The 144,179-nt window shown below is 43.3% G+C and overlaps 1 protein-coding gene across 2 annotated transcripts; it reads right to left on the minus strand.

The window, feature by feature from the left end:
• Positions 1 to 8,140: 8,140 nt before the first annotated feature.
• GPC4 (glypican 4) lies at positions 8,141 to 118,163 on the minus strand. Of its 2 annotated transcripts, XM_082610704.1 has the most exons (9): positions 117,899 to 118,163; positions 43,918 to 44,076; positions 30,242 to 30,633; positions 17,851 to 18,016; positions 12,743 to 12,873; positions 12,504 to 12,650; positions 11,776 to 11,912; positions 10,706 to 10,881; positions 8,141 to 10,602 (listed from the first exon to the last, which is right to left on the minus strand). In XM_082610704.1, the coding sequence occupies exons 1-9, from the start codon at positions 118,056 to 118,058 to the stop codon at positions 10,400 to 10,402; spliced, it is 1,671 nt and encodes a 556-aa protein (XP_082466830.1). In that variant the 5' UTR covers positions 118,059 to 118,163; the 3' UTR covers positions 8,141 to 10,399. The 2 variants fall into 2 exon arrangements, with proteins under 2 accessions (XP_082466830.1, XP_082466831.1); XM_082610705.1 differs by lacking the exon at positions 12,504 to 12,650.
• Between the last annotated feature and the right edge of the window lie 26,016 nt (positions 118,164 to 144,179).

Consider the following 144,179-nt stretch of genomic DNA (forward strand, 5'->3'; position numbering starts at 1 on the left):
TGAAGGTGGCACCAAGGGAAATGATCTCCTCTTCCCACAGGGACAACTAGGAGTTCAGCCAGGCTTCTCCAATCTAACCGGGGAAGGAGCAATGTGGGACTCACATACAATGAGTACTTTCAAAGCTAATACTGCAATGCATTTCCTTAAAACATTTTCCCCCAAAATGTTAGTTATTAGGTTATGCTATGGTCTAATCTCTTGTTAAAATTTAAACCAGTCAAACCCAAAATGGGTTTGAATTTTGAAAAATATTTACAGATCTTAATGAAGACAAGCCAAAGTTTTCCCAGAGTTATTTGGTTGTTTATTTTTTTAAGTATCTCTTGGCAACACATATGAAGTTGCAAGGAAATTTTAGTTAGAAACATCTGAAAACTTCCATTTCCAGTAAACACTGACAGCAAGCAACTTCAAAGGCTCTGCCACCTAATCACTGAGCAAACAGTACATGTGTGGACACTTTGGAGTCGGCAGAAAACACTTTCTAATATTTAGAGCTCCCTAGAGATAACATTGCTTGTTAAGTGGTGAGATCCCTGCCACGGGAGGTGTTCAAGCAGTGTTTGGGCAACCACTTGGCAGGACTACTGTAGAGGACAACCAATCACTAAAGATTCAAGATTGACCTGGATGACCTTGAAGAGACAGTGGGAATTGAGTTGAGCTGGTATGTCTAGAAGGTGATGAATTTCTTTCTTTGTAGCTCTACATTCTGGAATCCCTGAAGCTCAATGAAGTTGTCTATCCCTGCCAAAGTTGCTGATGCCTAATGCACTTCTCCACCCCAGATGCAGCAAGAGTGCCCTATAGGCCTACTGGTGTTGCCCTCTGGGAGTGCACAGGTGTAGTCAACCCAGTTGTTCACCTACCCAATAGATGTTCCTCCCTTCTTCCTTGCTGAAAATCCCCTAATTTGTTCAGGGTAGTGTTCATCCTCCTCTCTGTAGCCACGTCTTTCAGGTAAGACTGGCCTCTGCCCAGGGCATGAATCTTGGTTAGCCTTCATACTCAATAGCTCAGGGCATGTGAGCTGACTCTGGGCAATGAGTCGTGAAGGGATGTCTGCTGGACGAGGGTATTAGCTCTTCACAGGAGACTTGAGAATAAAAAAAGTGTCTCATTGCTACCAGCAGGAAGTTGCGTGTGAAGATGTATTATTACTACAACTGTGACAGCCATCTTTTTTTATTCAGCTTTATTGAAGTTTTACAACCATCTTTCAACCATGAGCAAAGCTATCCAACATGCTGAAGTGGGCAAAGTTGAAAGATGGAAAGGCTCTGGATCCTTCATAATAACGTTGAGACGTAACCATCCCTGGAGCTTCCGTACATCGCGGTGTCTTGTTATGTGAGATGATAAATCCCTTGTTGTTTAAATCATTTTGAGTTGGATTTATCCTTACTTGTAGCCACGAGCGTCTTAACTAATACCGCAGTCTTCGATCGGATTTGTCCTCTCAATGTCTTATAGAGATGTGGCGAAACCACTCTTTTAATCCACGTGGTCTGGGCCAGAAGATTACAAGAAAGACAGACAAGGGGATTACTCAGAATCACCCGTTCACTCCAATACTGGTCTTCCAAGACCACTTTGGATTCTTTGGGGAGATACAGACGGGGAATTTGATCCTGGGAAACACTTCTTCATAGCTTTCTCCTTTCTCCCTGTCAACTCTGGAATCAGAGGAGCTGGTGCAGCTTCATTATGTGACCCGGAGAGAAAAACCTTTCTTTACAAAGGAGATGGCAACTCCCCAGGAACTCAGAGTCTGGCGGGAAATGGGGGAGAATGGTGGAGAGAGGTGGGGTGGGGATAGGTAATCAAGAGGCTGGAGAGGTGCTCGCCTGAGTGTCCTGCTTGCCTGCCTCCTGGGTAAAAGGCTTAGTGTGTGAAATTCTCCTCTAGGGGCTCTGGTAGAGAAGAGTAGAAAGAGGTATTTTAGGGATGGAGAACCGTGAAAGGTCAGGGTGGAGGGGTAAAGGGACCCTTCGGAGCTTCTCCTGTTTTGAACCCTCAAATCAGAATATGTCATCATTAGAGAGTTAGAATATTTTCTTGCGAGCAAGAAGCAGGCTTCACACTCCCATCTGCTCATTTTCTAGAAAACCTCAGCCTAAGGCTTTCATCTAAATGCAGCTTTCCTGTTATCACTCGGCAATGGTCGGTGTCCAGGCTAGCTCCATTCTAAATGTGGACAGTGCACAGCCCACAGAGAGGGCGCCAAGAGGGCAGATGTGGCCAAGATCTTAGAGTCCCTGCAGCTGGAGCTCCTTCCTGTCCAGGCCCCAACCTGTCTCCCAGCTCCTGAAGTCTAAAAGAGAAAAGCCCAGCAAGAAGTCAAGCTTTGCGGTTTTCAAACTGTGATCACCCAAGGGGCAAAATGACACAAGCCACCTGGGATGGCAGGAGGCAAGCAGGCAGGGATTCTCCTTAATGTGATGGATATTTGGCCCGTTCATCCCCCTAGCTGGCCGTCTAATGCTTGGAGAGGTTTCCCCACTCCCTTGCAATCCCAGGTCCCTGTAGGACGGTGTCTGGGGAACCAGACTCCAGGGATCCTTCTCTGTGTTTCTCTGCAGAGCCAGGAGGCCAGAGCAGAAGGGTGTGGCCAAAGATGCCTTGGAGCTCTGGAGGGCCTGTGTGGGCAGAGGCATGCAGGCGAGCTGGAAGCAGTGCCCAAAGAAATGGAGAAGATGTGTGCGTGTGGATGGCTGGCATGCAAGGGTGTGATGGGCTGGGAGGCCGGGAGGAGCGCTTTTCATGTGTCTGACTGCATTCTGAGTCTGGACGTCCAAAAAGTACTCCTTGGGTGGAACTGGGTTGTCTTCACCAGTAAGTTCCAAGTCAAGATCGTTTGGAAGAGGCTAGAGTGTACAGGGTTATGAAGGGAGCTGAGCGCTTTAGGCTGTAGAGCAGTGTTGAGCATGTAGTCAAGCCCAAGGACAACCCCATACTTAGTTCATCTTCTTTATACACCCTGGGCATCGGGTCAAGTCCTATTCAATAGTTTGCATGAGATTGTGCCCCCCTTGAATTTTCAACTGCCTTGCCTGGTTTTTGAGAGCTTCGTATTGACCCCCCCCCTTCCCTAGTCCCATACTAGCAAACGCATCACCTCTGCATTTTACACACATTTCCTTTCTGCTGCCTCACTACGCATACCTATCACACTACCATCCCCAGACCAGTTAGTCCCACGTCCCTGTTTCTCCCCAGTGGCTTCCTGACGGTAAGGACCCCATCTGACTGACATCCTCCCTCTCATCCTCCCGTGCACAAACCAAGGCCAGACATGTCATAGATCAGATTACTGCCCCAAATCCCATGTGATTTTGGAGGCCCACATATTCAGAGCCATTAGAGACCTCTGCTCACCAATAGCTGGCCTCTCTAGGTATTTCATCTTTGGAGTCTGTTTCAATATGACAAGGACTTGCACATTCGTTTGCTTGTACACTTCTCCAAAAGGGAACTTAGCAGACAAATCACACAATGTGAGGCACATAAGGATCCAGCCAGCCCTGACTTGTGTGGAGGCCAGTGGCCCAAGGGGCAAGTTGAAGAACACCAGTCTCTCACAGCCACCTCAGACGATGCCTTCCTCCCCCATACCACTCTGATCCACCTCTTGGATCCAGGGGTTTTGTTCATCATCACCGTACAGCATCTTTGGTTTATCCAGTTACATAACTCACTACTCATTGAGTAAGGGAAGAAACCCTCTTTGTTCAAAATGGACCATTTACACATTCTAAGAAGGCAGTTTGCTAAACTTTAGCTCTAGAAATTCACCCTTCCCACAACTCCCGATTCTAGAGGTGTGATTCACATTGCCTCTCAGCGCCTCTCCTCAGACTAGTGAGGCCATCACTTGCCTTTCATTTGGAGGCAGAGTCCTCAGTCCCTGCTGATCTTAAATTACATCTCTCTGGACCTTGTAACAAGGTCTGAATACCTCTAGTCAAGGACCTTTCCAAATTTTTCTAGCACATACTGTCTGATGGGCATGCTAGGACATATGTTCAGGAAACAACCAACAAAAGCTCCAGGGTTCTCTCCCCTCCGCCCCCTTGTCTGAGGTAGGAAATGGCAAGTCAAAATCTCTTGACCCTAAAGCACACATTTTGCCTTCAGATGTTGTCCTTTCTAAGATGAACTAAGACCAGCCCAGCAGGAGGAACCTATTGTTACACTCCCCAGGCTAGAGCAGCCCGTTATCTCGGATCTTTGTGTCCAATGTCTGACCCAGGTGTAACTTTCAAGGTGGAATCTTGTCAAGGGCTCTTTAAGAAGCCCAGATATTATTCACTGGGCCCCATTTATCCCATCTATCCTCACAAAGCTCCGGCTGATTAAGCAGGTGTGAATTTTCCCAACATAAACCATGGTATTCTTCTCAACGGATCAAGGCAGCTGTCCAGGCACCCCCAGAGCCCATTCACACAGGGTCACGTGAGGCTGTCCTGCAGAGGACCAACAGGTTCACTTGACTTAATCCCAGTTCTTTAAGAACCAGCAAGTAGAGACCACAAGGTCCCCTTGCACTATCATCCGAGCTCTTTCTGTTTTGAAATCGGGCTGAGCAAACAGCCACTGCCACTGCGGTAAGAAAACCTCGGCATCATCAAGATTTGTCCCCAGGTGGTCCTGCACTCCTCGCCCTGAACTCGGGTCAGCCAAGTCAACCAGTGTCTGCCATGACCCTTACCCTGGCCCTTCCGCCGGACCAGGACAGCTCTACGTGCAGCAAGCCTGACAAGCCCCGCCCCCCTTCCTGATGATTCAGGAAGGTGGAATAAGGGGAAAAGGGTAATCAGAGGAAAAATACCACTTGAGATAAACAGGCTTTTGTGGCAGACCAACCTCGGTTCCAGACCTGGTTCTTGCATTTCTTACCTGTCATGCCTTGGACAAGTCACCCGGCTTCTTCCAGTCATTTGACACATCTTTAAAATGGAGGGATTTCTACTCTGCCGGATCATGTGAGATCATTGCCGTGGCCCAGCTTTTGTGCCAGGCACACAGGTTCATCCCATCTCGCTGCTCAGTGGAGAGGTTACAGGTGAATTAACGGCAAGGAACTACTTTCCGTTTTACAGTAAACATGCCCAAATAACTGTTCCTTGCTACTGCCAGAGCTCGTTCCAAAGTACTCAGAACTCCAACAACAGGATAACAACAATTTTTCCTTACACTTGAGAGACATGAGAGCAGGGGCACTAAAGACCTTTAAAGGCAAATGTAGTGAAAGAGGGCTGAGATCCTAGTGCGTGTTCAGAAAATCACCCACTGACTATGATTATTTCTTTCTGGCCAACCTGGCACCAACTGCCCATGCCGTGAGTCACCAAGAACAGGGGGTTATAGGCAGCTTGAGGCTGTCGATGGTGATGCAGAGCAAACCCCAGGCAGTGGTAAATCTAAGAAGTTCTATCTGGAATGCATTTTATATGTTGCATGTGTGTATATTTTTTTTTCTCGGCAGGAGACTTACCTTCCGAATTATGTTTCCCTTAGGCTATTATTAAAATAGTGTGCATTTCCCAAGCACACACCACTACCAGCAGGGCAGTCCATAAGTGACAGGGTAGAGTCTAACTGGGATTAAGTGTTTGAAAATACACAAGTACACCTGTGTGTAGATATGATTGTGTGTATACACACACAAACACACAGGACTTCCAACTCTGTCTGCTAAGAAACACAAGCGCAGAGAACTTTGATCAAAGTCCATAAGACCTTTAGAAAAGCATGTTGGGTCAACACACATGTGCTGTTTTTTTCAATTCTTTAACCACACCTGTCACCTTTCATCAGCTTTAACCTGACAGGATTGACACATGAAAACCTTGTTCTTTACAATGATCCTGTATTTTTTTTCAGAATTCCTAACATTTAAGAAATGTCAAGGGCTTCCCTGGTGGCGCAGTGGTTGAGAGTCTGCCTGCCGATGCAGGGAACACGGGTTCGTGCCCCGGTCCGGGAAGATCCCACGTGCCGCGGAGCGGCTGGGCCCGTGAGCCATGGCCGCTGGGCCTGCGCGTCCGGAACCTGTGCTCCGCAATGGGAGAGGGGCCACAGCAGTGAGAGGCCCACGTACTGCAAAAAAAACAAAAAACAAAAAAACAAAAAAAAAGAAATGTCAAAAGTAGAGTAAAATGGGCATTTAATTCCACACATGGACACTCATGCTGAGAAATGGAGTTCTGTAGTTTTTACTGATTAATTCCGAATTTAGAAATCACTTCAAACATTGATGAGTAAAAATTTAATCTTACATGAAAACTGAATGTGGACATTTGCATATCCTTATGATTCCTCTACCGCTGGACAGATAAATCACGCAGTAACGCAGACGATCTAGTTACACATTTTCCTAACACTCTCACCTCCATCCTGTGTGGCAGTTGATGGTGCTTCCAGGCATTTGGGTGTGAGGAAACATTAAGAGTACTTCATTCTATTAAATATGAGTCGATTCCAGGGCACATTTCATTTCTGAACCATTTCCAAGCATTAAGAGTGGTATTAATGTGCTGTGTTCTAAGAGGATCTTCCCAATCACTTTTGCCAATGTCTTCTTCACTGGTGATGATATGGAAATAAAGCGCCAAAAATGAAGCTTAATGAACCACAGAGAGCATCCTAATTGTGCACTCCAGGATGATAGCACTACAACGCCAAACTGCTCCCCGTCAATTCCATGTTTGTTTCTTGAAAAATTACCTAGATTAATCTGGGCCAAAATGCATTAAAAATCCAAACTGCGGTAGCACGGAGAAGCCATGCCTTTAGAATAGGAATCCATTATCTTTAGGGACTCCTCCTCAATACTTTTGAAAGTTAACCTAAAAAATATGAGATGATTGAGTATAATATGCTACCTTTCATGTAAAGAGGCAAAAAAGAAAAATCTATTCATATTTGCTTCTATTTGTATAAAGGAACTTTGAGAGAAGATATATTAAACAACTAATAAGTTTATCTAACGTGTGGGAGGTAACTGGGCAGATGGATGCAGGAACAGGACAGAAACTTGCGCTTTGCACCTTTATAGTACGTTTTGGTTTTTAAACCCTGTCTATATATTACCTACGTAAAAACTAAATTAGACAAGCAAATATTATATGGCATTTGCCTTACTGATGGACTCGAAACTCCTATATTACCAGGTTGTGTTTCAGGTATTTTTCACATATATAAAAAGGATTTTTAGAAGAAAATAATTAGGAGTTTAAAAGTGGAAACTGAATTTTTATAGTATAATGTATCATGGAATGCCGAATTATATTTTTCCCACTAAGCCCTAAGTTGGAAGAAACTTCTCAGTGCTTTTTTATTTCAAAAAAGAAAGTTGTATTTGGTAGTCTGGTATTTGCTTGAGAGTGAGTGCACACACATACACACACACGTGCACATACGCATGTTCGCGTGCACGCACACACACACACACAGAGGCTTCCTATAGTAGATACAGTTATTAACATACTACCTTTTAGCTATGCAAATGGACATAGTCTGCCAACACAGAAGGGCAAGTAGAATTTTGTGTAGCACCATCTATACGTATTTTTATTGTGGTTCTGTCATCACGTGATAAATTTTACTTCAAAAATTTAACTGTTAATTTTCGTAAAAAATTACTTGCAAACTATTAGGTTTCTAACACTCAGGAACTAAAGTTCAAAAATTTAAGCCAATTGTTTGTATGGTTTTATCAAAATCATAGGTGCTAATTACTGACTTTTTGAAATGAAGTACAAATCTAAGTGTCGTAAAATGTTTCTTAAGGTACAGATGAGAAATGACTTTGTAAAGCACGAACCCTTCACGTGTTATTAACTGAGGCTTTGGAAAAGCAAGGTCTCCTCTCAAAGCTTTTCTTCTACCTCATATGCTGAACTCTTAGGTTTTAAAATATTCAACTTGCCTTTATTCCTCTTTTGGGGAGGGTGTGGGGGTGTGAGCCTGCCAGCTGGTTAGAAGCCAAGAGTTACCCAGTCAGACCTGAGTGGAAAAGTCTAGGATTTGTTTATTTCATATTCAAGTTCAAAAGCAAGAGACAATTTAAATAATAACAGAGTAACAGGGAAAAAATGCAAAGAAAGAAAACAAATCAGTTAGACTCCAGAAGAACCTTCAAGAATATTTAATTCGGAAAATGTTATTGGTTTTGAGAACTTGACTGAAAGAAAACAGCTGGGCAGAGTTCAAGGTTTTAAATTAAAAAACGATCTAACAAGGTCTATGGGGATAACTCTTTGAGCCACATTTTGGAGACCAGATTCATTTCTACCAAGTAAAAATAATAGCAGTCTAAGCTATAAAGGAAATTCCTCACAACTGAGGTAGTTACTAAGTATCAGCACATTTTCCAAGTTCTCACAAGGCAGCTTAGCTATTTACAATCAATTTTTCCTCATACATAAATGGAGCGCCTTTTCAATTTTATGTCTTCTGTGATTTGTTTAAAAAACAAAAGAACAAAACACTTATACACACCAGCCAGAATATGCCTATTTTATTAACATCATGCTTTAATAAATAACTGGCTACTTCTAATAAAATTAAGCCTCTGTTGACAACAGCCCCCAATATTCCATTTTGTCCATTCTACAGAATTTGGTGTAAAAAGTTGAAGGAAATGTAGACCCTGAGCTATCAAGTAATTATGTTTCAATATAAAAATAGAGAATTACTCTTACAACTGAAGATTAAACAATAACACAAACAACCTCTGTGGGTTTCAGCTTCCGTGGAATTGGCTGGGATCTTAATGGCTGTCTGAAGCAGGAAGAGACTTGCAGAGCGTGATTCTTTCTGAAGACTTCTGGGAACTCTTTTTAACGTGGTTTTGTTACATTCTCATAGCTTTATGGGCTGTCATTTGGTAAGGACTCAAGGAAAGAAAGGGCTCCAAAGGGGCCAAGGCAGTGCTTACTTACTCTTTGGCCTGGGACAAGAGATAATGGCCTTTGCCCATTCACCCGAGTGGCTAAATGTCACCACTAAGATGTGGTCTTCTCAGCTCTACCTACTCCGACTCCTTCCCCGCCCCCCACCCCCCGCCAAATCCTGACAACACATGCAAAACAATCTGGACACTCAGATCTCCCCAAGTGGGCTACTTGGCTGATAGGGTAGCACACAGCTGTGAACCATGCATGGCAAGACCCTTGCCTTTCCGATCAGACGGGGCTGGGAGAGAAAAAGACTCAAATAAGATGCCTTAAATCTCTTTAAAAAAAAAAAAAAAACAAACCTGGGATCCCAAAACAAATGCAAATACACCTGCTCGGACGAAAACTTTGCTTGAGTGTTGATAGTTACTCCCTGAGCCCAGGCTGTACCCCAGTTCTGGCTAGCCCCCAGACAGCTCCCTCTATATGACCAGGGTTGAAATCTGCAACAAGAAGGACCAAATGAGATCGCTGGGATAACAATTCAAGGAAGGTCAAGCATGGACACGAAGACCAGCAAACAGTGGGCGTGCTAACTTGCCTGGATAAAAAAACCAAACCAAACCAAACCCACCCCCAAACTAAGTGTGAACAGGTGATAACTAGGATATCCTGCATGCCTTATATCTTTCGAGGGAGAATGCGTCAGGAATCTTCTAGATGGACTGCACTTTAAGTATAAGCGGCTTCAAGAAATGGACCTGTGATCTTAGTTTATACAATCCAACTCAACCAAAATGGGTAGTCTGCAGTCTCTTCCAGTCACCAGCTATAAATGAAGTATAACCTTCTTCTTGTATTGATGTTTGAATACAACCTGACAAGTGACTCAGAAGCCCCCCTTGCACCTTCACATTCTGTCCTAACTTAATAAAAATTTTAAAAAAGGACCTCCTCTTCTCTCCAGATAAGGCAACTAAAAACAACAGGGATAAATGGCAATTTTACTGCTTGTTGGGCTTTTTCTTTTAATAAGATAACATGATAAATAAAACCTGCTTCTGTACAGCTATTTAATATTTCAGAAATACGTACATGTTACATGCCAAGAAAGGACCCTGGTTTTCTTGTAAGAAACAAGGTGAGACCGTATTGAAGAAGAAAAAAAAACCCACAAACAAAACAAAACAAAAAACAAACAAACAGTGATAAAAATCACAAATGCACAACTAACTACAGTTCTGTACCTACACTGTTAGCCACATTTAACATGATTCTGAGGAAGCAGGACCGACCTTACGTACAAGTCCCCTTTTCCCACAAAACTGAATGAAAAAACAAAGTCAGCATCTTTTAAACCAGTGGCCACATAGTAAAAACTGTACATTGTTGTCCATTCATTTAAAAAGCAAAGTCACTAGGATGGTATAAAAGTGATAACCGGTGCCTTTTTAACTTTTTGATGAAGAACACTTTTTCTCTAAGGTTGAGAATTATCTCCATTCTCCCTGCATAACCAGGGACAAGATGCAGAAGACAGTGAGGAGGTAGGGCCGGGCCCCAGCGGGGACCCCAGCGCTGCTGGCTTTATCACTGACACTCTTCCCAGAGTGGTCAGTTGCGTTATACTCAAACTCCGAAGGGCACTGCTGATACTCACATCCACTTCCACTTCCTTCTCCACTGCTTTCATCACCTATTTTTGAGGAAAAAAAACAACAATGGAATAGAGATTTCACTCTGCTGCTTCTCATCACAAGGTATACAACAATTTGTCCTTTAGAAGCACAAATGCTTACTGATATCAAAGAAGTCCACATCATTCCCATTATAAGCATTCTTCATTTTACTGGTCATAACTCGAAGAGCCATGATTTGACGAAGGATCAGTATGTCTGGTTTGCTGGTGTCAACCTGGACCTCCGGATTATTGCCCTGGTTGGCTAATCCGTTTCCTGTCACTGCAAACAGGTACCTGCAATGAGGAATGACCCCATTCACATGATCAGTAAAACAAAAAGTTACAGAAGATAGTCAAAGATTCCTGCCTAGGCTCTAGTATTTTCCACTGAGTGCAATGAAATGCAAGTGCTTGCCTTTTGAATAACTCGAATCTCTCCTTTTCCTGGGTATACATTATGTTTCTCCAATCTGACTGTGACCTTTTTGAAAACTACCCATTTCGGGGAGGTTGGTGGGTCAGAGTGAAGTAGGTACTTGTCTAACTTACTGAGTATGTAGGGGAGGGACACAGAGCATCATCAAGTAAGAGAATGAGACCTTCGGAGAACTGGTACTTTATGAGGCCAGGCCATCGAGCACAGGGCCACAGGTATAAAACATTAAAAATAATGACACTATTAAAACAGCTCAATCCCTCATTGCAGCTGTAACACCAGCTTATAACCACTGTCACAAACCTTTGCCCCAGAACTCTTTGCAAGTAGCTGGGGACCTTCCCGACACTTCTTTTTTTTTTTTTTTTTTTTTTTTTTTTTTTGCTGTACGTGGGCCTCTCACTGTTGTGGCCTCTCCCGTTGCGGAGCACAGGCTCCGGACGCACAGGCTTAGCGGCCATGGCTCACGGGCCCAGCCGCTCCGCGGCATATGGGATCCTCCCAGACCGGGGCACGAACCCGTATCCCCTGCATCGGCAGGCGGACTCTCAACCACTGCGCCACCAGGGAGGCCCCCGACACTTCTTCAGCAGAGCCAATTCCTAAGAATGTCTAGAAGCCTTCCATGTTGTTGCCACCTACTTGTGAAATGCTTCACGCTGCCTCGACTAAACAACTGAGCAAACCTTCTCTGAAAGGTCTCCGGGCATCTAGGAAGGGAGAGCTTGCACACCCGTTCGAGGGAGGCTAACCTGCTTTTGCCTTTTCCATTCCAGCAGTCATCCTCATTGCCGTTCCCTGCAGCCATCCTCTCATCGTTGCACACGTTACCAGGAAGAGAGGACCAGAACTTCTTGGCCTGTTTCAGTTTCTCCTTGACATCAGTAACCTCATTAAGAGAGAGAGAGAAAAAGAGACCTCTGTAAAACCCCAAAACCACCTACACATGTGCCTTTTTCATCAAAGTATCTCCAGAGTCTCTCTGTAATCAGAAGAGAAAAATGCAGATCACACTGATACGTAAAATGTATAAAATCACCCAAAGAATTAACAGGTGAAATAGAAGCTCTGTGAAAAAAATGTTGCCTAGTGCCTAGATCCACCGTCCATTCTCACTCTACATTAGGACCGCCATCCGAGGCCCACCGGCTCTCACACCCCGGAGATACACTGATAAGACACAGTCTCTTCTCGCGGGCTTTTATAACTCAGGATCCAGCCTATGTGTTACTACCCACACTGTGAAACAAAAGGCAGGTGTTCAGATATGCCTCAGCGCACCCCACTTGTTAGCCTACGGATGAAATTTCTGAGCTAGGGAATCAAAGAGGCAGATTCACTGACATCCCTGTGCAAGTTTCTGGAAAACTTTCACTTGAAAAGACCCAACAGTTGAAAGCGTCCCAAATAAAGATGCATTTTGAGCAAATGTTTTCAGTTCTTTGTCATTAAACACGGCCATTCCTGCCAAAGTGCTCACCAGTCGGTCCAAACTAGTGCCAGCTGCTGTGGTTGGGCGCTCCTCGGGGTGAAAGGGTCTGAAGCGGGCACTGAAGGCACTTTCAGAGATGGAACGGGAAATCCGACCAGCTGGGAGAGGCTTAGGGGGTCCACATCCCTGGAAAACCTGTATTGGCATAAGTGTGGTCACGTGATGGAAGTGACATCGCAGGCTGGAGCGATGCCTTCCTCTCCTTTGCAGGACCCGGCCTTCCTTACCTTCTGAGACACCTGCACGCTGTTCTCCTGCATGTTCATAATAGCATCCGAAATCTTCACATCGATGGGATCCATGACCGATTCAATGTTGAAAGGACCCTCTAACCTCTCGGCCACCATCAGCATAGCATCTAACATGAGGTTTGGGGCAGAACAATACAGCATACAAAGGAAATCATTAGCTTGGCCTTGAGTGATCAGTCTGATTATTTTACTGTCTTTGTTTCCCTTGGGGGATGGTGCTGGGGGGGCGGGGGGCAGGGAGAGGCATGATCATCATTAATTCATGCTTTTAGATCTATTTCTATGACACAGAACTTCATTCAGTCAGCATGTACCACTAGCTCTCTCGAGTGTGAAGTGACCAGATGAAGGCTTTATTCCACAGCAAGGAAACCCAATCGGGAACCTTCTAATGCACTGATTATTCGTCCCTCCATGTGTCAGTGACTGTCATTGTATGGCTCTGAGCTAGTTCCCAGCTGACAAACCTAAGGCTGGAAGCAGAATAACATGCCAGTTCTCCCAGAGACCTCCATGTTTCTTGTCATTTCATGTTCCATTTACAAGAGTGAAAAACATAAATCAGTTCGCATACTGGCACACCAATTCTTTTCTTTCTTTTTTTTTTTGCGATACGCGGGCCTCTCACTGCTGTGGCCTCTCCTGTTGCGGAGCACAGGCTCCGGACGCGCAGGCTCAGTGGCCATGGCTCACGGGCCCAGCCACTCCACGGCATGTGGGATCTTCCCAGACCGGGGCACGAACCCGTGTCCCCTGCATCGGCAGGCGGACTCTCAACCACTGCGCCACCAGGGAAGCCCTGTACCTCTTTTTATTCAAATGAAAAGACAACCCAAGACAGGGCACAAAATCCATGTGTTCACAATATGAGTCTTCACTAATTACTCTGGAAACCACTTTTACATTTTGGAGGAGTCTAGAATTTTTTAGGACACATTGAATCTCTTAAATGAAAAGCGCTGTTTGGGTTTTCTTGTCATCCATGGTTCTTGGGATTATGTGATTTAGTATTTTTCCCTGATACTTATTGTGTAAAATTAGAAGAAATTGGAAAGGTAATCTCCAAATGAGAAAAAGGACGCCTCATTCATGACAAGCAGTGAACTTTTAAACTTGTTCTTTCCCCTTAAAGGAGAGTTAGGCTCACATTCTTCATAGCCTTCAGGTAGTCCAAGGACAGCTGCCAGAAAGAAGGGCGAGTTTCTAGAAGATGGTGTGTCTCTCTCAAAGTGCAGGCCACAGCTGAACTTCTACCTAAGCTCGCTGATGGAAAGGAGTTCTGGCATCAGCAGATCAGTGAACCCAAATCTGGTCAGCGACCTTTCACCTTCCCCCGAGAACAAATGCAACCCAACATTTTAAAGCACGGGCTCATTTCTTTCAACTACAGTTCCGATGTCACAAACCACGGATAGATGTCCGTGCAATGCAATTTTTTTTGAAAGTCATAACAAATGAAGTTTCAGGTTGCATTGTGGTAAGCGCCGATAAACGGACACTTCCAACCTCTAAGGAAAGGCTGCCAGCATGAATATACCATTGTGCTAGAGGAGAGGAAAAATGCGTTTGATGTGCTAGCAAAAGGGGACTTTTGTAAACAAGTGGAGCACAACCTAAACGTGTTCATCATTGTCGAAGCATCAGGGCTGCCACGTCCAGAGAGCACGTGCCTTCAGAGCCGAGAAGGAGTTGCTGGCTCCAGAGAAAAATATTATGAAGGGACAGACCATAAACATCTCAAACACAGAGGTTTCAACAGGAAGGAAACGGCACACCTCGTCACTACTTATTTCCCTAGTGGGAAGGAAAGGCCAGATCGTGAACGTGTTCGTGTGTTTGTGAAAGGGAGCATAAACCCCAATTCTTCTGGCTGTTTGGTGTCTTTGTCAACTCCAGGCCAGCCAGCCGTGCACAAGGGCCTGGGAAGGGAGAGGGGCCAGGTCCTTGTCGCGGTGGTGCCGTGGCGTTGCGTGTCCCGCGACTGAAGAATGCGAGTGAGGCTGTGGTCTGCCTGGAGGCTGCAGCCCGGGAGCCAAAGCCGCCCCTCAGCCCCAGGGCAAGTCCTGCCTGGCTATCCACTGGGCACCTCCATAGAAGCGGACGACCCTGATGAGAAGCCCCAAGGCGAGTCCCACGATGGCTGGTCCGGTGTTGCTGCTTCTGATGGATCTAGGCTGCAGGTCTCCCTTTGTGGGGTATCTGACTGGCTCCTGCCTCTTGCCAGGAACTGGCTGACGTCCCAGCCAGCAATCCCGACCCCCTCATACTAAATTCCCAGTGGCAGCAGACATGTGACATTCATAAGGGTGGCTAGGAGTCAAATGAATGTTACCACGACGGCAGTATGTGACGGAGAGCAAGTTGCACCTACCCGTAATTTATGATTCCCCAGAAACTGACTTTCGTGGTCGTGGTGGTGGTGGGAGTATTTTTCAAAAAGAAGGTTTCCTGTAACCAACCTCTTACAAAACCAAGTCCAAGGTGTTCTGACTATTCGGATCCACCTTGATAAAGGTGGACGACAGTTTAATAGGTACAGTTCAAGAGAGGGACAGGAAGGCTCGGCAGCAAGAAGGCAGAGCTGGAAAACTCATCCTTAGTCTCTTCAAAGGGTCTAGTCCAACTGCAGGATTTTAGTGCTCAGGACACTCCCCCCGCCACCCGGGCAACAAAGCAGCCCCTTCTCACTAGGGGAAGCGATTCCTCTTGCACTGTGCCACCGATAATCAGAAACCCAATCTTCAGCCTCGCGACCTGACTGGATGAACAAAAGGCAGTTTCCTGACTTAACCCCAATATCTGATTTAAAGAAGTGGGGGGGAAAAAGCCCTTGCCCATTCATTAACTGCAGTCATGTTAAGGGGGGAAAATTCCTTGCAAAGAAAAAAGAAAAAGAACTTATGGCAAAGGTATGTAAATTGGGACTGAATTCTATAACCACAGAGCAAATTAATTAAACCCTTGTGAAAATCCACGAAAAAGCACTGGAGATTAACAATGTCTATTACTCCTGGCCTTTTATATCAGCTTATTAGAAATAAATAATAAAACACCCATTAAAATGAAGTTTAGATATAATTATATTCTTCCACCCTCCAGAAAGTATCATTTAAAATAACTGCAGAAAATTGATTCTGAAATCCTACCAATTTCCACTTGGGTTGAATTTTTGTTTCATCAAAGATAACAAATGTAATTTGTAAAACACACAGCAAGAATAGGGGCAGCAAGGGAAGTCCTCCTTGATTTAGAGTACCTGGTTGAAGACGTTAATTAAGCAAGCCAAAGTACGGTTTTGATATGGACCTGCAGACTCTTGGAAAAAATATGTAGAAGAATTTGTATTTTAAGACGAGTTTCTGAGTTATAGTTTCTGTCAGACACATTAGAAGAACAGAATAGTGTACTTCATTCCTGATGTGCCTGTAGAAAAGTTACCCAAACTAGATCACTGTCACCAGATACTTTTGCTACTGTATAGCAAATGCTACAGCTCTGCCCAGGGAACTAGTTCATTAGATGTTACAGGGGAAAGCGAAAAGGCAAACCATCTTGTTTTCTAAAAATGAGTTTAGCAAAAGTGAGCTGCAAACTTGACATTTGGGGTGGGGGTGAGAGTGGGATTAAAAAAGAGAGAAAGAAAAAACTTTCAACTTTAGATCTAGAAATGCCATGGGCTTTTATTTCCATGGGAAATATTTTCCAGCAACAATTTCTCCCATGGCTTCTTTCTGGGCATGATGTGCCATTTGTGCGTGTGTGTGTTGGCTGGTCTTATGCCTTCCCTTTCATGGGATTCTGCTTTTCTGTGTGTGGAAGATTTTTTCAGGTCTTCTAGCTTTGAGCTATTTAGGCTACAATTGTGCTGAAGCGTTTAATATTCACATCTTTTTTTTTCCCCCTTGTGTCAGTGTTCTCAAGAATCTGTTGGAGCCAATTTATTGATGCACTTTCAGAGTTAATATGGTAATCAGCTCTCATGCAGACTAAACAGCATTCCCCGGCTCCAATCCCCGCATTCCCCTCCCCCCCAAAACCCTCAGCAAATTGCATACGTGTTCCCATGATGTGGACAAATAAGTGAAAAATAGGTGCTTAAAAAGACACTCAAATTCTACAATTATGTAAATGTGACTGGGAGAAAAACCTGAGTTTGTTTTGGGGTGCTGATAGTATGTGGGTGAAGCCCCACCACTAGCAGCTTCAACAACCGCCACTAACATTCCGGGATTTCCATATGCATTAAGCAGGCATCGAGGGAGTCGATGACTGGATATTTCAATCATCCATATTTTGTCCTTTCCCACAAATCATAATTAACGTTCTTAGAAACAGGCCACTTTATTTCCATTGCTGTCTGGGTTCCCAGTAATGGTTTTCTAAGTTTTAGGTGTAGACGAGAACACTGACCTCTAAAATTATCAGGACAAAAGTCCTTCCATTCTCACCAGAGCAGTCTGTGATTGTTAAATCTCTACAGAAACATAACCCTTAAATTTCCACAATCAGATTGCACCTGATCCAAATACCCAGTGGGTATCTGGCCGTTTGCAGAAGATTTGGTTGCAATGTAACAGATATAACATTTGAAAAGCCGCTTTCACAGCTCAGTGATGGCTGTACTCCAGCATTTACATGGATACCAGCCTATGATGCAGAACTAAAACTGACCTTTAGGGGGAAAATGTCAAAAAATCACTTTCTTGTTATTAAAACTTGGTATTCGCTGTGTCTAATGTCTGTCTAATGTCTTCAGAAATGCCACCATTAGTTCAAGGGAACATTTACCTGTAGAGTAGTGTGAACTTTGAGTACAGTTAGAACTCTGGCAAACACTACATAACGAACAGAAATTTATCGCTGACAATTAAAACATTCCTTGGGGAATTCCCTGGCGGTCCGGTGTTTAGGACTCTGCACTTTCATTGCCAGGGCCTGGGTTCAATCCCTGGTCGGGGAACTAAGATCCCGCAAGCCACATGGCATGGCCAAAAAAAATTAAAATTAAAAAATAAATTAAAAATTCCTTGTGGCCAGAAGCTTAGCAATCAATAGCAACAGAAATACATTAATTGTCTGCTCACCTATGAAATTGTTCCACTCGAAATCAAGATCCCCTTGGTTGGCCAAACAACCTCTCATGATGTTGGAGCAGTAGTTGTAACAGGGTTTCACAGTCACGAGACCTTGGCAGTGGGAGCAGTAGATCATCTTCAACAGGGCATGGGTACACTGGGCTGTGGGATTTACCTAATTGGGAGAAGAAAAAGACAACGGTGGGGCAAAGATAGACACAGCACTTGCAAGTCTATCAAGTTGACTTTGAAGGCTTGGCCATGAACTTCCCTTAAGAATGAGTCGTGATGGGTCACATTTAGCAGGCCTGGCTTGCTTCCTGAAGAGCAAAATTAGATAAAGAAAAGGGGTATGCTGGGAAGAAGGCGGAGGTAGGGATGAACACTGAATTACCTTAAACAACAAAGTTGCATATCACACACACACTCAACTCCTCACACTCATTTTAAATGGCTCGATGATTTCAAAGTCCTTTTACGAATAAATTTCCAGGATCGCCATAGACGCAGTAGTAGAGGTGGTCTTTACCTGTCCGCCATCCATGGCCAGCTGTGGCCTCTCCCATCACTGTGTTTGCCTTGCCAGACTGGAACTCAAGCACATCTTCTCTTCAGACACATTGACTACAAGACTGCCCTTTCAAACGTAAGCCCCCAGTCAACATTTAGAAGGGTACCTCGTGTGTACTCCCTTCTGTGCCAATAGCTGCACAGAAGGCAAAATTAATGTATCCTACAGGGAAGAATGTGAATAAATTTGAACCTGGGGTTCTGTGAAGGCCATCCAAGGCTTGGGAGCAGTACAGCACAGAGTGCTCAGGGAACACTTAATGAACAGGTGGGACTTCAGTTAAATTCTGAAGAAGGGGTTGGATTTATTTATTTATTTTCAAAATTTTTATTGAAGTAGAGTTGATTTACAATGTGTTTAATTTCTGCTGTACAGCAAAGTGACTCATATTTATATTCTTTTTCCTATTCTTTTCCATTATGGTTTATCACAGGACATTTAATATAGTTCCCTGTGCTGTACAGTAGGATCCTGTTGTTTATCCATCCCACATATAATAGTTTGCATCTGCTAATCAGAAGGGGTTGGATTTCAATGATCAAATGAAAGGAGAACATCGCAGTTAGGAAGAATGAAATGAACCAAAGCATACATGGTACTGAGCAGACCGTGGAATCTTAGAACGGGGTTGAGGAACTATGGGAAATAAGGTTGGCTGAGTACAGGAAGGGCTGTGTATGTGACCAGACAGTAAAGGGGATTGAAAACCAGGCAGAAATCAAGACACCATATGGCAGGACACAGGGAGCTACTGAAAGTTCATGAGCAAGGGAAGAGGCAAGGATGAAGGTGTCACCGAAGACAGATTGGGCTAGGCGTCCTCTGTAGAGAAACGAGACTTGGTTTCATCTTTCTTCAATTGTTTCACCTTTCAATTGCACTTCTATAGGGCGCAATTGTCTTGGGCATAGAAGAGCCGATCCCATCCTGTCACTCATTTCCATCAATGCTTAGAAAGGATCATGGCCAGGATCACAAGCTGGCAGCTCCCCAAGAGTTCCTGTGTTCTCATTCTCTCTGCCCCACCCTCCCTTTTTGGAGTCAATATCAGAGGATTAGTGCATTCCTCTCTATCAGTACCAACCAGCTCTGCAAACAGAGGCTTCTGAAAGCAGATACCACCGCAGGGAACAGATGCTGGGATGCAGGGCAGTCCAGCAGTGCACTTCACCTGCTCTGGAGCATAACTTTGGATACCACTTATCAACAGTAGCCTTAGGGACAGGAATGGGGGATTAGCACCATCAGAAGAAAAACTTCACACTGTTAGGCTCCTATCTGATGTACACACACACACCCTCTTATCTCAAACAGAACTCTAGCCTAAAAGGGGGAGGAACATCCAACAAGACGGTAGTTGTATACACAGAAGTCAAGGTTCCCTGCGAACAATTAGGACTTTTCCACAGTTTTAACCAGTGCCAAATGTTTTCCTAGGCAGTAAATTAGTCCTTTTAACTATGTATTAACGGACAGTAAAATCTCGGCTAACCAATACCCTGGAGGAATAGCCAATCTGGATAGCTAGGTTTCCTGGATAGCAACAAGAGCATGCCTTTAAAGTCACAGAGAGTTAGGACTTTGATACTTTCCCACCCCCTCACTGGACAGAGGAGCAAACAGGCCTGGAGAGAGGAGGTGGCCAGACAATCATAGAAGTTGGAAGGGGCCCTAGAGATCACTGAGTACAGCTCTCACATTTGAGGGATGAGAAAACCAAAGCCAAAGAGAATAAGTGACTTGTGGGCAGCCACCTCACTGTATGACTCTAGCACTGCACCTTAGCAAACACTGAAACGATTTCCCACATATATCATGTGTCCCTGCCTCTTTAAACTGAATATATGAAACTTGAATCTTAAGCATCGGTAGATTTCTGCTTTATCTTAAATTAGGTTCCACATTGGTGAGATTGCCAAAATGGCTGGATTTTGGAGAGGTAAAGAGTTATTATGAAAATGTCTGTGAAATCCAGGTTAGTGCATGGCATTTTTTGATTATGATGCTTATCAGGAAACAATGGACTTGTGCGAGAAAACAATGTAGAAAGTTAACATGTCAACAAGCAGTTACTGAGCACCTACTATGTGCCAGGGATTATTCTGGAATGCATTTGTGATTAGGTAGCAAGGCAAGTAGGAATTTTTAGACTATGAGACCTCTCCTAGAAAACGCAAAGAAATTTCCAAATGGTGTAGACCTTTTGGAAATAAACAAAAATTTCAAACTCCACAATTGTGCTCGAGAAACACTTTTGGCCAAAGAAGTCCTTTCCCTTTATTTCTCTTTTTTAACTCTAGGATGGGGTTCACTACATCCTTGGTTCAACTGTAAGTCAAATCATTTATGCAGTAGGCCTTACAGGAGTATCCTAAAATAGGTTGATGGAGCCTCAAGTTTTAAAAGAGAGACCAAACCAAATGACACAGTAGAGTTTTATTAAAGGAAGATTATGAAGCTGGGTTTGGCAGAGTTTCTCCATTTCATTCTTTGGCTAAGTACTGGCTCATGTTCTGCACATGATTTGTTGTGTAACTACTAAAAATGATCACAAGGAACTCAGCTATAACATGCTATGGAAACACTAAATAATACCAGAACTGGGGAAGTTATAAGAAAACTGGGATGAGAAAGGACATATGAAATACCAAAGTTAGAGAAAATCTGTCTTTTGTCTCACAGCCACTAATCAGACTACCATGCACTCTTTTTTACATGAAGGGAATTCAGAACCTGGGAAATAAACCCCTTGTGTGGGATAAAGTAGAAAGACAAAGGTTTTTAAAACAGTCATGAGAACTAAAGAAATAGGGGTCCCCTGCAATGCTCACTCCCCTGGAAGAAGTGATGAGACTACCCCCCAGGTCTTGGGTCCCCATTCTCACTGACCTGACCAAGTTCAGGATGGTGAACACAGAGTACTAAGGACCAGCTCTCCTTTCTGACTCTGGACTACCCCAGGGGACAAACAAAATGGCTGTCTCTCTTTTGGAATCGTCTATGGCTTCTCGGTAAAGAGCAATGTAGGTTGGTCAACAAGCCAAAGGAATACTATTGCACTGGGAAGAAAAAGCCTAATAGTATACAGTACTTCAATTTAAATTCTCCTGTGTAGTTTCTGGCAAAATGTAGCATTTCCTTGATCCAGTGATGGCCCTCAAGGGTGCTCCATTACAAGCTCTCAATGGTCTCTCCACCATGCCAAGGGCAAACCTTTCACCCGAAAACAGATATAATAGTAGACTCATAAGCAGATATAATAGTACACTAAGTCATACTGTGTTCTGGGGATTTAATAATTTTGAATATAAACTCAACTTCACTCACATTCTACTCCCTTGTAACACTCAAAATCAATCACTTCTCTCAAGTCCCCAAATAACTTACTTACTGAAATAATTTACACCAGAAGACCCAAGACTCAGTGGTAGATCATGCCACAATGGGGATTAACAAAATGGGTAACCATACTCTAAGATCTTCCTTTAATCCTCACTTACGTACTGATTCTCTATGGCATGCCGTGCCACTTAAAATGATCAATCTGATTACTCCTTTGGGTCACAGGTCTTGACTAACGTTTCATGTTTTCCTTTTATTTAGAAGGGTCTGTTGAGCCCAGATGTGACTTCCAGAATCCTTGGGGCTGGGGGAGGAGTCGGGTAGGGGTTAATTATGGTTGCTTTTATAAAAGTCAGATTTTTCAGACCTCACTTAGCAATTCAATAGTTATTTCTCAAAATGATATTTAGAAAGAACAGGAAAAGGAAAACTGTACACTCCTCCCTTCCTCCTTTGAACCACTGACATAAAGAATGGGTTAATGGTCTCAGACAGAATATGCTTATTCAGTTTCTATGGTTTCATGATCATGAAGGTCATGATGTTAATACTGAAGAGAAAAATATTCTGTTTGATGTCAGAATTAATTTTCTACTGATAGCTTTTATTGGACTTTATTGCTTTATGATATAGAGTACTTACTATGTGCCAGGCTCCATTCTAAGTACTTTATATGTATTAACTCATTTAAGCTTCAAAATAATCATAGGAGATGAGTATTATTATTTCATTTCACAGATGAGGAAGCAGAGGCCCAAAGAGGTTAAGGGACAAACACAACATCTTCCAGTAGATGGCCAAGATTTGAACTGGGGCAGTTTTGTCCTAGAGCAGGTACACTCAATTTCCTTGATGTATATCTTTTGAGTGCCAGACTATCGGAACCTTAAGGGCAGCACATGGGGCTGGTCCTTCTGCATAGCTCCCAGATCTAACAAAGGGTATCCACACACAGCGAATACCTCAGCTCTGGGGTTGGATATTTTCTAGTGAGAATTTGCAGGTTTCAAATTTATTGACCAGATGAATCAGTTTTTATGTTGATGGGCAAGTTAGGATGCAACTGTTCCACATGGAACAATATCTGACTGGACAACTATGGATGAGATAACAGATTTTTTAATAATGACTTATGCGCTCAATGCTACATCCTTACAATGGTTCAAGATGCTACAGGGATGAGAAAAAAATATTCAGAGGTAGACACAAAGAACTCAAAAGCTCAAGTAAACGCTGCTGGACATGAAGAGCAAAGAGGTTACTGGAACAAAACAGGAAACTATATATTTTGCCAAAGTTTTAACAGTTTGAAAAACTTGCAGCTAAATGTAGCAGAGATGATCAATTTCTACTAGAACGTGGCATATTATTTATACAAGAAAAAGGTTTTGACATTAATTACAGAAGAATGAGATGGCTTGATTTGTTTACTTTGGGGGACCAGTATGATAGAAAGGGAACATCGTCTGGACTCAAAATTCCTTTATTAACTCAAATCAAAATCAATCTGAGTTATTGAGCATAATGCCAATACATTAATAGTCAACTTCCAAGCCTTATGAAATCCTTCAAGACTGACTAAGGTGTTTCTAAATGGTAAGGTAACAAAGAATTTAGATCTTAGGAGCTAGTCTATGTTTCATGGTAAAAGTCAGTGGAGGGGGAGGGGTCCTCATTTCCTTTTTAACTTATTAAGACTCTTTTAAAAATACTCATTCCTGCATTCCTCAGGATATACATTTAACGTGACATCTGCACTCCATTTCTGCTATAAAATGCCTTTGCAGAAAACTCCTTTTCTCTGCAAAGACTCTCTTAATATAGATTGGGACTTTCTACCAAATAACCTGCATTTTCCAAACACCACATTAAAAACTACTGCAAGCCGCTTGAAAAAAGAGAAATCCTGGAACAGAACTCTTCACACAGCCTGGATCTCATTTCAGTAATTCAGAATGAGCCTTCAGCCACATTACACAGTGATGGCAGTCAACATGCGGCACTCAAGTTAGAAACACATTTCCTTCTAGTTTCTTCCAGTTCCTAACATACATTCACTGCAACATTTTCCCCCTGCACCGCCAATAGTACCAAACAAACAGAAAGGGTCTAGATTTTTATCTGTTCTTGGTAACATAAGCACCCAACAAAAATAACAGGAAATCGTTCCCCAAATTACGGTCAAAGAAAGAGATAGGGGGACTATCAAAGAAAAAGATAGGGGACTTCCCTGGTGGTGCAGTGGTTAAGAATCCGCCTGCCAATGCAGGGGACACAGGTTCGATCCCTGGTCTGGGAAAATCCCACATGCCGCGGAGCAACTAAGCCCATGCACCACAACTACTGAGGCTGTGCTCTAGAGCCTGCGAGCCACAACTACTGAGCCCGTGTGCCACAACTACTGAAACCCATGCACCTAGAGCCCGTGCTCTTCAACAAGAGAGGCCACCACTCGCCACAACCGGAGAAAGCCTGCACGCAGCAATGAAGACACAACACAGCCAAAAATAAAGAAAATTAAAAAAAAAAGAAAGAAAGAGATAGGGAACCCAAACATGCTGTGAGATGTGAAGGGTTTATTCAACAACTTCCCAACTTGGTTTGATTTCAATACACAAACGTGCAAAGAAAGAAGGTGGAGATTCTCCTATGTCCCTGATAATAGGATTTTAAACACATAACAAAAGATATAAAATAAGCTAGGATTCATTCAGGAATATTTGGAGCCACACTGTAGGTAAAACTAAAACTGCATAAATGCTTGAAAATAAGTCTTGTGTTTTAACTTAGACTCCGTTATGATAAGTTGAAGCATCTTTGCAATTCTAGTCTTTAAGGTTGTGTGTGAAAAAGAATATTAAATGTTGAATACATATTTACACTTAAAAGCTTTTTGTATTGATCACTTTTTAAAATAGACATAATGATTTGGGGAAATGGCAAGCTAATTTGTGTAGTACTCTTGTAGGTGTTGGGGCATTGTGAATAGACAACAGTGAAGGGGGATCAATGGAAATCGTTTTCAAGGCAGGACAGTCATTTAGACATCACAAGGCTAAGGCACCGATTTCTAATTACAGTCCCCGGAGTTTGGGGTTGGGGTATAGACACAGCCCCATTATGTCAGTGTTAATTGAAACCATGAGAATGCAACTCTCTTTGGCATAGGAGCTATTAATTTTCACGGTGCATGTAACCACTTGTGCATTTTTGAAAGACCACAACAGACTTCACCCTTCCAGGCAAAACTGCTGCTGCTAGCAGGTAAATAAGAAATGTATCATGAACCATGACAAGTAAAGATGGAATAAGTAATACAAAGATGTGTAGCACCAGGGTATTCATGAACCATCTGTTCCTAATTAAAGGGACTTTTCTGAAGTTTGAATTGCAAAGCTCAATGGAGTAAGCTGAAATCACTGGATGTCTGCGCCCAGAAAAACTGAAGCAAGGCAAGTATACTTCAAGTAAGAAGTGAGTTTCTCCTGAAGTCAGTTAAGCTTGCTGGTGCTAATAGCCTTTAAAAGGTTTAGTGATAATCAAATCATTGCTCAGCAAATAACAGCAACCCTTTTGTTGCAAAAGTAAACGAGAAGCAGGGCATCTGCTCATGAAAAGAAAGTGTGAACATCTCTGAGTTAAGTATGCATAACTAGTCCCAAGACCACAGTGGTTTTCATAGTTGACTTTAAAGACTTCTTTGTAGATGAAGTGGGTGAGGTTCTCCACCCTGAAGGGTCTTTTTCAGGCCCAAGGTAATTAATTCTACTGGACACCAAAAGAAGGAAAGTATTTCTTGGGTTGTTCCAGTTCCACCCGTCAACTACATTTGGACAACAGTTCCTACATGAAAAAACATTGCTTGGGTCCCCACACTGTTAGAGCTTACTAATTTTTCTCAATCAAATGTAGATTATTTTCAACATGTTCAATTTGAAATATGTTTTTCATAGCCAGATCATTTACCGTCTTCCCCATACCACTACACCTTAAATTAAAATCTCTTTTGAGCTGGTACTCATACTCCAAAAATGAATGTAATGAATATTTTTTCAAATATGCAAGTATTCCTTTCCAGCCTTCTAAAAAGAAACATTACACTGATGATAGATTTTTACATAATTTGTGTTTTGGCATCTTTAGAAATTGATTTGATGCTTGAGTGTCTTATTATTATGTAATTTAGATATAACTCAACCTAGTTGAAGGGTTTGATTTCAAGTCAGTCCTTAAGTCAAGAAGATGCTCAGTAGTAAAGCAAAACATTATTTTTTAAAGTTTCCAATTACAAACACAACATTTAAAAAATCATATTTCTCCAAAAAAGATATACAGATGGCCAATAGACACATGAAAAGATGCTCACCTTCACTAATTGCTGGAGAAATGCAAATCAAAACTACAATGAGGCATCACCTCACACAAATCAGAATGGCCATCATTAGAAAGTCTACAAATAAAAAATGCTGGAGAGGGTGTGGAGAAAAGGGAATCCTCCTACACTGTTGGTGGGAATGTAAATTGGTGCAGCCACTATGGAAAACAGTTATGGAGGTTTGTCAAAAAAAAAAAACAAACCTAAAAATAGAGTTACCATATGATCTAGCAATCCCACTCCTGGTCATATATCCGGAAAAACACTCTAATTCGAAAAGATACAGGCACCCCAATGTTCATAGCAGCACTATTTACAGTAGCCAGGACATGGAAGCCACCTAAACGTCCATCAACAGACACATGGCTTAAGAACACGTGGTACGTATATACAATGGAACACTACTCAGCCATAAAAAGAGAATGAAATAATGCCATTTACAGCAACATGGATGGACCTAAAGATTATCATATTAAGTCAAGTATGTCAGACAGAGAAAGACAAATACCGTAAGATAGCACTTTTATATGTAATCTAAAAGATGACACAAATGAACTTATTTACAAAACAGAAACACACTCGCAGACATAGAAAACAAAATTATGGTTACCAAAGGGGAACGGGGTGGGAGAGGGATAAATTAGGAGTTTGGGATTAAAAGATACACACTACTATATGTAATGTAGATAAATAACAAGGTCCTACTGTACAGCACAGGGAACTACATTCAAATCCTGTGATAAACCAAAATGGAAAAGAATATGAAAAAGTGTGTGTGCGTGTGTAACGAGAAACCGTACACGAGAAACTAACACAACATTGTAAATCAACTATAATAAAAAAAAATTTAAGTCATAAAAGTATTTTCCACAGAACAATTGGCAAGTAATGTTTTAATGAAAGTAAATTGAGCCCTATAGCTTGTATTCATTGTATTCTCATATAACGATACAAACAACTCTTAGGCAGACATGAGAACACAATGAATATAGAATAGGGATCAATTCTCCAAAAATTTAGGGTCATATTTGGAAATTAACTTTCTCAAACAACTTGACAAAACTAAGGTACACAGAAATTTCTTTCTTGCTTTAAAAAAAATTCATACCAGGGCTCCCCTGGTGCCGCAGTGGTTGAGAGTCCGCCTGCCGATGCAGGGGACACGGGTTCGTGCCCCGGTCTGGGAAGATCCCACGTGCCGCGGAGCGGCTGGGCCCGTGAGCCATGGCCGCTGAGCCTGCGCGTCCGGAGCCTGTGCTCCGCAACGGGAGAGACCACAACAGTGAGCGGCCCGCGTACCGCAAAAAAAAAAAAAATCATACCAAAAGCAACATTGGAAATTGTGATTATTTCCTTATGGGTCACATACACTTTATTGCACAGGTAAGTAAGGGTGAACAGTCAATCTTATTGATTTCCCACCAATCTTATTGGTGGTGAACCAATCTTATTGGTTCTCAGTTAATTCTGGGAACCATGTCAAGAAGAATGTGATACTGGGAAGCCTTGAGTGTTTATTTACCCTGGGAGGTGGCATGACGTGGACTAGACTTCTAGCCCTCAATCTTTTAACCTGCTTCCTTGGTTCGACCACCACCTTCCCCCTCAAGTTAGGGGTTCTGGAATCTCAGTTATCTAAAGGGGCCCCAACGGGGCTAAGGGAGGCTAACACCACGGCAGGCTTGTGTCAACCTGGTCCTTCTTCCCAGGAATCAACTCAGAGCGGGGGATGGTTAATGTAAAGAAACCACTTTCAGACACTTGCAAAGGGTGTTCTAGTCCTTGCTTTTCTCTTTGGCACACACATGCACACGCACATAGACGTTCAAAACCACACGGCATGCATGGATTCCCCTGGTGGCGCAGTGGTTAAGAATCCGCCTGCCAATACAGGGGACATGGGTGCGATCCCTGGTCCAAGAAGATCCCACATGCCACGGAGCAACGAAGCCCGTGCACCACAACTATTGAGCCTGCGCTCTAGAGCCCACGCGCCACAACTACTGAACCAGTGCGCCACAACTACGGAAACCTGTGCACCTAGAGCATGTGCTCCGCAACAAAGAAGCCACCGCAATGAGAAGCCCGTGCACCACAACGAAGAGTAGCCCCCGCTCGCCTCAACTAGAGAAAGCCCGTGCGCAGCAGCGAAGACCCAATGCAGCACCCCCCTCACCAAAAAAAAAACAACAACACAGCAGCACCTTTCTGCCTATTCTGCTTAGGATAAATGCGAGGAATTGCTGAAGGAGGGCAGATGTGTTAGGGGAACTACGATGTAATTAACTTTGATCTGGATTAACTGTGCATTGTTTAGGGACTCTGAAACGAGCATCTCCAAGATTAATAATGGTTGCAGAGGTGGGGGCAGCAGTTCAGGATTCAGACTATTCCTTTACTTATACCCATCATCTCCCTACTTGCTCCCACCCACCCCTCATATGCCCCAACAATTTTTTTTTGCAATTTATGATGAAAATATCAGGAGGAAAAGGAGTGAACAAAAACGTACTGTAAGGAATTGTTTCCTGATGGCTTATGGCTGGGAAATGGGAACACACACACACAACTGTAATAATGGAATGCAACCAACAAACTAATACTAACATCCCCCAGTGCTAACATGAAACAGCCAATAAGCACCTAATTTTTAAAATACACAATTCTTTATCTTCACTCTGGTAAATGTAAGGTTTCTCGCTAGGGGGACCATGAATTCTGGTCTGCCCACGTTATCTGGGTATAATTGTTTTTAAGCACCTCCTGGGTTGGACAGTAAGTTATATGGCTACCCTAAATCTGAATGAACTCTCTAAGAAGCCACTGGATTTATATTTTACTGTTAGTATCACTGTCTAGTTTGTATTTTGACCAGTCCTCCAGTCCTCAAAACAACCAAATGGGCTAAAATTTGGCTTTTCCTTTGAGGGCCTAAAGGTAACAGCACTATGATCAGTCCTGCAAAGATAACTTTGCTCCAGAACATTCTATTTCTTCACTGGCATTGAGTCACAGAGGGTAGAGGTGGAAAGGCCTTCAAAAGGTTTTCAAATTTCATCTTTTTTGGGGGGTGGGGGGAGTGAAGGAGACATAGAATCTTTCCCCCCTTGAAATCATGTTCAAAACCCTACTACATACAACTGAGGAAAGCAAAGCTCCCCTGGTGCAGCCAGGAGATAAAGACACAGATGCAGAGTCTGGCCCACTGGAAGAACCCTGTGTCTCCCTTGTCTCTCCTCAAGGAGGCCCCTGAGGTACCTCCTTAGCTGGCTCCAAAGAACAGTCTGAAATATACTGGTGTGGTACAATTCCTGTAATTTACAAATGAGGAAAATGTGGCTCATTTCATTTGCTCTTTCCTGCTAGTACAATTCCATTATCTTTCCTGGTAATTCTATAAACAAAGCCATTAAGTCAAGAGCAGGTGGTCCATATTAATTGTCATAGAAAGGTCTGTCTTCTAAAGGGCTCTGAGTATACCTTATAACAAGGAAACATATAGTAATGGATGTGAAATTCTTTTCTAGATTGTAACTAGCAGGCTGAAACATAGTCACTCAAAACAACCAAATGTGGAGTCTATCTGTATATGTTTCTTTCTCTGAAGGAGAAGCAGAATAAGAGCTGAAAAGAATATGGAGGTATTAAATCCATTTTTTGAAAGTTTTTTTTTGGTTGTTTGTTTTTGTGGCTGCACGGCATGTGGGATCTTAGTTCCCCGACCAGGGATCAAACCCTCGCCTCCTGCAGTGGAAGCATGAAGTCTTAACCACTGGATGGCCAGGGTAGTCCCTAAATCCATTTTTTAAATTAAGGTTCCAAAGTGAACACGTATCCTGCTTCTAAGAATAGCTACCAAAGAAACCACAGGAAAGAATGATGTTGATACATGAAGATGTTCATTGCTGTATTGTTTATAGCCACATGATGCACATGTATCAGGACGAAGTGTAGGAGAGAAGAGGGGAGAGAAAGATGGGAAAAGAACAGAAGAAAAAGACAATTGCCATTGAGACGATGGAATTCTACTGACTTATTTTTCCACACCTCCCAAACTTTCTTTTAACGTGAAACAAGAGAAAACAATAACACAGAATGCAAATAGCACTTACCACCGAGACTTTGCTCACTACATCTCTTGCAACTGCTAAGCCCTGAGCAAAAGTGCGGGCTGCTACAAATGCACGAGTGACCTGGAGCTTCAGTTTCCGAGGGACATCTCCAAAGGGCTTCAGCTGTTCCGTGTACTTGCTCACGCACTCCAGATAGTCATCTGTGAAGTGGTACTGGGAGTTCACCAGGCGGAACATCCGCTCCAGGAGGCGCGCCCAGAAGTCATTCAGCATTTCTTCCAGGTTCACATTTCCCGCCACATAGTAGCGCTTCAACTCTTCGAAGAGATCTTTAAATAGCTCGGAATTTTGCATGTACAAGTGACCATATGTCTTCACAAACATGTCATTCAGGGATTTCTCCGCATTTTCAAGTAGTTCTTTGAAGAATTCTAAAAACAAAACCCAAAAAGAAAGGAAAAAAGAAAGGGTTCTCAGTAATTAAATAACAGAGTGCTTACTTTTCAGGTAAATTTGAAAACTGGAAAAAAAAAATCCTGAAATTAAATTGGAAAACATGCTTGTATATAGGGTGGATTTCTTTGGGGGGATTTGGCATCTCTGATCGTTTGTCAATGAAAGGAAACCTATGTCACAAAGTCACGTGTGTCTATGTCTAAGAGAGGGAAAAAATGAAACTTTAAATGGACTTCTCAGGACTCCCTCCTTTTCTCATTTAGTCACAAGGTAAATAAAGAACTGGATAAAAATGGATATATTAAGTCTAAAACATGAGGTTTCCCAGAACTTTTTACTATAAGAATCTAAACCAAAGTGGATAATGCCTCCTCATTGTAACCTGACACCAGGACAGGTGTTTTCAAGACATGCTGTTTACTTAGACATGATTTTTTTTCATTTTCTCCTCCTTACATCTACATGACATATAAGAAAACTGCCTGGGAAATGCTTGAGGCCAAGAAACAGAATGAAATACCACATAAGCAGGAAAAGAACTTCTTAGGTGTTCCCTGTGACATTAGTATAAACTGGGATAGCCAAGATGACCTCGGGTTCCTAAAGGATTCATGCAATAAAACCATGAGATTAAGATAACATGAAAAATAACTGGGAAAAAAAAGAATACCTGTGTTTTTTTTCAGATTTACTTTTTGAGCACCACATACCCACACAGCCTAAATGTTAAAGACTTTAATCTCTTAAATACCAATGTCAAATTAATTTCTCCTGAAGCTTTTCTCAGGAAGTTCCCTGAAGAGAGGAGCTAACAGTCTATCTGCAACATTAATCATTCTTAAAGACTCTGTGTCTGGTATAAAAATAAACACCTCATGGTATCAAGTTTATAAGCAGGAAATGTAATAAATACCAAAGCAAAATATAAGGACCACATCAAGAAAGAAGCTGGCTCCAAGTGAACACGGAACAGAAAGGAAAATAAGACAACTCCTTCAAAGCCAGAAGAGCATTAAGTGATCTTCTCAAAATGCAATAGCGCTACAAAACCATTCTCTACAATTTGCCTTTTATTTCCTGGGTTTTCTTCAGCGAGAGAAAGGGAAATCCCCATTACAACTGCACAGCCTGGCATTTTTACCAAAGTTCTCTCCCTGGAAGGAGGCCAGAAAGTACATAAGGAGCTAGGGGAATGAAAATGAAAAGAGTTACTCAAATCAGGCAGCCGGGAAGGCCTCTGATTCTCTCTAAACCCCAAGTGGTTCTCGAGTGTGCTTCCATGGGCACACACCATCACCACTGGGACACAGGTTCTTGGACCCCACCTTAAACCTACTGGATCAGAAACTCTGGAGGGTGGGACCCAGCCATCTGGCACTCTGCTATACCCCAAAGTTTGAGAAGCAAGACTCTAGCCAATGAAACTTCTCCCATTTTGCCTCTCACTAGCACTCAGCACCAACCTGGGAACTTTGCTGAATGTGAAGCATTCAGGGTAAGGGCTAATGTTTTAATTAGGGGAAAATAGATTTCCAATAAATTGGGTTTAAAATTTTTTGTTGCATTCTTGGGTGTCATTTCTTAAAGAGGTTTTGGGGATGAATTTTCTTGTGTGGAAGTATCTCTCAACTAAGAGTCGAGATGCAGGCAGCACTTTTCTAGACTTCAAAGTTGTGGAATCTTAGGGTGAGAAAAGACCTTAAATGTCATCTGGTCCACTTCCCGTACCGTCCTTGAATCACTAGCGTCCTTGCCAAGTGGTGCTGGCTTTCACATACTGGAAAAATAAAGCCTGGTTATTGAGATCAGTATGGAAGCCTTGTGTCAATCCAGTGCTACTAATATTTCACCATCCAAAAGAGCGCATTCCAAAGGAAACCATAGGTCCTTCCTTAGATTGGATTTTTACTATATTGCTCATAAAGTTGGCACACATCATTTAGTGTAGAAACAGGATGTTGAGAATTATTTGACTTGTGCTTTCATGACTCATTAAATAAGTAATTCTGAATACTCACTTGCATTTCTAATGAATGCTGTTTTTTAAGGGTTGGGGCAGAGTGGCATGTTGAGCTCAGTTTGAACTGAAAAACACTATGAAATATCACTATTTTTTTAGGCTTAAAGGTGTTCCAGGTCAAAAAAACGCTAAGACACTGAACATTTTATGGAAAAAATAAAACATTCTTAGAGATCCTCATTCAGGTCAACAGCCTATGGGTCGGTGTAGTTATATATAATACAGCTACTTCAAAGTACAAGAGCAATGATCCAACGAAGATCAGGACTGATTTTAACCCAGCATGCCCTCTGTCCAATATCACAATGGACCTTACTTTATTTCCTGGGACTCAAATTCTGCTACGAAGGTTGTGTGTGTGTGTGTGTGTGTGTGTGTGTGTGTGTGTGTGTGTGTGTGTGTGTGTGTGTGTGTGTGTGTGTGTGTGTGATGTTAGCTTACATTTTCAGAGTTTAGTTTGGTGCTGTATACATATTAAACTCTAACTCATTTAATCATTCAGAAAATTGACTTCCTTTCCTTCACATTTTAAAAGATTCTTTAGTGTGGCCGTATAAGTTGCAAATATAATTCCACTGAGTGGATTATATATAGAAATTCTACAAAACTGATATAAGGAGTTAAAATCTGCTAATTTGGTCTCTCCAAATAGCTATGTAATTTGACAAGTATGTACTAAGTGGTTGGTATGGGCTCAAATCAAAGCACACAGCTTTGCCATGCATCTTAACCTTCCTGCCCAAACAGACTATAATGAAAATTTCTAGAAAGATGAATTTTCTCCATCCAATTCACCTTTACTATACCTGCCACTTTCCACGCATGGTTTTATGGAGGCACCAGAGATTTTTAAACCATCTATAAAATCCGTAATCTTTCATTTCATACAGCAAGTTTTTTTTTTTAATATTCATCTATTTCACCTGCAAAGTCAACAGAACAAAAGTCAAGCGAACCAAAAGACCCAAACTCATTTCTCCTTAGACGTGTTCTTACTGGCCCTGGTAAATGGGACTATTCTACCTATGCTTTTTGTCTCACAGATCTTTTAAGTATGGCAGACATAATTTAAATTCTAAAATCCATACCAATTAGGTACAATATCAATCAAAGCATAATAATTTGCTGTAAAAAAAAGGGGGGGAAAAACTTTTACATCTATTTCTCCTATCAAACTAGTCGCTCTCATATGTTCTTATAGATTCCTCAACCTCCCCACCTCCCCACCTTTCTTCCCACATTTCCTTCTACAGTGGGGGATAGAACACAAATTAGACATTCAGGACCTGGTCCCCAGCCACCAAGAGCAACTTCATTCATCGCTGCAAACCTCATCTCCAATTTTCCCCCCATTATTCAGAACTCAGAATCAGATCCTAACTGCTGAAGAAAAACTGTGCAGGTCTGAGACACCTAGCAATCATCCCATTGTAAACATTATGCCTGAAACCAATTATAAGACACCTGGTGGCTAAGAGAGAACCAGCCAGGAGCAGTGTAAACCAGAGTTCCACCAGGATCAGAAGCTGACTTAACTGGAATTCAGATCTCCCTTGCAGCAACTGCTTGTATTCATGAAAAATGCTGCTCAGAGAGTCTGAAAGAAGAGAGAGGAGACAGTTTATAAGCATTTTAAATATGGTGTCTGTGAGCAGGGTTTTTTTCTCCTTCAATTTTCAGTTTGGGGGCTTAAGGATTTATGTTCCAAGGATGAAGCAACTGCTACGCCTTGGGCTCATGAATGACCACAACATAGGAATGGAAATAAACACTTTAATGTGCTAGGATCTAAAGCAGCATGACACAGTGGGAAAAGCATGGGCCCTCTCATTTATGAGCTGTGTGACCTTGACGGGACAGAAGATCTAAACTCTCTGAGCCTCTGTTGCTTCTTCTTCCATAAAATGGGGCTATTACTGCTCACCTCATATGGATAATGGCTAGCACACAATAGCTGCTCAATGAATGGACACTATTCATAATATGTGAAATAATGTTACTGTCACCTTCAGAGTTTCTTTATATCTACAATTATTGAAAAAGAAAAAAAAACCTTTCAAGGCTGGTTTTTATCCTTCTTGGCAGAGTCAAATATTATCCATCTGGGGGAATATAAATTAAGCCAAAAAATTAATTAATTAATTAATTAATTAAGCCAAAGCTGCTGAAGAATGGTTAAGAAGACCCAAGGCCTTATAAAACTGGGAACAATTCAGCCAAAGGAAATGCTTAATGGCTCTAGCTTCCAATTCTGTGAAACGTCCCAGACATCTACGAGGGTGGAGCAACTCCTGAGTGAAAAACATGGGGATGAAGAAATCCAGGGAAGAGATTTTACATGATATTACAACACAGAGTATCATACACAGCATGCGTATATACAAAAAGATCGAGGCAAAGAATCAGGGAAAGGAAAATTGAGAATTAAGCAGCAGGTCAATGCCCCACCCTCCCCATGTATTTCATCTGCATCCTACCAGAAGCACCTCAACGCAAGGGTTGACCTAGGAGACTGGGAGTGTTTTCCGGCTCTAACATCTGATTATTCTTAATGTCAGTAGTACCAATTTAACATGGGAAAAACTACTAGAGAGAAAAGGCAAAACCTTTCCATATAAAAGTTTTCTATGTAAATATCCTGTCTTTTACAAAAAGAAGAACATCATGTACTTCTGGAACTTCTATCCCCCGCCACTTGTCTTGCATCAAATAAACATTCAAAATTCTTGAAACAGGTCAAAAGACCCTCAGTTCTGCTATTAAATGCCATTAGCTACTACTTTATAAACAATCGACTGTCTATTGATTAATGTGCTAGAATGCATTCTAGAATTAACCTGTGATCTGAAGAGACTGGAAGCCCTTTCTATTCAATCCATTTGCTTGGTGCTATAAATTACCCCCTTGTATTTATATTATTAGGAAGCTGCCTTTTACATATAAGGATTAATTTCCTCTTTAATGTAAAGGCTGTATTTCACAGCCCTGGTGTGGCGTGCAAACAGTAAGTTACCACATCCACAAAATTCCTAAGAAAGAAGTCTCCTGGTACATGCTACAAATCATACTTCTCACACTGTTAAGAAAACTCAGAGTTATAGCCATCCATTCTTTCACCCAAGATCAAGTACTTGATGAAGAACAGCTAACATAAGCACCTACAAATGGAAGGGGGAACAAAAGGAAATTAAGCAAGCATTTTACTGACTGAAACCAAAGACTATCTCCTCCTCTGTCTTGCTTTTTTGGTCAAGTCTGTGTTAAGTTTCTAACAGGCACTTTCCTCAGGAGTGCCTGCTAGGGAGGGCATGGTGTACTAAAAGGACGTGTACTTGACTAACAATCATCAGCTGTAGCCCAACAATGGTCCTCGCCTAGGAGGAGAAGGCCAGTGCCAGCTGAAGCCCTTATTAGGGGCTGTTAGCATATGAAAGGGGGCTGGGGGACCCTGCCACTTTAGGAGCAGCCCTTTCTTCCCAAGGTTACTTTTAGTAGTTAATGCATTTTGAATGCTAATTCTCTCTCTGGGCTAACTTGGCCAGGGACACACAGTCAGTACGATAAAGGTCCCTTCCCCTGGACCACATTCCATTTCTAGCAATGGTACTCCCAGCACCAGCTAGCCAAGTCTCTTTAGCACAGCCGGATTCCTTCTCACTGAGAAGGGCCCATGAGGGCATGTTTAAGAAAGCTCTGAGGGGACTTTCCTGGTGGTCCAGTGGTTCAGACTCCACGCTTCCACCTCAGGGGGCATGGGTTCTATCCCTGATCTGGGAACTAAGATCCCACATGCCGTGTGGCCAGCCAAAAAAAAAGAAGAAAAGAATGCTCCAAGGCTGAAGCAGTGTTCCAAGTGCCCCATATACTAACCTCCACGTGGACCTATTACATGACCTCATACACAAACCTCATAATACAGTCTATCTGCTCATGATCTAATAAAGAGAAAAATCAGGATGCAAAATAGCACAATCGGTTATGATGCTGATTTGTATGTATGTATATACATTGTCTACCTGACCAAAAAAAGATGAGGTGCATACAGTGGTGTTGGACGGGTGTTAGGGAATCGGCGTAATTTTTTTCAATGTTTCTCAATTTAGTTCACCCCAATCTTGCAGTGACACCATAGGAAAAGTAATCTAATAGGAAAAGTAATCTATCTCATGCTTTCAAAAATGACTTATTTCCCTTTATTCTATTCATCCGACTTAAATGCTGGAGGCTTCGACGCATTTTTTTCTACTTATTCCAAACTGTCTACAGTGAGCACTGTAATACTGAAAAAAAAAACCCAAACATGGCAAAACAACACCAAAGCAGTTCTTACATTTTTCGTTTAAAAATACCGTTTTTTCCCTATAAAGTATTCCTTTCAAATTGCAGCAATTTGAAAAATATGGCAAGGTATGAAGAAAACAAAAATTCCCATAAGCCCACCATTAAGAGAACAACAGTGGTTTATTGAATTTCTTTCCTGCTTTTTCTGTGAAGGTATGTATTGTCACAAGGTTGAGGTCATACTGTATTTATACCCTGTTCTCATGTAACACTGTATGGTTAGCAGTTGCGATGTGATTAAAAAGCCTTCAGAAACATCAGTTTTAACAACTACATACTATGACACCATATGAACAGATCATAATGTAATCATTATGGGACATTTAGGATAATTTCCTATTTTTCATTATTACAAGTAATACTGTGATGAACATTCTTGTATATAAATCTGTATGCAGATCTTTCTTTCCTTGAGATCAAAACCTAGAAGTACAGTTACTGAGTCAAAGGGTATGAATGAAGCTATATGAAACCTCTGATACACTGCCAAACTGACCTCCAGAAAAGGTATGCCCATGTAGCATTCCCTGCTCCAGTCCTCTGTATTATGAAGAGCTTCAGATTCTTGAGGGAATGGGGGGAGGGGGAGGGGGGAGAGAGAGAGAGAGAGAGAGAGATACAGAGAGAGAGACCCCGCGTGCTTTGTGCACAATAGAAATGGGCCAGGACAATGAACAAGAAAGGCCTGACTGGCTTGGGAATTCTCTCAGTCAGAGTCACTGCTAGATCAAATAAGCCCTTTTCTTTGCTGGGACAGACAGACGCATGGAAAAAGGGTGAGCAGAGATGATCAACAAGGCTCTCAACTCCCAGGCTCAAAGTACAATGAACCAAAAAATAGATAAAAGCAATTCAGCTGAAGCTCTTCTGTGTATTTACTCGCCTCCAAACAGATCGGCTGCTTCTTGCTGACACCACGCCTTCTTTAAGAAGCCACAGCTAATAGCAGAGGCCCAAAGGGAGTGTGCTCAGGGCTCCCTGGAAGCTGCACAAGCATTTTCAATGAGACGGCCAATGCTAGAGCCACAACTGGCCACACCTGAGATAACAACTCAAAAGGCAGAAAACCTTTGTCAATACAGAAAAGTGTGTGTTTTATCTGAGCTCTTGATTTGATTCCAGTAAGCTGGCAGTGGCTCGTTCTCATCATGTTTCACAGAGATTATCAAAGAATTAGCAAAAATACCCAGTGTTTTAGTCTCTTTTGCATGGAAACAAAAAAAAAAGAAGGAAAATAGAATTGTAAAGCACAGAGTAGCAGTGCTTTCCAACCAAATCAAACACCCATAGTATGATCTGGAAGGAACACTGCATTTGCAGGAAGGTCAGAGGCCTCATGTCTTTTTCTGTACTTTTGTGGCTACTTATCCTACCTGCCGCACTGTAGTAGAGGTTTAAAAAAGCAACAAATTTAAAAAAGACATCTTAATGAATGATATCTGAGGTAAGGATTAAAAAACAACCGTATGTTGTATGTACGTCACACATTTCTATGACACATTTATCTTGAGGATGTCGAAGACTTAAACTAAAGACCCGGGAGGTCTGTACGAAGTCAGTATGGCCATGCAAAGGACAATAAGAAAACCGTGCAGTTGAAAAATACTTGCAGTCAGGGGTCAGGAAAATTCCAAAACCTTCAGCTTAGCCAACAGCCATGAAGCTTAGTTGGCTATATTTGTCTTTCATGGGCATGGGAATTCAAATGCCTTCATCTTGCTGAGTCTCCACACTGCTGAGCCTACTGGCCTAATGAGGTAATGGCCAGGATGAACCATGGAAAATTTTTAGTCACTGATTAAAACAGAAATTTGGCTCAATATGAAGAGTGGCCACCCTTTCCCTTAAGCTCTCCAGCCCCCTTGTTTTCTATCATTTCACAAAGGCAGGACATGAAGCACTCTTCAGATAGATGGGACAATTATTTCTTTTATGTGCGTTTTAAGCTAATTCAGAACATTTCTACTATTATTCGAGTTAACAAGCTTCAGGCTCATGGGAAGGTTTTCAAAGACCCAGTGAAAGTAGCGGAGGGTTAAGAAATGATAGGAGGAAAATAGAGGGGACCGTGCAGACGCCTAATTAACATCTTGTAAGACCTTTCACTGAAGCAGCTGGTCTAGTCACATGTTGAGAAGATTCACAGAATTTGTAGAATTGAAAGGGTCTTTAGAGAGCATCCAGCTCAACCCCTTGATTTTATGGATGGGAAAACTGAGACCAGTTAATTGCCCCAGGTCACAGTGGGTTCACAGCAGAAACAGGCTGACAACTCGGTGGGCTCTGCCTCCTGGGCAAAGTTGCTACATTTGCTCCTACAATGGCAAATGAAAGTAGTCTTCCCAATGGACTAGCATCAGACAACATCACTATTTTCTTAAAATTTCTTTTATAACATGCAAAAACACCTAGCAAATAATTTGATTCGGGGAGTTTGCAAGCAATAATCTATCTTTGTAGTTGTTAACATCATTTTTACTATGTAATTCAGAAATATATTTAACATGGCAGCTCTAATCTTCTTAATCTATTTGGGTTGTTTGATTTCGCTCTGATTCTTTTAAAAACAACTAGTCTCTCGCAAAATGCGACATTTTGGGGCGGGTCTTTATGTTGTGGTCCCCAAACACGGATTATGCCGCACTTCTATTATTTCTATTCCTTTTGCCAAGCAGTTCTTTCAAAGCCCCCTGAACGGAGTATCTGATTAGCATATTCATGAATAACTGATTCAGCTATGTTAATTAGCAGCTCTACTTCAAAAAAAAAGAAAAATTCCCAAAACTGGCCAAGAGGGGGAGCAACTAGCTCTGTCATTAAAGTTTTCTGACTCTATGTCTCTAGCCCAGGATAGTCAATTTCTGGTATTGAATAGTCTAAGTCAAAGATTAGATGAAGAAGATTAACGTGTAAGAAAATGAAGAGGTGAGTCCTTAAACTCAGAGGCACAGGTGTAAAATATGGGAAATCTGAGAATTGGGAGGGGGGAGGTGCTGCCTAAGGAAGTTCTTCTGTACTTCAGCCAGGTCTGAAAACACACACGTGCACACAGTTTACAACTTAAAAACTGGTTTATACACTGTATAGTCTCTTTAGAGGTGCAAACAATAGAAAGTTACATGTGTAGAACAAAAAAGGACCTTAGAGATAAGTGGACTGACTCCAAAATGCCAACTCTGGCGCTCAGACTGACCAGAGCTCATGGAGGCAGTATGATAATGGGATGCTTTCTGGTAAAAGAAGGCTAATTCCCTAAAAGCCTCGAAACCTTATTTTTATTTGAAAGTTTATTTAAAAAAAAAACAAAACCTTGTTCCTGCCTTAGAAAGAAGTGGTATCTCATAAACATGACTGAAGTTTTGATGACAGATGAAGTTGCCTGAGCTCAGGATCACCACTTCGAAGTTATACTGTAAGCTTGGAGATGGCAAAAGATGCTCCTCTGAAGTACTTTGACCTCCTGTGTTCCCATGAGTCCTTTGCTATTTCCTCAGTACTTATCCCCAGCCTTCCTTATGCCACCTTGCTGCCCCATTTTGGTTCTCCAGTCGCCATCTTGTTACTCTGCCTAACTTCCTCCCTTCCATTCACATCAATAACCCAGGGTTTGGCTTTTATAAAAGCTTAGACAATTCTTTGACCAAAGCACTCCACTCTTGAATTTCTGAGTCACCACAGCCCCTATACAATTTCACTCAACATCGTCTTTAGGCCTTGTGGAGTATTGGCAGGTCATAATTGCCAACCTTAAAAATCAATCAATAAATGCAGCACCCACTTGAGGATTACGGTTTGTTGGATACCAATCAACTGAGATTTTACCATATAAAAGCAGTTAATTGTCTCAGAAAGCCTAGCTTGGAGGAAATATGCAAAGTATCCCAGCTCTGTTCTGATCTCCAGGCCAGACACATTGAAGCTACAACTCCTTCAAAAAAATTTAAATCTATGCTCCCTACCTTTATTGTCTGTGCCATAGTCTAATTTGAAGTCAGAAGAAACAAGCTGGGGTTTCATCATCATTTTTCATGGGCAGTTTTGAAACTGATAAAGAAACAGCGTTAAACACATTTATTGAAGGTGAAGTCTGGTAGGGAAGGGCAAGAGAAACTTTTTCTGTCCTTTTTTTTTTAATTTTATTTTTTGGCTGCGCTGGGTCTTTGCTGCACGTGGGCTTTCTCTAGTTGTGGCGAGTGGAGGCTACTCTTGGTTTCAGTGCGCGGGCTTCTCATTGCGGTGGCTTCTCTTGCTGCGGAGCATGGGCTCTAGGCGCACGGGCTTCAGTAGTTGCGGCGCACGGGCTTAGTTGCTCCGTGGCATGTGCGATCTTCCTGGACAAGGGCTCGAACCCGTGTCCCCTGCATTGGCAGGCAGGTTCTTAAGCACTGCACCAACAGGGAAGCCCCTTTCTGTCCTTTTTAAAAAAACATATGTTAATACTTACTGATAAAATTTCTCTGTGTGGCTTTTTAAAAAGTACACACTGGAATCACATGAATAATGCTATAAAACCATGGGGAGTGAGAAGGGGAAAGAATAGTGAAACTACCAGGCAAGAGAAATCACTAAATGTCTGTGCACTACACACCTGGAGGAGACACGTCTAAGAAGAAATGGGGTGATTTGGAGGCAGTGACCTTGGAAGTTGGAAACTGCCTCATCTCCACTGTATCTTGCTACTGACACGCTAGCCATTTCTAAAGAGCAGGAATTTTCCCTTCTAAGTCCCATTATTAAACCCCCAAGTGGTAATTTTAAAATATCAGCATCTCAAGTTTTCAAAGATGACTGTCTTATTATCTCTCTAAGTTTTCTCCTCAAAGGAAAAGAAATTGCTTCAGTTACTGTCTTGAATGAGAAATGCCATAGTCAAGAATACCATTCTTTCCAATAATCATACTGATAATTTAGTGACCAAGAGACAGAGGTGGTCTAATGATGTCTTTTGCCAATAACACTCATCTTCACGTGGTGTTAACATAGTTAACAGCCTGTGCATTGGGGATTACAGAATAATAAACAGGATATATAGATACATAAATTATTTCCATCCATGCAGGGAAAGGAGATGAAGACTAAACACAACTCCACATACAAAGCATTGGGGGAAATGGGCACAATAAATGGTACACTACATGGAAAATTTTAGTTCAACTACATTACAAATTAAATATGCTTTTGTTGGGGCTTCCCTGGTGGCACAGTGGTTAAGAATCCGCCTGCCAATGCAGGGGACATGGGTTCGAGCCATGGTCCGGGAAGATCCCACATGCCGTGGAGCAACTAAGCCCACGTGCCACAACTACTCAGCCTGCACTCTAGAGCCCACGAGCCACAACTACTGAGCCCACGTGACACAACTACTGAAGCCCGTACGCCTAGAGCCCGTGCTCCACAACAAGAGAAGCCACTGCAAGGAGAAGCCCGCGCACCGCAACAAAGAGTAGGTAGCCTCCTCTCGCCGCAAGCAGAGAAAAGCCCGCGCACAGCAACGAAGACCCAACGCAGCCAAAAATAAAATAAGTAAATAAAAATAAATAAATTTATAAAAAACATATATATATATAAATATGCTTTTGTCGTCTAGCCTGGGAACCGACTAACACTTATTAAATCAGTTATCAGTTTCAAATAACGAATCTCAAAGGCAACATTTGAAATACAACCTGTTCTTTAGCTGGGGGCTGCCTTATCAGCTAGATCAAATCTAATTTAATCCCACTTCTCACCATGGTAATGAGCCCTTTGCAGAAATGCTCAAAGACATTTCACGTCTCAAAAATTTGCCTTGTACTTCTTCACCACACAGAATGTCAGGGAAAGCATGCTTCAAAGGTACTATGTAATTAGAATGGCCTTTACAACAGGTACAAAGGAAATCATTCCTATTAAAATTAAATCTACTTCATAATGACCTGCAAACTGCGTGAACAGCACCAGAGAAAGGAATCCTGAGGTGTTTGGACCCCATACTCTAGTTTTGAAAGTCTGTTATCTATTACATTGCTTCAGATATGACTGAAGTGCCTCTCTTCTGGCTCAGATTGTCTATTTCTTCACTCTGAAAAGAAAGTGTGCATGTGAAAATCTGTGTTTGGCACAGGGGACTGAAATGGCTTTTCTTGTGGCTTTAACGTGGATCGACCAAAGCTTCAGCTAAAATGAGGCCAGGGATGGTGCTGAACTTAATGAAGACTGGAGCCCAGGCGCTACCTCTGGGTCACTGCCGCATGGTCACTGCCGCATGAGCTTTAATCCTGTGTTCTACAGGGCTTCTAGGAATTCTAGTTGGCTTTGAGGGATCCATTTTGAAATTTAATTTGAAGTCCAGCATCTGCAGAATCTCTGTGGTTATTTTGACTAAGTTTTCAGATGCCTGCTTTTTATTAGGAAGATTTTTCTTTAGTGACTTGTGTCAACAACACTATTGTGTGTTCACCCAAGAAAATAAATGAAAGCATTTAAATTAAATGACTTTCATCTCTTTTTTGGCTCCCTGTGACCATATTTCCATAATGGCTACCATACCGTACACATTCTAGTGTATCTGGAAGGATTCTAGCAATAAAGCTGTAAGGCTAACTTGCCCCTGGGGTCCAGCCAGGAGAGCCTCTTGGGAGAAAACTTGAACACTGAGAGAAGAAAGGCACTTGGGAAAAGCAACTGTACGAACTTCACTGGCAGCTCGTAGATGTGACTTGACTAAAAGGTATAAGATGAATTCAAGGGAGTTCCCTGGCGGTCCAGTGGTTAGGACTCGGTGCTTTCACTGCTGTGGCCCAGGTTCAATCTCTGGTCAGGGAACTAAGATCCTGCTAGCCGTATGGCAAAAAGAAAAAAAGAATTCAAGAACAAAGCAAATATCTACACTTACGTAGACCAAAGTTCCAATACATACCATCAAACTTCTTGTAACGGGACGCAAAGACAGCTTGCAAATGATTGCACTGTTCACTGACCACACTTTTGAAATCATCCTTACTTTGCAGGCTGTACTTCTCCTCCATCTCTTGGGAGCAGCAGGTATAACCCTGGGGACAAATCTTCAAATGATCACCTGGAAGACAAAATGTAGGGCAATCAATCTCCATCATCATTCATCAAGTCCAAAACGAAAGAGTCTGATTTAGGTGCACATGCTTGGCTTCATTTCTCTCCATGATGTTCCTGCAAAGGCCCAGGCATCATGCGTTACCTAAAAAGTTTCATTATACTGAAAATATTGATTTCCTTCTCGGAAAAATACGATAGTGAAGCCATCTCCAAAAGACAAAAGAACTTTCCAATCAGGAAGATTGTTATCATACAGGAAAAATCAGTGTGGCCAGTAAAGAGAGTATCATTCAATATCAACAGAAAGCTCGCATAAATTCTTCGAGATTTTATGCTAAATACTGTGCAAGTCATGCAATGAGACATAGTTTTTCTAGCTTTGAGAGTTTACACTACAAGAGAGGGTACCATTAATGAAGAATGATTTGTAAAACATGTGACAACAACCAAAAACTGAGCAAACATATAAGCAATTGATGTGGCAAACAAAGCAAAGGGATAAATGCATTTCAAGGAGTTGTCAGCCAAGAGGAAAGAATGGAGTCCACTCTGGGATTTGAGTCTATGGTAAGTCACAAAGGGGGACGTTAAATGATTCTCAGTTTTAAGATTTTCTTGTCCAGCATCTTCTGTACAGATGTTAGACACTATAATATTGACCTTTATGATTGTGTGCAGTGTAGCCACTTGTCCAAATACAGATGAATGGCTTCCAGTAAATGTCGCCTTTAGGTAGCCCTAAGGGCCAAGAAAATGTCAAAGACATGCAGACCATCTGCCTCCCCAATACCAACGGCATTCTGTTTGTGGTTTGGACCTGAGAGTTTGGAGAGCTTCTGCCTGTTCCTCCTCTGTCACAGACCAAAAATTATGCTTTGGACAGACCACGCCTCTCCCTCATAATGACCAAGAGATACGGCGCCACTCAAAAATAACACCACCAGGCACTATCACATTAGTCACACCAATATTCATTTGTGGGGTACAGGAGCCCTTGCATCATTTTCTACAGATGTTTATAAGGATTCACCTTCACTGTTCCTTCTGTTATTGCAGTTCATGGAACATGAACTGCAAAAGGGGTCTGAAAAGATCTAAGGTCTCAGGAACTCAGGAAGGCGTATACTGAAGACATATGAACCTATCAATAGTAAGTGTGTGTAATAAATCAAGGGAGGAGGAATGAAGAGCAAAATCTTTTTAACAACACTAATCATGGACATGAACTGGGCCAGGAGCCGAGGGCCATTGCTGCTTCTTGGCTGTGAGTGCTTAGAGGAAATAAGTCTTCACTTCGGACAGATACCAAAGTAGTTTTGCGGAGGGGGTGGATTTCAAATAACATGGTGTTGGCAATTTATTTGACGAACACTAGTACTGTCAACTGCACAGATGCAAATAATTACATAATCAGATATATTCCTGATCATTCTTCCTTCCTGGCAATTCAAAAGTAGGGAGAGGGCTTCCCTGGTGGCGCAGTGGTTGAGAGTCCGCCTGCCGATGCAGGGGACACGGGTTCGTGCCCCGATCCCGGAAGATCCCACATGCCGCGGAGCGGCTGGGCCCGCGAGCCATGGCCGCGGAGCCTGTGTGTCCGGAGCCTGTGCTCCGCAACGGGAGAGGCCACAGCAGTGAGAGGCCCGCGTACAGCAAAAAAAAAAAAAAAAAAAAAAAAAAAAAAAAAGTAGGGAGAGTGTCATTGCCAGACAAAAATGGATATGCAGCATTAAAAGACTTTTAAAGAAGGGGAGAAGGGAAACATTCTTCAAATAACTTCCTCATCCAGAAACTGCTAAATGCTTCATTTGGCACTTTTGAAACCCTTGGTCAACCGATAATTCTAACAAAGGTGGTGGGGGTCGGGGGGAGGCACAGGGAAGAATGTGAAAGAGTTTAGAGCTGTGAGGTTGCAGAACATCTTAGATCTCATTAGTGGAAGAAGCTTAGTTTTCTGGAAACATCTTGTTACAACCAAAAACAAAACTGCCTCTTGACTGGCTTAACAAGTTCGCAGCAGGCCTTTGGTACTGGGACACCTAACTAACAAAGAGATACCTAGTTGTCTCCTGGTTTCAGGGTTGAGGATCTCCCCAAACACCATCTTAATACATAAAGTAATACAAAGGACCCCCAACTAGTACAGTACTCGATGTAGCTGTATTAAAGAATCCATATCACTCTCACACACCACAAAGAAAATTAACTGAAATGCTCACAATGAGAACTTAGGACGTACAGAACTAGGTACGTGAATTATAATAAGAGATCAGCTACTTTTTAAAGATTTTCACAGGCTAAAATTAATCACAGGCTGGTTTTCAAGCCCCTGCAAAGATTCGATTGTGGTAATGCACTGAATTTCCAAGGCAAAACAGTTCAGAGTCTGGAAGCGAATCTATATTCACCTAATCTTAACATGGTTCACACGTACAATAAACGAAAGGGTCATTCATGGATCTTATCAAAATAGGCATCTATGACCAAGGAAAAAAGCACCCTTTTTTGCACCTCCAATGCACATACGCACAGACACACACACAGAACCTAGAGCCAGAAAATTCGAAGAGACAGCAGGAAATAATACTTTTCTACATATAAGAAGGTGCTAGATGTTGAGAGTTTTAAATTTTTGGCACTGAACAAACACCCTTCAAAAATGGGTCACAGCAATTAAAGTTTTACTGGTGACCGACTGAACTAGCCAGCAGCTAAACAAAAGGCCTGTGCACTCCACCCACCACCTACCCACCAGAGGCCCTCAGCAGGACCTTCGGGAGACCTGCTGATATCTGAACACTGGAGCATATTTATTTGTTTTGGCAAAAACTAAGGAAAAAGAGTCCACTTCCATGTTACAGATAAAATCTTTACAGGAAGACTCTAATGGTAAAGCCTTGCCTTGTGGAAAGGGTGACAACGGGGTAGATACCTGGCTAATGTATCTGCTGGCGAAGTCATCTTCCCGAGTGCAAACAAGCCACTCCAATAGGCCACTTTTGCCCATTTGAGCCTTGCATACACCACGTATTCTGTCTGTTTCTAAAAAGCATTCCTTGAAAATATAATCTGGCATTCTTGCCAAAAGCCCTGTCCAATACACACTTATGAATTAAATCCCAAGCCACACATGGGCCAGTGGGGATTCATTGCCATAACCAGTTTCCGTTGATGAGAAGTTACTAGGAAGGAAAAGGGGACAAGTCTTGGTGCATCTGAAAATGAAACTACAGCTCTGCACTGTACTAAGAACTCGAGCAACTCATTTGATTTTAAAAACTTGAATATTTCTACTGTAACACCAAAAATGAGTTCTATGATTAAAAGCCAGGGCATACGTTATCAATGGAAAGACATTCCATTTTGCCTGTTGGAGACTGCTTCTAAAATGCTGTGTCTGGGGGCTTCCCTGGTGGCGCAGTGGTTGAGAATCTGCCTGCCGATGCAGGGGACACGGGTTCGAGCCCTGATCTGGGAAGATCCCACATGCCACGGAGCAACTGGGCCCGTGAGCCACAGCTACTGAGCCTGCGCGTCTGGAGCCTGTGCTCCGCAACAAGAGAGGCCACGACAGTGAGAGGTCAGCGCACCACGATGAAGAGTGGCCCCCGCTCGCCGCAACTAGAGAAAGCCCTCGCACAGAAATGAAGACCCAACACAGCCAAATAAATAAATAAATAAATTTAAAATGCTGTGTCTGAATGAGACATGCTTTTTGTTTCTGGAGATCTCTCAACCTGGTGATCCTGTATACTTCTTATTTAAGAAGGATGTCACAATTTGTTCTTTAGGCTGAAAGCGTTGAGCACAGGGATGACAGGATCCAATGTGGGACAGGAAGATGACAGCCACTGCAGGGGAAGCGGTGAGCTCATGCATTTAAAAAAGGTGGGGGGTGGCCCTAGAGGATTCTGATACGTACCCTTCCTGAAGAATTCTAGTTTGAAAGGCTGAAGCATTAGAGCCACAGAAGAACCGGGAATCGAAATTCATCCAATGGTTTGAGTCAACAGTGGGTTATGATCTACAACCATCATTTGGCTCCTCTATTTCGCTAACTCAACCTCCTGCTTCCGGGACCTTCTGTGTTCTTCTCCATGGCCCTCTTCTGTCTGCTTTCCACTCTCTTTTCACTCTGCTCATCCTGTTCTCTCTTACCACACTCCACCTCTTCTAACTGCACATAATGTGAAACCGAAGGATTTTTTTGTTTGTTATACTTGTTGAGAGTTCCCTGTTCTTAATTTTAAAAGCAGGTGAATTGAAGGCTTTATGGATTTCTAAGAAAGCACCTAAATTAAGTTGCTTTTTGTACATGGCCCTCGATTAGGGTTTTTCTTTGTGGGTCAGTGGCCCTCAAAAGAAAAAAGGTCCCTTAGCCTTGTCCTCGGAGGCTTGGATGAGAGTCAATGAAGCGTGCTTTTAAAGCTTAACTCTGTGGCATTAAAAACAAAAAAATCACTCGAAAGAGCCAAACTTTTTTCAGTCACACCAGCTCTGTGTAATTTCCCTTTAGTCTTAATATCAATGCCTTCGTTTTTCAAAGCTGAACAAAGACAATCACAATAAATTACTACTCAATCCTGCCGAGTGTGTGGATTGGTTCCTTTTTTTTTTGAAGCACTTCAACTCAATAGTTAAAGAAGCAGGCATTGAATATGAGGAATCTAGTCCATCCTTTAACAGGGCTCTGCGGCAGGCAATCTGTAGAACTGTGCTTTCTCATTTTATTTCATTTCTTCCTCTCACGAAAGGCTGGCTATGATGTACAGATGGGGTGCAGATAATGTCCATTTATTTCCAGTTACTCATAACCCACCTGCCCATAGAAAATGTTATAAATGGTGGTTACATTCTCAGGCCAGCTCCCAGCCTATTTACTATCAACGTAACTACTTCTAACTGTAACTTCATTTTTTTTCAGCTTGGTATCATATTTTATTGAAGATGCATTTAAAATAACATCCAGATTCATGTCTTTTTTACATAAAAGGACATTTTCTGTCAGTGTCATGTAAAAGACGAGTAAGGGGACATTATTAACGTATCTTATAATAAGATTCTCCCTGATACACCACTATACCCCCAATTTATTTTTTTCAGTAATATTTCCACATTTTACGTTTATTAAAGCATACATGTACTTTGTTTTTTTATACAGCAGGTTCTTATTAATGATCCATTTTATACATATTAGTGTATATATGTCAATCCCAATCTCCCAATTTATCTGTAACTTCATTTTGAAGTCCAAGTAGAAGCCAAGAAAATGTTTCTCAGATTCTCACACATTTTGGGGGAGATGATGATAGAGGACTACTTGTAGTTACCGCTAGGTTGTCAGCTTTCTATACCTGTGGGAGATAAAGTAAATGTCTTCAGGATTACTCCTCCAGAGTCCTAAATGGAGGAAACAGCAGCCAGAAATTTTTATGGGACACAATGCAGAAAACCCAGGCATGCCTGCACCAGCACGATTTGGACAGCAAACATTCTCTGTAGCCCAACTCATTTTACCAAAAATGCAACCAAATGCCTTTGGTAAAGAAGAGACACACGAACTGCACCCTAAGGGTGGGGGCTGCAGTGAGGGACATTTGAGAATAACAGACTGGAAAGCGCTTAGGAAAACTGCCAATGTAAGAGATTCGATTTTGCAATGGCCTTTCATGCAGAAAGGGATTTGGAGAAAACTTAGCTCCTTTTTTGTGTGTGTTTTTTAAAATTTTATTTTCTTGAAGTAGAGTTGATTTACAATGTTGTGTTTAACTTCTGCTGTACAGCAAAGTGACTCAGTTGTGTGTGTATATATATATATATATATATATTCTTTTCATATTCCTTTCCATTATGGTTTATCACAGGATATTGAATATAGTTCCCTGTGCTATAGAGTAGGACCTTGTTGTTTATCCATTCTATATATATAATAGTTTGCATCTGCTAATCCCAAACTCCCAATCCCTCCTTCCCCCTTGGCAACCACAAGTTTGTTCTCCACATCTGTGAGTCTGTTTTTGTTTCACAAGTAGGTTCATTTGTGTCATCTTTTAGATTCTACATATAAGTGATATCATATGGTATTTATCCTTCTCTTTCTGACTTACTTTACTTCACTTAGTATGATAATCTCTAGGCCCATCCATGTTTGCTGCAAATGGCATTATTCCATTCTTTTTAATGGCTGAGTAATAGTCCATTATCTATATCCACCACATTTTCTTAAGCCAATCGTCTGTTGATGGGCACTTGAATTTCTTCCATGTCTTGCCTATTGTAAATAGTGCTGCAATGAACACTGGGGTCCAGGTATCTTTTTGAATTAGAGTTTTTGTCTTTTTCTGGATATATGCCCAGGTGTGGGATTGCTGGATCACATGGCAACTCTATTTTTATTTCTTTGAGGAACCTCCATAGTGTCTGTCATAGTAGCTGCACCAATTTACATTCCCACCAATAGTGCAGGAGAGTTTCCTTTTCTCCACACCGTCTCCAGCATTTATTATTTGTAGTTTTTTTTGTTTTGTTTTGCGGTACACGGGCCTCTCACTGTGGTGGCCTCTCCCGTTGCGAAGCACAGGCTCCGGACGCGCAGGCCCAGTGGCCATGGGTCACGGGCCTAGCCGCTCTGCGGCATACGGGATCCTCCAGGACCGGGGCACGAACCCGTGTCCCCTGCATTGGCAGGCGGATCCCCAACCACTGCGCCACCAGGGAAGCCCCTATTTGTAGACTTTTTAATGACGGCCATTCTGACTGGTGTGAGGTGGTACCTCGTTGTAGTTTTGATTTGCATTTCTCTAATAATTAGAGATGATGAGTATCTTTTCATGTGCCTACTGGCCATCTGTATGTCTTCTTTGGAGAAATGTCTGTTTAGGTCTTCTGCCTATTTTTAATTGGGTTGTTTGGTTTTTTGTTATTAAATTGTAGAACCTGTTTTTATATTTTGGAAATTAAGCCTTTGTTGGTTGCATCGTTTGCAAATATTATCTCCCAGTCTTTTCATTCTGTTTATGGTTTCCTTTGCTGTGCAAAAGCTTTTAAGTGTCATTAGGCTGCATTTGTTTATTTTTGCTTTTATAAGCAAAATTTTGCCGTGGGAGACTGACCTAAGAAAACATTGGTACGATTTATGTCAGACAATGTTTTGCTGTTCTCTTCTAGGAGTTTTATGGTGTCTCATCATTTTGAATTTATTTTTGTGTATGGTGTGAGGCTGTGTTCTAGCTTTGATTTGCATGTGGTTGTCCAACTTTCCCAACACCACTTGCTGAAGAGAATGTCTTTTCCCCATTGTGTATTCTTGCTTCCTTTGTCGAAGATTAGTTGTCCATAGGTGTGTGGGTTTATTTCTGGGCTCTCTATTCTGTTCCATTGAGCCATATGTCTGTTTTTGTGCCAATAACATGCTGTTTTGATTACTGTAGCTTTGTAGTATTGTCTAAAGTCTGGGAGGGTTATGCCTCCAGCTTTGTTCTTTTTCCTCAGGATTGCTTTGGCAATTCTGGGTCTTTTATGGTTCCATATAAATTTTAGGATTATTTGTTCTAGTTCTATGGAAAATGTCATAGGTAATTTGATAGGGATTGCACTAAATCTGTAGATTGCTTTGGATAGTATGGCCATTTTAACAATATAATTCTTCCAATCCAAGAGCATGGGATATCTTTTTATTTCTTTGCATCATCTTCAATGCATTTATTAATGTTTTGTAGTTCTCACATATAATTCTTTTACCTCCTTGGTGAAGTTTATGGATACTTAGCTCTTGACAAGGTGTCTTAAAGAAGTGAATTTAAAAAGCTTCCAAATACTTGATACTATCTGTGTCTTTTATTCTGTAGGCCTAATGGTAGTCTGGGGATAAGAAGACTGATCTGGGGAGTAAGAAATATGGGTTTGAGTCCCAGCTCTACATGATTCACTGTAGGCTCTTAAAGAAGCCCTTTGTAAAGAAGGAAGCATTATGAATACAGTGCAATTACAAAACCAAGACAAAAATGAAGAGCATCTATTATACTGATAAGCTACTGAACGAAGTTCTCCAGGAAGAGACTTTTCTGATGACTTGTACTATGTGAGGCAGAGGGGCCAGGAGAGCAGCACCTTCTTTCTTCCAGCTACTTCAGGGAAATTTCTTATTGGAGGCAGAATTCAGGGGAATAAAGATAGCCAGAAAAGGCAGCATTATCAATTAGGAGTTCAGTGGCATGCATAAGTGATGGGGAACTGATGACAAGTAAGTACAGACATTTATTTAAAGGGCCTTCAAAAGAAAAGCCTTGGGAGCCTAAGGAGACATGATGACGAGATATCATGTGGTGCCCTGGCTGGGATCCTGGAACAGAAAAAGATATTAGGGGAAAACGAAGGAAATCACCCAAAAACTTACATGCAAATGTTCATAGCAGCATTATTCAAAATAGCCAAATGTCCAACAATGGATGGATAAACAAAATGAGGTGTATCTGAATAATGAAATGTTATTCAGCCATAAGAAGGAATGAACTTCTGAAACATGTTCCAACATGGTGAAATCTGTAAAATACTATGTTAAGTAACGAGCCACTCACAAAAGTCCACATATTGTATGATACCGTTTACATGAAATGTCCAGCCTTGGTCAATCTATACAGACAGAAGGTGGATTAGTGGTTGCCTGGGGCTGAGAGGGGAGGGTGGTGGGCAGGGGGATGGAAAGTAAGGGAGGGGTTACAGCTAAAAGGTATGAGATTTCTTTCTGGGATAATGAAACTGTTCTAAAATTGATTTTGGTGATAAATGCACAATTCTGTGAGTATACTAAAAGCCACTGTATACTTTAAATGGGTGAATTGTTTGGGATATGAATCATACCTCAATGAAACTGTTAGTTAAAAAAAAAGCTAAGGAAATCGGAATAAGATATAGACTTTAGTTAACAATAATGCATCAATATTGGTTTATCAATTTGACAATGTATCACAGAAATGTAAGATATTAATAATAGGGGAAACTGGGTTTGGGGTATAGGAAAGCTCTGGGCTATCCTCACAAATTCTGGAAATCTAACTCTTCTGAGATAAATTTTATTTTTTCTATTTTTAAAAAAAAGCAAGCTTTGGACTTCCCTGGTGGTGCAGTGGTTAAGAATCCACCTGCCAATGCAGGAGACACGGGTTCAAGCCCTGGTCCGGGAAGATCCCACATGCCGCAGAGCAACTAAGCCCGTGCGCCACAACTACTGACCCTGCGCTCTAGAGCCCACGAGCCACAACTACTGAAGCCCGAGTGCCTAGAGCCCGTGCTCCGCAACAAGAGAAGCCACTGCAATGAGAAGCCCCTGCTGGCCGCAACTAGAGAAAGCCCATGCAGCAACGAAGAACCAACACAGCCAAAAAAAAAAAAAAAAAAAAAAAAAAAATTAAACTTAAAAAAAAAAGCAAGCTTCAGTTTTCAAAGTAAAAAGGATCAATATGTGGGGTGGGTGGGGGCTTTCATCAGTATTACATCAAACACTTGATGTAATTCTAATATTGGGGAGCAACATCAAGCTATTACTTGCTGCAGTAATTTTCCTAATCCCTCAATTGCTACTTTACTCTTTTCCTAATTTTTATTTGTTCTGAAGGTAAAACAATTCCTTGCCGTTGGTCTAAAGGGTTACCAAAATAGTTTCTGTTCACTTTCTAGATCTAAATTCATGTAGCCACAAAGTGAGCTAAAATGCAGGTTGCTGTATAACTCCATCCCCTCCAAGCTATCTAAGAACCCCAGGAGGAATATACAATGCTCTGCTTCATGGGAACAAAGAAAGAAAATCTCTAAAGGTTTTTAATAATCCCAGGGGGATGAGGGAATGTATACATTAATCCATCCTTCCTCCCTTGCAAAACAGCAGTGAAATGACTGCACGTAATGTGCTATGCACATCCAAAGCCTGAAGCCATTTGACCTAAACCGTAATAATAAAGCACATAAATTACAGTCATTATGGAGATGTATGATTTGAGATCACCTACCAATCAGTAGGAGAAATGCAGCCAGTTAGCATTTTGCAAAACCTTGCCGAAATATAGCTCTGGAGGGCTTTGCTACCGATTATTTTTAGGTCCACTAATCCTGCAAGGTAGTCTAGAAGGCCAATCAGAAACACATACATTTCAAAAATCAGTTCTATTATATTTTTCTAAGCATACTTCGTTTAAGTGTGGTTGTAAGAGTTAGGGCTGCTACTTTCAAACTCCACACTTCATTTCAGTGAGCTTGCAACAGCTTTAAAATCCACCTCAGATCGAAATCAAGCAGGGCTTTTTATTGCTTTATACTGATAAGCAAATTATGAACCAAAGTTTTTATCTATCTTCAAACTCCATTTTAACTGTACCAAAGGTTCACTGAAGAAAGGCACATCAACCAAACTGAGTGAATAACCTGAAATGCATACTCTGATCTTATGTTACCATCACTTTAGAGCACGTAGAGCAACTGCATCTATTTTGCACATTTCCAACCACTTCGTCCAGGTCCAGGACTCAACAGGAATAATAATACTGGCAATTAACCCAAATCTCTTCAACAATTCTGAGGATCCAGTAAATACTACCTAAGCTAATAAAAGGCTCCCAGAAATGTGTTGGTGACTTGGGTGGGGGGGGGAGGGGCGGATAGGGGCAAGCAGAAAAAGAAGGAGCTCTCTTACTTGTTTTACAAATAACGAAGATCTTTCCTGTCAGTGATTCAGGTGCACACACCTGGAGTAGCATCATTTGAGAGTTTCTTTCGAACACTAGTTTACGATCTCCATTGGGCTTGTCATTTAACAGAATGCCTGAGTCCAAATATGCCTGTTTCAAATTCAGCTACAAATAAAAAGTAGCCTAGAGAGGAAACACCATTGGCTAGGACATTTTTTTTTTCTTTGGTGCCCAACAGTACTTCTTTCTGGAACCTATGTACCCAAGCCAAGTGTCCTAATTACTGGTAGACCAAGGCCTTGTGAGGGCCGTCTCTAAGACAGTGAAGAGACCAGGCTCAGAGGGTCACGGGGATTCCTGGGATGGGAGGGATGCTGGCCCCCAGCATCTTGTCCTTTCTCTGCACCCCTGGCGTACACTCTTACAATGATCCCTGTGAGCAGTCTCCTGCGGGCAATCACATCAGACTTCAGAGAAAGTGGAGGAGGAAGGCATCCTCAGAAAAAAACTGGAGACACTTCTGTCCTCCTCCTCCCAGGGGTCTGCCCGAACACCAGAATTCCAACAGGGAGCGATTTTCCTTATTATCTCCTAATCATTTCTAAAGAAACCCCCAGGAGCCCCATTCTAAGATAACCTGCCACAGCCATTTAGGTTTCACAGCAAGATTGGAAAGGGTCAACAGCTGGGTACCAAGTTTATTCCAAGTGTAGGAGAAAGTGCAGTAGGTGGGTGGGGAGGCGCTAATACAAACATTAATTAATGCCTTTCATTTTATATGCGTGTCATGGGTCATGTGGGTCATGAACATTTTTAACATTGTTTTCTCTTTTTGTATGCCTTTTTTCAGCTTGGGTAACTAGAAAAATAAAAACCCTCCTTAACTTCTCTTTGCTCCCCCTTTCATGACATACCTAAAATTCCTCCCTCCAGAATACAGTGTGAGAATAGGGTTTTAGTAAATCTACTTTCTAGGAAAAATATACCTAAATAACAACATAGTCATTCATTAGGAATTCTCCCACAGATAGTTTTCCAAATGGCTACTTAGAATGCCTTTACCCTAAGTGATAACAAAGCTCACTGCCTCACGTAAAGAAAAATGATTCTCTAACAACAGATTTCAAGCCACATGAACCGTTCTTTAAAATTCTAGCCAGGTATCAATCAAATGGCGAAGGGGAAAGAAAAGTTACTTTTTCAAAGTCTGTACTTAATTAAAACCCTTAAAACCCACTTGCACAAAATTCTTGTTAAAGGTCACAGTAAGTTACAGCTTACTCTAATACAGATCTGCATTTAAGGACTCTTAATTAGTCTCCCTTCCCATGGACATAGGCCACAGTTGAACAGGGGTTAATTTTTATAGCATGAGATAAAAATGTTTCACAACCTTAGCGCAGGCAGATGGAGGAAAGGCAGAGCCCTCATTTTGCAAGGCTGAGTTTCCCCAACCCTCAAAAAAGCTCCTCTTCACCATTATCTAGTATCCTAACACTTGGGCCTGCCACCCTTGGGGCAGACACCCTAGAATTCAGTCCCATTTTTGTTGCCAAACGTCAAGTTTTCAACGTACATTTCTTCTTTTAAGCCATTTACTAGAGTTTTAAGCAAAATTTGTCTCCATCCTAATTTTGGAGAGAATGCCACTGTTAATGTGGCTATACAGAGGCTTGACTTATTTATCCCTAACCCTTTGCTTCCTGCCTCAAAGCCAATCATAGTATTTGATGGAATAGCCCCACAGTTCTGCGGTGATGCAAGCTATTTTAAGTTTCCTTGGCTTGCTGTGCAATCCCATGAAGAGCTTTTTGAAAGCCCAGATAGATCACATTCACTGGTTTCCCTCTGTCCACATATGCTTTAGTCCCTTGCAAAACACAAGGTCATTAATCAAGCACAGATTCCACTTATAGAAATGATGTTGCCCTTCCTAGAAGATTAAGTTTGCTTAACTTTCCAGTGTTTCCATTTTCTATTATACATTCTACCTGCTTCCTTTATAAGTGAGGCACCCCAGGTCTGATTGGCATTTATTTTAATGGCTATCTACCTATTTATTGTAATAACCATCTCCTTGGCACCACTCAATTCCCCAATCTCACCTTTCAGAATCTCTCCTTTAGGATCAGACCTGTTGATTAATTACATTTGATTTGATAATTAGGATTTAAAAAATTCAGTACATTTACTATTTCAACCATTCCACCTCAAGAGATTATCTGGAAATGGAACCCTGTCCTAAAATTTTCTCCAACTCTATATCAAAGTATTGGTTCACTTCTCCCAAACTAACCTTTGGCCCAATTTGACAACACGAAAAAATTGTTGGTGCTTAATGCAGTATTTACCCAGTGCCTCTTACGTGCTAGATGCCATTCCTCAGTGCAGAAAAGGCAAAAGGCTTGGTGTCCACCCTCTTGAAAATTACAAGATGAACAGAAGTGGATTTTATTGTTGCTCTATAGGCTTTTTCTCTCTCCCTCTTACTGTATATTCTTTTTTTTTTTTTTTTTTTTTTTTTTTTGCGGTACGCGGGCCTCCCCCTGCTGTGGCCTCCCCCGCCGCAGAGCACAGGCTCCGGACGCACAGGCCCAGCGGCCATGGCTCACGGGCCCAGCCGCTCCGCGGCATGTGGGATCCCCCCGTACCGGGGCACGAACCCGCGTCCCCTGCACCGGCAGGCGGACTCCCAACCACCGCGCCACCAGGGAAGCCCTTACTGTATATTCTGAATCACGCCACTCCTCCCCCCTCCCCCCACCAAAGATCTCTAAGGTCTTCTGATCTCATCTAGAAACAACTCAAGTTCGAAAGACAGGAGGAGAGGGGACACTATCCCAGCCAAATCCACCCAGCCCATGCTTCTTACACTGGGGCATCAACAGATGTGCCTTAGGACGTGCCTTTGGACAAACTGGGAGAGATTCATCTACTCATATATAATCTATACGTTGCCAGATATGCCGTGGCCATTTTTTGAGTCATCCAAAACTAACAGAAGGTATTAGCTTGGACTCAAAGCAAAATCTTGCAATGAGCAAATTCCTTGGGGATCTAGTTCCGCTGCCTTTCTTGGTCAATAAAGCAAAATCCACAAAGGAAAAACTTCACACAAATGCTTTACTTATTTGGCTTGACAAATCAGGTCACTGAACACGCAAATTAATTTAAAAATGCCATCTCTCAGACGATGTTCATGCTTCAATTTTTGAAACGTCTCTAAATCTAAATCTGGTCCCTTGATAATGAGCTTCCCGAACCTTATATTCCAATAGTCAATAAATCACTGGCGTGACACTCCATCCAACTTCTGCAGCTGAAGTCAGAGGAGAGGAGCTTCTGTGCCCTCAAGTGACTGACAAACCAAACAGCAAAGGAATTGAGAGACTTCATAATTCCTCTCTACCATGCTAGGAATAATCCCTGTTTGTTCCGGGCTCTGAAACTGATAAAAAGGTACTTAAAGGTAAACGTAAGGTATCAATTAGGAAGTTCTTCGGCTGGGCTGTCATGCCAGCCATCTACCATTTTCCTCTGGTTTAAGTATCACAGAGAAGGGAAAAATAAGGGCAGATCATGGGCACTAAACAGATTAATGTGATTACTTATTTATGACACACACAAAAATTTACTTTGTTACAGAAGAAGATGGAAAAGTGACTGACCTTGCCAACAAGTGACGAGGAAAAGAGAGAAACCAGTCGTTCGCTCTGCATTCAAGCCCCCACAGGCCTATTCAATTCCTGACCATCCTCAGATATAGGCTGGCCAGATCAGAGTCCTCTTAGTCGCCCCAGAGCCACAGAGATAGATATGAATGTTCCAGAAAGCAACTAGTGCATCAGAGGTACCCTGGCCCTGTTTCCTGCAGAACTGTCAGAAAACTAAGAATAAAGGGGTTGCCTTTTCCCGTGTTTGCTTTGGGTGGGGATGAAAGGAGAGAGGCCATTCTGCTTTGAGCCTCGAAGAAGACAGGAAGGTTGCTGCCATAGGGCTGACACTAGAATCACTATAGAATGGTGTCTGTCACAGGACCTAAGAGAAGTACCAGAGCATCAGAGTCTGGCCAGGAGACAGTCTGGAGGCCTCATGTTCACAAATTCCAAGCATCAGACCACTTTCCATGGCCTGGAGCAATGGGAGAGTAAGTACCTGTTTCATTATTTCAATATCCAATTGCTTTCCATAAATCTTTTGGGTCATGGGCCCACTACTTGTAAAGCAACTGATTTAGTCAAATATCTGATCCCAAAGAAGTTCCAATTACTCCTCCAGTCTGAGAATGTGACTCTGCATCAAGACCCATCAGCTAATTTAGGATGAGCAACAACCATGGGGGATGGGGAGGTTCAGGCTGCAGAGGTAGGGGAGGGAGAGAGCAAGAACTGAAGAGAAATGGGCCCAGGGAAAGGGAAAGAAAAGGAAGCTGGTATGTGACCCAGGGCTGAGTAGTGCCAGGGCCACCTAAAGCTGATGCTAGTGGCAATCTGGCACCAGGGCCTCAAGTTCACAGTAACTAACTCCCATCAAGCAGAGGGACACGTTTTTCTCTCCAGTTTCCACTACACAGAGCCTGCAGATGGCACACAGCATTACTTCTGCAATTATTGACTATAATTATTGTGAAAAGTCTTTGATGTGATAGCAAAAATTATTAAAATGGCCCTTCTTAGAAAAGAAGGGCAGTAAATACAGCCTCCTTTGGAAAATTCAAGGACCCAATTTCATACCAGGACTTTTTGCCAGAAAAGAATAAGTCACTTTAATATACTTCTTTTCAGCTCCTCTCCTTGAAGATGTTTTATCCTATGTGAAAAATGAATAATGGTATGTGGTTTAGGATGTATTTTAAGAATATACTTAAAGGTACTTCAAAGGAAAATAAAAACTAAAGTAACTTTCTCCTTGCAGTCACACACACCTATATTTGCACAAGCTCCTAGTTTTTCCGGATCCCACAGTAACCCACGAGAGGCAATTTTTTAAACTGTCTTGGCGGATGAGAACAAACAACAAGCGACACTAAATGTCTGTCTTGTTTTAAAAATAACAGTGGGCAGTGCTGTGCTTATCTGTTTGAATTAGTAAACATTTTAGTGTACTTAAATGAGTATTGGTAACTAGAAATATGAAAGAACGGAGAATAGCTTACTTTGTCCTCTTTGTCTTTCATAGGATCATAAACCGTGCAAGGTCACATTTTTAAAAAACATCTACCTAATCTTATGTTTTAACTCTGAGCCAAGGTGGCGTGATCCCAAATAACAGCCAATGTTACAGGAGCATATGCATTACCATGGTGAAAGATTTTCAATCACATTCTGGAATCAGTTTCAATGTAGTAGGGAAAGGCCATTCCAAAAGCTGAATGTCCAGCATTATAAGCCCTGGTTTTTGCAAATGAACAGCTTAAGTTCAAATGAACAGCTTAAGTTAGAATGAGTTCGACTGGGTGATCTGAAAAAAATACTTATGTTTTTGCCCATGGGCATTTCTATGTTTAATATATTACAATGGACACAGCCCAATACAAAAAGACCAACTAATCATATCGAAGTTTAACCCTACTATGGTATGATAAGTTCAATCATATAGAATATGATACTGAGACCATAATTAAGTAAGCTTGGAAAAGAACCACAGCTCAATCTCAAGTTTCATAAACATACACACCAAGAGGTGCTCAGTGACACAAGTCTGACTTTCTGGGTTTCCATTTGGCCTGATGACTGAGTGGGAATGGGTAAATGGTGGGTATACTCTTATAAAAAGGCATTGTTCCATGTGAGATGAACCTCTGTGCTACCATGATCTGTGGCCACAAATGTAAACAGAAATTATCTCAGGGATTATTACAAAATGAGCCTATGGAAAAAAAATAATGAGCCTATGTTTAAAAAAAATCATGATGCATTATTGGCTAAAACTCTTATAATAGTGTTGACAAAATGTGGTAGCCCTGGAATAGCATACAGAACTCAAGCTTCTTTTCATCTCACCAGTGAACAGCAACTTGGAACAGGAAGGATCCGGCTCTTAAAGAACCTAGAGCTTCAGCTTATTTTATTCAGCGTCACCAAGGTTCCTCAGTCAGACCAGTTCATTACAAAACAAATGAATAAAGTCACAACAAGCAGGAAACTCAAAGAAAACTGAAAAGCTTCCTACACACAGTACTTGTTCTGAGTCTTTGAGGCAGGAAGGCATCATGTTATACGAAAAGCATCAAGGCTTTGGAGTTACATAGACCTGAGTTTGAACTGAATTCTGTTGGTTACTAATTGTGCAATTTTGGGTTGATCTCTTTACTTCTAGACTACTTCTTTTGTAGAATAGGGACAAAAACAGAACCTACTTCATAGATTCGTTGAAAGTGTTATCGTTAAAAGCATAAACTATACAAGTGTCAAACTATATATAATATATATACAATATAAGCATTAAACTATATAGTGCCTCACTAAATAGTAGCTATTATTATAAATACACATCAAAAGACGCTATACAGTCATCTCTCCATATCCACAGGTTCCACATCTGTGGATTCGACCAACCGTGAATAGAAAATATGTATTTTTTTAAATTCTAGGGACTTCCCTGGTGGTCCAGTAGTTAAGACTCTGTGCTCCCAATGCAGGGGCCCGGGTTCAATCCCTGGTCAGGGAACTAGATCCCACATGCCACAACTAAAAAAAAAGATCCCGCATGCCGCAACTAAGACCCGGCGCAGCCAAATAAATAAATTAAGTATTTTTAAAAATAAATAAAATAAAATTCCAGAAAAGTCCCAAAAGGCAAAACTTGAATTTGTCGTGTACCAGCAACCATTTACATAACATTTACATTGTATTAGGTATTATAAGTAATCTAGAGATGATTTAAAGCATATGGAACGATGTACTAGGTCATATAAGGGACTTGAGCATCTATGGATTTTGGTATCCCTGGGGGGGGCGGGGTCCTGGAACCAACCCCCCACCCCAATCCCGAGGAATGGTTGTATATTCCTCAGAAGGGGGGTCCTTTCTATGCTTCAGGGTTCAGCTATATTTAATCAAGGGAAGAGTGTTGTTTTCCTGTTGTGATTATCACTACTATTATTAGTAGTCTTAAGAAGCATTGCTTCTAAAAATTACAGAAATAACCAGCAATTTAGCTTTATTTAGCCCAAACACAAACTGTCCCTGGATAAAAATTCAGGCTATAGCAATATCACTTTGGGATTACAGACTAGAGGATCTTTTCTTTAGTTTTGAAATGGCTCTGTTATAAAGTTGGAGATTAATAAAAAAACAAAACAATAAAGGTTGATTCATATGAAGTTGCCATTATTTCAGGTCAAAAGGGTGAAATATCAACAATTTCACATAGCCCAGCCTAATGTTTTGAGGAATCAACTTTGCATCAACATCCAAGTATTTCTACAAATAAACTATGAATCATTTGTATTCTAGAACTCCTGCACTCATAAATACAAAAGACTGAAATAAGACACTCCTATTTACTTACTTAAATATGCATCTTACTTTTTAAAAAAATACCTGTGCCTGGAGTACATACTATGTTAACTGCACTATCCTGACAAATGATCAGTTCTTTCTTAATAGCCAATCACTTTGTTGAAACAACACTGCTCTATAAAATAAAGGTGGATGATTCAGAAATTTAGAGTATCTAAGGATAAATGCGTATCAAATAAAAACAAACAAACAAACAAAAACACTCACCCCGAGATGAAGGGAGTTTGTTCCCTATCACATCAAAGAAAGGGAGAACAAAGATGGAAATGACAGCTCCCCTGCACAATTGTGATGCATTTAAGTGCTGGTTTTTTGATGTTGTGGATGAGAGTATATCGACCTCAGAGTGTCTGTCAGTTTATCATCTGATCGCCTCCTTTTACTCTCTTTATTCCTTTAATATTTCTGTCAAATAGGTCTTTCTCTACTAGGTTTTAGACTGGGGCCATAGATTTCCCTGCATTTCCCCTTCACAATTGTGCATATAATTTACAGACATGAGTGAGAAAAGGAAAACTCATCAACATAATACTCACCTGCCAGGATGTGGAGGCAAGGTTTGGAAAGATGAAAAATGCTTCCTGAACAAATGTTTCCATAGGGTGGGGGTGTGCAGGGAGGGAGAGGAGGACGGGGGCCTGAGACACCCTGGCCTTGGTCCTGAGTAGTATATAGAAGTTAGTTAGGCACCAAGGAACTGGATAAACAGTATGTAGTGGGGATCCCAGCACTATGAAATTCAACAATGCCATGGGAGAGGAAAAGAAAGGTTCAAAATTACATGGATTTTTCCCATTTTAGAGTAAGAAGCTACGACAAAACCAGGCATTACTGAGGGAGAAAAAAAGGGTTCAAAAAGTAAACAACAAGCAAGATGCCTGGAGACTGGTTTGAAAATAGGGGGTTGGGAGGGGGGGACCTTTCCTTATTGTTACTTCAGAGTAAGTGCTCCCAAGCACTTAGATTTTGAGGAGAGGGCTGGAGAGAGAGAGAGAGAAGAGAACCTTCATCATGGCTAAAAGGCCAGAGTAAAAAGAAGTAAAGGTATCATCGATGAAATAAAAAGCTAGTCCCTGACTGGGTACAGAGAAAAGCCCCAAAGGCATAGAAGGTTAGACACAAAACAAAAATTAGGCAGGAGCCACTTGCAAGAGATTGCAAAGCCAACAGAGTAAGAGAGGAAGCCATTTAGAGCATCCGAGGACCCACTTAATCACAGTCACAGGCTAAAAAGGAGATGCTCAAGAGACTGAATGAACTCTTTGTCTTGGAAAGAGATTCGCATTCCCAAACCAGAACACTGAACTCAGCAGGTCAGAGGTACTAGATCAAATAGTGGTAAACACGATGCTCTGCATCTAATCACAAACCAGGAGTAGATAAATCACTGGGACCAGATGGTATCCACCAGCCAGTTTTGAAGTCACTCAAGGGTGAAATTGTTTTGGCCAACATGTGTCGGCCGTCATTACAAACAGCCACTGTGCCCAAGAGACTGGCGCTTGTCATCGCGATTCCTATTCATAAGAAGGGTTCCAGAGGGGACCCTGGGAAGTAGAAACCAGTAAGACTCATTTCCACATCAAGTAGGCCGGCCAACTTTACAATAAAGGTGAAATCAGTGCATATCTACAAAAGTAAAGCCTGGGAGGAGAGAGAACTCCAAATATTTTGGCAAAGGAGAAAAATCCAGTTCATCTAATAAACTAGAGCTTGTGGGGTTGGTGAGGCAAGGAGAATATGCATTTGAATAAAGGGGACCCTGAATATACAAGTTACGGAGGGTGCTAAAAACATAACAGAAAGCATTACCATGCACCTGTGCTCCTGTGTACTGGCACTGAACCGTAAAAGATACAAAGGAGATAAGCAAAATTCCGAAGTTAGATAAAAAGAAGTTAAGGGAGGTGGAGGAGACGAAGGAAAATAAATTAAGGTTTGGTGTGGAAAGATGGGAATATTACTTTTTTTCATTACACATATGGAGAGGCTTTAAAAGTAATTTTTATGGACTCCCGATATATTACACTCATTCAGTAAACAACCCTAGAAGCATAGCAATCGCTCACACATTGCCTCAACCTTTGAGACAACCCAATGAGCAAGGGAAGCCGAGGTTTAACAACAGCAAAAAGAGGAAAACAGAAACAGTCAAAGTCTGTGAAATTTACTGTAGAATATTGGAGCCACCCTCTGGGACGCAGCCTTTATTTTGCACATAAATATTGCAGTTGCATATTTAACCAACTCTGCTGTCTGATTTCTAGACCTTTGGTTCTGCCCTGGGTGAAAAAGGACAAAAAGTGAACCCAAATCAAGGACAGCTCAAGTGACAGCTGAAAACGGAGGCAGAAGCAACACAGGCAGAACCTTCTAGGGCCACTTAGCTTAGGGGCAAATAGCTCCTCATACTTCAAAAACCCCTAAGGACATTACTGCATTAGAGTATCATGTATTATATGATTTCCCTGATGACCCTGGGTCTTCTTTAATTAGTTATGGTTTTTGTCATTCTGTTTAATTAGGCAGGAGAATAAATATTTCAGAAATATTTTCACTGAGATGTTTAGAACATCTTTAAAAGTTTGTTTGATGTATAAAAGAACAGTTATCTAGAAAAATCTGTTACTCCAAATATTTCCTTTTCAGATGAAGCAAGACAACTAACACATAATATTTGACTGCCACAAGTGTAAGGTCAACAGTTGTCCGAGGTTACAACTCAAGAGCTTCACAGAAGTTCTAGATGTATTCAGAGAGAGATCAATGGAGTGATTTATTAACGAAAACTGGTTTGTTTTGTATACATTTAGATCCTTAGATTTTGTTCCAAAAAAGAACATTCTTTATCCTTCCACCTGAGTGTGGTGTCCTTGCCAGAGACACAACCGACCAGAGAGCTGACCCAGGTCATAACGCTGTTTTTTCTTTCAAAGGGCATCAAAAAGCTGATTCATATTACCAAAAATGTTAATCCTAAAAGACTTAAAAGAAAAAAGTTAAGTAAACATGAAAATAAATTTATTTCTCAGAATGGGCTTATTTCTACAAACACATATTTTCCTACTTGGGAAGACAGACTCTGCTGTCTGTACTTCAGACCATTCTTAATTTCTCTCAAGACAACTAGGTCTTAGTGAAGGAAACAGATCTGAAACATCCAAGAAGAAAGCAAAAATAAGATGCTTAAGTAGAGCCATTTCTCAAACCATATGCCTTAGAATAAGCCACTGTGCACACCAGAAGAACACCATAGCTGTCTGAAGTGCTCCAGGGAAATAAAATGTTAGAAAACCTGGGTAATATCAAAGACCAAAATAACCAAAGTTTCTGGAAGACCAAATTGCATAAATTCTATCATTCATTCATTTTAGAGTACCCCAATGCAAAAATTGCTCATCTCTCACAAAAGAGAACAAGTGACAAGGCAGGACGCTCAGTAAAGAAAAGACCCCCCCAAACAAATTACATATGATAATGGAAACAAAAACCTTGAAGGAAAAGGACAGAGAAGGGAAGAAGCAGGAGAAAACAGTAGCTCACTATTTCTCATTCTAAAAGTGCCAGTGTACCAAATGTTACCTGCCACATCTGTACCCTATGTGTAACATAAACATAATACAAGTTCAGAACGGTTTTACAACTTGGAGACTGAACTTCAATATAAAACCATCATGGCTCCCAGTCTCATAGGGCATTTTATAAATGGACATGTGTGTGGTCATAGATGGTGCTTAGCACTGATATTCGGAGATCATTTCTTTAGAACAAGGCCCTCTTAACATTTCCTACTTCTTTAGCAGGATCAGACACTAAAAGCACCAGACTGATGCCTTGCTAAAGAAGGGATGAAAAGCTTACACACTGCCAGCATTTCTGCGGGGAAGGAACAAACATCCTCTGTGAGGGATGTCCTGAAAACAGCCCTCTGTGATGGCTCAGACAATCTTTATTTCCGGAAAACCTACACGATGATGACTTTTCCGTAAAAGCTTGTAAACTCCTTGTTTCCTCTCAGAGCGATGATGAATGGGTGCTGCTGTGGATCTGGACCCCCTCCAACTCCCACCCATTGCACAGCTGTCTCCCACCACAAAGAACAGGTAAGTCAGGTCAGGCGAGCCAGGCTAAGGGCAGAAGGGGAGGGGCAGGGCAGAGACGATGCTCCTTTTGGTAAAACAAATGGTGGTGATGGATTGCGGTTCTGACAGAAAGATGAGGCATGAGGAGAGCTGGGATTGCCATGGCAGAGAGGCCAAAGGGTGCCTGGGTAAATCATTGTCAATGCCCAGCCTGGATCAGTAATAGGAATTAACCCCACATGCATTCCCTCGCCCAATAGTCTGAGAAATCAGATTTGCTTTTTAAACATATAGCTCTGCTATAGGCTGAATGTTTGTATACCTCCACCCCCCAAACTCATATGTTGAAACTTAATCCCCATTGTGATGGTATCCAGAGGTGGAACCTCTGGTCATGAGGGTGGAGCCCTTGTGAATGGGATTAGGGACCCTACAAAAGACACCCCAGAGGCTCCCACCAGACACTGACTCTGCTGGCACCTTGATCTTGGACTTCACAGCCTCCAGAACTGTTAGAAATAAATTTCTGTTAAGTCACCCAATCTATGATATTTTTGTTATAGCAGCACAAAGTGACTAAGCCAAGCTCCTTTTCTTCCCCCCTTCCCCAGATACCCTCAGTCCTTTTATTATGAAAAGGATATGCTATTTTTCCCACCGCTCAACTCCCAACATCACCCTTCATTCTCTGGGGATGGAGAACAGTGAAATAAGCTTGCATGTAAGTAAATGGCATCAAAGTTTCCAACTACTAAGAACTGGAAGGGACTTACAATCTTGAGATCACATTTCCTCAGTCTATAGAAGAGGAAATGAAGTTCCCTGCAAATGTGGATGAACTTGTCCAAGGTGGGACAGTATCAACTTATTTGGTTAGGGCTAGAACCCTGGTCTCCTGTGGTCCAGCTTGTAATTCTTCCATCCCATCAGTCAGGTGAGCCCTGACATTAGCCATTTGAGAACTGGACATCGGAAACGATGCTAACATGCTGCTTTCCACTCCCACCCTGCAACTTCTAAAAATCCTAATATAATTCACATACCATACACTTTGCCCACTTAAAGTGTACAATACAGTGGGTTTTCGTATGTTTAGAGTTTTGCAACCATCACCACTATCTAATTCCAAAACATTTTCCTCACCCCCAAAAGAAATTTCATACCTATTAGTAGTCACCATCACTCTCTCCCCTCCAACTGCACACACACATCAGCCCAAGGCAACCAGTAATCTACTGTCTGGTTCTATGGATTTGTCTATTCTGGACATTTCATATAAAAGGAATCATACAATATATAGTCTCTCTGTACTGGCTTTTCTCACAAACCATAAAGTTTTCAAGGTTCATCTGTGTTGTAGCATGTATCAGTGCTTCATTCTTCTTTGTGGCTGTATAATATTCCATCGCATGGCTATACCTTAGAGGTATACCTCAGAAATATCGCAGGTTTGGTTCCAGACCACCACAATGAAGTGAATATCACAACAAAGCAAGTCACGTGAATTTTTTGATTTCCTGGTGCATACAAATGTTATGTTTACACTAGACTATGCCTTAATTTTACATGCCTTCTTTAGTACAGACCTTAATTTTAAAATACTTTATTATTAAAAATGCCAAAACACTTATGATAGTAACGCCAAAGACCACTGATCACAGATCACCATAACAAATATAATGAAAGTCTGAAATATAGTGAGAATTACCAAAATGTGACTGAGACATGAACATGCAGGATTGCCACAAACCTTCAATTTGTTTAAGAAAACAAAACAAAACCACGCAATATCTGTGAAGTGCAATAAAGTGAAGCACAATAAAACGATGTAGGCCTGTACTTTGTTTATCCATTCATCTGTTTATGGGCATTTAGGTTGTTTCCACCTTGTGACAACTGTGGATAATGTTGTGACAAACATACTTACATTATTTATTATAGTGTCAGATTTTTATTTTGATACTGGATACAAACATTAATAGGAAACCAGCTTTACAGCACTGAAATCTCAGTAATCCCCAAATTTACAGTTTTGTTTTTCTTTTTTCTGCCCAAAGGGTTTCAATTCTCTTAGGTATGTACCTAGGAGTGGAATTACTCAGTCAGGCCAAAAAGTATGTTGAATGCCATCCATAGACATTTTACAGTTAAGAATCCCATCTGAAATGACCTTGCATACAAGCCTAACACAAGTTATTGGTCTCCACAAGCTCCTCTGGCCACCAGAAAACAACAATGCCATTTAAATTGGGAGTGATGACCAAAACAAAACAAACTCGAAAACATGGGTTTTAATCCCTCAACTAAGAAAACACTTAAATATAGTCACTACTTCCTGTTTTCATTCTAAAATTTAGCCAGGGCATTCAGAACTTTAATACACACACACAATTGTAAAACTGGAATGAAATAGTAAATAAGAATCAGATAACACCCCCCCATTTCTTTAATAACTCTCATGTGAATTACATCTTTCAGAAATGGTAAAAGGAAAACATAATCAACTTTCCAGGTCAGAACACAACAAATTATCCCAAAGATATCCAGATATGAATGCTGTTGAAAATCTAAGAATAGCCACTGTTTCTAACACAGCTGAAAACTGAGTAAGAAATTTAAGACAGTCTCATTCTCTAACAAGAGGTCCTACTAATGCAAACATTATCAATTCATTTTAGGAGAATGGCTTGGGTGGGTAAAATGTCATTCTTGTCAAAGATGGTGGGGGGCAGCAATTGGACAGTCACGGCACTTGTTGATTTATTTTCTTCTGAAAATTCTTTTTATTCATTACTCAGGCTGCCGGGCAGAGCATTCTCCCTGATGACAGCTGCAGAATTTTAGCCCCAAAGCCAAATAAGTAATTTTTTACAACCTCCACCAATTTGTTTTTAGTGCTTCATTCTATTTCAACTATAGTTTTGGTGGCTGCCTGTAGACACACCCTGTGGTTTCCACCTAATTTTTAAAACTTGTGCTTTTTAATCCCAATTTCATTAGTCTTTCACCACTACCATGCTTGTTCTACCTATATCTCCACCAGTTTTCTGTCTCTAGTCACTCAAGCATTGTGTCAGATGATGAGGATAAAAAATGAGCACACTCTCTACCCTAAAGGAGCTCGGGGTCTAGTATGGATTATTCCACCAACCCACCCCTACCCATTTCCATTCCATCCCAGTTATGACAATATCCTACCAAGCTTCCAAGTCAAACTATCTATTTGAGAGCCTGCTGAATTTGAGATCTGTTCCCAGAAGACCCTCTGACTTACTGCTCTACCATACTCAAATTATTCAATTTTTATTCTGATGCTGAATACCAACATTGACAGGGAAATCTCTTCAGAACAAGAAAGTCTTAAGAATTTCCAGCCCCATTTAATAAACCAAAGTCAGAATGCTTTTATTGTCGGAGGTCTTCCAAACCTACAGGCTGTGATTTTTTTTCATTTATTTTTTGTTAGAAAAGGAAACAACCCTGTTAAAACCTGCAAATATGCACTATTTTCTGCATTACTCATCTTTCCTAAATAGTTGCAGCTGTTTCACATGCTTTTCTCTGCAAAAAGATGGAGCAACATCCTGTACTAGATGTTAGGTTAGAGGGCACACGTTTTAGACAGTAAGGTCAGAAATGGCAAATGATTGGCTGATAAAATGTTAATAAGCAATCCCTCAAGAGCTGGACAGCAAGGATATAATACTATAGCAGGACATTCATCAGTCCAAGTGTTTACATGCCATCAGAGTGGCCTTCTCAAGTCCTTATCAGCTTCATGCATTTCAGGTCAAAAGTATGTAATGAAGGCACGGATCAGGTATGCACTGAGATGACTCAAGTTTAAAAGCATTTCAGATCATAACATCAAGTTCCAAGACCAAAGCCCCAAATGTTATCATTACATTAAGGCACACACACGTTTTCAATGGTTCAGTTCAGTGGTTCTCAACCTGTGGGTCTTAGCGATATTGCCAAACATCTATGGATTTACAGGTCCGCCAAGTACTTCCTGCACACTGAACACTGCCCCACTTACAGAACACACTATGGTTTTCTCAGACTACAAAAGGTTGGGATCCACTGCAGCCTACCCTGAGCACTACTGCACATCCCTCAGAGAACACAGCCAGTGAACTGGTGCACTAGAGACAAATGATCAAAATGATTTAGGAAAGGATGTTGAACCATTCTCACTTTGTACTCAGCCAAAAATGGTCACCACGGATGACACCAAACCAATATTCTGTTAAGCCCAAAGAGAGAGAGAGAGTATCATTTAAAGAGCAACGATGAAGGACTTCCCTGGTGGCGCAGTGGTTAAGAATCCGCCTGCCAATGCAGGGGACACGGGTTCAAGCCCTGGTCCAGGAAGATCCCACATGCCGCGGAACAACTAAGCCCATGCGCCACAACTACTGACCCTGTGCTCTAGAGCCCACGAGCCACAACTACTGAGCCCGAGTGCCACAACTACTAAAGCCTGCGCACCTAGAGCCCGTGCTCCGCAACAAGAGAAGCCACGCAATGAGAAGCCCATACACTGCAACAAAGAGTAGCCCCTGCTCGCTGCAACTAGAGGAAGGCTGGGTGCAGCAACGAAGACCCAACGCAGCCATAGATAGATAGATAGATAGATTGACTGATTGATTGATTTTTTAAAAAAGCAATGATGAAGAAGATAAGAAGCCTTGGTCCTCAAACTGACTCTGCCACAAGGCAGCTGGGTGATGTGGGTCAAGTATCCCCCTGTCTGGGTGTCAGTGACCTCATCTGTTAAATGACTTCTGACCCCCGCTCTGGCTCCAACATTCATAGGAGCTCTAAGATCTTACTATGCTCCCATGATTCTGTTCCTCAGGGGCACCCAGGGACCTCCTGTGGAGGGCAGAGCTAAGGAGCACTGGCCCCCGAATGAGCTCCTAGACTGGGTGCTCCTCTAGCAGCCAATGGTTTCTTTTATTCACCTGAGCGTCCTCAGAGCTGCAGTACCTGGTTGAGTTGTTCTCAATAAATACTTGGATGAATAGGAGGGCTGGAAAGGGCCTTCAGACCAAACCTCTCATTTCTTAGTCAACGGAGGTCCTTAGAGGTTCTTAGAAAGATCGGATCATTTCGGATTCCTTCTGCAGTGTACTTTCTCTTCCCCAACCCTGCCTCTCTGAGTTCAATGGCAACTTCTACATTCTGCATTTAGTACCAGGCCAAATAGAGTAGCTGTATTTTTATAAATTATGAGACTACAGTTATGTCTACCTCTGTGGAATGGTTCAGTTGGTACATTCCAGTGTATGAATGCCAAAAGCTGGCAACCAGCAGAGTTTTCAGTCCATTACGTCTGCATGGCTGGAGGCCTGCCAAGGATAATGGGCGGACATTTCTACAGAAATAAACGGGGTCCCTTTGCAGACTTGTCCTTTGGAAACCAATTTTAAACTTATACCACCGACAAACAGAATATGATTCCGATTCTATCAAAGGGTAAAGGACTGAAAAGCAGCAATGAATTAAACAGTAATAAACTAAAGCAAAACATTCTTCCCATGGCCACTGCCAGCCTAACCTACTCCCAGTGCCAGCCTAGCACGACAGAGGTAAGTCCCTAGGACCAACTTCATAAATCGTATCCAAGCAAAGTACTTAACCTTTGGGGGTCTCAGTTTCCCCTGTAGGCTAGCCCCAAGTCTAATGTATTATGGTCTTTCTCTATTTAATTTTTCATTTAAAAGAATCCAGGCAAAATCACTTGCAATTAATTTAGGTAAGAAAATCCTAAGAAATAAGTGTTCTAATCACCACTGAAACTGAAAGTAAGCAAGATTAACATAACTTGTTCCCATGACCATAAAGGTGCACACGTGAAGCTCTCTGACAATGAACTCCAAGGGCACAGGGCTCCATGGAAAGCAGGCGGAGGTGGCCCGAATCTGGCCTTATGAACTAAGGTACTTTCAAAACATGGGGATCCATGTGTTCTATCCTTGCTACTTGCCCTATTCCCTCTGTCATGGTCTCTCTGAACCAGATGGCGTAAGAAGCACTTCCCAACTGCTCCAAGGTAATCCAGTTTTCTCAACTGAGATATTCTCCTGGTAAGTAACTTGTAACTGCCCTATCCACTGCTGCCCAAATAACTCATTTTTTTTAATCATCAGCCAGGGATGGACTGGGACCCCATCCTGGCCCAATTTAAAGCTTCCCCAGAGGGGCCTGCCACTCATGGCTCCAGTTTAAAACACTGCCCTGGAAAAGCAGTTGACCCACCCTAGTGCCCCAGAACTAAAAATAGTCCTGCAGGCCTGTGGGCGGGCCAGTTCCAGGCCTTCTTACCTCCTGCTACACTTAGGCTGCACATTCCTGTCCAGGAACTCTATGCATTCTGAATCTCATCCTGCTCGGGGCAAGGGTTAGAGCTGAAGGCACTTGTAAAGCCCTCCGTGACCTCTCCTGTTTTAGCAAGTGAGACACAAGGCTGAGTGAGTGAATGTGTCTCCTGTAAGCAAGCTATTCACTCCTTTAACCCCAGAAGAGTATTTCCGTAGCTTTGTTAAGCCTCGAAAAGTAGAAAAGGGACCTAAAGCACAGAGGGATTAAGTGACTTATCCAAGGTCATCCCGTATAGCCTGGGAATCAATCACCCTGCTCCAAGTCCACTAAAGCACATGTCATAATAATAAACACATAAATCTGATTCGAAAACACCTCTTCTGCACTATTTGGACATTTCTATCCAACTTGGATATTATGGTGTTCCCTAGGCTGAGGAGATTTGATCACCAGGCACAAAACCATAATTCATAGTTTCGGCCTATAGCACTGTAAGCAGTTTAAAAAAATGCACAAATAAAACAGAAAAGAGTGCTTCTTGGCTGCTCTTTGTTGTTCCCTGGAAAGAGGTTCACAAAAGAAAAAAGATTGTCTTTATCGGTCATTGCAAAAACAAAAACACTGGCAGGCCCTGGAGGAAGGCAGTTGCATATTCTGCATCCGACTCTCAGGCAAGAAGCCTGTCTAGGGAAGCAGATACTTGAGAGCCCACAAAACTCCTCCCAGGGCGTGAGTCCTGAGCCCTGACTCTTACTGTGCCTGCGTGCGCAGCCAGGGTCAGGAGAGGTGCTGTTCATAATGGTGGCCCTGGAGTGCCATCAGAATAGGCCTCAATTCTATTCTAAGTGATTCTTTTTAGACATCGTCTAGATGGCTTTCTTGCGTCTTTGAAAAGTGCTCTTCCAACACACACAGAACCTCCTCCTCCAGGACATCAACCTGCTGCTAACTTAGGCTAACTCACATCTAGCAAATATTTGCAACTTCACTTACCCATTTTTTGGAGCAAGACTCTTTGAAATCATTTTTAATTATCGAGTTCTTTTTGTGAATATGCCGTTTCCTGTCCTTAGGGTGACCGTAAATTACAGTCCACCCCAGGACACGTTTGAGAGTGAAAGGAGGCGGTATTAACAATTATGCTGGGACAACAGGTGAGAACCTGGACTGTGCTGGGCAAACTGGAACAATGAGCCCCTCCCTCACCTATAATATTTCAAGTAAAGTATCTATTTGCTGAGACTTTCAAATAAAAGGGTAAAAAAAATGCATAGTGGTTCAACTCCATGCCATCTATCTTCCAACTGTGAATCATCTTGAAACCGTACTGGAGATGAAATGGATATGCTATTATTTTTCCTGGCAGCGTATGAAGTCTTAATTTAATCCCAATTATCTGCATGGCCAATCTAGGCCCTTCGATAACGATGCAGGCCTCCCTGAACAAGACACCCTGGGGCCGGCGAGGCAGCATATTTTGCAGAACTCCCAATGTCCAAGCTGAAAACACCGCATTCTTTCCCTCCTCCACACCAAGGTGTAAGGGGATGTTTTCATTTCACAAAAGCTCTGTTAATAAAATTATTCACCTTTCGACGTCTTTTGTACTCTCATGACTTACCATCTAAAAGATTGTTGATTCACTTAGAGCTTCACGCTCAATATTTTTAAGAGCATGGTAATTTTATCATCTAAGAAAATGCTGACAACATTACTTCAATATAAAGGGATACAATGATGGATGACACATCTTTAGACTTTGGCCTGGCTTCTTGATTTTGTTCATATATCCAAGTGTAAATCCTACTTATACATAAATGTATACATGCAACATGTCATAAAATACAGTACAGACGGTCCCTGACTTAACAAAGGTTCAACTTATGATTCTTCGACTTTAGGAAAGTGCGAAAGTGATTCACAATCAATAGAAACTGCACTTCGAATTTTGAATGTCAATCTTTTCCTGGGCTAGGGGTATGTGGTAGGAGACTCTGGTGATGCTGTGGCAGTGACAGCCACGCATTCACGAGGAAAAACCATCGATAAATTTACAACCATTCTGTACCCAGACGACCATTCTGTTTTCCACCTTCAGGACAGTATTCAATAAATTACATGAGGGCTTCCCTGGTGGCGCAGTGGTTGAGAGTCCGCCTGCCAATGCAGGGGACACGGGTTCGTGCCCCGGTCCAAGAAGATCCCACATGCCGCGGAGCGGCTGGGCCCGTGAGCCATGGCCGCTGAGCCTGCACGTCCGGAGCCTGTGCTCCGCAACGGGAGAGGCCACGACAGTGAGAGGCCCGCGTACCGCAAAAAAAAAAAAAAAAAAAAAAAAAAAAAGAATAAATTACATGAGATTTTTAACACTTTATCATAAAATAGGCTTTGTGTTAGATGACTTTGCCCAGCTGTAAGCTAATGTAAGTGTTCGGAGCAAGTTTAAGGTAGGCTAGGCTAAGCTATGATGCTCTGTAGGTTAGGTGCATTAAAATGCATTTTTAACTTATTGTAAGTTGAGGAATATCTGTACCTTTTTGATATGCAAAACCAGGACATTTTTATCCTACTTATAATTAAGTAATTTTATATAAAACCACATCCTTTTATCTCCCCCCAAAGCAAGACATATAATTGATTTAATCTTTATTACTGCTATATGTTTGCTTTCAGTCCTGTTACTACATTCCTTCATGTAATAAAGTGCTCTATAAAAACTAGTATATCAGTCAAGTTTGCCTTCTCTGAGAAAGGTTATGATCCTTTAATACCCTGGGGGGCCTCTGACCCTAGTTCCTGTTTTTCTTATATTTCTGTGAAGTTATAGTTCTCACAGAACCACTGTCACTTACATGAGATAACCAGAGTCTGTCTTAAATGATATTAAACTTGTACACATTAGACAGTGTGAGCTAAGCAAAGAAACCTAATATATTATGATGCACTTGATAAAGAATGACATGAAACCTATTCAAGAATGTCAGAATATTTTTCAAATCCTTCATTTACACGGTAAGTTAAAATGCAGTCACTCAAATCCATGGTACTAGTCTCTTCAAAATGAATTTAAATTGAATTAAACACCCCAGTATTTACAAAGCTTTCCTTCCAGGACACATAATTCTTTCTGCATATGATATGAACATTGAAGTGAGGAATTCTTGAATGGCAAGTAGCTAGTTAGAGGTACAGTACTGAGCATTTAATTATCCTAAGGCACTGGGGGAAGACAGAGGTCAAGAATTAGGCTTTAAATAAATCATTTTCATCAGAAAATTGTTTAGTGACCTATGAAACATTCAACCAAGGAATCTGGACTCAAGCGCTCACAGCCCAGCTGTGACTGATATTACTATTAACAACCCACCATTCAAGAGGCAGATCAAAATAATTAACACTCGACTTGATAAAAAAAAAGAGGCCAAATTACTCCCATATGATTGCTTTTAAAATAAGCAAGTTATGTCAACTAGTTGATTACTTAGTTAAAAATGAAAGCTGACAAGGTGGATTGAGCAGAGGTGGGAGGTCAGGGCTCTCAAGCCAGTACATATGAAAATAAAATTTCAAAGTTAAGTGTCTTCTTACCAAACGCTTTAAAACAAAAACAGAAGAGCGCCTCAAAACCCACCCACATCGCTCCCAAAATAAGTGTTTTTGCCCTGAGAATATGGGACATGCAATCTGAGGTTTTTGTTCACCTCAGCGGCAGCCACAGCAGCAAAATCTGTCCCCCAAATTTTCTGGTAAAGTCAACAATCTGTTTTGTCTTTTACTGTCAACCCCAAACCAACCATGGGTGGAAGGGAGGGAGGGAGAAGCTATTTTGCAAGAGCTGGTTAAGAGTTCCAGGTTGGTTTATTTGATGGAGAAAAGCATTTTTCTACAGAACCACTTGAAATAAAGAAGCAAACAAGCAGACGTGGAACATTGGGAAAGCTCATCATTTGGACTCATCTGCATCAATTCATAGTTCCTATACCTAAGTTTTTTTGGAGACTGGAGATTCCTTTTTTCATACCTTCATTGTTCCAGGGGACAGTTCCATCATCTCTACTTTTTGACCTGGATCAAATTTCCAGTCTTACCCAAGAGATGCTTTAAATGCTCCAGTTGTAATAAGCCATTTTTTCCTCTTTGGATATTCTTCAGCCACCAGAAGCCACTTAGAGATTTAACTAATTTCCCTGCCAAGAACTGAATGACCACTAGCTCTATAACTATTTAAGACCTGGTCCTACATTCAGAAAACTTCCATAGAATTGCTAACCAAAAGAGATGTTCTTTTAAGACTGTAGCTCTTTGGTGGGGGAGCTCCAAGTAAAAAGGAAGTTTCAATTACCTTGTGAAGTGAAGCAGAAAAATCAAGTGAGATCCAAGCAAACTTTATTAGCTATGACAAGCAGTCCTTAATGCTTTTGTTTCATGAGTGTTCTGAAACCTTTCCTAAAATATTTGAAAAATTCATCAAGCTGTGGCATCCCAATTTACTGCTGTCTGTGTGTGTGTACACATATATGAAACCAGTCTTTAAGTAAGTTCCCCTTCAGTGTGTTTTATGAGCATCACTTTTCTTAAAGTCCTAAGCCTTCTTCCTGTTCAAATATAAACATAATTGGAAACTATGGCAAATTTTAAAACTATTAATTAAAAGTCTACTTTATTCTTGACTTCTAGGCCTAAATAAGACAGGGAAGAACTACAAATTGCTAAGAAGCAACTCATACTCAGTGATAGTGATATTTTTAAGGCAAATACGCAGTCCTTTGAAACACGGTGTTCGTTATTTTAAATTACTTCTAGTTTCAGGACTAAAAACTCACATACACACAATATGTGTGTACATATTACTACCAACTCTTTTGCTTTACTCAAATCACTTTGTCTTTTGGGGGAAGTGTCAGTAGCCTCCCTTCCCCAATGCTGAAACATGCTCAGGTTTTGGAATCTAAACAAACTCATCAAAGAAAAGCCTGTAGATAGTGCTTCCCTGGTGGCGCAGTGGTTAAGAATCCGCCTGCCAATGCAGGGGACAGGGGTTTGAGCCCTGGTCCAGGAAGATCCCAAGTGCCGCGGAGCAACTAAGCCTGTGTGCCACAACTACTGAGTCTGCACTCTAGGGCCCGTGAACCACAACTTCTGAAGCCCTCGCGCCTAGAGCCCGTGCTCTGCAACAAGTGAAGCCACGACAGTGAGAAGCCCGCACACCACAACAAAGGGTAGCCCCCGCTCACCGCAACTAGAGAAAGCTCGCGCGCAGCAATGAAGACCCAACACAGTCAAAAATAAAAACAAATTAATTAATTTTTTTAAAAGCCTGCAGCTCTCATTTCTAAATATAAATAAAGCTATCTTTATACATGAAGCTTGTCCTTAATGGACATACGATTTCTTTCACAGAAAAAAAAAAACATGCTTGAGTTGACTTCTCTTTTTCCAAACTGATCAATATAAATCTAACAAACTTTAGGCCATTATATGAGTTACAAGGTTTCTCACAGAGAGAGGCAATTCACAGAAACCGAGGCCCCAAGATAAGTAATTTACTTTCCAGGACATTCTAAAAGTCATTCTAAAATTGAGCCCAAAGGGCTGCAGGTAATTTCATAGCAATGAGTGTGGCCCCCTACCCTAAATGAGGGGCTTCCTTCCTTCAACGCCCAGTCCAACACCAAGCCGCTCCACCCAGACCCTGGCTCAGCAGCTCGAAGGAGGCTCCATGAGGCCCAAATTTTGCTTTTCAATTTCAGAATGTTTTTTGTTTTGTAAGGAGGCCCCAAGGGTATAAATTAAGGCTAATCATAACATGCAGGTGTTCATTTTCTAGAACGAAATCTCCTGAGCCACTCCCAAGCTTAACCCTCGGACCCCTCTCTCCAGAGTCATCTAACCCTACTTGTAAAGACACCCCCCCCCAGCCAGTCAGCTTCAGGACTACTGACAACCAGATGTTCACGGAGAAAACACCATTAAATGCAGTTTCTGGTTCAATACAAACACCTACTTACTAGTTCCTTCAGGATTCTTCCCGTTTCTTACATTTTCTGGAAATGATTAAAAATCGAGACACATGGTATAAAGGGGAATGTGTCCCACACACACACTCGCTCACTCACACACACACATACCCTACTCCAAAAGAACCAAACTATAACATTTTCCTAAAAGCCAAAATATAGTAAAAGATTTTTATCCCCCTGCCACATGTTAGAGAAAAACAGCTGTGGTCTCCATTTACTGATAAACACTATCCCTTCATCTTTCCTGAGGAAGATGGAATTATTTCAAAATTCTGGTTGCTGACAATTGTATCTACAAAGTTATAGATACTTTGCGTCTCTGAAAATATTCTTCTGACCCGCTCTTCTACCATCTACTTAGAAGCTTCTCAATGGACTTGAGGACACAGGGAGGGAGAAGGGTAAGCTGGGACGAAGTGAGAGAGTGGCATGGACATATGTACACTACCAAATGTAAAATAGATAGCTAGTGGGAAGCAGCTGCATAGCACAGGGAGATCAGCTCAGCGCTACGTGACCACCTAGAGGGGTGGGATAGGGAGGGTGGGAGGGAGGGAGATGCAAGAGGGAAGACATATGGGGACATATGTATATGTATAACTGATTCACTTTGTTATAAAGCAGAAACTAACACACCAGTGTAAAGCAATTATACTCCAATAAAGATCTATTAAAAATAAAAAATAAAATAAAATAATAAAAGCTTCTCAAGCAATACAGATCCTAATTCTAGGAAAGCCAGTCATTACTTCAAGGTCACAGACAGCCAGATAGGCATCACTTATTTTCCTAATGCGGAATTGGTCTTCTGGACTGTTAAAAAGTCTTTAATAAGAATGAACAAACAATTTCTTTAAAAAGGCTTCATTCCTAGCAGTATCATGGCTAAATGGGGCCTGAGGGTGGGAGCGCCAACGATCCAAAGCTTATTAACACGAAGCCAAGTTTTCACTGATGGGGTTAAGGTTGTTACTAATAAGTTACTGTGAACGGTGGGGACAGTGGTCTTGGAAGGAAAGTTGTGGCAGCTCAGGAAAGAGGATCCTCTCAAATTCCCTCCTCTTTGCTTCCCAATTCCTTTTCCACTCGTCCAAGGTCCACCTGCCTTGACAACGAGAAAGCAGCATGAAATGCTCATTCCCCAAACCCTACCCCATGCCTCAGAGGTTAAGCTCAACTAATTCTCATAACTGCCAAACGGGAAGTTTTGCCAAGGCCTTTGATAAGGTCTCTGGTACAAATTAAGAGCATTTGAGGCGTTTGCTTAAGAGCAAGCACATGTCTTTGGAACTGCTGCATTCCTGCTTATCACAGTTTGAAAGTTGCTGGGACAGTTGAGATAGCAAGCTTTGCAAGTTCAAAGCAATTTGCAATATTGTGCTCCTTAGTGTGTGGCTTTTAATATCCTATTGTGGGACAACATTAAAACCAAATGACCCTACAGATTTCACTTTGGAATCTTCACTGATACCAGAGGGATGTGAATATGTGCTGAGCTTCAAAATGCCCTGAACTCCTGGAGTCTCCCCATTAACATTTTATTGGCACTTTCTCAACTTTGACACCAAGCCCGCTGTTCCGGCAATCAGAGATATCTCAGATAGAATGTCTCACTCCCACTTGTTTTCTGACTGCACAACAGGCATGTCCTCAATGGCAAGTAAAAGCATTCCTTACCAGATGCTCATCCTCAGATAAAGGAGAAAAGCGCAAAAAAGAACCAAAGCAACTACCTGGAGTACTGATGTCTATAGCATTAGTCCTATTACGTCCTCTAAAGCGTCTCCTTTTTTCCCCTTGAAATAAACAGAGCATCATGTTGTTTTCTCCCCGATAGGGACCACACTCACATGACAAGAAACAAAAGGTTGAGAGGAGAGCATACGTCTCATTAATACACAAAATGAGATACATCCCGAATTTGTTCTGACAACAGCTTTACATGGTATTTTTAAAATGATTCCATAGTTGGGTTATTTAAAGAAAACACACACGTACACAACAGCATAAATGAACTCAGTTAACAGTGACAGGTATGTCTCAAAATGCCGGGGTAACTTAATCTTCGTTAATGTCAGTGTGCAAGCTCACTCATTCAGTGAACACTGAGCATCTCCTATGCCTCAGGCAGGCACTGGGCTCAGAGCTGGGGTTTCAAAGTCCCTGCCTTGAGGAGGCTTCCAGTCTTGGGCTTTTCTATCACCAGGGTTCAGGGGCATCCGACAAACAACAAGGCTGCAGGAAGTCAGACATCAGAAAGGGAGTTCAACCCAGAGGCTCTCCAAGGTCCTATCCCAGAGCCTGTAGAATAGGAATTGGAGTGCAGGGCACACTCATCTCCAAGCTTACTGGACTCTAAAGAAGTTAGTGATATGTCAAGCTAGTGAGGAAAAATGGGCAAAAATCAGGAAGGCCACTGTCAAAGTGGGCAAGTGAGCAGCCACACGGCTCCTCTTATCACAGGGAAGGGACCATACACTGGGCCCTCAGGATGTCACTCTGTACACAGAAAGCAGATTTGTGGTTGCCTAGGACTGAGGCGGGGTGCGGGGGTGGATAAGGGGAGACTGACTGCTAGAGGGGTTTCTTTGCGGGAGGGAGACAAAAATGTTCTAAAATAGACTGTTAAGTGATGGTTGCACAACTCTGTGACTATATTAAAAACCACTGAATTGTACACTTTAACACAGTAAGTTTCACAGCATGCCTTATAGAGCTGGGGGAAAAAATACTCCATCCATGAGAGACCAAAACCAACACTCCCCCCAGAGCAAACAAAGGAAAAAGAAAGGCCTACTCTTTATACAAACCAAAGGGTAACTCACTTGTGTCTGGAATATCGTCTGCTATTCTAAAACACATGAACACTACCAAGAGACTTTCTGCAGAAGGGCAACAACAACAATAAAATGAAAGGGACAGGAAGGGAGAAAGGCCAGTGGGAGAAACAGACAACCAGTGGAAGGTGGGTGGAGGAAAGAAAAGAGAGATGTGCAAAGTCACAAAGAGCACGGCCAGGGTGAGCCGAGACCTTCTTTGATTATAGAAACCTTTAAAAGTTATCCAATTGGAAGAGTGGGGGAAAGGGCAAAAGCAACCTACATCCAGTCTGTTACACATGTTGAGAGGAAGCAAGGCTGACTCAGTCTGACTCTATGACCTTGAGAACAAATCAGTGACCCTTCCTGGGCTTCCACTTCCAGTCTTCAAACGCAATGTGATTCCTAATTATGCTCAAATCCTCTCCCATTAATCAAGCAGAGCCCTTAAAGAACCAGGAGCTCCTTGTAGCAGGGCTATCATATTCCATCTGAGCTCACAATACAGAAATTGACTAAGAAAGTCATTCAGCAGGTATGTGGATGACATAGAAATGGACCAACATTTCACAGCAGATATTGAAAACCCATCCATAGGGTTTAAGACCTTGGCAAAACCTTTGACAAAACCTTGGTTTAGGCTGTGAAAACTCCCCAGGAACCTTCAGGTTTGTTATGAGATTGCTGCAGCCTATTAGGAGACTGTGTATTTTTTTGCTGCCCAGTTGGCCAGTATAGTCTAAAACAAGAAATATAAACACTTCCACTTTCACATACTGCATAATAAAGCATCTTCAAAGTTTCGGACCATTTCAGACCTCCATTTGTAAATATCAGCTAGCATGCATGACAAAGTAGCTCACAGGATTAATACAATCATGGAAATTCTGCCAACATTTGTATATTGTGGGATTACAGAAACCAAACCAAACACCCCTGGTATGTGTATATGTAGTAGTCTACAGCTTTTTGATTTGTTAATGTGTCCTCCAGGAAATAATTCTAATGGAAGCAGCTCACAGTTAAGTTCTCCCCAAGATACCAAAAGAAACATGGTAATAAAACGGATAGAGGCACTTATCGTATATTTATACCAAAGGGCAGTGTACAGAAAATGGAAAAAAAAATCTGTCTCTATTAATAATCAGATTCTCAAAAAACAATTTATTCATAGTCATGGAACAAATAGCATTTTTTAAAAGCTAAAAGCCATTGACACTAATAAAAGAAAGTTTAATACGAAACCACTTTACAACCGAGGCAATTTCCATTTCTTAACAATATTAAACTGGGGAAAGTACAAGCAGTTACACATTCTGGAAAATGGCCCACTTGTACTTGGGAATACCATAGCCTTTGGCCATTTAGCGGTCCGGTTCTCAAGTTCTGTTCAGGGGAGCAAAGCCTCCCTTCTTTCTTTTTCCCTCCAAGGCACTGAAAAGCAGACTTTTTTTTTTTTTAAAGAATGAGAAATGCTAACCCAGGAAAACAAGCACAGGCTCTAACTGGTCCAACCATTAAAAACAAGCGCCTAGATTTGAACTTTCCTTCTTATTGTGCATTTCAACGGTCCTTACCATATTTTATTGGTCCAGATACTGGTCTAATCCCCTCCATAGCTGTGGAATCACAAAAGTACACGAGGGGATTATGCTGTAGGGTTTGCAACAGTAAAAACCCGTTTAGGAAAGGAGAGAAGAATGTCACTTGAAATAAGACAGAGAGAAATGGCCCCTCTTCAAATTTCCCAGCACAGCTTTGAGAGCTGTCCTATAGCCAAGTCTCCCCGGGGTTCTCCTAATCCTCGGCAGCCACTGAAGAGAGCCAGGATGAAACTTTTTTCTGAACAAAGAGAACTGAAAAGGGCCAAGTCTCAAAGTCACAGGTTCCCAGCTCGCCACTGGCTCAAAGCCAAGGAGCAGCCCACGTGCTCAGGCTGGCAGTCCCCCAGCTGATGGGCAGACAGCAGGCTGGAGAGGGGTGGGCGAGCAGGCAGGGAGAAGCTGCACATCAGAGCCCAGGCCCCTTCCTGCTGCCCACGACCACCCCCTCCCCTGCCCCAGGCAACAGAGCTGCACGTTCCGGCCCCCGGTCCTTGCCAATGGCATTTCACACTTGCCAGCCTCCTGGCAAGGATATCCCTGTATCTGCCACGATGGCCCGGGCATGGGCTCGGCCACAGAGTGTGCATGTGCGGCTTCAGCTGGCAGAGGCATCCCTACCCCCATGATGGAATCCAGCACAGATACCCTCACAGAAGCAGACACCAGGGCTGAACAGTCTCTCAGTGACAAATCACTTAGCGGGTCGGTAGCCCAGGGTGTTCCCGGCTATAAAACACGATCAGTCCACGCAGGACACCGGCTTCTGGAAAGGAGGCGCAGAGACGGCAGGAAAGCACTCTGTGAACCTAAACCCTTAACCATATTGCCTCGCTAGGCACTTTACACACTCGGTTTACAGCCTGCCCATTGGACTCGAGAGCATGTTCTCTGGACATGATCCTCAGTCCCTTTATGTGTTTGCTTTGAGTCTGTCTCCTCAAATACTGGGGGGAGGGAGGCTGTCTTTGCTCTTGTGTGCCCCTCAAGTGGGACATTGTCCAATGCCTGGAGCCTGCAAGTTGGAACACAGACAAGGGCTTGGCTCTCTCTGGAGGGCCTTCAGCCTGAGAGCAACTGGACCAGCGGAGCAGCTCGGCGTTTTGTCCTGCTTTCTTTTCACTCACAGATTCCTGTCTTTTAGGCTCCTGCCTTCCATTCCCATCCCAGCTTTTTCCTCCATTGCTCTAGAAAAGCTGCTGGTTCCTTTGCTAGCATGAGCACCTACCTCCAAGTTCCTGGGTATGGGAGGCATTAGGCAAAGAGAGAGGAAAACATATCCAAGGGAGCTAATCTACACCAGGAGTCCTCCAACTGTGGGATCATGACCTCCAAAGAAACCGGAGAGAATTTCAAGGGGGTCAGAGACCCTGGAGCCCAGAGCCCAAGACCTCCCAACATCTGTTGTCAGTGAAGGGCAGAGCAGCCTTTTTAATACAATTTCCTCTCCCACATCAGCACCAATATTCTTTTTCTAGCCCTTAGGTCTCTACCCAACGCCCCCTGCCACATGACCTCATCTCCCATTACTATCCGAATTATTGCCTCATTATGTTGTCCTGTATCGCTCACTGCCCTCGGCAGCAGGGTTGAACTAAGAATTCAAATTGTAAGAGGAATTCCACCTACTTCCTGTCTTCACTGTCCCATCATGAACAACATCTATCAGTTGGATCTTCAAAAACTATTTTATGATGCTAATATTAATAGCTACCAGCATGCAGTGAGCACTGGTTATGTGTCAGACACCATGCCAAGCACTATATTATCTATATTAGCCCCTTTGATCTTCACAACTCTGTGAGGTAGGTATAACCTATTATTTTACCATCTTTTACACATATGAACCCTGGAGCAGAAGTCACTAAGGAACTTGTCCAAGGTCAGAGCTAATAGGCGGCAGTGAGACTCCAGAGCCGACACTGATTTTTAACGTTTTAGTGACATACAATATTCACCCATTTAAAGTACACCACACATTCCTAGAATAAAAAAAAAGTACATGTGTGAAAAATTAAAGGAACATTGTTGAGATGATTAACAAATGAAATAAAATGAAAAGAAACTCTAAAAAAATAAATAAATTAAATTAAAAAAAAATAAAGTATACCACACAGGGACTTCCCTAGCAGTCCAGTGGTTAGGACTCAGCACTTTCACTGCCAGGGGCCTGGGTTCAATCCCTTGTTGGGGAACTAAGATCCTACAAGCCGCGTGGCATGGCAAAAAAAAAAAAAAAAAAAAAAAAAGAACTGTATACCACATGATAGTTTTTAGTATATTTAGTGCAACCATCACCACAGCCAATATTAGAACATTTTCATGACCCCTAAAAAGAAACTCCATACCATAATCATCACTCTCTAAGTCCTAGGCAGTCACTGACCCTACTATCTATGGATTTTCCCATTCTGGATATTTCTTAGAATTGGAATCATACGGTATTTGGTTCTAGAGCCTACCCTCTTCACCACTACCTGACACCGAGGAAGAGGAGATGGCCACTGACAAATTGCAAACACCTGTTCTTTCCCCCAAGCCGAAGTCATATTACCACCAACTTCCCCTCGAAACACGAGACATGCTGAAACGTGCTTCTGTTGTTGGCTGGAGGGGAGACTTGGCAGGGGGCTGCTGGAGCCTTTGCGGAGTTATTAGGAGATGGTATGGCCTAAGAAAATAAGCACAGCCTCTGGTGTCAGAAAGACCTGCGTTCACCTCACACCTGCTGATGGCAGTGTGAAATAGTGCAGCCACCGTGGAAAACAGTTTGGCAGCTCCTCAAAAAATGAAACACAGAATTACCATATGTCCCGGCAACTCCACTCCTAGGCATATACTCAAGAAAACTGAAACAGGTGTTGAAGACAAAAACGTGTACATGAATGTTCATAGTAGCACTACTGAAATAGCCAAAAGGTAGAAACAACCCACAGGCCATCCATCAAATGAGGAATGGATTAAAAATGTGGTATGTCCATACAAAGGACTATTATTCGGCCATAAAAAGAATAAAATGCCAATAGATGCAACCATGGGGATAAACCGTGCTAAGTAAAAGAAGCCAGGCACAATAGGTCCAATATTGTATGATTCCATTTATATGAAATATCCAGAATAGGCAAGATGCTTACAGACAGAAAGCAGATTAATGATTGCCGGGGAGATGAAGAAAGCAGATTAATGATTGCCGGGAGATGAAGAATGGTGGCTTAATAGGTACAGGATTTTACTTTTGACATGAAAATATTCTAGAATTAGAGTGTTGACTGTTACACAATATTATGGAATGTACTAAATGCCACTGAACTGTACACTTTAAAATGGTTAAAATGGGGAATTCCCTGGTGGTCCAGTGGTTAGACCTCCACACTTTCACTGTTGAGGGCACGGGTTTGATCCGTGCTTGGCGAACTAAGATCCCACAAGCCATGCGATATGTCCAAAAAAAATAAAGAAAAGGGTTAAAATGGTAGATTTTCTATGTGAAATCTACCACAATGAAAAAAAAATAAAAGAGTTAAAAAAAGAAAGTCCTGGGTTCAAATTGCATGCTGCTTGATCCTGTGCAAGAGACTTAGATAAGTCTCAGTTCCCTTAAGTGGAAAATGGGGGAGGGGGGAGTAATTTTACAATGTTTTGCAAGAATGAAAGGAGGTGACACATGAAAATCAGTGCTCAAACAGTGGAGTTTCCATAGAGAAGAGAGTGGTCCTAAATAGCAAATAGTAACAGAGAAATATGGGGCTCCAGGAAAACTAGATGGCTTTGACCCGGAGATGGGACAGTTCCGAGTTTTCTTCACAAAACCTTAACCTTTTTACAATGTCAGCTCCTAATTCCAAGGACCCATTCCCAATCAAGCACAGCAGCCCCATAAATTTGACGTAGCTCCCAGATAGCAAGAAGTTTTAAGGCTAAGGATCTATCTGTCTCAGCCAATCTACAGAAAAACCCAAAGGTTCCCAAGAATAATAGAGCCAAAGCATGTTTAGTGAGGGGGATTATAGGAAATAATACACATAGAGCAGAGCATCTGTATTTTGTGGAGAATTCCTCCCTCCAAAGTGAAAATAATGTATTTGTTCCCTAAAACAGAAAGGCAGCATCTTGCTGTTGTTGTTAGAGCACTTGTCTATATATTTATACACAATGTGAATGTCTATATTTGAAAATAAATTCCTCTCTAAGGTGTTGTTTTCCCTTTGAAAACGAGGTTTTTGACATGATTGAAAGTTTCCCTAGTAAAAGATGGTTTCTTTAATCCATAAGGGGAAAAGTGCACAGAAAAGAGACACAACTAAATCCAGTCCTCTTACGATCCATGCCAGAGACTGGAAAGAAGACCAGAGTCTAATATGCTTTTAATTACTCTAGGAAGACAGTCCATTTGAGGGCTCAAATATACAGCCAGCCTTAGTTAGACCAACTCCAGGGAAGCCTTCTTGCGACTCATTGCTGGCCAATGCCTCATCCACACCAGCAATTATGAGTAAGCCAGAGGTATTAACACAGTATTCTCCCATCAATATAAAACCAGAAGTCACTCTTCGCATGCTAACCGGCCCTCCCAGGCAGCACAAGAGGCCCCTTGTGGAGGGACTGACTGGTGATGAGAGCCTTGGTCAGTGGACCCTCAAGAGCAGCACTTCTGGGCAGCACATACAAAGGAGGTCATATGTGAGCAGCTACTACCCACCCCTACTCAAGAAATCAACAAAGGATATTAACTATAGTCCGCTATGCTACACTGCTTATTTTGAAAATGTAAATTTCTTCCAATGCCATTGATAAATTAGGAAGCAATTTGGGCATAATTGTGAACTTCACAGCTCACTTGTGGTCTCCTCACTGGTGATTTCATCTTCAAGAAACACTAGGTAAAAGCAGAGGACTCCAACTAGCTGAAACAAACCAAGTAGGAATCCACACATAAACACACAAACATCCACCAGCTCTGTCAGTTCACTGTGTTGAGTCACACCCATTCACATTTATTAATTTCCCATCTGATTTCAGATAACGTCCTGCCACCACTTCACCAGGACTCACAGTCTGCAACCCTTCTGACCACCACACCCCTCCCCGTGTCCACAAGCAAACTTCAGGTGTTCTTTAAGGTAAAGTGTTGTATTTATTGTAGTTTTTATATATTTCTTAACCATTTTAGCATGTGCAAAAGTAGGTTATTGTTTTTCTTAGGTTTCCTGCTTTTAAAATGTGCCACTGGTGAAGGTTTTTTTTTTTTTTTTTTTACTGTTGGACCCTAACCCCAATATTCCCAATAAGCCCTGTGGTTCTACTGCATGATTTTACATAGCAGAGTGACTTTTAGGAATGAATACGTTGTGTTATAGCAGAACTAACTGGATTTTCTGACATGGTTTATACATTCAATAGGTTAATTGGCCGCTGCACACTTAATTGATCACTAACTTTTACCTGCCCTTTCACCAGAGTCATGTTAATAAAAGTGAATCCTTCAACAAGCCCGGGGGAACATATACCAAGCATGATCTGCCTTAAACCCTACATATCTTAGGTGAGATATGTAACCAAAATTAAAATGTCTAGCTGCCAGTTAGAAGAGAACAAATGAACATCTGTCATAGGATGAAAAAATATTAGTAAGAAAATGAACAACCTGATTAAAAACATGAGGCAAAGACCTGAGTAGACATCTCACCAAAGATACACAGATGGCAAAAAAAGCATTTGAAAAAATGTTCCACATCATCACTAGAGAATTGCAAATTAAAACAATAATGACAGAATGGCCATCATCAAGAAATCTAGAAACAATAAATGCTGGAGAGGGTGTGGAGAAAAGGGAACACTCTTGCACTGCTGGTGGGAATGTGAATTGGTACAGCCACTATGGAGAACAGTATGGAGGTTCCTTAAAAAACTAAAAATAGAACTACCATATGACCCAGCAATCCCACTACTAGGCATATACCCTGAGAAAACCAGAATTCAAAAAGAGACATGTACCAAAATGTTCATTGCAGCTCTATTCACAATAGCCTGGAGATGGAAACAACCTAAGTGTCCATCATTGGATGAATGGATAAAGAAGATGTGGCACATATATACAATGGAATATTACTCAGCCATAAAAAGAAACGAAACTGAGCTATTTGTAATGAGCTGGATAGACCTAGAGTCTGTCATACAGAGTGAAGTAAGTCAGAAAGAGAAAGACAAATACCATATGCTAACACATATATATGGAATTTAAGAAAAAAAATGTCATGAAGAACCTAGGGGTAAAACAGGAATAAAGACACAGACCTACTTGAGAATGGACTTGAGGATATGGGGAGGGGGAAGGGTAAGCTCTGACAAAGCGAAAGAGAGGCATGGACATATATACAGTACCAAACGTAAGGTAGATAGATAGTGGGAAGCAGCCGCATAGCACAGGGAGATCAGCTCTGTGCTTTGTGACCGCCTGGAGGGGTAGGATAGGGAGGGTGGGAGGGAGGGAGATGCAAGAGGGAAGGGATGTGGGAACAGATGTATATGTATGACTGATTCATTTTGTTATAAAGCAGAAACTTAAAAAAAAAACAATAATGAGATACCACTACACAGCTATTAGAATGGCTAAAATCCAAAACACTGACAACGCCAAATGCTGGTGAGGATGTGGAACAACAGGAACTCTCATTCATTGCTGGTGGGAATGCAAAATGGTACAGCCACTCTGGAAGGCAGTTTGGAAGTTCCTTACAAAACTAAACATACTCATTTATCCAAAGGAGCTGAAAAATATATCCACTCAAAAACCTGCACACAGATCTTTATAGATTTATTCATAATTACCAAAACCTGGAAGCAGCCAATATATCCTTCAGTAGGTGAATGGATAAATAAACTGTGGTACATCCAGACAATGAAATATTACTCAATGCTAAAAAGAAATGAGCTATCAAGCCATGAACAGACAAGAAGGAAGCTTAAATGCATGGTACTAACTGAAAGAAGCCAATCTGAAAAGGCTACATACTGTCTGATGCCAACTATAGGACATTCTGGAAAAGGCAAAACTATGGAAACAGTAGAAAGATCAGTGGTGAGCAGGGGTTGGGGGCAGGGGGGGAGGGAAGGATGAATAGGCAGAGCATGAGGATTTTTAGGGCAGTGACACTATTCTGTGTGATACTGTAATGGTGGATCCATGTCATTATACATTTGTCAAAAACCCACAGAATGTGTCACACCAAGAGAGAATCCTAATGTAAAGGGCGGACTCTGGGCGATAATGTAGGCTCACTGATGTAACTCTGTAGGCTCAGATTGTAACAGATGCACCACTCTGGTGCAGGATGTTTATAGCAGGGGAGGCTGCACATGTGGGGAGGTGCAGGGTACATGGGAACTCTTTGTACTTTCTGCTCAAATTTGCTGTGAACCTAAAAGTGCTCTAAAAAATAAAGTCCATTAAAAAATATTAAGAGTTGCTCTTAAAGTTAAAAAGCCCTTTCAAAAACATTTATGCTTATTATTGTGATAATGCAACGTGAAAAGTTTCTTCAGAGAACTAAAAATGCACAAAGAATTGCACTTTAATGTGTCCATAGGAACCCACTACCCAGAGCAAATGGCCATGCACAAAATAAAAAAGCCCTAACTAATTGTGACAACTTTGACTCCTTTATGAAAAGGAGCCATACAATCTTTTTCTTTTTTCCTGGAAGGAATGGTGCTATCTGTTTTTTAAAAGTTAATAAGTCTCAAGGATCTCTGTCAAACAAAGCCACGTCCTTCAGCTGAAGCTGGGAGCAGGGCCATACATATGATGTTGTTAAATCTGCAGTGAATTAAACTCATTTCTTAAACACACACACACACACCCCGGACCTCAAAGCTCAAACTTTGAAAGGGGAAAGAGAGAAGAGATGAGAGGAACTTCAGGGTTGCTATAAATGTCTCAGTCTTCAGTTTGAAAGGTTACATAAGGATGCACAATTACCTGAGTAGGAGGGAGAGCCCAAGCCAAAAGCAGACTCGCGGCCTTGTCTTTGGCGCATGTAAAGCGTTTCCGGAAGGCTTCAGAAGGCTTCAGACTTTGGGCTACATGTACAAGCAGGAACCTCGAAAGGTCCCAGGTCAGACATCACTCCCCAAGGGTGTCAGCAAAGACCTTCAGAGTAACCAGGAACCCTAAGAAACTACCAGCACAGATGTCACATCTCAGGAACGTGCATACAGCCCTGCCCCCCCCCCCCCGCAAATCTCTTACTAGCCAGCATTCCCCTTTCTGACCTGCCGCCCACTCCCCACAGAACAGGAAGAGTATCTGGACCCAGCTTGAAAACTAAGGCCTGCCCTCTCTAGTCTGTAAGACCCTGCTGGGAGGCACTGCCCTTCAGGATCCCCTCAGCAGCCCTTTTGAACTCAAGAGGGGACTCAGATCAGGGCCAGAGAACCCTGAGCCAGGACTCATAATGAATGCACATCTGTTTGCATAAAAATATCAAAATGTATCTAAGTACAGGTAATTGATGACTCCAAGAGCCTAGTATTACTTCCTTACCAAGTCCCTGCACCTTTCCAACTTGTGAGTAAATAAAGAAAGTGTATTTAGGGGCAACACAGCCTCTGCCTCACAGGAACATGTCCGTTTTGACTTTGTAGTAGAGCATTTCGTTCAAGGACACAGTATTGCTCGCAAACAGGGTGACCTGCAGTGGCATTTACAAATCAATTTTTATGGGGTGGCAGGTTGGGGAAAAGGAGTCTAAAAATGTTTGTAATCGAGGTGGTCTTAGAAGAAACGTCAGAAACAGTCAAAAGATTGGGCTCGTTGGTTTTGATTTTTACTTGAAAGTACCTATGTATAACCAGAACAGAAGTAGCTGTCTTAATAATGGCACCTCACATGGTTCATATGGCTCTTGAAGCATCTTCCCATATATGATTTTCTTTTGTCGAAGGTAGTATCCTGTTTTACAGTCAGAAAAACTGAGGCTCAGTTTCTGATCAGAAAAATGAAGAAATAAAATCCTCTTCCAAGGTGCTTGTGAAGTTGATATATCGATAAGATTCCCTGAAGCTTATCCCAGAATAGGCCCTCTGTACTAGTTACAATACAGGTCATCTAACTGCTGAGCTCCTGCTGTTCCCACCTACATCCCAAAAAGCAAGGGATCCAAAACTCATGTTTGATTTGTGGATGGCTTATCTATGTGTATGTGCTATTAAGCTAATGCTAAAATTAAGGGACATTCCTAAAATACTGATAATAGTAGTTTGGCAGAGGGATAGGACTGGGGTTTCAGCTTTGCTGAGGGTACTGATGCTGGTTCTTTATGCAGCAGCTTTTTGATACAGGGGCCTTGTGGCTGTGAAATAGCAGTAAGGGCACCGGCGTCCATTTTACTTGATTTGGGGAGGTATTTTTGTTCTTTGGGGTTTTGTTTTGTTTTGTTTTGTTTTTAAATCTAAGCAGTTCCTTCAGAGGACTCTACCAGGGACACAAATGGAATTGGAAAACGTTTAAACAAAGAATACATATTTGCTTGTTTAAATTAAAAATACTTCTAGGCACATTATCAAGAAACTTTATCTGGAAAAGTAATTGGGCAAAGCACCAGGGCCCTTAATTTTAACACATCGTGTTTCAGGGAGAATGAAAGGGACATGATTTTATTCCCTTTCAAAGAACAGCAATAAAGAACGCTGATGGTCCTGTATTACACATGATATGCAGCTCTTAATGACGTGAATGGAAATGAGCGGCAGGTGCACATGCTCAGAGCCTAAAGAACAACCTGAGAAGTGGCTGTTAAGTCAGAGATCTGTCTATTCAGATCCCCCCTTGCCTCCCTTGTTTTAAGGACCGGCTCAATAACTAGCAGAGTTGTGAAAGCATTAATAGTCCTAATTCACTCTGGCACACTTAAAGTAAAAGTACCTATTCTCTGAGTACAAAGGACTCCCCCCCACGCCCCGCCTCCAGTTTCTAGTCCGTTTAGTTTATGTTTTTGAGATGAGAGCTCCTTTTATGCAGAATTTGATTTTAGAATTTGATTTTAGAAAAAAACTCACACCCAGTGCTTCTGGACCCCAAGCTAATTATGGCCATTAGAGACCAGATTCTGTGGGAAGACTTGAGGGGGACAGCAGCCAGAAGCCTTCCGTCCCTCCCTCTGAGGGGTCCATCATGCAACCCAGCCCACTGGTGGTAGCAGATGTTGGGATCTGCAGCCCATGAGGAAGGGTACCTGCACTATGGGCCAATGGGCCGTTCAAATCTTCACTGTGACTCCTGATCAGCTGTGTCCTGACAGGAGCCTGTTTTCACAGATGTCCACTAAATCTTACTTGGCCATAACACACCGGCCTCATTTCACAAGGGCAAAGTGGCTTTATGGGAGAAGGCGTCCGGTTATCCTTAGGGTGAGCTGAGAGTCTCTCCTTTGGTCTCCCAGTATTTTCTGTTATTGTAGTCATGCGGCATGAAAACAGCAGTGGGTTTCAATTATATGCTGTGAATAACTGTCCTGAAGCATTGTGTAGTGATATTAATTCCTTGTTATTTATAGTTGTCTGCCAGAGTAGAAACAGCAGATAATTGGAAGTATTTCTGGGGAGTAATGGTTAATTTTTGAACATTAAATAAATAAATAAATAAATAAATAAATAAATAAATAAGCCAGCCAGCAAGCAAGCACAGAAGACTAAATGAGATTTCCAACTTGTTAGTGAACTATAGCTTATAGGTTTAAAATATTATTTCTCAAATTCTTTCCTGAAAGGTTTAGGAATAATTATATAGCACTTAAAGGACAGGCCTTGCTAGATAAACCTAGTAAGTCTATAATTTGTACCAGAGGCAGGGTTTCCTGTAAATGAGGGCTGGATTTAATTTTATCATCACACTTCGAAAGGTTTCTTGATAATTAATCACATGATATGTAGGACCTGTGAGGTTGCAGCCCTTCATTTTCCTCTCAGTGCAGCGCTGGTGCTTGAATCAAAGGGCTTAAATACTTGAATTCCCCCAGTAAGTTCTTCAGTTTCTAACTCTGAACACCCATTTACACTCAGCATAATAAATTATCCCTAGCTATATTATTTTCACACTAGACTCAAGAACTAGATAATTAGAAGCTGTTTTCTCCAACACCACTGTGTGGTCTAAAAGCCTTATTCTTCCTGAAACAATTCCTCTGCTAGGCTTTCCTACAGCTGAGTAGATGGCATCAAATCTTTTCAATAGATGCACATATTTGTAGCTAAAGCACTCTATCAACTCTGGGCATAACAAGATAGGTGGCAGGCTGGAACGTGCACTTATCCAGAAGTACAAATGGGCAGAAGTCCTTATTTTGGAGGCTTCACAGTAAAAAGAAGACCGTTCCTGTACCTGGCTGGCAGTGACTGGTCTTAACCCTCTGTGTTTTTAGTCCATTTGATGTTGAGGAAAGTGTGTGCTTCAAAGACTAACACGCCTGCTGTTGTTAGATCAAAGCACCACGCCAACGACGACACTTTGGAAAGGGCTTTTGGGAATGTCTGCCTTTTTTTCATGGGCAAAACGTTGGGTGTTTTTCAAATCAAGCTAATAAACACTTATGGAGCCCCTGTACTGTGTGTGAGGCATGATGGGGGATTATAGAGCTGAGCAAGACAGGATGCCTGACATTAAGGAGCTTCCAAGCCTGGAGAGGTAATAAAACCAATAGCCAATTTTAATAGGAGATGAGGATTATTTCCTCGAGGACTGAGACACGATCTGTCTTTTTATATCCCTAGTAACTGCCACTTAGTTGGGCACATAGAAGATGTTGTATAAATGCTTACAGAATAAGTGAATGAATAGTTCTTTTTTTTTTTTTTTTTTTTGCGGTACGCGGGCCTCTCACTGTTGCGGCCTCTCCTGTTGTGGAGCACAGGCTCTGGACGCGCAGGCTCAGCGGCCATGGCTCACGGGCCCAGCTGCTCCACGGCATGTGGGATCTTCCCGGACCGGGGCACGAACCCGCGTCCCCTGCATCGGCAGGCGGACTCTCAACCACTGCGCCACCAGGGAAGCCCAAGGATGCCCATTTCTATGCTAGGGGCAAGAAGGGGAGATGTTCAACCATGGGTATCAGAGAAAATGAATGCAAAGGTTTGCGAGAGATGCAGAATATTCAATGGGCAGAAGTAGGTAGGGGCAAGTTTAGGCAGACGGAAGAACACGTGTGCCACGGTTGGCAGGGAGGGACCTGACAGTCCTGCTGGTCTTGGGGAATGAGTAGTCTGGCTTCTTTTACTTGGCAAGGTTTATCCACCTGGATTGTGGGTTATGGCCTGCCGCTATTGGCCTGATGGCCAGAGAGAGTATTCTGAACATAATGATGAATCATTTCACTTCTGTCTCATGCAGGAGCCACTGAAAGAAAATTCAGAAAAAGGAGGCATATTGGGATGTTAATGCCTTGCCAATGAACTTTCTGAAGGGTTGGCTTGATAGAAGTTCCCACTCTGGGACTACGCCCTGAGTCTCAGGGAGCAGCATGTCTGTAGCTTTTCAGAAGCTCGAGTGCAACATTCCGGGCACCAGGCAGACAAGCGAATCCTAAACATACACACACTGGCCGGGGCAGCACCCTACTTCAAGCAGAGAGGCCCGCCTGGGCCGGCTTTCTCTTTAGAATCCAAGCCACAGCTCCTTAGCCTAGCTCTTCACTCCCAACCACTTTTCTGGTCCTTTACAAAACGAGGCATCTTCTGATGCATGTCTAGCCATCTGGCTACACCTTGGGATACACACTAAGTCCCCGGCCCCTTCCCGGTCTCAGTGCCTCCACGCCTTCTCATCCACCTACTGTGACTAATTAGCTTAGAGAAGAAATGTGCTTATTAACTACACTAATGTCTAGCCTGAGACAAACAGGGATAGAGTGACACATGGCCTATCTGGAACCTAAAAATAAGCCCCAAAAAGCTCTGATCAACCAAAGTCCACGGGCTGGGGTCATAGGAGAGGCCCTCCCAACAGCTTCTCTCCACTTACTTGGCACAGAGTTCTGCTGAGCCTAATGCTACGGTTTCTAAGAACACAAGGGAAGCAGCCAAGAAGGGGGGACAGGAGTTGCTAAAAGCCGGCATGCTGACAGCGATACAGAATGACAGCTGACAGCGAGGAAGGAGACAAAAACCATTCAGAAAGCTCAGTTACCCAGAACTGCTCATTTCAAGGTTTTATTGTATTCGAGAATACATATGCAATGAGGAAAGGGCTTTCCTTATATTCCTCTCATCTTTCCAGATCATCTCATCAGCTCTCTACTCATTTGCAGTGAAATACAGAATATCAGAGCTGGAAAGGATCTTAGTGATAATCTAGTGCAACACCCTCCTTTAATGAACACCAGGAACAAGGCCCTGATATGATGACTTATTAAATGCCCATCACCCCGCTGGTCAGGGGCCGAACAGGGAGCAGAACCCAGGCTTCCTGACTCACAGGCCGTCCAAGGAAGGCTCTCTCCTGCCTGCCAGTGATATGTTTCCGTGCTTATGTTACAGCTTGGGTCTGCTCAGGGGATAAACCAAACCGAACCAAACCAAACAAATCAGCTTAAAGCCGAATGTAAATATTCTAATCAAACAGCATAGTGAAGTAGCTTAGAACTTCTGAAAAGGTCAGCAAAAGGAATTAAAAGCTATGCATACTGTCAAGTTTCTCGAAACCCCTCCCTAAAAAAAAAACTTTCATTATTATTGCTGTTACTGCTAGCATCTGCCTTCACTTAGGACACTGAGCCACTTTCTTTAATATCAAGGCTCTCTAATTTACAGTGAATTTCTAAAACCCCATGCAAGAAGCATCCCGCTTCATGGCAGACAGAAAGCTTTCCCTGCCTCAGCAGATGGCCCTCTTTCCAAGAGGCCTTTGTTACCACAGTGTTCTAGTACAAAAAGACAATGTGGACCGACTTCTGCTCCTTGCTTCCACCATTACTGCTCACTCAGTTTCCTCCCCAAGAGGCCACTTGGAAGCCAGGATTGGGCTTGAGCAAGAAAAGAGGGTCTGGAAAAGAGCCTCTCCTGGATCCCAAATCCTTTCAGTTATGTATTGTCTTAGCTTCACTTGTTTTACTGGTTAATTCTTTAGACCGGTTTAAACCTTACATCTTGTTCTTAATTATTAACAGGGCTTAATCTGTTAAATGTACTGTAGTCGACAACACCAAAAAAAAATTGTCCCCGAACCTAGGGAGGGGATGGGAATCAGAAAACACTCTCCTACCTCTCTTCCAACCACCTGGAATATTCTTGTATAATTCTGGGTTGTGCAAATGAAACAAGCCATAAACTGAATTGAAGGCTCAGGAGACAGAAACTGCAATGATGAAAAGTCAGCAGTAGAATGGGATGAGGAGTGAGGGCAGTCTGGTACGGGAGAGAAGATGTAAAAGGATACATACGTATTCTAACTCTTAGGACATCATAAAGGCCCATTAACCCTAGAAGTGACAATCTCAGGAAGCTACCAATAACCAAAGGTTAAAAGACCTGGGGAGTTGCTTCAGTTATAACAAAGAAGCACTAACTTATCCAGCAGGCAGTCAACAGTCAATTTGCCATCCCCAGGAGTGGTATAAACTAACGCAAGCATGGCTAAAGCAAATCAGGACTATTGGAAGACATCCCTGAACACCAGGGTCGCTGAGACCATCTGAGATACCACGCTGGCCTGGCCTCTGGGGCTGATCCAAAGCTACAGCTCCCCCAAATAAAGACACCTAGCTTTTGAATGGCTTATCACTACTCTTCACCATCACCGGAAATTAATCTACACAGTTGCATCCTCTACAGATTCTAATTCTGCTCCCAGCAAAAGGCAAAGACCCTGAAATGGTCCTAAAAAGGGTACAGCTGTCTTCCAACTGGAGGCCTTGTCGGCAAACTCCTCTTTCAAGGCCCCGTTGAGGAGAAAGAGCATGATAATCACTCGCCCTGTGTCAGAAAGCCCCAGAAGAAGCAGCTAACCTCTCTCGTCTCTCTGCACTGAGATGCCCCTCCTCCTTTACCCCACCCTGTAAGCACCTCTTTCACCAGCCACCTGTCAAAATAAAGCAAGCCACGGATCTTTCAAAAACTGACACTGGAAAAAAGCCTTTGGACGATTTCTTTCCAGGACCTGTTGAAAGATAAAAGATGAAGCGGACAATTTAAAAGGCGAGACTGTACCCTCCCGATCACAAAGCTGAAAGCAGACAAACCGTGGAAGTCAATGACAGAGGAAACGCCCTTTGACCAGAGACAGACACTAGGCATAGCAAAGTTATTTTCCATAAAGAATAAGAAGCTGAATTAAGCCATTTCACAACTAATAGTCATAAAATCTTCTCATTGTCAAAAACTGGGAGAGGAGTGAGAAGGAGGGTTATTACAAGCCCCTCTTTTGAGAAAAAATGACACTGCTTTCTAGGAAGTTCTGTTTAGACGACAAATGTTTTTAGGAAGGGTTTTGTTTGGGTTTTTCCCCTTTGTTTTGTTTTGTTTTGTTTTAAGTGGGACACACAGACATGTGGGAAACCCTCCTCCAATCAAAGGGCAGAAAAACCAGAGAAAAAGGCATTGCCCTGCAAGCAGCTAATTCATACTCGCCTTCAGGTTTAATCCCCCCTCCCACCGACCAACATTTGAGCTGTTTCTGGGATTATTGCTGAACTAGGTTTTAGGGACCAAAGTACATGTAGGTTCCTGGCAAGAGCTGAGAGAGGGTGCATCTGGGAAATGCTGGAAAAAACAACTGAACTCTTAGAGCTGACCAAGTCCCTGGGTTAAACCTCAGATTTCCTCTCCTCTCTCTTCCCTGCACACCTGAACAGAGGAGCCTGGAGTGTGCCGCCAGCATGCTTGAGACACCAGGGGAATGTTTCCTTTTTTTTTTTTTAAAGCTTTCTGAAATTAAAAAAAAAACAGAGATTTACATAAAATTTAACTTAAGGAAGTTCTTCAACAGAAGCCACACACATAGGGATGAAGATGATCATTGTTGTGCTCAATGCAAAACCAAACACACACATCTACAAACCACCAGAAATAACTAAACAGCCATATGGGGTACGTGAAATAGATTCTGGTGCATCAACTTCCGGGACTACCATACAGTTATTAGAAAATTTGAACTCTATAGAACTACAGAAGCATTTTTCATGTTATGTTAAAAACAGCAGATACAGGAGGAATTGGATGAAGGTGGTCAAAGGTACAAATGTCCAGTTATAAGATAAATAAGTACTAGGGATGTAATGTACAGCATGATCAAGAGAATTAACACTGCTGTGTGTTATATATGAAAGTTGTTAAAAGAGGAAATCCTAAGAGTTCTCATCACAATGTTTTTCTATTTTTTTAATTTTCTATCTATACAAGATGATGAATGTTCAACTAAACTTGTGATAATCACTTCATGGTATATGTAAATCACATCATTATGCTATATGCCAACTATATCTCAATCAAACTGGAAAAACAGCAGATACACCAAGTACTATAATTTAAGCCACATAAAAACGTGTACATGTGAATAGGGATTGGGCTGTGATGTGCAAAGGATATAAAAGTTACTCATTATTATTACTGTTATATCATCTTTTCAATTGGAAAATATGTAACCTACCATAAACGGCAATCTCTGGAGGCCAAATGACACTCTGACAATTCTGAGTGCCAGGTACAAAGTCCTGAGAGCAGAGTCAGGACAGGGAGAAGAAAAATGGCTGAAGAATCAAAGATGCTGTCCAGCTCCCCAAAATGGTTTCAATCCCTAGATCTAAAGTGGCTTCAGCCCACAGGCTCTCACTTCCCCTGGTATGTAACTCTTACTGGTTTTCTGGACATTGCAGGTGACTATACTTGCTGCTATCATGGGGCTGTTACAGGAGAGCTCTGACTCAGAGACCAAGAGATATGATTTCATACACAAAAAGGAAGCAGTTACCCAGAAAGGTACAAGAGGTGAATTCTTTAGACTGAAGATAATACCACGGATCTGAAAGCCAGACTGAATTTCTCAAATGTTGTTTCTTGGGGTTTTTATGGGAGATCAGTACAATAAATGAAATCATGTTGATGACACTGATTATTACAGTTTGATGTCTTTTACGTAAAAACCTATATAATAAATTCTTTCCAGGTTTAGTAACAACAAGAAAGTGTCCTGCCTGAAGAACTGTCCGGTTTCTTTTTCTCAGATAAATGTTACCCGGAAAGCCTACGGGCATAGCCCATTCACTGGCATAAGCCTTGCTTTTAGAATTCCTCATTCACTTCTCCTTCCATCGTGTGTCTTTTTATTTTCTGTTTATATAAAATGGGTTACTCTACATAATGCTTTCCAAAAAGACCCATAGTGAGTGATCAGTACATACTATCTATCGTAACTAAAATAATTATGATCACTATGATTGTAGGAATCTTACTGAATATGGATTAAATAATCTTAAGTAGGTAGGGTTTCTATTACAGTTAAATTTTTATTTTTTTTATTTTTTTTTTATTTTTATTTTTTTTTTTTTTGCTGTACGCGGGCCTCTCACTGTTGTGGCCTCTCCCGTTGTGGAGCACAGGCTCCGGACGCACAGGCTCAGCGGCCATGGCTCACGGGCCCAGCCGCTCCACGGCATATGGGATCCTCCCAGACCGGGGCACGAACCCGTATCCCCTGCATTGGCAGGCGGACTCTCAACCACTGCGCCACCAGGGAGGCCCTACAGTTAAATTTTTAAAACCTTGGAAGAAAATGACATGACTTCTCAAAGTTTCAGGCCCTGCCAGATTTCTAAAAATTAAAGACATATGGTTGAAGAACCGGTCACCAGCACCCTTGCTCTTGAACGGACCAACAGATTTCCATTAATAAAGCAATTAGAGGGCTAATGAAATCACGTTAGCCTCTTCTTGTTGTTGTTTTTCTTTTTAATATTTATTTATTTGGCTGTGCCGAGTCTTGGTTGCAGCATGCGGGATCTTTGGTTACGGCATGCAGGAACTAGTTCCCCGACCATGTATTGGACCTGGGCCCCCTGCATTGAGAGCGCGAAGGCCCAGCCACTGGACCACCAGGGAAGTCCCTCTTGGTTGTTTTATTAAAATGGAAAAAAAATTATCAATATTGACTGATTAAACAAAACAAATATTAGGAAAGGAAGAGAAGAGAAAGGAGATGAGAAAGGCCTGGTCAAGGTTATAATAAATTGTTTAGAAAAGAACAAAAGCACAAAAGTCAACTACTTCAGTGGACAGAATTCCATACAACCAAGAGACGAACTGAAGTGATGTGGTATTTGAAGAAATCTCCAACATTTTACATTTAGCTGGAGTAAAATGTCCTGCTATTCTTCCTGGGGTTTTTTTGTTTTGTTTTGTTTTTTATTTTGGCTGTGCCACACAACATGTGGGATCTGTTCCCCCACCAGGAATCAAACCCGTGCCCCCTGCAGTGGAAGCTTGGAGTCCTAACAACTGGATGGCCAAGGAAGTACCTATTCTTCCTTTTTTTTTTTAAAATATTCCCTCCAATTAAGAGGGAGTAACTCCTTTTTTAACATAAATTCATTCATTCATTCATTCATTCATTTTTGGCTGCATTGGGTCTTCGTTGCTGTGTGCGGGCTTTCTCTAGTTGTGGTAAGCGGGGGCTACTCGTGGTGGCAATGTGAGGGCTCTAGGCGCACAGGCTTGTTGCAAAGCACAGGCTCTAGGTGCATGGGCTTCAGTAGTTGTGGCACGCGGGCTCAGCAGCTGTGGTGCACGGGCTTAGTTGCTCCGCAGCATGTGGGATCTTCCCGGACCAGGGATCAAACCCATGCCCCCTGCATTAGCAGCGGATTCTCAACCACTGCGCCACCAGGGAAGCCCTATTCTTCCTTTTTTAAATTAAGGATCAAAATTGTCCTTCATTTCCAAGAATGACTATACAAGTGAAATACTTTAAGGACATTTTAATGGTCCCTTGGAAGCTGTCTGCAGTTGGGGTTCTGCTTTCTTCCACAAGAGCGTACACAACTAAATATACACTATTATGAAAATGTAAGGTTTGATCACACAACAAGTAACTCGAAAATGGTGAAAAATTCCTTTACAACCAATTTTTAAGAAAAACACTTAATACTGAGGCAATTCATATTTGGCAAAATACAGGATCTAAATCTTACATTTCTTAAGTGTCACCCCAGGAAGCCACAAAGCATTGGCATAACACTTGGCATATAGCACAGATTCAAAGACATTTCTGAAATTAATAACTGCGTCAATGCAGTCATTTCCCTTTATTCTTAGTGATCAGCTTGCATTCCTCTCACATGAAAAACACATCTCAATTTTTCGGGTTGTTTTTCCCTTCTGCAAACTCTGAGGATACAACAGCTGCTGGGACTTCAAGAAGGAAAACAAATATCCTGCCCTAACAGCAGAACTGCCATTAGTTGCTCATGTTGCTATGGTCAATTATAGAAATGCCTTCTATAAATTTGACTAATTGGACGGAATATGAGTCAAATTATACAATATTTTAAAGGAACACAGATTTATCACTTTTAAACCCAAAGTGACTTCTCCCCGCGCTCCCACCATCCGAAGTTTGAAAGTAACTTAGAGACCCTACTTCAATAAACAGAGATATACTTGTAATTAACACAATGGTTTCAATTAAAATGGCTGTTCCTGAGGTGTTTGGAGATCCTCGCTTCCCCTATGCAGGTGTCAAACATCTCCTAAGATCTTATTTACACCATTCATTTGCCTAGGAAACCCTTTTATTACAGATCCAGCAGAGATAAACAAGCTTAGCCTCAGCCTCCATTATCCCAGAATCTCACTGTATTTTACTTCATTCTTGACCTTAGGAGCAACCAAGAAAATCTCTGGGCTCTAAGAGAAACACTAAGAGGTTATTGGAAAAAATGGTCCATGCTGTGTCTGTTTTAAAAATAAAACCAGAGACAATTAATCACTTCTCCCTAAACCTAAAGCTATGTTTAGATAGCTAAGGACTGGTTTGCCCCAGCATGAACCCACACATCTTAGTCCACACCATGAGTACTTCATAGCATATGGACCATTTGCTTGATTGGACAACAAGAGACAAAATGCTTATTTCTATTTTTAATCAGGCAACTTATCCTTATATATTGATAGTGCCAGCCTATTGTATTTAAAATAGGGCATATGCCAAAATCTTCATATTTAAATCCATATATAAAATAGGGAACACCTTAATCTGCATATCTATGCAAGACTTGGCCCTTGCATACAAACATACGCACCCACTTACTACAGATACAGCCAGTTCACTGCATGAAATCAAGAGCTTGGGGCTTCAGCCTTCATCAATGCAATACAGACTGTCCTTGCTGTAAAAGGAGGAGGTCTGGATTAGAAGATGGTGAAAACCACTGGTTTGTAACCGGGAAGCACTGGGCATACTGGGATCTCATGACTACTTGTGCACTGGTAGGTAAAACTGCCAAGCACGCAAGGTGGTGCCTATACATAATTCAGCCTCAGGGTTCCTCATTAGAGCTTGGAATTTCCGAACGTACTAACAAAAATAAGGCCCTATTTTTATCCAGAGTACTCATCTAAAATTCTGAAAACCATCAATCCTATTTCAATTTAAAAATATATATATATAATAAAATTCTGAAAAACACTCCTTCTTGAAATGGGGACAACCCTGTTCTGAGGGGCTCAATGTACGGCAGGGGATGCTCCTTCCCATCCTGTTCCGATGATAACTGCTAGAACACTTATCACTTGGGCTGCATTTCCTTACAATCCTATCTCCCTGGCCAGCCTCTGCACTCACCCCCACAGCCAGGGTCCCCCTCTTGTCTTGGAGACCTGCACACTTGGTTGCCATTCATAAAGGCTTGGAGAGGGAAGGAATCCTGCTACCAACTGGCAAGAGCATCTGGCCCATTTCTGCTGACCCAGAATTCTACTGGAACAGTCACTGAGGGGCCGGAGGGCTTCGTGCTGAGCCACTCACTGGTCATAAAAACTAGCATTTCAATTATTAGAAAAATGCAAATCAAAACAACAATGAGGTACCACCGCACACCAGTCAGAATGGCCATCATTTAAAAGTCTACAATTAATAAATGCTGGAGAGGACGTGGAGAAAAGGGAACCCTCTTGCACTATTGGTGGCAATGTAAATTAGTGCAGCCACTATGGAAAACAGTACGGAGGTTCCTTAAACTAAAAACAGAGTTACCATATGATCCTGCAATCCTACTCCTGGGCATATACCCAGACAAAAGTATAATTCGAAAAGATACACGCTATATAAATGTTCATAGCAGCACCATTTACAATAGCCAAGACATGGAAACAACTTAAATGTCCCTCGACAAATGAATGGATAAAGAAGATGTGGTGTATATACATACATATATGTACATATACACATGTATATATACATACACATACATATGTATATACACAGAATATTAGTCAACCATTAAAAAGAATGAAATAATGCCATTTGCAGCAAACATGGGTGGAACTAGAGATTATCATACTAAGTGAAGTAAGTAGACAGAGAAAGACAAATACCATATGATATCACTTACATGTGGAATCTAAAATACGACCCAAATGAACATACCTACGAATCAAAAACAGTCTCACAGATATAGAGAACAGACTTGTGGTTGCCAAGGGGGAGGGGTGGGGGAGGGAAGGATTGGGAGTTTGGGATTAGCAGATGCAAACTGTTATATATAGGATGGATAAACAACAAGGTCCTACTGTACAGCACAGGGCACTATACTCAATGTCCTGTGATAAACCATAATGGAAAAGAATATGAGAAAGAGTATATATGTATAACTGAGTCACTTTGCTGACAAGCAGAAATTAAACACAACATTGTAAATCAACTATACTTCAATAAAATATTTTCTAAAAACTAGCATTTCTGTGGTCTCTATGGGGCTAAGAGTGGATGCTGACCTTTCACAGAAACCTGGAGGCTTCAGTACTCATGGTACCTGGTGGTCCTCCGCAGAGCACCCCGAGAACAGAAGACAACCGTGCAAAGGTGACACAAGAGTTCACCGTGCACTTTCTGGTGCCCACGTAACCCCGTCTCTAAAGTGATGGCCAAGAGATGAAACCAGAGAAGAGTGCTCCGTGTAAGCCTCGCTAACTTAGGCCCATCTCCCTTGTGCTGCTCCAAGTACTCCGGCCTTCGCCTCAGGACCCACTGGCAGGAACAGACCCTGCCATTCAAGTTGCAGGGGTGGTGGTTGTGATGGTGTAAAACGCACATCTCCTAGGAAGTGAGAAGAGCCCCCACGGGCCTAAATGGGGGGTCTAAAGTTCCAGCACACTGTGCTTCACTCTGATCATGTGCAATATGCACTCAAGACTACTTCTCCTTCAAAGTAGTTATCAGAACTGTCACTAAATACTGATTTGGAGAATTACCAAGTCAATGTGTCTCGCCGTTTAGACCGTGACGCCATGCATGCAAAGGCTGTGTCCTCTTTGGTCGCTGCCTCACCCTCAGTGCCCAGCACCATGCCCGTCAATTCAGAGGTACTCGTAAGTAGTTGCTGAATGAACCTTCGGCCTAGGTACCCTCTTTCTACAGATGGAGGGTCAGATGTGTAGCCTCACACTCACAAGTAGGATGCTCTTAAGTCAGGAAAAAGCTTTCAGACGGGTTAAGAGCATGCTACTTGCCAGGAGGAATCACTCGTGCATTCATTCAACAAACATCAGAGCGCCAAGCCACACAATAGACACTAGGTGTAGGGCAGTGAGTAAAAGAGGCAAAGTCCCTGCCCTTAGGTCAGATTGTGAGAACTGAACAGAGCAGTGGGGGAGAGGGACAAAGTGTCTGTGGGAGGCATTCTAGTTTACACAGAGGTCAGGAAAGCCTTCTCCATGAAGGTGATAGGTAAGCAAAGCCCAGAACCCTGTGAGGGAGCCAGCCGTGCTGAGGAAGACAGACCAGTATATGGGGGAAAATGATAAAAAGTGCAGGCTGGCATGGGAGGGGGCCAGAGGCAGACCCTGTAAGGCCTCCTAAGCTCCTGGCTTTTGGTCTGGGTGGCAGTGGGAGTCACTGGAGCACTTTGAGCACAAGTGATAAGGTCAGAGTGAGGTTTAACAGAATAGGATCACACTGGCTAATGTGCTGGGAACACACTGGTGGGGAAGAGGCTGGAGCAAGAGCCAGAGCAGAGAGACTCATCAGACACAACCGCGATAATCCAGGGAGGAGGTGATGGGAGATGAGATCAGGACGGCAGTTATCGAGGTGGCAAAGAAGAGAACAGATTCTTGGATCCATCTTGAAAGCAGAGCTCAAAGGCAGAGATTCTGACACAGCATCTAAACAGAAACATTTCCCACCCAGTCACCTAAATCTTTGCTCTGATCCCAAGAAAACAAACAGTCTCTTCTTTTGGAAGGTTCTGATTTCTTCATTTGCCCTCCACCCTGAAAGACACAAGACCATCTTCTCCCATCGCCACACTGCTTAATGATCAACCCACCTCCCACCAGTAGAGCCTTCTTCCCAGAATGAATCCAGGCCCGTGGGACCTGAAGAGGGAGGGGAAAAAGAAAGTTACTTCCAAACTGGGGATAAACAAGGCAGACTATTAACCAACCAGCCAGCTGGGGGCATTTAGTTCGGATTCGGTTTAAAGTGAACCCACTGCACTCCTCCCCTTAAAAAAAAATTCTCCCCATAAAAACAAAAAAAACTATTCCTCATCATAGCCTCTGACATCCTAGTCAGAGAGTGATTTTTAAGGACTATTTCTGAAGTACACCAGTGAAAAGTTGTCTTGCGTTGCTTTGTAAAATCTTAGCATGGGGAAATATTCTATAATTAAGGCAATTTTAACAATAGTAGATAATAATTTGACTATAAATTGTAAGGAATGCTATGACTGCTTATTCTGGCACCATAGAAGCAGGACTTTCTGTGAAGTGACTGCCAAGAAAAATGATACTCCCACTCAGGCTGGACCATTGCAAGTAGTAACTGTTAACCACATGCTTCACACTGCAGTTTGCAAGGACACAGTTCTTTGTTTTCATCTCTAACCAAACACCAGACTGAAAACTCAACGGAGACAAGCCCGGGTGGTGGAATAGAAACAATAACTGAAGGGAAAAACTTTTTTCTGTGGCTTGATGCTTGCTGGGATGCCGACGTCAAGGGTTTGGAGAACTAAGGAAACCTCTGCAGTCCAAAAGAAACCACTTCCCAGTCTGCTCCTGTAGACAGAAGCCCAACATCAAGAAAGAAGCCAGGCTTAAAGAGGCTTGCGAAAGCCAACGGACAAAGTAGCTGGGAGGAGAAAGGACTGGCATGAAAAGATGGCTGGGATGAAGGGGGGGACCAGGTGACCTTGAGCTAGACTAGACAAAGACTGGCAACCCTGCCTGGGGCCCAACCTGAACTGCCTGGGGAAGGGGAGGGATGCGAACACCTGGCTGAGAGTCTAAAGCAAGGAACAGGAGCAAAGGCTATTTTTTCTAGAAGCACCTCTGCAGGTACAGAGGAGTTCCTGTTAATGTCTGGAACAGACAATGTAAGAAGCAGCAACCATTTGTCTACCAGGATTAAAACAAACCACATGAAATACTGAGCTCCCACCTCTGAGCAAGCTGAGAAACAACACTACATTCGAAGTAAAAAAAAAAAAAAAAAAACAAAGGGAAAAAAAAAGATTCTTTCTCACTTAGGCATCTAGGACTAAACGTACTAGAAATTTTAAAATAAATAGCTAAAAATAAGTTAATTGAATTAAAAGGGATGGATGAATAGAAATATTCATTCCCAGAATGAATACAAAAGTCACAAATCATGCCTGAACTTCTTTGTGAACCACAAACATTTCTCTAACACCTACCATGTGCTGGGCACTGTGATAAAAGCTGGAGCTACATGGCCGTGACCGGGCAGCAACAGCTTCTTTTCCTTTAAAGGTTCCAACAGCCACCTCATCAGAGACAACGACCCTCAAATGTGTCCTCATTCTTTTTTTTTTTTTTTTTTCGGTACACGGGCCTCTCACTGTTGCGGCCTCTCCCGTTGCGGAGCACAGGCTCCGGACACACAGGCTCAGCGGCCGTGGCTCACAGGCCCAGCCGCTCCGCGGCATGCGGGATCTTCCCAGACCGGGGCATGAACCCGTGTCCCCTGCATCGGCAGGCGGACTCTCAACCACTGTGCCACCAGGGAAGCCCCTGTCCTCATTCTTAATACAGTACTCCCGTCCTTAACTTCTAGTGTTTCTTTAAATATGATTATCCATTTACTTAGTTTGGTAAATGTATAAAAGGGAAACCAATGTTCACATATTCACCTGTCACCTCTAACTCAAAACCAACTCTTGCCTTCAGTGACTTCAGGTCAGCATGTCAGTTTCCCAAGCTGAGCACAGCAGGTGGTAACAGCAGTAGGAGCAAAATCGGACATTCTAGGGGGATTAGAAGACAAGGTGCAGAGGAACAAAATCACCAACCAAAAGCTCTGAAGTGAGTAAACCACTGAATTAATAATACTCAGTGGTATTAATATTAAAATACTTTTTTTTTTCCAGAAAAGGACAAAGTGACACACAGAATTGACTCCTTATTGACCCAGCACTGTTGGGAAACTAGGTGCTCTAAAAAGATAATGTGCTTTCAAGAGCAATTTTTGTATTTCTTAGATGTCTACTCTTTCTAAAACATACTTTCTGGGAGTTCCCCGGTGGTCCAGTGGTTCAGACTTGGCACTTTCACTGCTGAGGGCCCAGGTTCAACCCCTGGTGGGGGAACTAAGATCCCACAAGCCACGTGGTGCAGCAAAAGAAAAAAAAAAAACCTTCGGAACTTTTAAATCAGAATATACAATTATTTAATACTGCCCTGAGGGACTTCCCTGGAGGTCCAGTGGTTGCCTGCCTCCAAACCCATCCCTTCCTCTGATGGGTCCACAACCCAACCAGCACTACTTGCTACTCCTAATCAGGTAAGGAGTAGCAAGTAGTGCTGGGAAGCCGGGTAACCTAAACTTTTTATCTTCCCACATTTAAACCCTATCTACCTAATTTGAATGTTCGTGCCTCAAAAAAGCTTGATTTTGGTTTTAGACGGACTCTTTGAATCCCCAGCACCTAGCATTCTGCTCTTGATAGAAGAGCTATTCAGTCAATGATTGCGGATGATAAATTTCTGAAGGTCTTTTCTCCAAGTAGAATGCATGGGCTTTATGACAGCTGTTTCCATCATTTAGCTTTTCTGCTTACTTCCACATTCCCAGCTGTGTTCTGGATGGTTGTGCCGGCCAGAAGCCTAGGGATTTACTGTACTTCTATTTCTTGATAAGATACTTGAAGAGAATAAACACATGGCAAAGAGGACATTAAAGTAAGGGATAAAGAGATTTTTTTTATTTTACCAATAAAGAGAGGGGAAGAAGTATCATCTAGCACACTGACAATCAATAAACAACAGCAAGGCTGGATTCCTGTCTAATTCTCTCCAAAGTACTCTCAACGTCCTAGTCTTATTTCTCCACCCTCAGCAAAGCATCACTGGTTATGGCATATACTTGCGTCGTGATTAAAAAATATTTTTCCCAAGTTTAACAGATGTTCCTGGACTTCCCTGGTGGCGCAGTGGTTAAGAATCCTCCTGCCAATGCAGGGGACACGGGTCTGAGCCCTGGTCCGGGAAGATCCCACATGCTGCGGACCAACTAAGCCCATGCGCCACACCACAACTACTGAGCCTGCACTCTAGAGCCCACGAGCCACAACTACTGAAGCCCACGTGCCTAGAGCCCGTGCTCCGCAACAAGAGAAGCCACTGCAATGAGAAGACCGCACCCCGCAACTGAAGAGTAGCCCCCGCTCGCCGCAACTAGAGAAAGCCCGCGTGCAGCAACGAAGACCTAACACAGCCAAAAATAAATAAATAAAATTTTAAAATAAATAAATAAATAAACCAGACGTTCCTCTTAAATCCAAGTTAGCCAAAATTGAAACAAGCATGCACTGGGTCTAAATCAAAGCTCTCTTCTGAGATAACACTTTGTGATGAATTTCATTGGAAAATTCAGAATCACAGAATCTCAGAGATGGAAGGGAACTCACAGATCATCTAGGGCACTGGTTCTCAACCATGGCCCCTCATTAGAGCCACTGAGGAGCTTTTAAAAAGTTACCAAGACCTACCCCCAGTGCCAGAAAGTATGATTTAATTGGTCTGGGGTGATGCCCAGGCACTAGTGGATTTTAAAAGCTATCCAAGGACTTTCCTGGTGGCACAGTGGTTAAGAATCCGCCTGCCAATGCAGGGGACACGGGTTCGATCCCTGTTCCGGGAAGATCCCACGTGCCGCAAAACAACTAAGCCCATGCACCACAACTACTGAAGCCCATGTGCCTAGAGCCCGTGCTCCGCAACAAGAGAAGCCACCGCAATGAGAAGCCCGTGCACCGCAATGAAGAATAACTCCCGCTCCAGCTTCCCTGGTGGTGCAGTGGTTGGGAGCCCGCCTGCCGATGCAGGGGACACGGGTTCGTGCCCCAGTCCGGGAAGATCCCACATGCCGCGAAGTGGCTGGGCCCGTGGGCCATGGCCGCTGAGCCTGTGCTCCGCAACGGGAGAGGCCACAACAATGAGAGGCGCGCGTACCGCAAAAAAAAAAAAAAAAAAAAGCACCCGCTCACCTCAACTAAGCCCACACGCAGCAACGAAGACCCAACACAGCCATAAATAATAAATAAATATTTTTTAAAAGCTCTCCAGATGCTTTAAAGCGTTGCCAGGGTTGAGAATCACTGATGTAATAGAGTATTCTAACAACCCCACTCCCATTTTTCAAATTGAGGAGGAAGAACCTCACCAAAGGTACCAGACAACTGATTTGTCAGAGATAGGCTAGAACTGCTCTTTTCAAGAAACCATGGCCTTTCCATGTAAACTACTCCACCTAGAACAGTGGGGTCTCTTCCCTCTCCCCCAACCCTTCCTCCACTATTTCCTCTTTTCAATAAACCAATGTCCTCACCTATCCCAAAGTAAATGCATTTTCTGAATATACTCGTCTTGGAATCCCATTGCATAATTCTTGACAATCTAAACTATGTCTGTTTCCCTGTATCCACCCACTTGCTTCTTTCAAAGAACTCTGGGAGGTTAATCAGGCATGGCTGCCCCTTAAAGAAGCCATATTGCTTTTCCTCTAAGAGGCTGAACTCAGCCCACCCTTTTCACCATTATCATCACATGGGCCCTTTTTCAAATCCCTGGCAAGACTCACCTCTGATTCTCTTTCAGCTCACTTAATTTCTAGTTTGTACCTGCCCTGCCATACCTCGTGGACTTCCCTCTTTTGCTGGCTTAAACTTTCCATTTTGTGAAAGATGCCTTTTTCCCTGAAGCACCTCTTTCACTCTGCCAGTTAGTCATGCCGGGTTCTTTTTTTCTTCCCCCAAGCAGCTGGTCTTTTTGATGTCTGGCACACATTTATCTGGGCTTCCAATAAGATGTTTTTACATAGTTTCCAGGCTTCCTGGAGGTTATTGACTTTTTTTTTAACTCTTCCATTCAATTTTTTTCCTAATTTCTAACATTTGTTAGAGTTTCTTTTTCAAAAGTTGAATACCTGGTTGATGGATCTCTTTGATTTTTCTCTCCCACCAGATTGCTGAATTAAATGCATCAGAACTTAAATATATTTCAAATTACCTCCAAGATGGAATCGCTTCATGAATTTTCTGCACTTTCATGTTCTCTATAGTAAGCAACAGATGTTTAGCCAAGTGGAATTGAAAATGCTAGTTTTTACCTGTTCGTATTTTAGTGTGTCTGCTTTTTCTTTTTTTGGGGGGGCACACCCACACGGCTTGTGGGTTTTTAGTTCCCCGACCAGGGCCTAGGAGGTGAAAGCGCGGAGCCCTAACTACTGGACCGCCAGGGAATTCCCCACTTATATAAAATATTGATATCCTTAAGCCTGTGTTCTTCACCTTGGTAAAGACAACAAATTTAAGATTTTATTTTTTAAAGGTAATTGACGTACATCAGACAGCTCTATATGCTGAATCTAAGGTGTTACATTACCCTTCTCCATTTGTTCTAAATTGCCTAATCACAAGTCTCAATTGTTTGTTTCTTAAAGAAGTATATCTCAAGGCAGAAAGAAAAACAGAATTCCAAATCCTTCTGAGAAATTCCTATGACACTCGGTTATTAATGAAGTGGTGAAGATGAGTACGCTCCCAAAAGAATAAAAACATTCTCCAAGTTATAACAACATTTCTAGGAGACTTACTCTAAATTTATTTCACTTCAGAATGTTTAGACCCAAAAGCTTCCCAGGAGAGCAAGAGACCATGGGATGATGATCTATCACCAAGGCAGTATAGTCCCATGATGGCACCGGTGTCCTGCCAGACAAGGCGATACAATTATCTATGTCATCCCCCTACCTGTTTAACAAATACTGCACCACACTCGCACACCTGGTACCATCCGGCACACAAAATGCCAGGAGCTGCCATCTGTCCTCAGGTTACTTACAGTTGAGGCAAGAAGACACACATGTGCCTGCACACACGATGAACTAGGAAACAAGACAGTTGTGTCCAAAGACCATGGATCTGATTCAAGCAAGCAGGGGATTCAGAGGAAGAAGGCACATAACCCTGAGGAGTTCAGGAGTGACTCAGTGAAACTATCATTTGAGATACTTGGAACCAGGGAAGCTCAAAGCAGAGGAATGACTCCATTCAATGCACTGCTGAATGCAAAGGAAGCTGGCGATATTTAGGATGGAATAGGGGTGTAACAGACAAGAGTCAGTTAAGAACTATTTAAAACAGCCTCCCAGCAGCTCTCCCTGCCTTCCCCTTGCCTCACCAACCCTGAACTCTGCTGTGCCACTAGTTACCTTCCTGAAACAGCCCGACTAAGGAAGTTCCCCTCCTCAGAAGCTATCGCGGGCTCCCCATGACCCAGGAAATACAATTTACAGTCCTTCTACTGTTAACATTAGATTGTCTCTGTCCGGGTACACCACTTTGCCTGCAAAGGACATGACTGGATCTCTCTACTAGAGCATCAGCAGAGTGCTGTGATGATGGTCTTTTACTAGTTAGTTGCTGGTCCTCTCATAGCTTATGTTTCTAAGACCAGCTCCCTATGGGAGTTGGGAAGGTACTTTCTTATTATCTGTACAACACAGCATAGACTATACTTTGGGTCAGATAAGACCTAGGGTTCAAATCCCACCTTCAACATTAACTAGCTGTAAGACTGCGAATAGATTTCTAAACCCCTTTGAATCTGTTTGTCTGTAAAATGGGGATGATGAAGATAATCATCATTCTGATTTTATATGGTTGCTGTGGACTTTAAGTAAGACAATCTTTTTATTTTTTTTTTTTTTCTTTTTGCGGTATGCGGGCCTCTCACTGTTGTGGCCTCCCCCGCTGCGGAGCACAGGCTCCGGACGCGCAGGCCCAGCGGCCATGGCTCACGGGCCCAGCCGCTCCGCGGCATATGGGATCCTCCCAGACCGGGGCACGAACCCATATCCCCTGCATCGGCAGGCGGACTCTCAACCACTGCGCCACCAGGGAGGCCCGTGAGACAATCTTGTTTAGGACCAGGCCCAGGGAAAGCACTTAATAGCCACTAGCTCTTTTCATCTTTTCATTGAAGCCAAAATGCATTTTTGGTGAACATATATGGCAACCACCTCAGGGCTAAAATAGATATTACTGGGGAGCCACAGACCCCTTCCCAACCGACTTAGATGAACACTGATGTTTCCTTTGTTGAGACAACAACAAAAAAAAACCCTTCCTTCTTCATTCCTCAGTCTACTCTCCAGCTAATCCTGAAATTGCACGCAACCCAATGTGAGTCCAACAAAAAAAGGAAAATAGTAATTACGCTGAATCAAACATTTTATATTTGTATGTTCTAACTAGAGATTGAGCTGCAAAAGCCAGAATTTTTACCAAGTTCTTTTTTGAGCATGTCCAGGAGATAGTCCCTGTACTACTTGGGACAATTTCTATACTAACAGGTGAGAAAAATCACAAGTTCTCTGCAAAATCCAACCCATCTACTTAAAGTAGGTAAGAGGGGATACAATTCTTGAAGACATAGGCTGTGTGTCTTACATGGACTAATCAATGCAGTATCAGAAAGTATTCCTACTTCTCCAGCACACGTTTTCCATGTAATCCTAACATAGCTTATGTGATTCCCTCAGAGGTACACATATGAGCATGTGTGCACACTCACAGGTGCACTGGTCATGAGCGTAAATGGGAACAGGAAAATTAAAACTCCCAAATCACACCTGTGATGCAAAGTTCTCCTTGGTATCTATCATTCAATGTCACTGTGGAAGGGACCTTTGGCAAGGTGAAGTAGGTTTCTAACCAACTGCCTTACTCTTCAAGACAATTTCAAGCAAAGATCAGATTAGTAATAAATGCCAATTGTTGCATATCCTTTATCCTGTCCTTATGGAGGGAGGTGCAATGTGAATGGTAAGATTTTACAATTTCTTGTCATAAATACATGTTTTTTTTACTATTGAACTACCATTAGTAAGTTAATACCCTAGTCCCAAATCTCTTCTCCCTTGAACTCCCCGGGTACGCCTTTCTCCTCATCTGTACCACTCATATGGTCCTTATCACACACCATGTTGTATTCCAGTCGTGTGTGTGCAAGGCTTATCTCCCTATTACCTGGGAAGGTCCTGGTGGCAGAGGCCCTCCCATCCTTCTTGCTGCCCCCATGATGCTGAGCACAGAATATCGCACACAGTAGGTGCTCCAAAAGATATGCCCATTGAAAGCTGAACAAAAACCCATCCTTTGTGTTAAAGATCCCTTTTGATCATGGCATCTGGGCTACCCATTATGTGGTTAAGTTCAGGGGTCAAGTGGATAGGCAATGCAGGACCTAGGTCGGAGCCCTGTTATCGTGCTGTACTCCCTGACACCCTTGTGAGCACATCAAATTATCTTAATTATGATCTAAAAAGACTGAGAGTCCTTAAGAACGTGGAGCATTCTCAAAGCCTCTTCAAACCTCTAGAAGGCAAGTGCAAGGCCATCAAGAATCAAACCTTAAACTTGGGGCTAGGCACCCAGACACTGTGACCCTTTGCCTGGAAAACAATCCTGGACTTTTTGCACTTAAGAAAACATACGCACACACCCCCAACCAAGGAAAGTGCCCGGCAATTAATTCATTCAAGTCGCTACACTGACTATGCTCTCCCAAATGACCAAAATTATCTGAGTGGAGCCCAGGGAAGACAATGACAATGTATGCATCTGGAGAGGCCAGGGTGATGGTAAAGATTACCCCATTTCTATACTGGCCGTCTAAAGGTATTTACTTGGGTCTGTCTGTGTTGTGACAGTGTCCTAGACTCAAATGAATGCCTCTAACACTCCACATTTTTGAGCCATTCAGTCATGCATTTTTGTTATTGTTGAAAGTGGTGCGAAATTGCACTGCATGAGCTAAAGTCCTTGGTGGTCTTCCAAGGATTCCAGCTAAAAAGGCACTTCCTTTGTTCCTCGGGAGAATGCAGTCCAGTAGGTCATTCAAAAGGGGAAATAAAAGCAGCAGCCCTGGGAGGGAGATGAAGGACAAGACAAAAAGAATAAAATGTTTTGGGTGTGAGCACATTAGCTTCCATTTCCTGCTGCTGGTCACTAATAACGCTCTTATCTTTAGGGGGAATATGTCCAGAGAAATATTTATGCAAAAACATTCCTCAGGTGTTTTCTGGGGACCATGACTATCAAAGGGAACACCTAGCACTATCTTTGGGCACCCTTCAAACTTCCTTTTTCATGAGATGCTGGCGGGGGAAGATGTCCTGCCCTTGCAAGCCTGCACAGAACAAAGTTGGAGAAAGTGGGGAGGGCAATTTCACAGCCCACTCCCCGAACACCTCCAGTCCACCTCAAAGGCACATATTGTTTTGCATGAGCAGAAGATGAAAACTTGTCACGTTCCCATTAAGTGCATCGTTGCATCTATCCCTTCAAAATGTGCGAATGACAACTGTAACCTTCACGCCAATCATCTCCGCTGGGCCCCGGGCCCAAACCGTGCAGGGCACAAAGACCCCAGGTCTGACCTGTGGAGCCCTCAAGCTTCAGTGGCTACTGGCTCAACTTTACTTTTTCGAGCGGGGCGGAAGGGAGAGGGAAAAGAAAGAGGGCTTCTTAGGGCTCTACAGCCAATAAAATCGTGCCGCTGTGAAGACAGACGTGAGCTCCCCAAAAGACAAGCAGCTCAAGGACAAACAGTCTCTAATCAGTAACGTGCGAGTTACTTGATAACTCCCAAGGTGCGTGGGGTCCTAGGCTGCTCCAACCATTTCTTAGGTTCTATTTCTAGATGGATGCCGGTCACACTCGAAAAGTGCCCAGCAACTTCCCTCAATTACCTTTGTAATTTTTATGTAATTGATGACTGCACTTAATCTCCAAGGTTATTAATAGCCCTTCCCAAAAAATGACCCCCAAGTCTTCCTAAGCCTTTGGAAGCGCCTGGTTGAAATTACACTATTTCCTTTGCTGGCTGCTGGCCCCCTGCCCGCCCCACCCGGGTGACCAACACCGCGAGGCAAAGGCGCGCTCTGCTCACTTCCATGAAAGGTTCGGAATGGAGGCTTGGCCCCCGGGGCTCTAATCGCTCACTTCTCCGTTAGGTTAAGCTGGCCATCAGCCAGCTAGATTCGTGGTTCTTTCCGAGCCCTCGGGGCGAAGAGGCTACCTGCGGGGCCGCTGGCCCCAGCGCGGCCCGCGGGACTGCGCGCAACAGTTGGCCTCTGCGAATGAGTGCCACCCAGAGGGGATCGGCCCGGCCACCTCCGCCAGCCTGGCGAGGAGGGGCGAAGGGCACCCGCCGCAAAGCTGCCTCCCCAGCGCTCCAAGAAGGGCTTTCACAAACACCCCACGCACCCCCAGCGCCGAAACCCGGTGAACTTTTTCACAGGCTAAGCGGGCTCTATTTGCATAACCATCTCCAAACTGAGGTTCAAGCTTCCAGTAATCAGTCCTTTCAAAGGTTTGTAATTTAAAGTACAATTAACCCTTAAAATGAGGTGAGAAAAAAAGAAAAGGGGGGAAAATACCCTTCTCGTCCAACACGTTCCGGAAAGCAGGAGAGTCCCCAAAACTCAGGGTTTGGAGGAGTGGAGAGTCGTTTGCTTTTTAAAGGCCACTTCTAAAGCCGCTGTAGCTACTAAAACTCCTAATCCGTGTCAGCGGTGGAAGAGAGGCGGGGAGTCGGTTTTTAAAGAACATCAATGAAACATCACGTTCCACGTTTTGCGCCCCCCGGAACCTGGCAACCTCCACCCTACCCGACCTCTCGTCACCCACACAACAAAGCGGGGAGCCCAGTAAGGAGTTCAACCCGGAAAAGGCGAGGGAGCCGGTGACACGCACTTTGCGGGCCAGAGTCCTCTGGGGCTTCCTGGGACCAGGGAGACCGCGGGAGGCGGGGGAGAAGGAAGCAGAGCGCGGGAGTGCCGCCGGGTAACTCGGGGGCGCCCCTCCGCCTGCTGCGCACCCGGGGCCCCCGCGTCCGCAGGGAACGCTCTGCGTCGGGGCTCGCTCTGGCGCGCCTGCCCATTTCTCCGTCTCTGCTACCTGCGTCCGGCGCGGGGGGCGGCGGGGCGAGGGGGCTTCTGCGGCCCCTTCTCCAGTCTCTGCGCTCGCCTCCCGGGGGCTCCCACCTACCGTTGATCTCGTGCGTGGGGGCATCGTTCTTGTCGAAGCCTTTGGACACGTAGAGACGTCGCACTTCCGAGCAACTTTTCGACTTGAGCTCGGCAGCCAGCAGCGCGGCGCTGATCGCGGCCAGGGTGCAGAGCAGCGCGGGCAAGACGAACCGTGCCATGGTGCCGGCCGGGGCGGATGCGCTCCCACCTTCGGGGCGGGACGGAAAGTGGCGGGCGGGCGCGGAGTCGGGGGCTCGCGAGCGGAGTCTGAGGGCGAGGGGAGTTGGAGGAGTTGGAGGAGGAGGAGGAAAGCAGGAGGAGGAGACGCGGGGCGAAAAGTGGAGCTGGGCCTCGCGCGTCAGGCAACGGTCCCCGGTGCCAGGCGCCCAGCCCGAGGAGGAGGGCGTGGAGGCGGTGCGCGGCCCAGGGGAGCGGAGGCGCGGGCCGGTGACCTCCCGGCTCCGCGGGGGCAGCAATCGGGGCGGGCTGACCGGAGGCGGGACAGGGGCGCGGGGAAGGAGAGGAAGGTGGCAGGCGCCGCGGGGGCCGAGGAGGGCGTGAGGGGCGGCGGCGGGCGCTCGCGGCGCGCGGCTCGGGCTGCCCGGCGCTGGTCCGCCCTGCTAGCTCGACTCGGCTCGGCTCGCTCTGCCCTCGGCCGCACGGCTGTGCCCTCTTCAGCTCTGCCGCTGATTGACTGGCCGGCGTGCGCGGCGACGCTCGACAAACTTGGCCCAGCGGGCGGCACTCAGGGGGAGGGGGCGGGCGGCGGGGGGGCCGGAGACAGGCGGGAGCAAGCAGGGCCGGGACGGGAGAAAACCTGGAAGCGGGGTTGGATCCGGAGCGTCCAAATCCACTTCCTAGGGGGCCCGCACCGGGCGCGCGACGCTCCCTCGCGCGACACGCCCTCGCGCGACACGCCCCGCGGGACTCCTCCCTCCTTCCCTCCTCCCGGGAGGCGGGGAGCCTGCCCGCCGCCCCCCACCCGGGGAGGACAGGCTGACTTCTCCGGGGTGAAGGGCCCAAGTCCCAGGGGACCGAGAGGCTGGGGACTTGAAACCTACGTCCGAGTCCTAGGCCTTCTGCGCGCGGCCACCTGACCCGCTGCCCGCGGGCCAAAGCTGGACGGAGCCCTCCGGCCTCGATAGCTAACCACCAGCACCCCTCCGCCGCTGCTACAGCCCCGCAGCCTGGAGGACGCTCGCTCGTAACCGCCCAGCTCCTGGGCTAGGAGTGGAAAGCGCTGGCATTAATCTCATTGTTTGATGCGGGCACCAGAGGGACTTGGGACTCCGACCTGGCCCTAGAGCCTCACCTGGCCTCCTCAGACCTGCTTTCCGTCAGACGGTGCTCATGGAGCACCGACCTGTTCGGAAACCTGGCAGGCATTCTCAGCCCGCCCCCGGCCCCCAGTCTGGTTCTGCTACAGGTCTAATCAAACCCTGAAGCAGGAGAATCGCCGCCCTGCCAACCGCAGAGCAAATTCAGGGTTGACCTTGGAAACCTTCTGGCCCAAACCCTCCTTCACGAAGGGAAACTGGGGCCCAGAGAAGAGAAGCGACTTGCTGATAGCATGTAGCTGGCGCGGGGCGGGGTGTCCAGAACCCGGGACTTGACTCCCAGGTCACATGGAATAAAGGTAGCCCAGGAACCCCCTTCCCCTCTGCCCTTCAGCCTCTTAACAGAGTCTCACACCTCTCTGGGACCCTGTCTCCACTTAGCCACCTGAAAACTGGAAACGGGTGAGTCTTCCCACCTTCTAAGCTTTGTCACATTCCATTAATGAGTGTTTTTGAAGCTTCTAGGGCTCCTTTAATGAAGGGAACTGTGCAGATTGAGAACTTGTCATTATGGTTGTTATTGTTACAATCTGCTGTAAGAGGTTAGGGTGAGAAGCGCCTCAGACACCTTGGGAGTGTGCTGGGAACTGGGCAGATAAAAGTGGCTGGAACTTATTATTTGGCTAGACTCTCGATTCCCATAAAATTACATAGGGTGAAGATATGAACCATCATTACAATTATCGCCCTCATGGGGTTTGTTGAGACTTCCTCCACTGTTGTTTGGAACCTCGTTGACATGGTTGGCTGTGAGGAACTGTAGAAAGTAGCTCGCTGTTGTTTTGAAAGCCCACTGCAGACTCTTCTACATTTTATTAACTCTTGGAGATCATCAGCAGAAACAGACAGACTGTGACCCATCTATAAGTGGGACTTAAATTTCCAGTTTCGGTGGGTTGGCATAACATTTAACTCTGCAGCTAGGAGAGGAGTCTTTCTAAATATGCAAACTCAACTACAGATGAATTTCCTGCCATTTTCGAGGGACTTTCAAATGGTCCAGGTTTTCCTTAAACTGATAACCGTCAGGTCCTCAAGGCATTGCTAGGGCTTAGCCCAGAGCCCTTTTCATTGATTGATGCATTTATTCAAAGATGTTCTTTACCAAAAAGAATACGATCTGAGATGCAACCAACATTAATAATAAAATGAAACCCAGCCACTGTAATCGAGAAAAAGATACTCCCAAACTATGAAGCCCAAATCAGAGAAAGCTTCCTTTCATACCAAGTCCAGGGGGAACTCATTCCTTGCCCCCCAGTTTACTCGGCTCTTCCTGTTCGTGTATTATTAACCAAAACTTAAGCCCTTTCCCACCAGAAACAGTAACCTCTGGCTAGAAACGGATCTGGACAAGTCTGAACTTTACCACACAAGCCAGGAACCCCAAGCCCTGCTCAGAGGCGGCTCCCACTTCAAAGCCTCCTTTCATTTAAATACAAACAGGGTGAACAACTGGCAATCTGCGAAACAAATACCATCCAGCTTTCCTTTTCTGATGGCCCGAAGCTCCTCCTTCCCTCCCCTCACTCCCATTCCAGTTTTCCTGTGCTCCTTAGTAGAGGTGCATCTACTCTGTAAGTTCTCTGAATGCCAAAAAATGGATTGGTGTCTGCAGGGAGAGTGCAAGAATCAACAACTTCTCAGGATGATTAACCTTCATATAGCCCTTTTGGGGGGCTTTTTAAAAACTGTGATAAAATACATTAACGGGGAATGCCCTGGTGGTCCAGTGGTTAGGACTCGCGCTTTCACTCCCAGGGTCTGGGTTCGATCCCTGGTCAGGGAAACAGGATCTCGCAAGCTGCCCAGTGCGGTCAGAAAAAAAAAGTGTACAATTTGGTGGCATTTAGTACATTCACCATGGTGTACAACCATCACCGCTATCTAGTTCCAGAATATTTGCAGCATCTCAAAAGAAAACACTAAGTCCATTCCCTTCTCTCCCCAACCCCTGGCAACCACTAACTGCTTTCTGCCTCTATAGATTTGCCAATTCTGGACATTTCATATAAAAGGAATCATGTCACATGTGGCCTTTTGTGTCTCACTCCTTTCACTTAGCATCAGGTTTTTAAGACCTATCCATGTGGTGGCATGTGTCAGCACTTCCTTTTTATGGCTGAATAGTATTCCATTTTATGGATACACCACTTTTGGTCATATAGTACTTTAGAGTTTGCAAAGTGCTTCCAGGCACACTCCCATACTGATTTTTAAAATAGATCAGCAGGGACTTCCTTGGTGGTCCAGTGGTTAAGACTCCATGCTTCCAATGCAGGGGGTGCGGGTTCAATCCCTGGTCAGGGAACTAGGATCCCACATGACATGCGGTGTGGCCAAAAATAAATAAATAATAATGATGATGATAAATAGATCAACAAACTGAGTCTCACTGAAGTTATGTGGCTTGTCCACAGCCACAGAGCTCTTGAGTGGCTGAACCAAGACTGAAAAAAATGTAAGGCCTTTGACTGAATCCCATATGAGTGTCCCTATTTCAGATTAATAAATGTTCATTGAGCACCTACTATGTGCCAGATGCTGCCCAGCCCTAGAGAGAGGGGAGATATACAAGCCAAAAGGAGTTCACGGTTTACTGTATTTGTGGTATAGTTGGTCTTCCCAGGTGAGGCATTTCTCCTGATGCAGCACTGGAGAAATGTATGTTCGCTGGCGGGCAGAGGGAACAAAGTATGTACTCACTGCTGCTGTCCTTAAGAATTAGTTGAGTTAGGTCCATTCTCTCAGCTTTGGGGGCCCTTCTCCTGGCCTGCTGGGAAGCTGCTTTGGTTGCCAAATAGGTGGACAAAGAGTAGGATGTGGCTTCCTCCCTTAGGATAGGTCTTGTGGGCCTCTAGTCTCTCCCCCTACCATACCCAACCCTCCCACAGCCATCAGAGTGAGCCTTTGGCATCACTTGAACAATGTCCCTACCCTGTTTAACCCTGCCCCTCTCCCCCATGGAACCCTATTGCTTTCCAGGTCAATTGCCAAGTCATTCAGCAGCTCTGGATCTTTGCTGTTGGGCCATAGTCTACATTACCAAGTTTCGCACTGGGCCTCCCCAACCCTGTATCATTCTCCGTCATGCCTGCATCCTCACCCTGCCCCTGCTGGGAATACCTTTTCATTCCCCTCCATTGTTTGGACAAGTGCTTCATACTCATCCATCAAAACTCAGCTGAGATAGTACCTCTTCTTGGAAAACCTTCATAGATCCCCCCCAAGCAGAGCTCATGGCTCCTGCTTCTAGGCCTCCAGAGCACTGTCTTTATAAAATGACTACCACATTTGTGCCTTAGCAGAGGTCCTGATTTCTCTGAGGATTCCTCGACCCCCAGCCTCCAAAAGGTTTTATAGGCTTTTTGTGTAAATGCCTGTTGCCTGCAAGGGTACAGGTTCACCTGACGGGCAGTTTCCCAGGGGAAAACAAAGACCTAAAATTGTATCTGAAATCTCCTGATTTTTTTGGGTTTTCTTGGCCCGGCAGCACAATTTGTGGGATCTCAGCTCCCCAACCAGGGATTGAACCCGAGCCACTGCAGTGAAAGCACCAAATCCTAACCGCTAGACCAACAGGGAACTCCCTGAAATCCCCTGATTTTTAAATTAGTTACTACTTCAGAACTCTTAAAAGTTTCTTGGACAAACTCAGCCTGTCTTCAGCCTAGATTTCACCAAGTAACTTTCCTCCCTCGCTCCACACCTCTCCTTTTCAAGCAACCAAGCAAGTAGTGTCTTCTGACCACTTCCTGTGAACAAAAGTTGATTCTGCGAAGGTCCTAGAAACTTGAAAGACCAGAGGCCTTTGAGGAGCTGGCACCTTGCCTGGGGAGGTAAGATCCATATCTACATGGAGAGAGACGCTGGCAAAGAAAGCAGAAGGCAATGCACGTCCATCAGGACACTCATCCCAATTTGCTGTTTGTTTCATGGTGGCCCCTCTCCTCTTGGTCCCTCTGGAAATTTACAGAAGTACCAGTAATTGAAGGATCAGCCACTTTGAAGAAGTTGATGTGTGTGGTCTGCTCCTGTCTCCTTACTCCTGACCTCCCTTCAGTATTCTTTCTCTAGTGCCTGAAGCTTGCCTTACTTTTCCTTCGCTCTCAGAGAGCTCATCTGTGCTTACAGCTTTAATCACCAACTCCAGGTACCTAGCCACCATACTTTCCTGTTTGTGCGAGGGTCGCCCCCTGTTTTCCCCAGGCCATAGGTGCCACACTCCCTCTCTCTGTATTAAACACTTGGACTGAGTCTTCCTTTCCACTCAACAGCCATCAACCTTTGTCCAAGTTCTGTTACCTTTTGTCTGGACTGTAGAGCCAACACCTAACAGAACTCCAACCTCTCCCTCCATCCATCCACCCAGGGACTGTCACAAAATCAATCTTCCTATAGCATGATTTCCAAGTGTCACACTCTTTGGTGAAAAAAGAATTCCATAGGAAGACAATCTCACAATAATAACACATTTGTTTAGTGCAGCAGAGTTTAGGTATTGCTTCCACATGTATTATCTGTGAAGCATGTATTATTTTCCATAACTTACGGGTAAGGAAACTGGCTCGGAGTCTTAAATTGAGGTCCTCTGAGTCCAAGTTCAATGATGTAGTCACTTCTCACTATGTTCCAACCCCAGAATATGCCCAGGAAAACTTCGAAGACAGTGCAAGGCTGATGTGTAAAGGAGTGGAGAAGGTAGGTCTCCTTTTGGACCATGAAGGATGGGGAAGAACCACTAGGTAGAGAGGATTGGGGATTATGAGGCCAGTGAAGACACCATCTTGACCAAGTACAGGTTCATCCGGGTGACTATCATGAAATACAGTGCCGGATGGGGGGGCACATTACCCTGGGAGGACGGTGCCATCTTGATCCTATCAACACTGAAGATTTGTAAGGAGAGAGTGAAAAGATACAAGTAGTGCATTCGAAAGAATGAAGTGAGGAAGTGAGGAGGCATAGGACGGACTGAAAATAGGCAAGTTAGGCCATGGCAGTCTTCTCAACCAAGTGATAAAGTCCCAATGATTCCTCATCCGGGGATTCTTTATGAAGAGCAGAAAATAAATACAAGACAGACAGAAGAAAGGTAGTGTTGCCCAGTGAAAGAGGTGAGGCTATAGGGTCAGGCAGACCAAGAGCTGAATCCTGGCTCTGCTACTTCCTGTCTGTGTGTCCCTAGATAAGTAACTTACCCTCCCTTTTCTCATGTGTCATGACTACACTGTGAAGATTACAAGAGAAAGCATATGAAAAGCATTCCTCTTGGCCTGGAGCATGTCAAATTCCTTTATGTGCCCTCAGCACCAAGCATGGAGGAGAAAATATCTATTCATTGAAATAATCGGAAAGCACTTACCATACAGCCTGGTACAAAGCATCCATTTATTTATCCATTCACTCATTCCTTCATTCAACACATATTTAGAAGATCAATACTCTTTCAGGCTTTGGGAATATATTCATGAATAAAACAATGTCTCTTCTCTCATGGAGCCTAAAATTTGGGGCTCAATCAACATGAGCCAATACTATTGTTATTATGGTTATTATAAATTCCATCTACTTCACAGTTGGTGCAGATCCAGCCCTGTCAGCATTGAATGCTATTTAGCGGGATAATAAATTGGTCTGATAATTTAGTATTGGGATACATGAATTACCTCTGTATTGGTCCGTAATTAGCATTGAATTATCCAAGTTGTAGAGCAGAGAGGGATCTGAGTTACTTTCATACAATATGGCTCTGTCACTACAGGGAAGGTGTTTCTTATTATCCCCATTTTCCTGATGAGATAACTGAGGCCCAGAGAGTAACATGGACATTTTTATGCAATAATCACATATCTGCTGGTATTGATATTTTCTCATACTTTATTACTGGGGCAAAAGTTTCATGAAGTATGTAGTTTGTAAAAATTCCGACTCATGTCTCATGCTTGTAGGAGAACAAAAACCAAAGGTGGTATGGGAAGAGATCTTTTGTCTCTGGTCTTGGTCTTCTGTACACCTAAGCTCTTATTTATAGTCTGATTTATAGAGAGGATTTCTAATTAATGGGAAAAGAAAACCCACTTTTCAGTGGGTACACTTCCATGTGATGGCAAAACTCTAGCTGTTGACTGTAATTTGCCCTACAGCTTTAGATATAAAATGTGTGTTTCAATATAATTGGGAGAGAGTTCCTTCTGTAATTTACCCAGTGGACATAAATGGTTCATTGATGAAAAGAAAATTATTTCTTCATATCCTTCTGATTAAATAAAAGTACTAAGTGTTTGGCATTTAGATTGGGAAGGCGCTTCTGGAACATTCATATTTCAAAATTGTTTATGTAACTCTTCCCCATCTTGCCTAGCTGATGAGAAAATCGCACAGGCAAAAAGGTAGCATGAAGGCAGGAAACGCAGCATGGTCTGAGTAGAGGCTACTAGAATATGAGATCTGGAAGGGACCTTGGCATTTGTCTAGTCAGTCCACTTCAAACCTGACCTTTCCTTTTTTGTTTGAAATTTCAAGCCAGGGAAAGACCGTCAGAGGCAAAACATGGGTTCTGACTAGAACAGTGGCCATATTAATGGTGTTTGTCCAACCTGGCTGCTTCTGCTCAGGATTTTACCTGAGAACACAGGCTCCTAGGTATCGGGCACACTGTGGCTCAAGGTGGCGAAGGACACCCAGGGACACGTGGCACTGCCTAGTGCATTTTATATTTGTTCTCTGCTTTGTTTAGAAAAACAGACAAGCCGTCTGGTGGCAGCTTCACACTTGCAGGGCTCCAAGAAGCTGAAGGGCACCCTCCCCAATACTGGCCCTGAACATTCTGAAACCAGTTCCTCTGTGAGCATCAGGATACTGAGCTACCAGGGAACCAAGCCCCCTTTAGAAAGCACCAGAATGTTTTACAGGAAATTCTTAATGAAGTGCCAATTTAGCCCAACAGGTTTTTGGACTTGCACTTCAAACCTAAGAAGTCTGAATGAATGCCTTTTCTTTTATTTATTTATTCCCCCCCTGCCCCCTGCCCCCCACCCCCCATCTCCTCCTCCTCTTCTTTTTCTTCTTTTTCCCTAGCACCATCATCCCTGCTTTTATGTGAAGAGACAATGTGCATTTTTAAGAAGACCCAGCAGGGAGCAGGCCTTTTTATTCCAAAGAGATACCACAGATAAAAAGAGCTGAAGGGAGTCAGGGTCAGACATAGTTTGACATTGTCATTTTCTAACCAGTGATGGGTAATGTCTACAGAACGGCTGCTCTTGCTGCCGCTGGAACAATAACACATTCAAATGAGCAAGGAAACCATTAAACCTGGACACACATTCCGAGCCTCTCGCGGAATCCAGGCTGCACACGCAGCACAGGGGTTTGGCCTTGCCCATGTCCCTCTCTGCTGACATACACGAGTTTCCGTTACCCAGACTGACTTTCCAGCATTCAAACTGCCATTTTCTTAATTTTCCGAGTACACAGCATGCACGTGGCTTGGGCGGAAGGGGCAGGATGCACACAAGTTGGCAGAACTGAGAAAGAGGCTCTTCCCCACTCTTCCACTTCCACCACCTCGAAGAGAACCCTGCCTGCTCTGCCCTGACTTCTCAGGGGCAAGGTAAGGAGGCAGCCACAAAATGCATCAAGAGAAATTTGTTTTCCTAAGTCAAATTTCCGATTTAAATGCTCTCATGTCTCTGACTTCTAACTTTATTTCCTTTGAAGTATAGATTCGTGTCAGGTTGTCCACCTTTAATAAATATGTACAAATGATATGATTTTTAAAATTTGCTGGTGTTAGACAATATTTATGAAAAAAGGAATTCAAGAAAACCTTCTGGGGTGTTAGAATGTTCTATATCTTGTAACCACCTCGTGGTGATTACATGAGTGTGCACGTATGTAAAAATTCATCAGTCTATACATTGCAGATTCATGCACTTTAATGTATGTATGCTATACAAAAGAAGGGAATACAAGAAACCACAACTATAATTTTTTTCAGTGGAGGGGTTGAAGGGTGTGTGTGTATGTGTGTGTGTGTGTGTGTGTGTGTGTACATAAAATTTGGAAACTTTTCTGTATTTTACAGTAAAAACTTTGATTTTTACAGTCTCGAAAACAATAAACATATATATATTTATTGAAGTGTAGTTAATTCACAATGTGTTAGTTTCAGGTATACAGCAAAGTGATTCAGTTATACATATATATATATGTGTGTGTATATATATATATATATACATATATATATACTCTTTTTCAGATTCTTTTCCATTACAGGTTATTACAGGATATTGAATATAGTTCCCTGTGCTATACAGTAGGTCCTTGCTGGTTATCTATTTTATATATAGTAGTTTGTATCCGCTAATCCCAAACTCCTAATTTATCCCTTCCCCCCCTTTCCTGTTTGGTAAGTTTGAATAAACATATATTTTTAAAGTGAGCATCACTGTCCTGGTGAAGAGAAGCTCTCATTTTCCTTACTTGCTTTTTTCTTTCCTCCCTAATGCTCCCAGTCTGTTAGTTACATTATACCTTGGCTCACTTAAACAGAAGTCTTCTTTCTTCTTGCATTATTCTCAAGCATTTACCAAGCAGCTACTCTGGAAATCTCGCACCTCAGGGCTCTCAGGTGGGCATGGGTGTGGGTGATGATTAGAATGCAATGCTGGGCTTCCCTGGTGGCGCAGTGGTTGAGAGTCCGCCTGCCAATGCAGGGGACATGGGTTCGTGCCCCGGTCCGGGAGGATCCCGCGTGCCGCGGAGCGGCTGGGCCTGTGAGCCATGGCTGCTGGGCCTGCGCGTCCGGAGCCTGTGCTCCGCAACGGGAGGGGCCACAGCAGTGAGAGGCCTGCGTACCGCAAAAAAAAAAAAAAAAAAAAAAAAAAAAAAAAAAAAAAGAATGCAATGCTGAGTTGTCCAGGCAAGGCCTGCCTAGGATGCTCAGAAGCTGACAAGCTGGAAACATGAATGAACCAAGTCCTGGAGGGAGATCTGAGGATGAAGAATAAGTGACTGTATAGACACAAGCATCCCAGGGCTGAAATGGTGGCATTACCAACTATAGAGCTGAAAGTGGAAAACCAGGTAGAAACTACATAAGTGAGAACTTGGTTGGAAACTAGGGAGAAAGTCAACAGTACAAGCTACAGGGAGACTTCCCTGGTGGTCCAGTGGTAAAGAATCCGCATTCCAATGCAGGGGATGTGGGTTGGATCCCTAGTCAGGGACTAACTCTGGAACCCGTGCACCACAACTACAGAGCCCACGCGCCACAGCTACAAAGCCCATGCACCCTGGAGCCTGTGCGCCACAACTAGAGAAGAGAAAACCCGCATGTCACAACTAGAGAAGAGAAAACCCTCACGCCACAACTAGATAGAAGCCTGCGAGCCGCAACGAAAGATCCCGTGTGCCTCAACGAAGACCCTGCATGCTGCAACTAAGGCCCAATGCAGCCAAAACAAAATAAAATAAAATAAAAGAGTACAAGCTACAAATTCTATTGAAGAGCATAGTCTATCTTTAATAGGCAGGAGAACCTGAGTTCCTGGCTGTCCAACTGCTTCAAGGTAATAGGGTGTGACAGTCACATCCCCTGAGCTGAATACTGTTAGATGTTGCACTTTTAAGGTCCAGTACTCATTTGGCTCCTTTGTTGTTTCTTTCAGGCTGGTGGAAGAGGTTGCTGCCCTACCCTTGATAACAGCTACTATTTATTGATTTCTTCTCATCTATACACCTTCCCTAAAAATATTATTTACCACCTTTTGAGCACCTGCTATATGTTATTTAATCTTTGTGGCAACTCCATGAGGTAGGGTCTGAATCCCCATTTTACAGGAAACTGAGGAAACTGAGGCTCAGGGAGATTAAATCACTTGCCCGAGGGCACCCAGATGACCAGTAGCAGAGCTGAGAACTGTGCCTGATTCTGATACTAAAGCCCTGCTCTTGTCTGCCAGGCTGGTCTTATAACACTCTTTGTGTCCCAGTGAGACCATGTGGGATGCTGGGGCAGCCAGCAGTCAGATACGGCCTAGCCCTATGAGCTAAGATGCTGACATGCTGTTTTTCCTTCTTTTTTTTTTAATTGACTTGGAATTCACATAACATAAAATTAACCATCTTAAAGTGAACAATTGCATGGCATTTGGTACATTCACAGGGTTGTACAACGACCACCTCTAATTATGTCCAAACCTTTTCATCACCCCAAAAAGAAACTCTACACCCATTAAGTAATAACTCCTCCTTTCCCCCTTCCTCTCTCTATTAATCTTCCTATTCTGGACATTTCATATAAGTGGGATCATACAATATTGGTCTTTTGTCTGGCTCATTTCATTTGGCATAATTTCTTTGAGGTTCATGCATACTATAGCATGTATCAGTACTTCATTCCTTTTTATGGCTGAATAATATTCCATTATATGAATATACACATTTTGTTTATCCATTTATCAGTTGATTTGGGTTGTTTCCATTTTTTGCATGCCCAGGAATTTATCCTAAGGAAATAACCTAGGAGATGCATAAAGAAATCGTTATAAGTATATTCATTGTGTATATATACTGCAATTTGTTAATCCATTCATCCTCTGCTATGAACATGCATGTACATGTATTTGAGTACCAGTTTCCAATTCTTTTGGGTATTGACATACTTTCTTTATCATGGATTGTGTCCAGGTATTATAAGAGAAGTTTCTAGCCTGCTGTCCTCTGTGGCACAGTAGTTGAGTAGTCTGTATTTGGCAGATTTTGGAGAATGGTATAGAAAGAAGCCATTGGGCCATGAATCTGAAGGCCTCTGATGAGTCCTAACTTTGCCACTTCCCACTTTCTTGACTTCAGTTTTCTCATCTCTGATATTTGGGCTCTGGAGTTCCTTCCAGGTCTGATGCTTGATTTTTGCCCCAGACAAGATCCTGACCCTCAAGAAATTTACAATTCTACTTGGCAAACAAGGCATGTCCCCCGAGACAATTGGTGACCCACCACCGCACATGTGAAACACCAGGAATTAGTCTTTGGGGTGTTGGGAGAAAGGAGTTTTTCTCTGCATCTACCTTCACCACTCTACATGAAGAAGCCCTTTTTGATGATTTTCAAATTTTTTACCGCAGCTGCTGCTGCTCCTGCCAGTAATTTAAACAGCAGTGAAAACAGAAATGTTATAAAGGTTGAAGTGCTAAGCTGTCATCATGCCCAATTCTGCCTGCACAAAGCTAGCCCTTTACTAGGAAATGAGGAGCAGCTGGCTAGAGTCCTCCCCCAACCTGGGGAAGGCTGCTTCCCTAAACGGCAGGAAAAGCAGCAAAATCTCTAACTCCACCCCAGATCCCTGAGGAAACATGGCTCTCCCACCTGCATTGCAGCCTCTCTGCCCATTCCGTGAAGAAACACAGCTGCAGACTGCACCGTGGCCTCACCATTCCTTGCCCAGTCCCTTCTTTCAATTCCATTTTAAATGTTACTTGACAATTTGATAAATTCACATTTCAAAGAATGCACTGGACAACGTGCAGCAGGGGCCCATTAAAACACTGCTTTGGTATATACCAAAATATACTCATTTTCACAGATTTAAATACTTCTCAGCTCTCTCCAAAGGACTGCATGACAGATGGTTTCAAAGTGAGTCACATTTACAAACAGCAGACAAAAATATTATTTAGCAGATTCTCTAAGAGCTCTTCTGAGCCTTGCAGAACCCGTCTTTTCCCATGGGTTCTTTTATTTCTAATTTGTGGAGGCCCAAAGAAAAAAATCTCTCTACTTCCTAGCAACCTCCGTGTGTATTTCCTGGGCTTGTACAATATAAGAACTGAAAGAAGTTCTAGCGCTATGGAGTTGGCTCCTGTGTTATTTTTGAAAATACTACCTTGGCCTGAAAAATATGAATTATTGGCCCATCACAAACACTGAGCCAAAGGCCGGGGTGGGGGAGAGGAGAGGTTGTGCGAATAAGAGAAGAATGAAGTGATAGAGGAATTGTCACGACAGTTATGAATCATGTACGCAGCCACTGAGTAAATTACGCTTTGACGAAAGCCATCAAAATAGGGACCATGCCCTGGACAACTCCTTTGCTTTTCAAGTTTTGGAAAAAGTCACGTATCAAGGACGTATTATGAAGAGGGAATAAGCCACAGCCCCGGCCTGGCCTGCGGGCGCATCCACTTTTAGTGGGGACCGAACTGTTAACTCACAAAGCAGTCAGCGTGTGTTAGATCCAGATAGCCGGTGGTCCTCATGGTCAGAGGAGGGGTCAGATGGCTGGGCCTTCTGGGACTGGGTCCAGGCAAGGGGTGTTATCCACACCAGAGAGACCCCAAAGAGGTAGGAGGAAGGCGGAGGGTGTGTCAGATGAACAGAATACCTTGAACAAAGGCCTAGAGGATGAGGAACCTCTGGGGATGAGCAGAGAGAGGAGTGTGGAGGACGTTGGCGCCTGGGGGAAGAGTAGAGCAAGTGAGCTAAACCCGTGGGGCTGGCAGCCTGGAGCCCGGAGCGGCTGGGAGGAAAGGATGCTCTGCAAAGTCAGTGCAACCCATAGGGTTATGTTCTGTCACTGTACCAATGAGGACTGTCTTCTTTCTCTTACTGCTAGCTTTACCCTGAAAACCAATGGTATTTACACCGTCTCTAACGTGTATTGACAAGGAGAAGGAGAAAAAGCCTGAGCAAAGCAACAATATAGATCTCGCCTGCTTTCTGATTAACAGCACAATTGTGGGCTGCTGGAGCAAAGCCATCCTACAAGGAGTTGGTGCATTTTCATCGCTTACAGTGAAATTTTCCTGGTTATTCCTCCCGCTCATGTTCTAGAATTTTATTTATAACACTTTTTGGCCTGCTCTTTAAAGTGTGTGTGCGTGCCTCTGTGTGTGAGAGACTGACTGGGAAACTGAAGTACTCTATTGGGCTTTGTGCTTCTGGAAAGCAGGTCCCACATGCGTTCCAAGTATTATAATTATGACCCATTATGCATAAGGGGGAACGATATAGACAGTGCCCCGCTGTCCTGGCCACACCATCCTGCATAGCTGCCTCCTGGGCTCATATCCATCCATTCCGTCCCAGGAAGGCTGCCTGTTCCCCAGGGCCCTGGTCCGGGACCAGACCACCCACACAGGTGGCTACAGGTGTCCAGAGAGAGGCCACCAGCCCAGCTGGGCACCTGGCACAGAGATGAACCAGCCTGACAGGCAGGAAGTGCTTGCCAGACCCAACAGGGAGGAGTGGGCCTCCTTGCCCTTGTTTGTGGCTAGTGGTAGTGGCTGCAGGGGGCACAGGGACTGGAGGAAGGGCGGGCCTGGCCCACACTGAGGCCCCAGTGAGCCCGGGCGTCTTTCCTGGGACAGGGCTGTCTTTTCAGCCCCGCCCAAGCCTAGACAATCAATCACTTGCCTTTCAGCGGGGTGAGGCTCAGAGATGGGCAATCCCTCTGGCTGCAGTTCAGGGCTGGGGGCTCTTCCTCGGGTCCACAGGGAGGTAGAGGGCAGCTCAGCACTTTGCCTGGGGCTGGATGGATGTAACCGAGTTTTTTCCTCTGTTGTCTCATTGTCTGGGTTAACTCATTCACTGATAGAGGGCAACATGATGTAGAGGGAAGAATCCTAGATTTGGAATTAGGTAAACTTGTGTCTGAAGCCTTGCTCTGCCGTTTTGCTCATATGTGATCTCAGGAAAGATATTTACTCTTTCTAATCTTCAGTTTCCTCATCTGAAAAATGGGAATAAGAATAGGGCATTCCTCAAAGAGTGGTTGTGAAGCCTGAACACAATATACTGATGACAAATATTAGCTCCTTTCATGTTTTACGTCAATGTGCCATATCGATTTTTTTAATCCATCTCAAAAAACATGATCTATGTCAATTTCTGTTGATCTAAATATTACTTTCATCAATATAACACTTCCTAGAGTTTTTGCCAGCATTTTGCTGTGGGGAGATGTGGCTGTGATGGTGTGTTTTATAGTTGGATCTCATCTGTATGTTCAGAACTTTTTATTCCTTTGGTGTTTTTTTCCTGTGTCCTCTTCAGATTTATTTTTCACCATCTTGCAGAAGAACTGCAGGTTGGACCCAGGCCTTCTTGTTTTTGCAGATTAATGTTTCTGAACAAATAAAATACTGATAGTACTGTTTTCATTTAACTTAATAATAATCCTTTCTATTGTATTAAATGAAATAACATATGTCAAGTGTCTGGCATAGGGTAGGTATTCGGTTATTAGCAGCTGCTTTTATTATTATAAAGCAGGAGACAGTAGGGGAAGACACTCCAGAGGAAAGCTTTATCATTCCTCTCCTTGATGGAATGCTGAGATCCGAATGGATATACTTGACATCAAAGGCCTATTCAGCCATCTCAGCAAGATATTGAAATACCCCCATCTGAAGCCAATGAAGTCCCCAGAGTTGTCAACTTGATCACTGAGCCTGAGACCAGAGAAAGGGAGGCCGGCCAGCCTCGAGGTCTGTTTAATTGCTCCAAACAAAAGGTTAATGAGGAAGTGGAGAGGTCCTTCCTGGGGGGACACAAAGGCAGAGCCCTTCCCTCAAGGAACTTAGAATCTCCCCTTGGCTCACTCCCCTCCCTATTATACCCACTTGTGTGTTGTTTTGTAAGTGTCCTTAAGTCTTTTCTCAAGAGAGTCACTAATTGGGCCTGTAAACCCATCGAAGACAAGGGCCCTGGCCTTTATTTCTTTTGTTTCCCTCTCCCTCTCCAGGCAACTAGAACAGTACTCAGCAAAGGGCAGAGGATCAATAGAAGTTGCTGACTGTCTGACCTTGGGGACTTGGTCAACAGACTAGTTAGAAGCCCAGCTTAAGTAGTGTTAAGTGGCATTAACTGGTGACCCTGGCCGGCTGGCTGGCTGGCTCAGACAGTGCAAAAGAAACCACAAAGTGCAAGCTTGCCAAGGGCAGTTCGGTCCAGAAAGCCTGCCTGTGAGCAGATGGGGGTGTGGGAAGGTGGCACAGGGCGATGGCTCAGTCATCTCCTTCAGGAGATTGGATATAATTACCTCTCCAACATAGGCCCAGACTACCTTCTGTGGAATTGAGTCTCTGACAGCAAACTGCCTGTTTTGTTTTAATTAAATTTTATTTATTTTTAAAAAATTTTTGGCTGCACCGCACGACATGCAGAATCTTAGTTCCCCAACCGGGGATCGAACCTGCACCCCCTACAGTGGAAGTGCGGGGTCTTAACCACTGGACCACCAGGGAAGTCCCCAAATTGCCCATTTAAAAAAATAATAAATTTATTTATTTATTTACTTTTGGCTGTGTTGGGTCTTCGTTACTGCGCGCGAGCTTTCTCTAGTTGCTGTGAGCGGGGGCTACTCTTCGGTGCGGTGTGCAGGCTTCTCATTGCGCTGGCTTCTCTTGTTGTGGAGCACGGGCTCTAGGCGTGCGGGCTTCAGTAGTTGTGGCATGCAGGCTCTAGAGCGCAGGCTCAGTAGTTGTGGAGCACGGGCTTAGCTGCTCCGCAGCATGTGGGATCTTCCCGGACCAGGGCTCGAACCCGTGTCCCCTGCATTGGCAGGCAGATTCTTAACCACTGGCTACCAAGGAAGTCCCCCCAAATTGCCTATTAAAAGTGCTAGAAGCCAAAGGGAGTGGGGAAGGAGAGGTGGGGGTGGGAGGATGGGGATGTCAATTTTGAAAAGCCTGATTTTTTTTTTTTTTTTTTTTGCAGTACGCGGGCCTCTCACTGTTGTGGCCTCTCCCGTTGTGGAGCACAGGCTCCGGACGCGCAGGCTCAGCGGCCATGGCTCACAGGCCCAGCTGCTTCGCGGCATGTGGGATCCTCCCGGACCGGGGCACGAATCCGCGTCCCCTGCACCAGCAGGCGGACCCTCAACCGCTGCGCCACCAGGGAAGCCCAGCCTGGCCTTTTAAGGTATGTTTAATACTGTAAACATTTCTGGTTGCTACTACTCCCACCACAGTAAAGGGTTTTGTGTGATGTTTGCTTCTGTTGGCTAAGGAGTTATTGATCGTATTAGCCAAAGCACAACATTCTGGTTGATAACAGAAATTCAGGGGAGCCTTTTTGTTCTTGGGGGAGAGGGCAAAAGACAGCATACCTGGAGTCAGGAAGGATTCCTAGTGGAACCACTGAGATACTATGTGACTTAGGAACTGTCATGTCTCCCTTTAGGAGCAATTTCCTTCCCACAAAGAATCATAAGGATGGAAAGGCATCTATCTAACCAACTGCATATCACTATAGCCAATGCCCAGCCAAATCTGAGAGTCTAGGAACAATGTTCCTAAGGTCTCTTGGTGGGAAGAGAGCAGGTTTAATCCATGTGGTTTCTGAGGGAGAAACTGGGAACAAAGGGTGGAAATTACAGGGATAAAGGTTTCAATGCTATATAAGGAAGAGATTTCTAACACACTAGAGCTGTTAAAATCTAGATGGGTTGCCTGCTAAGGTAATGAGTTCTCCATGTGGGTAAGTGTTTAAGTTTCTGATTTAGTCCTCCTAACCACGAATCCTGCTTCTCTGCCCAAATTTGCAAAACCAAAGCCCTAACCACCCATAATTCAAAGTGACTAAATATGAGATCCTGGCATCCTGACCTTGGTGGCTGTTAGGTCCAGGGCCAATGCCAATGCCAGCTGGTACAATGGGGATTTCTTCCCTTAGAAATCTAAGTAGGGTCCCCCAAGCCTGTCTCCTGGAGGGGACGTGGCTCCAGACCAAGTACTTCCTGGGGTGAGTTGAGATGCTCCGCTTTGACCCTCGGGGAGTTGGGCACTCCAGGTGTTGGGCCTTCCTTCTGTTATTGGGCTTCCTGGATGCCAGGCAGGCCCTCTGGCTGTAGCATCCCACCTGTTTAGTCACTCTCCAAGGCAAGTACATTCTTCTGCCCCAAGGAAGAGCTGCCACCAAGCAAACTTGGCAAGTAAATACAAGACGTTTACAAACTCCAAACCATTTTTCAGTAGTTTGCCAGTCCCCTAAAGGTACTCTAAGAGTAAAAACATGAAATTAGCATTCTTGACCTTTGACCGTACACAAATCATCATTCTCTGAAAGAGTGGCTGTTCACAAAGCAGAATTCAGCCATTCAGGCCTGATAGACTCAACCTGGAGAGGTGCACTTGGAGAGGCAGATTTAGAGCCTATATCTTTTTTTTTTTAATATTAGCTCTGCTAGACAGAACAAGATGACAATCGGGCCCTAAGACACCCTTTAGGCTCTGTGTAGCCTTCTTTTAATTTTTTTAAACTTAACTAATTAATTAATTAATTTTTTGGCCGTGTTGGGTCTTTGTTGCTGCGCGTGGGCTTTCTCTAATTGCAGTTAGTGGGGGCTACTCTTCGTTGCGGTGCATGGCCTTCTCATTGCGGTGGCTTCTCTTGCTGCGGAGCAGGGACTCTAGGTACTTGGGCTTCCATAGTTGTGGCATGCGGGCTCAGTAGTTGTGGCTCACGGGCTCTAGAGCGCAGGCTCAGTAGTTGTGGCGCACCGGCTTAGTTGGTCTGCGGCATGTAGGATCTTCCTGGACCAGGGCTCGAACCTGTGTCCCCTGCATTGGCAGGCAGATTCTTAACCACTGCACCACCAGGGAAGTCCTAGAGCCTGTATCTTGAGTTCCATCTAAGTTTTAAGTGTATTCAGCCCTTAAATGAACATTCATTTTAAAGAAAGCATTCAAGAATTTGGAGTGCTACTTTCAATAATAATAATTTGGGGGGTGGGTATTAATTTATAATTTACAAAGGATTTCATTTCTTGGACTCAAAGGAGCAAAGACTCAGCACACCCCAGGAACATGTGCGCTCAATGAATGTTAAGATCTCAAATGAAAACTCAGATGCCAGCGTCCCACTGGGGTGAAGGCAGGTCAGGTATTGTCACCCACCCGCAGTTTACAGATGAGGAAACTGAGACTTATAGACGTTCAGTGAGTTGTCTTCTGGCCTCATCTGTCAATCTTCAACTAAACAGGGCAAGCAGAAGCCATGAAAATGAACTGGCCCTGTGCTGTTCTGGGGAAGGCAAATCTGTTGCAGGGCAAGGGGCGCTTCACTGCCAACCTTCATGTTGCTTTGCACCCTGCCTCGTATCTAAGCTGCAGAGTCGTGGTTGTCCAGCAGGTTTGGGGTGTGAAACATCTTCTGCCCCCTTCAAATCTTTTTTTTTCTTTAACATCTTTATTGGAGTATAATTGCTTTACAATGGTGTGTTAGTTTCTGCTTTATAACAAAGTGAATCAGTTATACATATACACATGTTCCCATTTCTCTTCCCTCCTGCGTCTCCCTCCCTGCCCCCTTCAAATCTTACCCTAGAGGTAAAGAAAAGCTTTTCATTATTTTAGGGACTCAACAACCCAGACATTTCCCTGAGTTTCTTGGCTGTTTTTGTTAGATTTGAGAAAGAGTTTATTATTGTCAGGTTCTCTTTGGTTTTTAAAAGTTTTTCAGGTTGTTTTTTTTTAAGTTTTTTTCTCTTCTTTTTCATCTTTCTTGGGGGGGGGGTCGAAAGCTGGTTATGTCCCAACTTCTCTTGCTCTCTTTTAAATGAACCTGTCACCTAGCCCCTTGATTGTTGACTTCCTCTGTTGCTGTCTCGGAGCCCACTTCAATGCATTTTCATGAGTGGTTACAGAGACCCTAAGGGTCCCCTCCCAGGCACCATCACCTCCCTTCTGGCCCTTGAGGACATCAAGAGCTTCCTTTCCATGAGTTCCTGTGAAGAGTAGCAGGGCGGAGCTGATCACCAGCTTGGGCCAACCGTGTTCCAGGGCTGAGCCCTTTGAAGGAGAACTAGGAGGGTGGCCACAATCACTCCTATTCTGCCCCCTATACTAAATGGGCAAGGAGAGGGGACAGTCATGGGACAACTGTCTTGGGGCATAGCTGGAGACAGAGTCAAAGACAAGAATCAGTGGGGAATCTGCTGAGGAAATTCTTGCCAACGTGGGTGGCAGAGAGGATGTTGGAGCGTGAGGCCTCATCATTTGTTGAGGGCCTGCTAGGTGTTACTTATTCACTTCTAGGTGCTTTCTTATGTTATGTCATGTAATCTTCCTAACAACCTCCTGAGATGAATGTTAATATCCCCTATTGTGAGCATGAAGAAACAGAGGCCCGGAGAAGTGCCGGCACCTGCCCAAGGCCACGCAGCTGCCTCTCCGGGTACTACTGTGAGGCTGGCTTCAGTGCTCCTGTTTCCTGGGCTTTGCTGCAGCCTGCCAGCTGCGCCAACACTACCTGACAGGGAAGAATAAAGAGGCGATGGCAGGAGAGGCTTTTCCTTCCTGGGTTTCTGCAGTCTCTGGCGCAACCCTGAACCGGGGACGGTCTGGAGTGGCTCTGCGCCTCTGATTGGTCCTGTGGGCCTCTTCCTGTGTCGACTCCCCAGGTACCCCGGGAACACACAGTCTTTAGTGTGCCGGCTTCCCCCTTCCCCTCCCCCCTTTCTACAAGCTGGAGCTCTTATCCTAGAATTCAACCCTCCCCGGAAGCAGGAATCTATGTGCTAATGTGTTAATCCTCCTATTCAAAAGGTCGCTCCTTCCCTACTGTGGGGACCAGCGGCAGGCTATAACCCGCTGCATACAGTATTTCTGTCCTGGGGTGAGCCTTGTTCCAGCCTAATTATAGCACAAAGGGGAGTTTAGACGCACTCATGCAGTTGTTTAAATTTACTGGGAGCAAAGGGGGCTAGGGGATTTGGAAAGTAGCAATAGGGTCCCGACTTCCAAGTTATGGAGACCCCGTGATGGCCAGGGTTCTTAGAGGAACTAAGAGGGCGTAGAGCGAGTCGTGAATGTGTACCCTAGCTGGAGGGCTTCCCCCTAAGAAGCAGGAGCATGTGGGCAAATTCCCCAACCTGGGGCCAGGACTGCCTCCTTAGAGGAATGTGGCCCTCCCTCCTGTGTGCCATGGGAGCCTTTAAAGAGGTGGCCTCCATTGTGGGAACCTTTCTTTCCTGTGTGGGAAAGAACCGGGCTCAGGTTTCAACCAGGCCATTCTGAGAAGGCCCGGAGAGAAGGGGATGGTGGGAACAGGCGACCAGGACCTTATTTCACAATGGTGGCAGGCATGGAGGAGAGGCAATGGTAGCCTCGCTATCTGGGGCTTCCCAAAGGACAGAGGCCAGATGTAGTAATGGGCACTTGCTCCTACTTTGCTGAGCAAATGAAACAGAGAAGATCTGGGAGAGGAGAAGTGTATCACATTCGGTCCCTCTCCTGCCTCGGTCCCTCTCAGCAGCTGTGGTATGACAGTACCAGGAGGAGGAGGAAGCCCTGGTCACTGGACTTGGGAAGCTGCTGAAAAGACTGGTGGTTGAGGGGAAGGGAGCACTGGACTGGGAGTCAAGAGTCAGGGATCCAATCTCCTTCAGTCTCTGGCCCTGTGTCTCTCTTCATCTACATTCTAAGCAGGTTGGACTAGCTCATTGCTAGGGATCTTTCCAGCTCCAGTATTCCAGAATTTACCTCTGGAGGAGAGTTTCTAGAAGTTAAAAGGTAGGACAGAACATGAGTCTGGAACACACAGAAGACCTTGCCACCTGGGGAGTCAAAACTGGGATGCTATGATGGTTGCTGCTTCCACAGTGAACAGCCTCAGCCCCTCTGCTCACCCCTCCGGAAGCACTCATGTGAGGCTATGGGTAACCAGCCATGGCTGACCCTGGGGTCCCTGGGGTCCACTGAAGAGCACATGGCTATTGTTGCCCTGCAAAGGTCTTCTGACTGCCAAAAGGCCCAAGGTCCTAATGAGCAAGCTGGACAAAATGGGAAAAATATGTACCAAAATGTATCAGTAGTTGTAACAATCCTAAGATTAGGAATAATGAATTTTTTCCCTTTTCAGGAAAGTGTTTATAGTAATTTTTCTAAAAATTGCTTTGTTGCAGGAATTCCCTGGTGGTCCTGTGGTTAGGACTTGGCGCTTTCACTGCTGGGGCCCGGGTTCAATCCCTGGTCAGGGAACTAAGATCCCATAAGCTGTGTGGTGTGGCCAAAAAATAATAATAATAATAATTGCTTTGTTAAAAGAAAGTTTGCCAGAGACAAACTGATCTTGATCTGTAGGTGGCAAGGTGATTGGGGCCTTCATTGGGCTGAGATTTACTTTGGAATTGTACTGTCCAATATGCTAACCGCTAGGTAACTATAGCTATTTAAAAAGAAGTTCATTGGAATTAAGAAAATTATTTTTTATTTAAAAAATTTTTTTATTGGAGCATAGTTGATTTGCAATGTTGTGTTAGTTTCTGCTGTACAGCAAAGTGAATCAGTTATACATATAAAGAAAAATTAATTTTTTAAAATTAAATTAAATTATTTTATTTATTTTTGTGCTAGTGACTATCATATTGGACAATGCAAATATAGAATATATCCATCATCTCAGAAAGTTCTACTGGATGCTGCTTCTTTGGAACATCTATGAAAAGAGATCTGCAAGTCAAAATCATATTAAATGTGTGTTAATCATACACTAGCCCTACTAAAGAGACCAAATGTCTTTAGAGCACCCACTTGGAATCCTTTGCTTATAGTAACCTGATTGTTTCACTTTATTTCCTTACATTCATTCAAAGAGGTGAACCCAATCTCTTTGGGCAACACTTTCTTACTGTTATTACATGATGGAAAGTAATAAAACCCTATTTCCTGAAAGCATGATCTTACCACTTTTAAGGTAGTAACTGACCTTGACTCATGGAAAGACCCAGTTTCCCCCATCATTCTATAAGACAACCAGTCCATCTGAGAGGCTGCTGTTTGGCAGGATGGGTGAGGTCTCCTGGTAGATCTTGAAATATCTGATCAGATTTTAAAGTTAGTTATTGCCCCTGCATCTTACTCACAGAAAACCAGGCCTTAGGGAGTTTCCTGGTGGCCTAGTGGTTAGGATTCCGGGATTTCACTGCCATGGCCCGGGTTCAGGAAAAAAGAAAACCAAACTTTATAGTGGGGAGTGGAGTTGTGCGGCAGAGTGGAAATAGAGTGGAGGGGTGGCAAGTGGGGTGAAGCCAGGCAACAGTGACGTTTGACTATTATCCTAATGCTCCAGGAAGTAAAACTCCTCCTTATAAGGAGATTGGGAGGCCCCAGAAATGCTAGACTTTCCCTCTGACTTCTCCCCCAACTAAGAGAGAATACCCTTACTGCACTCTTGCTGTGGTCTCACCCATTAAAACTCCTCAGGGAAGTTTAGACATCATTAAATGGGCCAAGCTACTCTGACCAGGCTCTGTGCTAGGCACCATGGACCAGAAATGAGCAAGATCTGGTCCCCACCCTCAAAAAAATCACATTTTCTCAAGGGACACAGACATCTAAGCAATGTGTTTCAACACAGTGTTGCACGTGCTATGTATAGACATACAGGATGCTGTGTGAGCGCAGGAAAGGGAATGCTGCACTCTGAATGCAGAAATAGGGGAAGATTACTGGAGATGACGCGAGAACTAAATAAAGGATGAGTAGAAGTTCACTCGCCAAGAATAGGGGAGAGTTGGGTGTTCAAGGGAGAAGCATTGAGGCATCTAAGAGTCTGGCCTTGGATGGCAGGGGAGCAGAGACTAACAGCATTTGGCTCCAGCCCAGGGCAGAGGTGGGGAGGAGATGGGGACACCCGGGTGTTGGAGTTGGCATGGTAGGCCATAGAAGACCCTATGGGGAGTTTGGACTTGATGACAATGGGAACACACTGGAAGGCATATTGGTGAGAATGGACTAGAGGAGGGGGTAAGTCTGCATGGAAAAAAACAGTACAGTGTCAGAGACCCTGCTTCTACTCCCAAGATATTTGTTGAAATCACTCACTCAAGGTCACTCAGCTTCCAACCAAGTTCTATCTGTACAGTACATTCCATTGTCTCTGAAAAGGTACCAGAGGCAACAGCCTAGGAATGGGCCATAGGCTAATTTCCATTCATTCAGCTGGTTTATATGAATGACCCAAGGTGCAAGGCACAGTGCTAAGCACTCTGGGAATATAGAGAAGAATAAGGAATGGCCACTGCCCTCACCTCTTCTGCTACTTGAACAATCTAGAATTCTATCAGAGGGTTTGGCTGTAATTTAAACAGTAGCAAATGTAACACTACTCTAAGACATGTAAACATGTTTAGAATGATAACGACTTCTAATAATCACTTTGGTAATATCAAAGCTTTTACCAGGAAATGATAGGGGTTTAGTCAGAAAGTTATTCTACCAAGACTAAAATATGGTATTTAGCTCTTCTGATCGGCCCAGAGAAGTGAGAACGTTACCAGAAGTCAAAGTTAGCCAGTTCCTTATATGGCTTTGGGCACATGCCTTCTCTGCACACCAGTTTGTTCTTCTGGAAAATGAGGACAGATCTAACAATGCTTCTCTGTCTGACAAGGCAATGCTAGAAAATGTACTATGAAGTCCCATGAACTATTTCAATATACACATATATATGCAAGACATTTCTTATGTTTTTTTTCTTAAAAAAATTTTTCCCCTTACTGTATGTCTCAGGAGGATTTGATTCTCTTTCCCCCTATGATTTCCAGAATGTTTCAAAACTCTTCAAATGAAAATATGCGAATCATGACTTGTGGGTAGCAAGTTAGGATTTGTGGGGACAGTTAGCGGGGAGGGCAAAGTCTGAGATCTGCCAGCAGTTGTTTTCCCCTGTGATTCGAATGAAGGAAAAGATCATGTTATTTATACAGCATAAGGTTCCAGATTTTCAGGAATGAAATCTGAGCCCAGCATGTCAACATATTGGTCTGGTCTGTCTTGGAATCTACAGTAGATGGATTTCTTTGTGCTGGGAAACATTAGGAAGGTCAATATTCTTTTCTGATTTTTTTTCTTTTAAGAAAAGGGTTCACTCTCACACTCTAAAGCGGTGGTATTAGATATCATCCAGATAATACACTCAATGGTCGTGCCGACTTCGGTTTCAAACATAAAGCCCCAGGGTGAACAGCTTTTCTGTATTCAGTTACATGTTCTTTACTTCACAGATAATGTTTTGCCACAAATACTCCCAGCCCGGGAGGAAATACAGAAGCGAACGATCAAATGAAATAAAAATAATAGTGATGTTAATAATAATAAGTCCCAAATTGCAAAGAACCCAGAGAGACATCAACCTGGGCTTCCCACTCAAGCAGGAGTTGCCCCAGAAAGGGGAACTTGATAGAAGCAGCAGCTTTGTTAGGGGAAACACTGACTGAAACCGACCGCCCTGGCCAGGCAAGGACAATAACAATTTGCCTGAGTTAGTTTATGACAGGAGGTCCTGCTAAGGAACAGGGAACTAACAAGCCACCACCAACCAGAAGAATATGGGAAAGGTCAAAAGGAGAGAGGAGATGCCAGTCCACATGTCCTACCAACCTCCCAGAATCCTCCTCCCTGGAATCCATCTTGGCTGAGTGGTCGCACGCGCCACCAGAAAGGACCCTGAGTCAGAATGATTGGCCAGAGACAACCTGGAAACGAGTCCCATCACCATAAAACCCGAGACTGCGAGCCACACGGCAGAGCAGTTCTCCTGGGTTCCCTCACCCTCCTGCTCTCCCCCGGGCGCCCCTTCCCAATAAAGTCTCCTGCTCTGTCAGCACGTGAGGCTCCTCGGACAATTCGTTTCTGAGTGTTAGACAAGAGCCCACTCCTGGGCCCTGGAAGGGGTCCCCTTCCTGCAATAGATTGAGCAGAAGCCTCCAGGCAAAGGTGGGCGACAGCCCTGGGGGGAAGTGGAAGGAGCACTGGGCTGAGGATCACAGGACTGGGCTTCAAGTCCTGTCCTCTTTCTGAAGAGCTCTGCAACAAGGTATAATCACTTCCCCTCCCTGACTTTGAGGTTTGTCATCTTCAAAAGAAAGGGGTTGTCCTAGACCTAGAGGAAAGGGCACGGCTCTGGAGTCAGACAGCTGGAGGTCTGCCTCTTGGCTCGGCCACTGGCCGGTGT

Source organism: Mesoplodon mirus, assembly GCF_964341445.2.
Source record: "Mesoplodon mirus genome assembly, chromosome: X".
NCBI lineage: Eukaryota > Metazoa > Chordata > Mammalia > Artiodactyla > Ziphiidae > Mesoplodon > Mesoplodon mirus.

Coding starts and splice junctions, on each gene's coding strand:
- GPC4 (XM_082610704.1), bottom strand. CDS start 118,058: ATGGCACGGTTCGTCTTGCCCGCGCTGCTCTGCACCCTGGCCGCGATC. Junction 11,913..12,503: donor GCACTAGTTTGGACCGACTG/GTGAGCACTTTG, acceptor TCTCTTAATGAG/GTTACTGATGTCAAGGAGAA. Junction 10,882..11,775: donor AATGGAAAAGGCAAAAGCAG/GTTAGCCTCCCT, acceptor TCCTCATTGCAG/GTACCTGTTTGCAGTGACAG.